This window comes from Meriones unguiculatus, chromosome 6 (assembly GCF_030254825.1).
Source record: "Meriones unguiculatus strain TT.TT164.6M chromosome 6, Bangor_MerUng_6.1, whole genome shotgun sequence".
Lineage (NCBI taxonomy): Eukaryota > Metazoa > Chordata > Mammalia > Rodentia > Muridae > Meriones > Meriones unguiculatus.
The window spans coordinates 37,676,059-37,791,775 of record NC_083354.1 but is presented as its reverse complement, the minus strand read 5'-3'; the positions used below and the strand labels follow the sequence as shown (position 1 = coordinate 37,791,775).

Sequence of the window (115,717 nt, the reverse complement as noted above, 5' to 3'; positions counted from 1 at the left end):
CAGGAATTACAGACAGTTGTGAGCTGCCATGTGGGTGCTGGGAATTGAACCCAGGTCCTCTAGAAGAGCAGCTGAGCCATCTCTCCAGGCCCAAGGAAACAGCTTCTCGCAGTACTCCTGCCCAATGTCCACATTGTTTCTGCCCCCTCTTTCATGATCTTCCCTGATCCTGAGGAGCAGGGGTTGATATATGTCCCATTCAGGGTTGAACATGCAGCATTCACTTACTCCTGCACTTTGCTAAGGTGTAATCTTTAAGTCAGCCATTCCTCACTGCAGACGAGCTCCTGTGGCTGAGGTGGGAGCAGCACAGATCTACGGCTCTCCGTACTGAGATGGCAGTTGGACATGACTGTCCACCAGGACAGTAGACTCCCCGGCAGAGCAGAACCTCCAGAACTTTTGAGCAGCTTTACAGGAGCAGGCATGGATATCTTGTGTGGGGCCTCAGATCCAGTCAGAAGGTAGTTGGCTACTTCTTAGGAGTCATACCGCTGGGGCATATTTTCGGACATCTTGCCTGACATACTGTTTCAATCTTGGATGTTTGCTTTTGAAACCAGATCCTACTAAGTAGCCCAGACTGGCCTAGAATTTGGGATTGTCCTGCCTAAGCCTTCCAAATGCTGGGATTACAGACATGCACCATCCCCACTCCCACCCAAAATTAGTTGCCACATTTTAAAACTTTGCAACTGTGCTAGAGTAGCAAAAGGGGAAAAACAAGTGTGATGTTTTTGTTGAAGTTCAGTTTAGAAAACACATCCACATTTGACCTATTAGTCATTTCAGATGGACTTGTTGTCTTTTTTTGTTATGATTTAAGCTTAAAATATCCCCATAGGCTCATGATTTGACTATTTGCTCTCCCTGCTGGTGCTACTATAGAATCTTAGAAGGTGGTTCCAGGTTGGAGGTAGGTCGTTGGAGATGTACTTTTGAAGGGCTCATCTTGTCCCCCAGCTCCTCTTTCCTACCTCCTTGTCTACCATGAGTTGAGTCTTTTTAACTCTACTATACATTGCCTGCCACGGTATTCTGCTTCACCATGCATAGGCCCAGCAGCAATGAAGGGAAGGGACGAGTGACCATGTGCTAAAATAAATCCTCACTCAGTGCCAAAGAGATGGCTTGGCAGGTAAAAAGTATATGCTTCTGGCCTGGAGAGGTGGCTCAGTGGTTAAGAGCACTGGTTGCTCTTCCAGAGGTCCCGAGTTCAATTCCCAGTACCCACATGGTGGCTCACAACCATCTATAGTGAGATCTGATGCCCTCTCTGTCATGCAAGCACACATGCAAGTAGAGCACTCATGAATAAATTACATAAACTTTTTAAAAAGAGAAAAAGTAACTTAGATGCTTGCCTATTTGTGAAGCTGCATAACTGTTCTGTAAGCAACAACACTAGGTAATGGGAATTCTAGGAAAGGAAAAGTATATTATCTCATTAAAGGGATTATTCCCACTTTAAAAAAAAAAGTTTCCTCTAAGCCTAAAGACTAGAGTTTAATCCCTGAGGTCCTTTGTAGTGGAGGGAGAAAACAGACACCTAACAAGTCCTCTGATCTCAGCACATGCTCTGTTGTGTGAGTACATTTCTGCAGGATATGTAATTTTAAAAATTACTAGGAAGATAAATGGTTAGCCAGGTGGTGGTGATGCACGCCATTAATCCCAGCACTTGGGAGGCAGAGGCAAGCCAATCTCTTAGGAGTTTGATGCTAGCCTGGTCTACAGAGTGAATTCCAGGACAGTCAAGGCTACACAGAGAAACCCTCTCAAAAAAAACAAAAACAAGGGTGCTGGAGAGATGGCCCAGCAGTTACGAGCATTCATTGGCTGCTCTGTTCTGGTTCTGTTCCCAGCACCAATGGCAGCTTACAGCTGTTTGGTCTGTAACTCAATTCCAGTGGCTCCAACTCCCTCACACATATATGGATGCCAAACACCAGTGTCTCACTCTGTAACTCAGGTTGCTGTTCTAGAACTCACTATCTGGCCCAGACTAGCTTTAAACTCTCAGAGGTCCTTCTGCCTAATCTTTCAAAGCAGGCATGAGCCACCATGTATGGTTTTAATATCCCAAAGACTTTCCAGATATTTGAATAGAAAACCTCTATGATATAGCATTTTTTTTTTTTTCACAAAATCTTTAAATCTGGGCCATGTGTGGTGGCACACAGATGTAATCCTAGCATTTGGAAGCCTGAGGCAAGCAAATCTCTGAGTTTGAGGCTAGTCTGATCTGCATAGCAAGTCCCAGACTAGCCAGTAAGATCTTGGCTCAAGCGGCTGGAGAGATGGCTCAGTGGTTAAGAGCATTGTCTGCTCTTCCAAAGGACCGGGGTTCAATCCACAGCACCCATGTGGCAGCTCACAACTATCTGTAACTTCAGTTCCAAGGGTTTCAATACCCTCATACCAACCAATGCACATAAAATAATTATTTAAAAAAGATCTTGTCTCAAGCAAAACAAAAGTTTTAAGATCTGTTTAGTTTTACAGTGCTATTTGACACCTTATAATTTGATGTAACTGCTAAAAATTATAAATACACAAGTGAATAATAATTTGTTTCTAAGCTGGGTGGTGGTGGCACACACCTGGAATCTCAGCACTCTGGGAGGCAGAGGCAGGAGGATCTCTTGAATTCCAGGACAGCTTGGTCTACAGAGTGAGTTCCAGGACAACCAAGACTCAGCAAAACCCTGTCTGGAAACAAACAAACAAAAAATTGTTTCCAGGTGTGTGTGTGTGTGTGTGTGTGTGTGTGTGTGTGTATGTGTGTGTAGGGGGGTGGTTACTGTTTCTGGGTATAGGGGAAAAATGGAAAACATTTTGGGCTGGAGAAGTGGCTCGGTGGTTAAGAGCACTGGCTGCCCTCTCTTGATAGAGGTCTTGAGTTAATTTTCAGCAGCAATATGGTGGCTCACAGCATCTATAATGGGATCTGATGCCCTTTTCTGGCATGCAGGTGTACATGCGGATAGAGCACTCATATACTAAATAAATCTATTTTAAAAACAATGGGAAACATTTTATTTGCTATAAAAAAGAGATGTTGTGGCTGGATACGGTGCACCCCCACTCTGGGGACTTAGGCAGAGGTAGAGTGTTTAAGGCCAGTCTGGGCAGTTTCAATGAGATTCCTTAAAAGTAAACAGGCTGGGGTGCTTAGCTCAGTTGAGAACGTGTGGCGTACAGATTAAAAACTCAGTATTGGCCAGGTGTGGTGGCTCATGCCTCTAATCTCAGCACTCAGGGAGGCAGAGGCAGGCGGATCTCTGCGTTTGAGGCCAGCCTGGTCTACAAAGTCCATGGCAGCCAAAGTTACACAGAGAAGCCCTGTCTCGAAAAACAAAACAAAACAAAGAACTTCAATATTGAGTTGAGTTGGGAGACATTGATAAAATGTAGACCAGAAAGGATTTTGCAAATTTATCAATGTAGGGGCTTAACTTTTTATCGTAATTATTATTATGAGGGCAGGTATATGAGTGCCACAGCATGTGTAGAGGCCAGAGGACAACATTCAGGATTTGGTTCTCCAACTGCAAGGATCTGGGAACCAAACTCAGGTGTCAGGTTTGCCTGGCAAATGCCTTTATAGAGCCACCTCATTGGCCTTGGAATTCTGCTTTAAAACCCAGTCTGACTTTTGTTGAGACAAGGTTTCATGTAGCCTCTCCAACTTGCTGTGAGCAAAGAATGACCTTGAACTCCTCATGGTCCTGCCTCCCAAGTGCTAAGTTTACACACATGTGCCACCACACTCAGCTAATTTTGTTGTTTTTCAGCAGATTGTTGAAGTGTACAAATATAGAAGATATTTGTATATGTTACGTATAGCCAGCACCAAGATAGGAGAACATTCTCAGGACAGAAGCTTCTAATGCACCTCCAGGTGTCTGGAGAGCAATGGCTCAGCAGTTATGATTTCCTGCTGCTGAGTTTGGTTCCCAGCACCACATTGGGCAGCTCACAACAACCTCTTAATCCAGTTTGAGACCTGATGCCCTCTACTGGCCTTTGTGGTTACCTGCACACACATGGTTCACATGAACACTCATATGCAAAGTTTAAAATCTTAAAAAGACACAAGGGGCTGAAGAGATGGCTCAGTGGTTAAGGGCACCGACTGCTATTCCAGAGGACCAGGGTTTAATTGCTCATACCCACATGATAGTTCATTAACTGTCCGTAACTTCCAGATCTGACACCCTTACACAGTCATATGTGCAGCCAAAACATACATAAAATAAAAAATGAGTAATTTAAAAGAAACACAAGGAAGATAACAGAAACTAACAAACTCTAGCCACCATGGAAGAGGGCTGGGCAGGAATGCAGCAGGAGGCCTAGGCTGCGATTCACACTTTTCATTGTTGGTGCAGCTTCCTTTTTTGGGAGGGGAAGAGTGTGTGGGAGACAGTGTCTCTGTGTAAAGCAGGCTGTCCTCAAACTCACAGGGCTCTGCTTGTCTCTGCTTTCTGGGCACTATGACTAAAAAGTGGGTGCCATCACCTGCCTCTACCTCCAGAGTGCTGGGAGTATAGGTGTATACCCCATCTGGCCTGCCTTTTCCTTCGTCTGTGAACGTTTTGCGGTATGATGTGTGTGTATGTAAGTGTGTATGTCACTACAGCATTCATGTAGAGATCAGAATTTCGGTAACTTCAGCCTTTGGTCCTCACCTGCCACACTGTTTGGGATGCGTCATCTGGCCACTGCTTTAGCTGACCCATGAGATCTTGGCTTGTCTATCTCTACCTCCCATCTTTTGCATAGCTGTTGGTAGGGAATTCAGATACAGGCAGCCCTGCATCTTTCCACTTTTATGTGATCTGAACTCACCTGCTCAGGTCTATAGAGCAAGCATGTTCATTTGCTGAGCCATCTCCCTTGTTTTCACTTTTTAACCTTTATCAATGCTTGACATTTTCTTTTGTTTTGTTTTCAAGACAGGGTTTCTCTGTGTAGCCCTCAAACTCAGAGATCTGCCTGCCTCCTGAGTGCTGGGATTAAACTCGTACTCCCCTACTGCCCAGCTTTTTGTTTGTTTATTTTAATGTGTTTTTAGCATGTGTATCTGTGCACCACTTGTGTGCCTGGTGTCCTCACAGGCCAGAGGGGGACATTGCCCCTCCCCCGAACTGGAATTACAAATGGTTGTGAACCATCCTGTGGGTGCTGAGATCAGCACCTGGGAAGAAGAGCCAGTGCTGAACCATTACACCATCTCTCCGGCCCCTAAGAGTAGGGAAAGAAAGGGAAGAAAACAAACCACCACCCTAACAGATTTCTGGCTACCTGGGGTGGCACTTTGTTTGAGACTAGTCTTCCTGTTAATGGTTACAGAATAGTAGCCAAGCTCTTTCTAATCCAAGCTCTAGACTGAATCCCACCCTGTGGGTGCTGGCTTTTCAAACACTACTTTATTTGGGGCTTCCTTAGAGCTTATACCTCCTTTCCAACGCCTCAGCCCCAGGAAGGGGAAAAAGAAAGTTGTAAGGGAAAGGGGACGTCACCCTCTTTACTGCTTCCTGCTGGGTAGGGTCATAAGATTCTTTTGGGGGCAATACCAGTATCCATCATCAGGAAAGCCAGAAGTCCAGGTAACCAGCAAACTGCAAATGCAGCAAACAGCAAGCACAGCAAGCAGTCCTCTGCCTTCTCCAAGCCACTGTGTTTTGTTTTTTGTTTTTTGTTTTTTTTCTGTTTGGGCTATCATATTTATATCCCTCAAGTCCTCAGAATTCAACTCATTCCAGCTGGCCAACCACACGCTCCGCACGAGACAATTAACAGGTGTGGACAAACTAAAATCCCCCACTCGGGATTACAACAATGTGTTTACATATCATAAACCCAAACATCCATAACACCACGCTATCCCATCCCCAGGTAATGAAACGCTCCCACCTCTAAGTAATCAAATTGTTTTGCGTTAAAGCACTTACAGGAGGCAGCTGACCCCCAGCTCCTTTTCTTTCCCTAGTTGTGTGCTCAACTTCACTCTGCGTAGTGATGAGCACGCCAGCCTGCAGGCCTCCTTAGCAGCCCTTTGCTTTTTGTTTTCCTCTTCTGGTGGAAATGGACCATGCAGCTTGGGAACGTAGTTTGAGCCTTGCTAAATTCTGCTGCCTAGCTGGCTGGCTGGTCCATTTAGGTGGCAGCTTCCTCTTCCATTCTATGGAATAAACTTCAGACTCCTTCTTTGCCTTTCCCAACAGTGTTTCTTGTGTTCTTCTCCAACTCCTTTAAACATTCCTTCCTTCCTTTCTGTATTTGTTTGTTTATCTGCTGTTTGCCTGGATCCTCTTTGGCTTTTCTCCCACTCTGAAGTGTAAACCCCGGGTGCCTCCCCATGCTTTGGGTGTCATTCAACGCGAATACTGTGGTGCTCCGAGACACCGTTCCCCACCATCCACCTGCGAAGGCCCCTTTCATCTGCAGATGTGTGTCCTCCACTGCACCTTCAGTACAAGCACTCTACAAACCCATCAAGACTTTAAACTAACAAGCGTTTAAATGAATATCTATTTTATTAGTGTGTGTATGGGTGTGAGTGTGTACATGCCCCAACTGTGCATATGGAGGGCAACTTTCAAGAGTTAGTTCTCTCCTTCCACCATGGGTTCCAAAGATCTAACGCAGGTCCACTGGCCTGTGAGGCAAACACCTCACTGGCTGAGCCAGATTGCTGGTCTAAGTTATTATTATTAGAGGCAGAGTCTCATGTAGTAGATATTGGCAAACTCACTTGCTATGTAGCCAAAGGTAACCAGAAGGTCCTCCTGCCTCCACCTCCAAGGTGCTGGGATTGGAGGGATGTGCCATCGCACCAGGTTTTTTGCCTTGATGGAGCTCCAACCCACGGCTCTGCATGCATGCTAGGCAGGCACTTTGCCAACTGACCTACATCTCCAGCTTATCTTACTATTTTAGGCCAGCACCCAAAGCTTGCTTTTCATTGTGGCATTTCACACTTGCATCATTGTGCTCGGGCCTCATTCATGCCCCTCCCCTTCAGCTGGCTCCCACTCTTCTGCTCTCCTGTGCTCCTTCCATTTCCCTCAGCATCTCCCCCTCATGAACCCCTTTCTAGTTTCCTGGTCTAGAGATACACCTATGTAAATACGCAAATATACACACACACACATAAATTTAGGTTAAATTTGAAATTATGTCCTGGGACTGCAGAGATGGCTCATTGATTAGGTAAATTTGTTGCTCTTGCAGAGGACCCAGGTTTGATTCCAAACATGTACATGGCAATTTACAACCACCTCCTAACACTGGTTCTAGGGAATCTGATGTCCTCTTCTGACCTCTGTAGGCAGCAAGCATGCACATGGTAAACAGATACATATGTAGGCAAACAAAGTTAAAGTTCAATTTTATTTTAACTTTATTTTTTCCTTTGCATTTTTTCTCTCACACACACAGGAAGGGAGGGAGGGAGAGAATGAGGGAGAGAGAGAATATGTATGCATGTGCCAGGGGAGGCCAAAAAGGACATTGGATACCCTGGAACTGGAGTTACGGGCGGTTGTAAGCCACCCTGTGTGGGTGCTTGAAACCAAACTCAGGTTCTACAAGAGAGAAGAAATTGCTTTAACCACTGAGCCGTCTCTTCAGCCCCGTATATAGAATTTTAAATCTAGGATCTGCATATGAGACCATGTATATGGTCTTTGTCTTTTCATTTTACCTTATTTCCCTTAACAGTAGTACCTGGCTGCATTCATCTTTCCACAGATGACATGATTTCATTAAAAAGAAAAATAGGACTGTTGAGTAAAATTCCACCAGCCATATGTATACTGTGTTTTCTTTGCCCACACATCTGTTGGTGGATATCTAGGCTGGTTCTGGTTCTTGGCTATTGGGAACAGGAAGCTCTGTGGGCAAGAATCTCTACGTTTCGTTGATTTAGGCGCTTTGGGGTGTATAGCTAGGAATGGTGTCAGCGGGTGGGATGGGAGTTCTATTTGCAGCTTTTTGAGGAGCATCCACACTGATTTGCATAGTGGCTGCACAAAGTTTGCATTCCTGCCAGCAGACACTAGAGGTTTGTCTTTCCCTAGCCCTTCACAACATCTGCTTTCTTGATGATGCTCATTCTGACTGGGGTGTGATAGAATCTCAAAGCAGTCTTCAGCTGCACTTTCCAGATGTTGAACACGTTTTGAAGTACTCATTGGCCATTTGTCTTTCTTTTGGGAATTGTCTGTTCAGTTCAGTAAACTGCTCATTGATGGAATGATTTGTTTCATAAAAATTATGGACAGTTGCAAATGTGTTTAACACTTGTCAAATATACTATCTTTGTTTAGCCTCCCCTAAACATATTTGAGCAAAAATTTTAAGATAATAAACCCATTTTTTAAAATACTAAAGAGTTGACTATTACACATAGTTTATTAAAAAGTCCAAAGTATTATTTTTGCTGAATCTGTATGGAGTACTAATCAGTAAGTTAAAAAAAAAAAAAATCTACCTGGGTGGTGGTGGTGCACACTTTTGATCCCAACACTCAGGAGGCAGAGGCAGATGGATCTCTGAGTTTGAGGCCATCTGGTCTACAGAGTGAGTTCCAGAACAGCCAGGACTAACCAGAGAAACCTTGTCTCAAAAAGCTAAACCAAAAGAAACCAAAGCCAAAAAAATCTAAAATTGAATTATAGGTTGGCATGGTCAGTATCCTCATCTGTCATTTATTAATATTGTTTATTCTGATTAATTTGTCCTTGGGAATTTTCGTTAATCTGCTTACTGTCCTGCCAGAAAGGATTTCGTGTCTCTGGTTGGCACAAGGCAGTAAACTTAATAACCAGATCTAGTTTTCAGTTGTACTGTAAACATCCAGCATGTGAGAGCTGGGGAGACAGCTTCCCTGGAAAAGGCTTGCTAGCATTGATAACATGAGTTCGAGCCCTAGAACCCCTACTAAAAGCCAGGCATAGTGGTCTGTGCGTGTGACTCCGGCGCTGGCGAGGTGGGGTGCAGACCCCTGGGTCTAGCCTAGCCTATCGGATACGCTAAGTTCAGTGAGAGACCTTGCCGCAAAAACAAGGTGGATGGTGCCTGAGGGACATACCCAAGGCTGACTTCTGATCCACGCATACGAGCCTGCACCTTCATCCACAGGTGCATCCCCGCCAATAAAAACCCAACTATCTGAAAGGTGAAAGAGAATGGGAAGTGAGAAGAAAATCTCCATGGGAGGAGGTTGGGGGGTGTAGCTCAGCAGACGCATGTGAGTTTTAGCGCGCGGAAGCACCTGAGTTCAACACAAAACAGGCTGAGCCTGGAGGGACGCACGCCTGTGATCTCAGCACTTCGGAGACTGAGGCTGGAGGATTGTAACTAGTTCCAGGCTAGTGGGGGCTACGTACAGAGTTCTAGGCTTGTCTGGGCTTGTGAAACTTTGTTTAAAAAAAAAAAAAATTAGACTGAAGCGAAAGTAAAAGACACAAGTCAGGGTGGAGAGATGGATGACTCAGTAGGTAAAGGCGCCAGCCGCCAACCCTGAGAATGAACTCAAACCTCAGACTAACATAAAGAAATAGTTTTCTAACCTCTCACGGCGCTCATAGGTAGATAATAGATAGACAGATAAACATGCAGATAGATAGAGGATGGATAGATAGGTTAAAAAATAAAATGTAATTTAAAAAAAAACACAAAAACCCAAGCCCAAACTGAAGTTCGCAGAAAGCATGGAACTCCTTGGCTCTTGCAGTTAACAGCTGGACTGGCAGAAGGGGCGTGGAGAGCAGGGGGCGAGGCTAGGCAAAGGGGCGTGGCGACGAGGGGGCGCGGCAAGGGGGCGTGGCGAACCAGGGGACTTTCTGTGGGCCGGGGCGCGCCGGGCGAGGGGGTGTGGCGAGGGGGCGTGAGGAGGGCGGAGTTGACCGGAAGCGGGGGCGGAGTTCCAGGAAGTGACGCCCCCTACTGCGCGACGGAGCCTTTCGCTGGACTGGCAACGTTTTGCGGGCGATGGAGAACAGAGCGGTGTACAGTCCCACCACCGAGGCGGCCCCGGGCGCCGGCAGGGGAGCGCGCAGCGGCCTGGCCGCCTACTTCTTCCTGGGAAGGCTTCCGCTGCATCGGCGCATCCTCAAGGGCTCGCAGCTGGTGAGGCCAACGGCAGCGGAGGACGAGCGGGCGCCGGGGCTAGGGCAGGGACCGGGGTCTGGACCGGGACCGGGATCTGTAGGCTAGGGTGGATGACTCGAGGCTGCTGCTCGGCCTCCTCGTTCGGGAAGCAGCCGCTTCCACACCCCAGTTCCTTCCTTCCCCAAGAGGGAAGGGGGCGTTGCTATCTGCCTCCCTAGACCTCCTTTCCCTCTCTCAGCTAACACTCTTTCGTTATCACTCGGAGTGCTTGCGTTTTAGACAACGAAGTGCTTTCTGTTTATCTTTCCTGGCTTTTGCAGTTTTCCGGGTGCCAGCTCACTGGGGCAGTTTAACTTGTTGGACGCTTTCTGTGTGTGTGTTTAGCTTCCACAGTGAGTTTGAGGCAGAGAGTCGGAAGGGCATCTTCCTGTTTGGTGGTGCGTGAGGGAGAGAGAACTAGATCTCTTTATTTTTGGCGGTTAAGTATCATAAAGCTTAGGCGTGAAAATAGAGACATTTTTGATATTGAACTTGCGATCTGACTGATGCTCGTGTTGTTTTTCAGGGCCCCGACTCAGCGACCAATGGGCATTACTTGTTTGAAGAAGGCAATTTCAGGAAAACCAAATTGGTTGGATTGTTTGGTTTAGCTTGTATGGGGCTTTTTGGTTTGTTTTGTGAACCATTTATGCCAAAAACAGCCCACTGGTTTCCTTGGGAAGATTTAAAATTCTTTAAACTCTGATAACCAGAACTGACATTCTTGGAACTCAGTTGACCTAGTTTCCCGGAGTAGGAAAACAGCAGTTAGAAAACTGGAGCTGGTCTTAGTTGCCAGAGTGATGGAAGCTGGGGCCGAGGAGGAAGTCATTCCGAGACAACCCTGAGGACCCGGTCTTGTGTGTCCCTCCTAGAATGTCTGCAGTGGGCACCTTTAGGTTCTTAGGCACTGGTTCCCTCCTGTCATTGCTCCTTGGCAGAACCAGTTCCCTTTACCCCACTCTCCCTCCACCTCCCCTTCTTTTACTTCTCCTCCCTCTCCCCTACGCTCTTTCTCTTCTCCCTCTCTCCCTTCCTTCTCTCTCCCTTTTTCCACTCCATCTCTTTCTTCACAGGGGCTCAGTCTCATGTAGTATAGATTAGCTTCAAACTCTGATATGTTATAGAGAGTGTGACCTTGAACTTCTGGTCCTCCTGCCCTCCACTCCTCAGTGCTGGGACTACAGGTGTGCTCCACCGTATGGGTTTATGTGATGCTGGGAATTGAACCGAGGGCCTTGTGCATGCTAGGCAAGTGCTCCACCAGCTGAGCTGTATGAAGCTCCAGACTGGCTTTCTTTTGCTCTTTCTCTACTTAGTCCTCACATATGTTCTAGAGACCAGCTGTACTTCTCTGCAGGAAAACACATTTCTTTCTTTCTTTTTTTAATAATTTATTTTTATTTTATGTACATTGGTGTTTTGACTGCATGTATGTCTATGTGAGAGTGTCAGATCCCCTGTTTCAGGGGTTACAGACAGTTGTGAGCTGCCATGTGGGTGCTGGGGATTGAACCAGGGTCCTCGGGAAGAACAGCCAGTGCTCTTAACCTCTAAGCCATCTCTCCAGCCTGTAAAACATGTTTCTAATGGACCTTTTTGAACAGAGGGAAATGACTATATAATCGAAGCATTTTTGCTGTTCCACAGAAGTCATCTCTACTGGCTGCTGCATGGAGATACAGGAAAAAAAAATATCTTATTTTCAGGTGCTTTTATTTTTCTTTCTAATAAGAAATACTAAAGCCAGAAAAAAAAAAAAACTTGTCATTTTGGGGGCTTGGAGAAGTGGCTCAATGGTTAAGAGCACTGGCTGCTCTTCCAGAGGACCCAGGTTTAGTTCCCAGCACCCACAGGGCAGCTCACACCTGTCTGCAACTCCAGTTCCAGGGGATCTAACACCCTCGTACAGACATAAAGGTGAAACACTTAACACATTAAATAAATAAGTAAATCTTTAAAAAAAGAAAAACCTAAATAAAAATGTAAAAAATTGCCATTATAACAGCAGGCCTTAGCTCCGTATCCTCAGAATAGAGCACAGCCACAGTTTTTGCTTGCTCTTTGCAGTTGGACCACAGAGATCAGTTTGCCTTGAGGAGGTTGTTAGCTGTTCTGTGTATTTGCCATCATTCCTAATGAGAAATGGGAATAGAACAAAACACCCTGTTGCCATGAAATTCATTTGTTATGGGGAACTTGTATTCTTACAGGCATGCTTTATTTAACATGGAATTTTTTTCTCTTTCTTTTCCTTATTTATTTATTTATTTATTTAATGCTGTTGTTGCTTGTATTTTTTGTTTTTTTGAGACAGGGTTTCTCTGTATAGCCCTGACTGTCCTGGAACTCACTCTGTAGACCAGGCTTGCCTTGAACTCAGAGTTCCCTCTGCCTGCCTCTTCCTTCTGAGTGCTGAGATTAAAGTCGTAGACTGCCACCACTTGGCCCACTTGGCCCACTTTTTTATTTTTATGGTTGACTTTTTATTCCTGCCTTTTCTATTTTAATACTGTCTTACCTATTGAGAATAAAAATATACTACAAGGTTACTCAAAAGTCTCAAGAAAGTTATAGATGAGGTCTATAAAATATCCATCCCGGCTGAGGGCTGTAGGCTTTCTTTGCCTTCTACTCTGCCATTCTTAGTGTCATTAGATGATTTAAAGTCTAATAGAATTGCAGAGCTCTGATAAGAAAACGAGGGTGTGGAGACACCATAATCAGAAGAGGAAGAACTGTGTGTTAACAAGGAGCCTTCAAACCCCTGAGGAATATATTCAAATTATTTGTATGTGATTTGTTATTTTGGGTACATAAAACTTAACAGATTTTCAGAGATTCCAAAGAGAAAAGCCTGTTTTGAAACAGGGGACCTGGGGGATTCTTACGTCAGAGCTGTGGGAGGTGGGGCAGGATCACCTCTATGCTCTTTCTGCCCTTAGATCTCCCAGCTGCTTGGGACTTGCCCTTAACAAGCTAAATACCAAGGGCACACGGGAGATTATGATAAAAGTGCAAAGCTTGGTTAGCTCTTGGAATTAGGCGGTTGTTTGTCACTGACATCTACCCTGCATTTTGTTAAAGGCTTGTCCAAAATTTAAGCACCCATCTCACTGTCTCATACATAAATGAGTGGTTGAAAGACTGTTGAAGGACCTACTTGAATCTTAAATTCTATGTAACTAGACTTTGGGTTTATTTTGTTTGTAGATTTGCCCGATGTTTCTGTTTAATTTGTTATTTCCCTAAATGCTTGATGATGGAATTTGTTCCAGTTTTAATGTTTAAGTGAGCACATGAACCAGTTTATGATTTACATTTTAACTTAAAATGTATCGTGTGTGTTCGCATGATATGTGTGGATGGGTGTGCATGCCATTGCATATGTGTGGAGGTCAGAGGACAGCTTTGTGGAGTTAGTTCTTTCTCTCCTTCCACCTTTTTGAGGGTTTAGGATTGAACTCAGGTCATCAGGTTTGCAGAGCAAATGCTTTTACTCTGAGCCATCTTGTTGACCCCACAATCTGAATGGTTTTAAAAATGGATTCATATGATCTCTTTATGGATTGCATGTGTGTTTGAAAAACACTCACTCTTGGCTAGCATAATACTATGAAACTGAACTGCTATCCAAAGTGAATTCATATTTAAAAGAATTACATTTATTTAATTTTATGTGTATTGCCGTTTTTCCTTCATGTTTATCTGTGCACCATGGGCATGCCTGAAGTCAAAAGAGGGTAACTGATCCTCTGGAACTAGAGTTACATGTGAGCTGCCATGAACTCTCTGGGTTTGTGTGTGTGCCCATGTGCGCTGTGTGTGTAGGCTGGAAATCAGAGTTGTATGTCTCCTCAAGGAGATAGTCTCTTCTTAAACTTGAAGTTGCTGATTTGGCTGTTCTGCCTGGCTTGTCTCCACCTCCCACTGCTGGGCATCAGGTAGATGCTGCTATATCCTTCTTTTCATTTTTTTGGTGGCGAAGACTCATGTTGCCCTGGCGGGCCTTGAATTCCCCCTTATAACTGGGGGAGAGCTTAGAGTCTGCCTGTCTCCTGGGTGCTGGGATTGCAGTTGTTCGCATTCAGCTTCCAGCTTTTTTTTTTTTTTTTTAATGTGGTCTCTAGGGAATCAGACTCAGGTCTTTGTAATTGTACAGCCTTTATGTTTTTTCTTGTTTTGAGACAGGGTCTCGTGTAGCAGATTGACCTTAATTCAGACAGTAGCTGAAGGTGTCCCTGAACTCCACATCCTTCTTCTTCCTCTTACCTCCCAAGCACTGGCATTGTAGGGTGTGCACCATGCCTAGTTTCTGTTTTGTTTCAGAGAGGATCTCCCAGTGTAACCCAGGCTAGACTGAGGCTAGACTGAGGCTTGCTGGGTAGTCCAGGCTGCATTCACTCACCGCAGTCCTCTCCTATTGGCCTTCTGAGTGCTGAGATCATAGGCAGGTCCAGTTACATGCTCTTAAAACCTTTTTTTTTTTTTTTTTTAGGTCTGTTTTGTGTGCATTTCTGTGTCTGTGTGTTTTTTGTGGGGCTGTGTGCATATGAGTGCAGGTACCTGCAGAGGCCAGAGTTGTCAGGTGGTTGTTGGCCATCCTACATAGGTGCTGGGAAATGTACTCAGGTGGTCTGCAAGAGCAGTTCGTGGTCTTAACCACTGAGCCATCTTTCCGGCTTCTTAAACCTGTTTTTAATGGCATGCTGTTGTCTAACTACATGCAGCTTTGTAGAGGATGATGTCTTCTAACTAATGCCAGAACGTTCTGAAGACGATTAAAGGACAGCCTGTTACACCGTATCGGACTAGGTCAGGTTCATCTTTAAACTCGGATGGGAAACTGTTTTCCGCACGCCCCCACTCCACGTGCAATCATGTCCAGGGAGACACATTTGGGAAACGGGCTGCATGGGTACTTAGCTTAGTGCTCTCTGAACTATGATGTGTGCATGCTGTTAAGAATGGCTGTGTTTACCAAGAAAGCAGTGAGCGGCTTCTTATCTCTCTCTTTTTTTTTTTTTGCGTTTTGGGGACTCGTGCTTCTGTCCTTGATCACAGCTTTCACTGTGTGAAATGCTGGTGACCACCATTTCTTGAAAATTTTCCTTCTCTTATTGAGCACATTTTTTTTCCTTTTTTGATATAGAAAGTATCTGTTTACTGAAACAACTAAAATATGATTAAAATAAAACACCCCCATGAGACTCACTCTTAGGTGTCACTGTTAGACAAACTGTTTGGAATATTTTTACTTGCTTTAAAAATTTTCAGTTTTGCACGCCTGTAATCTCAGCACTCTGGGAGGCAAAGGCAGGTGGATTGCTGTGAGTTGGAGGCCAGCCTGGTCTACAAAGCGAGTACATGACAGCCAAGGCTACACAGAGAAATCCTGTCTTGAAAAAAAAAAAAAAAGGCTCATACAGATGCCCACTGTGGGTGCGCTTGGCCCTGGAGATGGAGTGGTGCTGAGGGTGGTTCTATGAGTTGCTGAGGGAGGAGACAGTGTCACGTTGGCAGTAGTGTGTAGTGCTAAGTTCTTGCCCTTTAAAACCTAGGGGTCAGGATTAGGAAGTGTTGAGCGTAAATACTGAACCCCTTCATGCTTCTAGGATGGCCAGGTAGAACCTGCCGCCAGTCGGAATGGCTGCTGTTAGTACACGGAGCGGGGCAGCTGGTGGCCTCTGCTGCCGCGTCTGTGCTGTAGGCAAGGTGTCTCGGTCTTGCAGCCCTCACGGAGAACAAGTCCTCAAAGTTTTCTCACAGTCACTCTAGCCAAGAATTACCTTGAACTCTTGACCCCCTGCCTCTGTTTATCCGGTGCTGGAGCTGCGGGAGTGCCCACCACACCCGGCTTCAGTTGAGTTTTATATGCATAGGTGTGCTTCTGTTTTATGTGTGTGAGGTTTTTTGTCTGCATGTATGTTTGTACTATGTGCATGCTTGATACCCAGGATAGCCAAAAGAGGGCAGTGGACCCCTGGAGCTGGAATGATAGACAGTGTGAATCTCTGCATAGGTTCTGGGAATTGAACAGGTGTTGTCTGGAAGAGCAGCCTGTCCCATCTCAGCAGCCCCACTGTAGTGTGGTTACCAGATACCTCCTAGGCTCTCACACTTGGATGAGCTTTAACATATGCAAATAGTGCCAGGAGAGCCTTAGACACTTAGGGTTCACTAGACTCTCTTCCTGGAAATTCGCACTATAGGCACCAGCTCAGGTTGAGGAAGCAATTCTGGTGATCTGTCTCAGTGTATCACCCTATGCCCTGTGATGTTTTGTGGGGAATGCTTCCAGGGAAGTTGTTCAGGATGTGGGGGTCTACTCTATGTCTGGTTAACCTTGCAGGAAATCAGAGCAAGGAGGTCTATTTTTGTTCTGGTATGCAATCTGTTTAGTTGTGAGGCAGGGAAGTTCCTTAGAACAGAGGTTCTCATCCTGTGGGTTGGATCCCCTTAGAGGGGGTTAGATGACCCTTTCACAGGAGTTGCCTAAGGCCATCAGAAAACACAGATATTTACACTATGTTTCATAACAGTAGCAAAGTTACAGTTATGAAGTAGCAATGAAGTTAATTCTATGGTTGGGGTCCCCACAACATGAAGAACTTTATTAAAGGGTCACAGCATTAGGAAGGTGGAGAACCGCTGCATTAGAGGATTAGATGCCACTTTGCACTTGACCATTATTTTCCTTTTTCTGATTACTTTTTATTTATATTATTGTTGTTTTGGTTTTTCAAGGGTTTCTCTGTGTAGTACTGGCTGTGTACTTGCTGTGTAGACTCAGAGCTCCACCTTCCTCCGACTCCCTAGTGCTGGGATCCAAGGTGTTGCCACTGCCACCTTGCTGCTGCATCCTCCTCCTCCTCCTCCTCCTCATCATCATCATCATGTGGCGTTTTGGAGTTTTTTTGAGACCCAGCTGTACTGGAACTCATTATGTTGATCAGGCTGGCCTGGAACTCACAGAAATCCCCCTGCCTCTGTCTTCCAAGTACTGGGATTATAGACGTGAGCCACCATGCCTAGCTCTTGCTTGCCTCTTGACCCAGGGTTAACTTTATTAAATCCTGTGTATAGAAAGCTCTTAGATTACAGGTGTGTGGCAGGCCTGGTTGAAGCCATAATCACCTGTTTACAATAAACGAAGTTCTTGGATTAAAGGTGTGAGATAGGGCTCAACCACACAAAACAAGAAACAAGGCTTTACAGTTCATAATTTTGGGGTTCACAATGGGACAAAATATCCTGCAACAGTAACCTTTTAAGGCTGAATTAATTAACTTGCTAGTGTTAGTTATTGAACTCAGCGCCTCACACATGCTCAGCAGTGCACTCTGCCAGCCCGGCTGTAGCCTCAGCTGCCGGAGACTGGCTTTTTCTTCCTTTGTACAGTTACCTGGAGATGGATCTAGGCTGGGCATTGCTTTGGCTGTTGAAGGACATCTGCATGGTTTCTGGCCGTAATGAATAAGTCATCATAAAAAGTACCTGTGAGTGCTTAGCCTTTGAAGAAGCTGCTTCCTAGTGCTGCTCTGTTGACACTTGGGTGTCTGTTGTTGTTTTTTATTGTTTGTTTGCTTTTTGAGACAATGTTTCTCTGTGTGTAGTCCTGGCTGTTCTGGAACTCTTTGTAGACCAGGCTAGCCTCAAACCCAGAGATCCACCTGCCTCTGCCTCCCAAGTGCTAGGATTAAAGGCATGGGTCACTACGGCCGCTCTGTTGACATTTGTGATGAAAGCGTGGTTGTAGTGCAGTTCTTAATTTTCATTTTTCTCTTCTTCTCCAAGCTATTCTGTTTCTTGTTGCTTTTGGGTTTTTTTTTTTTTTTTTTTTTTTTTTTTTTTTTTTTTTTTTTTTGCAGGGCTGGGAATTGAATCAAAGGCCCCCCGAATGTCAGACATGTACTCTACCACTGAGCTACACTCCTAGCTCCTAGGTATCTGTTTTTGGAGACAAGGTCTTACACTGTAGCCCAGGCTGGCCTGGAACTCCAGTGGATCCTGCTGCCTCAGCTTCCCAAGTGCTGGATTTATAGGTGTGCACCAGCACTCTAGCCTGCTTTGCTGATTTCTTTTGTAGCAGTCGTATGCCACTCTGTCTGGCTTTCTCTCCTGCCTCACTGGGGTGAGGTGGAATCCCCTTTGGCCTTTGACTTTGGGTCTTCAGTCCTTTTGATGATCTGGGCACTCAGAAGGAGATTCCCATGTTTTACAAAACCCACTCTCATGAACAGTCTTCTTCCACCTTCAAAGAGTTAAACCCCTGAGCACCAACCGCTCCTGATACAGAGCTGCTCCCTGCCTGTCTTCAGCCCCCTCCCCCAAGCAGATGGTTTCTACAAGATGGCAAAATGTGCATACTGCTCTAAGCTCGAACCTTCCTGTGACCTCCTCCACTACACCCTGACTGGTGGGTCAGACTTGACCCTGCTTTTCTTGTCTTCTACCTTGTCATCCCCCTTCCCTCCCCCGTCCCTTTCCCTTTCCGCCCAGTCCCCTCCCCCTGCTCCCACTCCCTCCCACTCCGTCTCTTCTCCTCAAGTACAGACTTGTCTAGCTTCTCTACCAGACTGGAGTTTGCTTGCCAGTGCCACTTTCTTCTAGCAGTCTAACTCAGGAGGCCCAGTGTTCTTGACCTCTGAGTAGCGGGAGCACCCTTTCCCACCTTCTCCCAACAGGCGCACCGGCACTCCTCTCAAGCCCCTGGCTGCTGTTCTCACTGCTCTTGTTGGCATCTCCTTTTGGCAAACTCTTCTCGTCTGCCATGTAGGACAGTTGCCTCTCAGGGTGTTCTTGACCCTTTCCTTGGCTGCCTCCCTGTCTCTGGGTGCAGTGACACTTTCCCTGACCTCTAGACTAGTCAGTCTCCTATTTGCCTCCAGCTGTACCTCTGCCTGACTCTCACTGACTTTCATTACAGCACTGAGGAAAGTGGCTGTGCACGGCGGTACTCGGCTTTCTCTCCTTCTGGAGGTCCTTCCTGTGGGCTGTTACAATACTCTCCTTTCCAAGTCTCAGTGGTTGACACACGGTAGTTAACTGGGTGTATCCTTTCAAGGCAAGCAGACGGCAAGTTCTATTTATCAAGTTTGTTTGCTAATCTTGTTTGCCCCAGTCTGTATTTTACATACACTTGAGTAAACAGATAGTGGGTTTAATTTTTTTTTAGAAGGGGGGAATCTCACAGTGTTGGCAAGGCTGGCCTTGAGCCTTTGAGCCTTCTAAGTGTCTAGGTCTACAGGCACAGCCTACATGCAGGTTTTGAATGTTGTGTATTATCTTGACTCACCGCAGTCAAATGGTTTCCTTCCGTAGCTGCTGTCCCTGCTGGCCTTCATCTGTGAGGAGGTTGTGACCGAGTGCGGGCTGTGCGGAGGCCTGTACTTCTTTGAGTTCGTGAGCTGTAGCGCCTTTCTCCTGAGCCTGCTGCTGCTGATCGTGTACTGCACACCAGTGCATGACAGGGTGGATTCTAGCAAAGTCAAGTCCTCGGTGAGTGGGGAGCACCTGGCCCCTGTGTCGGGAGCACCTGTCCTGATTGTGAGAACAGTCAAGTCACTTAATTCATGTTAGACATTTTCTTGTTTTTTTTAAAGACAGGGTCTCACTAGTCCAAATTGGCCTTGAAGTTGTGATCTTCCTGCTTCAGCTTCCTGAGTGCTGGCATTAAAGGATTGGCCACCTCACTTTACCTAAACATTTTTTTTAGAAGTTTGGTTTTGTCACTTTTTATTTCGTAGGTTTTAGAATGTCACTCACTGGCTCTACAGTTAGGAATTGAGTGCTTGCTCCCTGCCAGACACTGCACAGATGGGGTGGTAACCCGACCATGGGGTTTTTAACAAAGCCACACATTCTATCTGTATTTTGCTTTTATTTTACTTTTTTTCTTTTCATTACTCAAGACAGAATTTCTCTGTGTAGTCCTGGCTGTCCTGGAACTCAGTTTGTAAACCAGAGTGGCCTCAAACTCACAGAGATCCACCTGCCTCTTGCACCCCCCAGCCCAAGTGCTGGGATTAAAAGCATGCACCACCACTGCCCAGCACTTTCCTGCTTCCCTTTAATTATATAAAAAAATAAAAGTTGTCTTCAGGTGGGTAAAGAATGTATTTGTTGGTTCACTATTAAGTGTTTCCCAGGCTGGGAGAGATGGCTCAGCAGATAAAGCCCTTACATCACAGATGTAAGGACAGGAACTTGGGTCCCCAGCATCCACACATGGCCACTCACCCGTTATCCCAGTGCTCTGGTGACAGAGACTAGACCAGCCAAGTCAGTGAACTCTGTATTCCCATAAGAGAAGCTGCTGGTATTAGCTGGAGAATGTCTGGAAAGATGCTGTCATTTGCCTCTGCCTCCACGTGCACACACATGTAAACGTACAAACAGATATATACACATGTAAGCGAGCAGGCAAAACCCACACAAAGCTGACTGGGGTATAGTTCATCTGGTAGAATACTCACTTGTTTGCACTGAAGCCCTGAGCTTTATGAATTGGTGTGGTGGTATTTGCCTGTAATCCCAGCAGTCAGGTCCTGAAGAGAACTTACTCCCAAAGTTGTCCCCCAGCCTCCACACACATGCAGTGGCACCTGCATGCCCTGATGCTAACAATAAGAACTGAACAAGATGTTACAGAATTAGGAAGTTGTATAGCTAGGATTTGAACTGAGGTAGTCTGACTTTAGATGCTATGTTTATTGAACGGTGAATCTTGCTTTAAAAAGTTTTATTTTGTGTGTGTGTTTGTGTGTATATGTGCATACACTGCACGCACACCTGGTGAGCGTAGAGGCCAGAGGGGAGGGTTGAATCCCCTGGAAATGGGGTTACAGATGGTTGTGAGCCACAGTGTGGGTGCCAGGAGTTGAACCAGGGTACTCTGGAAGGCCAGCAAATTCTCCGAACTGTAAAGGAATCTCTCCAGCCCCAGCAGTGCGTTTTTTTATCTCAAGATGTTGGTCCTAGAAAGGTGGTAATCTCAGTACTTGGAAGGTGGAAGCAGGAGGATCAGAACTTCATGGCCACTCTAGGTTACATGAGAACTTGTGAGAAATAAATATAAAACCACCAAACAAGCACTCTGGGAATCAGAGGCAAACGGAGCTCTGTGAGTTCAAGGCCAGCCTGGTCTATAAAGCGACTCTAGGACAGCCAAAGCGAACACAGAAAAACCTTTCTGCCTCGAAAAAAAAACAGAAAAACCTTTCTGCCTCGAAAAAAAACAAAACCACACCAAACAAAAGTTTAGTTTGCCTAGCATTCATAAAGCTATAGGTTTACTCCCCAAGTAAGACCAAAAACAAAGACAAAAAACAAAAGGAAACAAACACAAAAACCCAAAACTTATTCAAAAACAAAAAATGGTCTGGATATTGTGGCACATGCCTATAATCCTGGCACTCAGGAAGCAGAGGCAGGTGGTTGGATCTTTGTGAGTTCAAGGCCAGACTGTTCCATATGTTGTATTCTAGACCAGCCAAGACTACATGGTGAGAACCTGTCTCAAAAAGAAAAATTTTGGGGGGCTGGAGAAATGGCTCAGAGGTTAAGAGCACTGTCTGCTCTTCCAGAGGTCCTGAGTTCAATTCCCAGCAACCACATGGTGTCCCACAACCACCTATAATTAGATCTGGTGCCCTCTTCTGGCGTGCAGGTCGACAGACATAACATTGCTCACACAATAAATAAATAAATCTTTAAAAAAAAAAAAAAGAAAAGAAAAATTTTGTAATATACTATTACATGCAGCCTAAAGTAGATAGTGTTTGAATAAAGGCTTATTGGAAAGGTAGCAGGCTAGCATAATTAAGTTTGGTTTGCAGTAAGAATGTAAGTTCATTCAGGGCTTTTGAAATTAAAAATGGGGGCTGGAGAGATGGCTCAGCGGTTAAGAGCACTTACTGCTCTTCCAGAGGTCCTGGGTTCTAGTCTCAGCACCCACATGGCAGTTTACAACTGTATAAACTCCAGGATCCAACACCTTCACACAGAATACAAGCAGGCAAAACATCAATGCACATACAATGAAAATAAAAAATTATTTTTAAAAAAGAAATAAAAAATGTTAAACTTTGTCTGCACTCTAACCAACTGTGTTCTGTTTTCTCTGTGTTTAGGATTTCTACATCACCCTGGGAACAGGGTGTGTCTTTCTGTTGGCATCTATCATTTTTGTTTCCACCCATTCCGGGACCTCAGCTGAAATTGCTGCGATTGTAAGTCTTTTGCATTTTGGGCCTTATTTTTGTTTCCTTAGAAATAGAGAATTTAGAAAGTTCTTGATAAATTATATATGAGTAATAATTACTTATTTGCTTATATTTATGTGTATGTAATAATAGGTGATAATTATTACATATTTGTTTATATCCATGATGTGTATGTTTGTGTGGGGTGGGCACCTGTGTGCCATGGTCTGTGTGGAAGTAGGAAGTGATCTTTAGTGCTGCCTCTGCCTTTCTACCTTATTTGAGGTGGTCTTGTCAGTGCTGTGTGGCTGGGCCAGGCAGCCCACCGGCGCCCAGCCCTCTTTTTGAGGTAGCCCTGGCTGGCCTGGCACTCAGTGCTAGCATAGAGTCATCTGACCTGGCCCCACCAGCTTCTTGGAATCTCCTCCTCCTACTTCCCATTTCCTGTAGGTGTTCTGGGACTGCAGATGCTTGTGACGCTGTGTCTGACTTTTGGTTCCGGGATGTAGACGCAGCTCTTCAGGCTTGTGTACCAAACTTTTACCCACTTTTACCCACAAACTTCTCCCCAGCTCAAGAATAGTTTTTCTCCTACTTCTTAATTTAAAAGTAGACCTAAAAGTAAAAGATGGGAGTCTTAAGACCCTAGGAACTTGTCTGGACTGTGTGTGTGTGTGTGTGTGTGTGTGTGTATGTATGTATTTGTATGTATGTATGTATGTATGCCATAACATGCTTGTGGTCAAAAGATGACTTCTGGGAGTGGCTCACACTTAGGTCATCAGGCCTAGAGCAGCAAGTACTTTACCCATCAAGCCATCTTGCTGGCTCCCATAGATATATAAATAAAATCTTATTTTTTTTTAAATTTATTTATTTTAGAAAAGAAAGAATTGAGAGAGTTGCAGATGGTGCTGGTTTGTAAGGGGTAGACAGATGCAGTCAGGCTGCAGCAGATGGAGTTTGAGGCCAGCTACCTAGGAAGTCAGCACCCCACTCTGCCACACACAGACACACACAGACACACACAGACACACACACACACACACACACACACACACACACACACACACGGCGAGTGAGAGAGGTACATACACACACCCAGAACATAGAGTCGTGGAGGAGGCAGCTGTTGTTGCTACAGACTTGGTGCTGTTTTCTTCCTGCTTTGGCCCACACTTCCTCAAGGGTTTCGCTAGTGAGGAAGCTAAATTTGAAGCATGGTCTTTTGTCTCTTGACAGAATTCTCAGAATGTTTGGTCTTCAGTTAGAATAATACAATGAGGAAGTAATTTAAGGAAGAGGAAACAGGTAGTGGCGTCATATCCCCGTGTCATTATAGTGTGACTGGAATATGTATTTTAGGTAATTTAACCTAGTAATGTTTTAAAAAATGGAGTTTTGTTTTGATATAAATAACTTCATCTATCTTTCCTAACCTGAGTTGCTACAAATCACATTTCCCTTATCACATCAGTGCGTCAGTGAAACCATTGCTAATAGTCATAGATTTAATACCATTTTGTGGAATTTAATTTTTTATCTACTGAGCTGGATCTCGTTGACGTTGACTGACACCCCACACAGGGTCCTGCGTACATGTTAGGTGTAGACAGAGGCCGAGACATTGCGGATAGTAATGCTGGTGTCCACTATAGGGACTTGGAGACTTAATTTTTAATCCCCCGAAGAGACAGGGAGCAGGGGATGCTTTCCTTTTACAAGTTTCAGGATGGGGTGCTCTAAGGAAATATATGGCTCTGAAGGAGGAATGTGGAACTTGTGGAAAACTAGATAACAAGTAAGACCATACCTCAAGGCCAGTGTGGCAGGACTGCAGGGTGGTGCCAGGCTACCTGTCTCCTAAAGCAGCAGGTCCTAGATCTGACCTTTCCAGCCTTCCTGAGTCTGTATTACAAAAAACGTTAATACAGCATTCCAGGATGTGAGTTTGGGGTGGGGCGGTGCATGGGATTGAGATGACCTGGGTTCTGTCTTGCTGCTATTATGGATAGTAACTGGGGTTGACTTTGTGAGAGAACAGGAAGGGTTGATGTGTCTATGCATAATAGGATGAAGACAGGGGACCTTCCTGTCTTCTGAGACAGATTTCTCCCCTTGAGGCAGCCATAGAAAGAGACTGGTTGGGGCTGGAGAGCTGGCCCAGAGGTTAAGAGCACTGGCTGCTTTTCCAGAGGTTCTGAGTTCAATTCCCAGCAACCATATGGTGGCTCACAACCATCTACACTAGGATCTGTTGCTGTCTTCTGGCCTGCAGACTCTACATATAAAGCACTCATATACATAAAATAAATACATCTTGAAGAAGAAGAAGAAGGAAGAAGAAGCAGCAGCAGCCGCTGCCACCAGGTGCTGTGGCTTAATCTCACTCTGGGAGGTAGGCGCAGGAGGATCTCTGTGAGTTCTTGGCCAGCCTGGTCTGCAAAGCCAGTCCAGGACAGCCAAGGCTACACTCAGAAACCCTGTCTCTGAGAGAGAGACAGGGACTGAGACAGACAGACAGACAGACACACACACACACACACACACACAGAGAGAGAGAGAGAGAGAGAGAGAGAGCGAGAGCGAGAGAGCAAGCAGTGTGTGGCTTTGGGTATCCCTGACAGTATGATGGCCAGCTAGCCCCTACGGCAGGAAACAAGAGGTAGGTATTCAGCCTGGCAGGTAGGGGAGACTTGGTAGAGGACTGTCTTACTTCAGCCAGTGAAATGTTGAGAGTAAAGCTTGCACAGTGAGGGCTCCAGATGTCCTGCCGTGGTGCTCCCTTGAAAGGCTTGCTGGTAAAGCAGAGAGGAACGTGAGTCTCCACAGAAGTATTGTGGTGGATGGACCTGACAGTGGGGACACGAGTTTACAAAATTAGGACATTTGGATGTATGTATCCTATAAGTCTGGGACCTTCAGTGAGAATAACAGTGTTTGGGAACCAGGGCTCAACATGGGGCAGGAATGAGAGAAGCACCTCTTTCTTATTTTGTTTTGTTTTGTTTTTTTAGAGAAAGGGTTCCTCTGTGTAGCCTTGGTTGTCCTTGACTCTCTTTGTAGACTAGGCTGGCCTCGAACTCACAGAGATCCACCTGCTCTGCCTCCCTGAGTGCTGGGACGACAGGTGTGTGCTATCGTGCCTGGTGCGAAGCACCTTTTTAATGGAGACTGCACAGGCATGAAGCAGAAGGAGTAAATGGAGATGGTGGGCATTGTCTGTGAGAGGAGACCAAGGTTAGAGGAGAGATAAAGAGGAGCAGTTTCATCTAGTAAAGTTCATTAAGTTCCTGTAATTGGCAGTCAGCTGTGATGTCAAGGATATCATTATGGTCAGTGTGGCCAGTTACCAGAACTCAGATGAGTTCTTTCCTGTGCTTCCCACGAAGTAGGGTGGGGCGGGGCCCTTGAGAAAGTGGTTGCTTTCCTTCCTTCCTTCCTTCCTTCATTCCTTCCTTCCTTCCTTCCTTCCTTCCTTCCTTCCTTCCTTCCTTCCTTCCTTCCCTCCCTCCCTCCCTCCCTTCTTTCTTCTTACTCCCCAAGACAGGGTTTCTCTGTGTAGCTCCCTCCCTCCCTTCTTTCTTCTTACTCCCCAAGACAGGGTTTCTCTGTGTAGCTTCGGCTGTCCTAGACTCACTCTGTAGACCATTGGCCCAGCTCTCACAGAGCTCCGCCTGCCCCTGAGCGCTGGGATTACAGGCGTGTGCCACCAACACCCAGCCTGCGTCAGCTCCTTGCTGTGTGTTGCAGAGAGCGTCTACCCATTCAGAAGGGATCAGGTTTGGTCTTTTAGTAGATGCCATATGGGTACCCCTCCGGTCTGGGCCAGAGGCTTGTTCTCTTGGAGCCCCTGCACCCTTCTTTCCTGTATCCTGAAGCATCAGAGACAACTTGACTAGGCATGCGCTGTGGACCCTGTTTCCCCACGTGACTTCTGAGAGCTGGAGGGAGGTGCCCACATTGCCTTGCAGGACTCCACTCGTGTCAGAGTCCCACCGTGCTCTCTTTCCACAGTATTCATGACTCTTGCAACAGGTCCATCTCAGGGTCCCCTTGGACCCTAATATCTGAGACCTTTCCTGTGGGTGAGCCCCTCTTGGCAGCTTTTCTTTGTCTTCAGGAGAGGATTAAAAAACAGAGCAACTAGGAAGGACGCAGGTGTGCGGCTTCACGTTCCGCCTTCATGGCAGCCTTGCGATTTCCTAGGCTAATGGAAATTTCCAGGGTCTCTTTAGTGTCCCTCGCTGCTTGAGGTGGAGGCAGCCTGCGACCCTGGGCTCAGGGTCTTTCGAGTGGTGCTGACTCTTCGTGGTTAGACACCTCTCTCCTGCCATGTAGATGTGTGTTTGCAGTCAGCTGGTGTCATGCGCTGGTCTCGGCAGGGAAGCAGGTGTGGGAGAGCTGGTTTGATGGAGACAGGTTCTCTAACAACCACAGTAGGGACCAGTCTTCAGTTCCCAACCGGAAGTCAGTTGGGAATGTCATAAGTTTCCAGAGGAGGTGAGATATGACTGTCCTCCAGGGAATGCGTGGCATGGAGGTGGCGCCAGGGACTTCTCTGGTAGCTGTGGAGGTGGAGGAGCAGGAAGGTGGATGGCAGCTCTCCTGGGCTGCCATCTCCTAGAGCATCGTGAGGAGCACATGCTTATCATGAGGTGGCACCAGGTCCTAGCACCACACAGCCAAAGAACTGGCATTCGTAGTCTGTGGAATGTGGGGTAGGAGCTGTTATTCTGGACATTTTTCTTTTGTCACTTCTTTTCCTCTTTGGATGACTTTTGAATTCTGTTAGAGAGTAGTGAGTGTGGCTCGGCAGTTTGGGTGCTGGCTGCTCTTCCCCAGGGCCAGAGCTTGCTTCCCAGAACCTATACCAGGTGGCTCTAGCCTACCTCCACGGGATCCTGTCCTCTCTTTAGGCCTCCAAAGATACATACATGTGGCAGTCACTCCCGCAGACAAACACACACATGTACATAAAAATTAAGCAAATATTTTTTATATAAATTTAAAACAATTTTAAATTTATTTAAATTTATTTTTTATTTTATGTACATTGGTGTTCTGCCTGCTTGTATGTGTGCCTAAGGGTGTTAGATCCCCTGGACTGGAGTTATAGACAGTTGTGAGCTGCCATGTGGATGCTGGGAACTGAACCCAGATCCTTTGGAAGAGCAGCCAGTGTTCTTAACCGCTGAGCCATCTCTCTATCCTCAGCAAATTTTTTCTCTTAAAAACTAGTTGTAAGGTGGAACTGACAAGCCGTCTCTCCTGGATGTGAATGCGCGGGCTGAGTAGGACACTTGCTTTTAACTCATGCTTCCTCACTAACCCCCTTTCTTCCTCAGGTGTTTGGCTTTGTAGCAAGCTTCATGTTCCTGCTTGACTTCTGTGCCATGCTGTGGGAGAAGCGGCAGGAGAGCCAGGTGAGAAAGCCCGAGAGCACCACCAGGGCCGAAGCCCTCACGGAACCACTGAATGCGTGAAGACTCGGAGGTCTGCGGCCGCGCAGAGAGGCTCCCTCCGCGTGAGCTGTGTCGCCTGTGTGGCATTGGGAGAGAAGGGAAGGGGCAGGAGGGCGGCTTCTCAGTGCTGGGCTGGGGCAGCCCCACCAGTTAGCTCAGAGGGTTTCTAATAACTGTTGGAACCTGCCTCAAATGGAGGAGGTTTCGTTGTTTGTTTTGTTGTTTTGTTTTGTTTAGACATGAGGGCTGTCATCTCTTGGAATTGCTTGTCTGTCACGGTGCCACAGGACACCCGCCCTAGTCTTAGCTTCCAGACCGAGCCTTTTCCTTTCTGTGTTTCATTTCAGAATCATTTGCTTTGCTATTTGTTTTTGAAGATTTCATTGTTGTTGGAGACTTAATTTGTACTTCAGATGCTGTTGTTGGAGCTTTAACTTGTACTTCAGATGCTGTTGTTGGAGATCTAACTTGTACCTAAGATGCGGCCGTGGCTTCTTTCCTTCATGTCTGATCCCTGTCGTTACTGTACCTCACAGCCTTCCACTCCCGTGCTAACCTTTTAAGGCAGTTATTCTTAGTTCTTTTTGAGCCGGCATGGCCTAACAGAAAGTGTGCTGTTTTATAAGTATAAAAGCAACAATAGCAGCAGCCTTGGGGTGTTTTTACGTTGCACCTCAGTTGCTGAGATTGAGTTGAAAAGAAAGAGAAGTTTGTTATGGATCACAGAAAAGTGAAGAAACAGACTACATCTGAAGACCAAAGATAGAATAGACCTTTTTGTCCTGTGCAGTGGACGTAATCACACAGATAGGCCTTGACCACTTAGTAGAGATGTGAAGGGTTTGTGCTGTGTTCACAAGCGTAATCACCGTTAACGATGTCAGACTAGTGCAGACTAGTGAGCTGGAAGCTGCGGTTCTCCCTCCTGGCAGAAAATGGTCACTGCTTCTCAAGAGCATACAGCTCTGCAGGCTCGCCTCAGCCCTCGGCTGGGATTGCCCGCCCACCTGAGATGCCTCCTTCCTGACTTTCTCTAGTCACCATCTGTGCCTGTCACCGTCTGTGAGGTGAGCCTGGGCTCCGGCCCCTCCCCTTCTCTCTCACTGTTAGCCAGGCTATCCAGAGTCTTGTGCCCTTCTCACCACCACAAGTCTGAGGTGGGAGTGTCAGGTTCTTGTTCCCACAGGCCTCTGCTTGGGTTTCTTTCCAGGGGAGGTGTTGTGAGGAAGCAAGCGCTAGAACCCTGCTAGTGAATACTGTGAGTGGTGTAAGGAGGCCGCGAACTGTTCCCGAGACTCTGGAAGCATTGCTTGTTGCTGGAAGGCTTAGAGGCAGGGGACACCTTTCTGACCAAAGGGGACCGTTCCTTCCTTCTTCTTAGAACCCGAGCATGTCCAGGCCTTCTGTGCCCTGGTGGAGGTTTCCCAGGCCAGGCTTTCTCTCTGAAGTGCTGTGATCATGTTTCCAGGGGTTCACTTTACAGTCCCCCTTCTTTTCAGTTCCTTGTCTGCCGTTGTGTCTGGTAGATGGTTTCGGTTACATGAGAGAGGCTGTTGCTCTTTCTCGGAAGCAGACGAATCTGGGCGCCTAGCCTCTGCTCTGTTATTGGCTCACTGCCTGATCTGCTGGTGTCAGGGCTTACATGCTAATGCTGTCGCCACACCTGCTCGGGAGATCGTGAAACCAATCATGGATGTGCCTGACTGGGCTTGCCATCTAAGAGAAGGGATAGTAGGCTCTTGGAAAGTTGCCAGTGTATGGCCGACAATTTTAGAATTTCATTATCAAGCTGTGCTGTAGTCACTGTAAATAACATCTAGACCCATTGAGAATTAGCAGCAAATCAGGGCTACTGTAGTGTTACCAACTGTTAGTCAGCACCTGTCACTGTAACAAAAATACCTGAGACAATCAACTTAAAAGGAGGAAGAGTTGGGGCTGGAGAGATGGCTCAAAGGTTAAGATGCTTCCTTCTCCAGCACCAGCAAGGGATGGCTCACAACTACTTGAAACTCTAATGCCAGGGGATCTAGCGTCTCTGGTCTCTGGCACCCAAACACACATGGCGTACATTCACACAAACACATATAAATTAAAGTAAATCTTAGAAGTTAAAAAAAAAAAAGTTCATCGTGGCTTGCAGTGTTGGAGGCTTCAGCCCATGGTCGGACCTGTTGTCTTAGACAGCAGCTCTTCACTCTGGGGAGTTTGTGGTAGAGCAGGAAGCGAGGAAAGAGAGGCCGTGACTTGTCCCTTGAAGGGCATGCCCCCCTGACCTAACCCTCACACTAGGCACCACTCTAAAGGTTTCTGCCCTCTCAGTCTTGCCGTCCTGGAGAAGAAGCCTGTAAAGCACAGACCTGTGGGACTCAGCTCAGCGGTGGCGCCTCTGCCGCTGTTTGGCTTGTTCAGACTCGCAGACCCCCTGGCCCGGCTCCAAACGTGGTGTAGTGACTCTGCACTGAGTGGGTTTGCTCTGTTCTGCAGCTGCCGCTCTGCCTCGGCTGCTTCCTTCTCTCCTTTTAGGAAGATCATTTGGACACTTGTGTCTGCTGCTCTCAGAACTTTCTCTTTGGGGGACCTGGTGCTGGCTTTTGCATCCTGTGGAGGGGAACGGGGTTAGACTGTGGCACCAAAAGAGCTGGGACCAGAGGCGGGCAGCGGAGGAAAGACGGTGTCTTTATTAGAAGCTGTAGCAGATTTGATTTGCTGTATTTTATACAAATTGTTTAGACCAGTTTTTAAGACTCAGAAGGGAAATATACTTACAGCACAAGACTTTTATAATTACTGTACTTAAATTATGCTTTATGTGGAGACCGGGAAATGTATTTTTACATCACTTATATCCAATCACTTTTGTATTTGTTGATTTAAAGCCTGTGGGTCTTTTTTTATTATTATTACTCTTAATACCAGCTTTTATAATCTTTTAAAATAAATCCTCTTAATTCGAGTGTTTATGCCTTCAGGGTTGTCCATTACGTAGACTTGTTTGCATAAGCCCCTCATTTGAGCGGCTAGCTGTTCCCGGTGGGTATGCGTGGCCCTGCACATGGGCTGTCCTTGGGAGAGTGGGTACATATTTGTCAGCTGTGGCAGCACAGGAGCCTCAAACACCAGCACTTAGAGAGGCAAAGAGGCAGAGAGGCCACTGGTTTGAAGCCAACTTGGTCTACATAGGCCAGCTGTGGTGGAGGCAGATCTCCACAAGTTCAAGGCCAACCTGGGCTACATAGTGAGTTCTAGGCCTGCCAAATAAACAAATGAAAACAAAAATATTTTTAGGAAATCACATGGTATGAGTTGTAAAAGAATACACTGAATGGCTTTACATCTCTCCCCCTCTTTTCCTTTTCTCTTCCTTTCCCCTTTCCTTTTTCTTCTTGCTCTTCTGTTTTTGTTTTATTTATTTATTTATTTTTTTGAGACAGGCTCTCATGTAGCCTAGGCTGGCTTCAGACTTACTATGTAGATGAGGGTGCTCTTGAACTCCTGATCCTTCCTCTTCCATTCCCAAAATCTGCCGATCACAGACGTGCGTCACCACCACCTAAATAATTAGAAAGAATCAAGTTTGGATTCACAGTCTAGCTGTGGCTCCCATAGCCTTGACGGATGGAGACATTTGTTTAGGACAGCTGGAGGGCTAGAAGTGTGAAGCAAAGCCAGAACCATCTGTGGGATTTGTAGGATTCCTGCCTCCAGGCCCTCCAGAATAATAGGATCTTTATAGTCCTCAGGAATTCACTGGAATTTGTACATTCTTCAGGGTTTTTGTTTGTTTTATGTTGATAAAGGACATTGTATCAATATGCAGACAGCTCTGAAGAGCAGAAACCTAAGGCAGTGTCCTCAACAGGAGGAAAGCTTATTTCAGGGGAGGTCTGGGAAGGACACCAGGCTGGGTGGCCAGTGTGTGTAATCTGCGCACCTGTGAGGCCGAGGCAGGGGGTCGCTTGGCCTGGAGTTGGAGACCAGCCTGGGAAATTCAGCGGCTTGCTGATGTCATCGAAACCTAGCTTGTGTCTAAAGTTCTCTGCCCGTCCATTTCCTGGTGAGTTTTGTTCTCAGAGTTGAGACTTCGTGTGGTAAATATACCTCAATACCATCTCTTCACAAGACTGTCCAGAGCCGAGAAGGGGTTGCTGTTCTCTGGTATCTCTAGCTGTGCCTTTCAAATGAGCCCAAAGTGGGTTTGACTCATTTCACAGACGAACTCAAGGTTATATTGAGTGTGATGAATGAGCTGTGACTGCATTAAAGCACAGACACCATACACAGACACAAACATACACAGACACAGTACACACAGATACACACATGCAGACACACAGATACAATATACACAGAAACACACAGACACAATACACAGACACATCCACACACAGTGTGAGGTGTGAAAATACCTGGATTTAAAGCTGTCCTCTTCCAGTACCTACCACAGTTGGTCCTGCAGAGGACCAAGCAGAGGAAAGGGATTGTCATGTTAGAGTCAGGAGAAACAAAATCGGGGATGCACTGACGAAAAACCAAACCCCCAAGCAGGGCCCTGGTGGTGCACACCCTCAATCCCAGCGCTTGGGAGGCAGAGGCAGACAGATCTCTGTGAGTTCAAAGCCAGCCTGGTCTACACAGTAAGTTCCAGCTCAGTCAGGGCTACACAGAGAAACCCTGTGTCAAACCCCAGCCCTCCCCCCAAATAAGAACCCCAACCCCGCAGTATAGAAAGCACTTGTTATGGTCTGGGAGATGGGCCAGTTAAGTGCCTGGGAGGTTTGACCCAGAACCTGCACAGCCGGGCGTGGCAGCACGGGGATAGCAAGGGGAGGCAGACGGAGGTGGCTGCCTGTGGTTCTCTGATCAGCCAGTGGAGCCTGCTCGGTGAGACCTTGTTGAAAGAAAAGGTGGCTGGCTCCCACGGAACACTGGTTCCTTCTGGTCTACTCCTGTGCTCACACACGTGTACTGCATGCTCATGGACATGTATGAGCGCATGTTTGTAGTCCTGGCTGCCCTGAGATGTCCATTATTTTTAGATTAAATTATAATTCTACAAGTAATATGTGTCCTACAAAGCTGTTTTTAATAAAGGCAGCTCTAAGAGGCAGTAAGTGTTGTCACTGACATTTACGTTCATATAAGTGCATGTTACAGTGGCAGCTAGGGGTCACATTTTCGGGATTCGGGGTTCTTTTCCATCATGTGAGAGATCAGAATCCAATTCAGGCATTCTGGGTTGGCAGCAAATGCCTTTTCTTCCTGAATGGATTCACCAGCCCTTTAAAAACTTTTGTGTGTATGTGTGGTCCTCAGCATTTCTGTATTTGACTGTTGTTTTGTTGTTGTTGTTGTTTTTTGTTATATTTCCTTTCCCTTCCTTCCTTCCTTTTTCTTGTTTTGAGGCCTGTGAGACACACAATAGTCTCTCCTACCCCAGGTTGGAGTGAGCTCACTACGCAGGAGGGTGACCTTGAGTTCCTGACCCTCCTGCTTCTGCTTTCCATGTGCCACCACCCACGCAGTGGCCTGCAACTCTGTCACCCCAGTCCAGGGGATTTGACACCCTAATCTGACCTCTACAGGTACTGTGCATGCATGCGTGCACACGTGCATACAAGCAAAATGCTTACATACAGAATAGAAATAATAACTCTTCTAAAAACAAACACATAGGAGACGGAGCCTGGCGTGGAAGTGTTTACTTAAATCCCAGAATTTGAGAGGCTGACACAGGAGGACCATTAACGTTCCAGGACAGCCTGGGGTACAGGCCGAGACCCTATCTTTTTTGAGTCAAAAATTTCCCTCTGTCCTCTTTCTGCCCTGGCTGTCCCAGAACTCACTATGTAGACCAGACTGGCCTTGAACTCAAAAGCTCCCACTGCCTCTGCCTCCCTGAGTGCTGGGATTAAAGGCGTGTGCAACTATCCCATACTGAGACCCTATCTTTAATAATAATAATAATAATAATAGTAGTATTAATAGGGATTTGGGAGAGGAGGTGTGGTTTGAGGCTAGTAGAATGAAAAAGGGGAGTTGTATCGTGACAGGCAGATGAAGTCACCAAGGGTTCCACAGAGGTATCCTCCCCGACATATGAGCTCACATCACTCATGCACTTTGGGAGTGAGATACAGCCACCGTGGAGCTAGCCTTAGAAAAGCAACTGTGTGCTGACTGTGCCAGAAGTGATGGGGGGAAGGGAAAGAGGGGAAAGCATGGATGTTGTCAGCTCAGCTACACCTGGAATCAAGCAAAACCCAAGTATCTGGGTAAGCCTGTGTCCCCTGTAAGACGCTCTAATAAATCCTTCGTGCTGCTGTGCGTGCGTTCGTGCGTGCGTGCGTGCGTGTGTGTGTGTGTGTGTGTGTGTGTGTGTGTGTGTGTCTGTGTGTTATCGCTCTATTCCTCTGGAGAACCCTAATACAAAGTAGTAATAATGAAGTGTAGTCTGTTTTCTTGATTCTACATTATTTTAAAAAATATCTAATCTGAAGGAAGGAAGGGGTGGGACAGAGAGCAGAAGAGGCCAGGCCTGGCTCAGTGGTTAGCATGTATCCAAGTTGAGGGCTGTGACTAATCCATGCGCCCACATAAGAACATGCCTTGAAGCCGGGCGTGGTGCCGCATGCCTTTAATCGCAGCAGAGCCAGGTGGATCTCAGAGTTCGAGGCCAGCCTGGGCTACAGAGAAACCTTATTTCAGAAAAAAAAAAAAAAAACAAAAACGAAACAAAACAAAAGCCCTCCTCCCGTCCCCTCCCCCCACCAAAAAAGGGCCGGGACGGCAGTGCGTCCCGCTGGCCGCCAGGGGGCGCGCTGCACGAGTGGAAGGAAGGCCTTTGCCTCCACCTGCAGGCGGAGTTTCGTTTCTGCAACCGGGTCTCCCGGGAGGCCTCCGCCCTGTGCAGCTGCGCGAGGAAACAGCTGGCAGCCCTGGGGGCCTAGGCCTGACTTTCTCGCTTTACCCGGCAACTGCTAGGGCTCGCGCGGGGTCCCTCGCTGGTGGGCCAGCAGGCTGCATCTGCTCCCAAACGGGGTTTGTTTGGCCACAGCTTCATTTCTAGGTTTCTTTGGCAGCGTTTCCAGAACGGGATATGCTTCGCTAGAAAGCCCAGATTCCCGATTTTCTGGGTCACTGGGGCAGCTGGCAGCAGCGAGCAGCTGGCAGGTGGCAGCCCTGGGCCAGCTGCCACCTCCGGAAGCGAAGCGCCCAGCAGGCGGGTCTGCAGTGGCTTGGAGAAGCCTGAGTAATGGCGACAGCGCTCCTCCTCTGGTTCCTTTTCTATGCAACAGTATGTGGAGAGTGTTTTTAATTTGTGCAGCTTTTCTAGATACATAAGTAACAGTAAAATCGTAGGATTGTCCCGGCTTCTCGGGAGGCAGCGTGTATTTTCTGGTGGTCTTCCTGAGAAAAGGCCTCTTGGAACTGGCCGCCTTGCCATCCGCCTGGTGCTCAGTGTAAGTCTAGCAGCTCTTATCCTGTTGGCTTACAAACTTAAAATAAGTTAAATTATTATTATTACTGTTTATATTATTTATTATTATTTGGTTTTCAAGACAGGGTTTCTCTGTATAATAGCCCTGGCTGTCCTGGAACTTGCTCTTTTGGGATTGTGGTGTCGAAGGCCTTTAATTCCAGCACTTGGAAGGCAGAAGCTGGTGGATCTCCTGTGAGTTCAAGGCCAGCCTAGTCTATAGAGCTAGTTCCAGGACAGCCAAGGCTACACAGAAAACCCAAAACCAACCAACCAGAACAAGAACATCAACACCCAAAAAACCCACTACCACCGAAAGATGCCTTAATAATATCTTACCTCATTAAATATTAATATTAATAATTTATTGTTTTGTTTTTTTCGAGACAGGGTTTCTCTGTGTAGTTTTGGCTGTCCTGGACTCGCTTGTAGACCAGGGTGGCCTTGAGCTCACAGAGATCCGCCTGCCTCTGCCTCCCTGAGTGCTGGGGTTACAGGTGTGCACCACAGTGCGTGGCTGGTTATTATTTTTAAAAGACAAGGTCTCACTATGTAGCCCATGCTAGCCCCAAACTTAGCATCTTCCTGCCTCAGCCTCCAGAAGGAAGGAATTACAGCCTGGCTGCCTTTGTTTTTGTTTTTGATAAGGGCTCTTCTGTCCCCACATGCCATTGGTTGAATTCCTCATCCTCCTGCCTCCACTTCTACCTTGCTAGGATTATAGACAAGCACCACCACATCCAGTTCGTCCTGTTTGTTGCACGCTGAGTGAGCACTCCTCCAACTGAGCACACTAAACTTATTATTTTTTTTTTTTAAATAGCAAAAAGAAAAAAAATCCTCTTTTCAAGCCAATTCATTCATGAAAATCTATTCTACAGAACAGGAACGGGATCACTGTGGCTCACACTGTAACACCAGCATCTGGCACAGGAAGGCAGGAAGATCAGGAGTTCCAGGGCATCGTCGGCACGTACAGAGTTCAAGGCCAGCCTGGGCTGTAAAGACCCCATCTCTTAATACAAAAAGATAAAGAAAAAGGAAAGAGAGAAACAATGTAGGCTCTTCCTGAGAGACTGCCTTGTGTCCTGCAGGGAGGTGGCTGCAAGAGGCCAGCATCCCTCACAACCCATCCAGGGTGGGATACCCACGGAGAGGTCTGCACCATTCATGTTAGCTGCCGGTGGCTGGCCCGTGGGAACTGTGAGGTGATTGATACCACACTGGTCTCCTGTTAAGATTTCTCTTTGTTTTACGCGTGAGTGCTTGCCTGCATGCATGCTTGCCCCTTTCATGCAGTGTCTGAGGAGGCCAGAGGAGGGCATGGGAGTCCCCTGAAGAAACTGGAGTTACGGTTGGTTGTGAGCTGCCACGTGTGTGCTGGATAGAGCCCAGTCTTTGCAGGGGCAGAGAATGCTCTTAACTACTGAGCAGTCTCTCCAGCTGGCAACACAGACTCACATGTGCACTGCCTGGCTGCAGCCTCTCACACAGACTCACACATGGGCACTGCCTGGCTGCAGCCTCTAACACAGACTCACACATGGGCACTGCCTGGCTGCAGCCCTGGTAACACAGACTCACACATGCCCTGCCTGGCTGCAGCCCTGCGCTTCCTCCTGGAGTTTCAGGACGTGAGTCAGCCACCAAGCGAGGGAAGCAGTGGTGTCGAGCAGGGCCTAGAGACCCTGAATGGGGGAGTTTATCTGCCAGCAGACTCCCCTGGCACGAGCAGACTCGGTCTCAGTTTCCCACCTTTGGTCAGCTGCTCATGAAGGATGCTGGACCCCACTGTCCTGTCTGGGCTCAGGAGACAGCCAAACTTGGGGTCAAGCACCAGCCCTGGTGTCGATCTCCTGTACTTCCAGCTTCCTTCTTGGCCTTGCGGGCCATACCGGTCTGTCCAGAGTTGGCGGCTTCCCCAAAGGGCCTCAAGGACAACCAGCTTCCAGAACCTCTTTGAGTAGCACACAGCTCCTAGTTGTAGCAGAGGCTTGCCATCGGCAGGCTCTCCTTGCCTTGTTTCCCCCTCCGGAGCCCAGGCAGGCCCAGGAACTGTGCTGACTACAGTTGGGTAGTGGCAGCCAGCCGTGGAGCTCAGTTGGTGGGGTGGTTGCCTGGTGTGCATGGAGCCTTGGGTTCTATCCCAGCACCTCGTAAAATTGGGTCTCTTTAGCAGGGTGTACATAAAGAGCAGGGGGATTTGAACATGCAACAGACTCAAGGCATTTCACCCAATGAGAAAGCCTGCTGCAACTGGCGGACGTTTTATTAAAAACCACGCACACCCCCCATACCCACACCCACACCCAGTGACAAAGGCAGAGATGGGGGCAGGAGAAACAGGATGGCCACGTAGTGTTTCCGCTGGTTCCTCACCTAGAGCAGACTCTTCAAGACCAGATTGACAGGCCAGGTGGTTAGGGTCTGCTGTTTCTGGGGTGCTCTAGGTGGCCTCGGTCCTGAAGGGTGTGAAGAAAGGCATGTCTATGCGGCAGATCCTGAAGAAAGGCACATCTATGCGGCAGATGCAGAGCTCTCTGCTGTGCTCCATGCAGTCCTCGGTACCGGGTGGTGCTAAGGCCCCAGAATGGAGGAGTGTTCTCTGTCGCAGACTATGGGAGGCTGTAGCTGTTTGATGCCCCGGAGTCCAGCGTCCTGGCCAAGCCAGCGAAGGCACAGGGCTTGTCACCTGAGCAGTCCATAGCCAAGCCTGGGGTCCTCCTGGGATGACCATACATCCTGCAGGTCCTTTGGGGTGGAACAGGGGCTATGGCCAGCCTCGTCAGGCAGATGCATCTGAAAAGAGTAATGGCAAGTTAGGTCACTTTGTCAGGAACAAAACTCACCCAGGAGCCCTGGGCTTCTGCTCCACAATTCTGAGCTCCAGATAGTGTGTGTACATTCGTGTGTGTGTGTGTGTGTGTGTGTGTGTGTGTGTGTGTGTGGTACTTGCACACAGGAGGAAGAAAAGATCAGAAGCCAAGTGTTCTCCCCCTTATTTCTTGAGACATCGTGGCTCAGTGAACCTAGGCTCACCCGTTAGGCTGGGGTGTCTGGCCATCAAGCTCCAGGGATCTGCCTGGCCCCACCTGCATGGCAGGCATTTTACTAGCAGAACCCCAGCCCTCTAAATATGTTTTTTAAAAAAGAAAAAAGGAAGCCGGGTGCGGTTGTGTACACCTGTAATCCCAGCACTCTGGGAGGCAGAGGCAGAGGCAGGCGGATCTCTGTGAATTCGAGGCCAGCCTGGTCTACAAAGTGAGTCCAGGACAACCAAGTCTACACAGAGAAACCTTGTCTTGAAAAACAGACAAATAATAACTAAATAAATAAATAAAATAGAAGAGGGGAGAGATGACTTATTGGTTAAGAGCACTTGCCGCTCTTCTTGAGGACCGGAGCTACGGTCCCAGCACCTGCACCAGGTGGCTTACAACTGTGCGAAGGCTCTAATTCCAGGTCATCAGACACTGTTTTCTGTCCCCTGAGGGTACCTACATTCACACACACAGAATGTGAATTAAAAATCACATAAAATTAAAATCTTTAAAAAGGGGGGGGAGGGAGGAAGTTCTGGCTTGAAGAAAAGAGTGAATTAATCAAACCAGTCACGTGGGTGTGGGCTTTCTGAAATCTACGGATGTTTTTGTGGTTTGAGACAGGATTGTAAAGTGTAGTCTCATGGCCTTGAACTCAGGGTCTTCCTGTTTCAGCTTCCCGCTATCAGGATCACAGGCATGCGCCCCCAGCCCCTCACTTTTGCAATCAGTTTCTAAAACACAGTATGCTTTGCCTGGTGGTGCACACTTAGAAACCTAGCACTTGAGAAACTGAGGTAAGAGGTCTGCCAAGAGTTCAAAGCCAGCCTAGGCTACACAGGTAGACACTGGCTAATCCCCACCCCTGCCCCAAAGAACTTAGGGATAAAAACCGTTAAGGATGTGGATCAGGGAGGTGGGGGAGGATTAGGAGTTCAAGGCCACGTCTGGTCATGCATCCCAGGATGTATCGCCTGGCATGTAGAGGTGCATAGGAGGGCAGGGTCCTTAGTCGCCCTTCCTTCTGTGCCCCACCCTCCTGCTCCACTCTGGCCTCTGGCACCAAGACGTTTCCAGCTGCTGAGCCAAGGACAAGCCTTCCACTCATGTGCCCTTAGCCCTGGTGACCGAGGCTTACCTGAGGCCTGGGTTATGCAGGTGATCTTGTAGGACAGCCACAGGCTTGCCAGGCAGAGGAAGCTGGCCAGGAACCCGAAGACCTGCAGTGGGAGAGGAAAGGAGTCTCGTAGCCATGGCGCCATCTCTCTGATTCTCTTCTCTGTTCTAGGAAGGAAGCTGGGAGCCATGTGACCTAGCTGCCCAGTCCCTAGTTACAGAGGGGAGTTTCAGAGAGATCCAGTCTCAGGGCTCTTCCCTGGTCAGGCCTGGAGGCCAGGGCTCTGGGTCTCCAACCTTGTCCTTGAGGTAACTACCGGACCTTGATGATCCAGGACCAATACAAATGTGAAAGGTGAGCTGGGTACAGTGACACACGCCTTCAATCCCAGCGCTCAGAGACAGAGGCAGGCGGATCTCTATAAGTTCCAGGCCAGCTTGTCTACAACGCTAGTTCCAGGACAGTCAAGGCTACACAGTGAAACCCTGTCACACACACACACAAAAGGCCCCCTCTCCCCCAAAAGAAGGGTGGCACAGTAAATTGTAATTGGATTTAAAAGTTGGACCATCCCAGCAGACTGATTATGGCTGGCACTGGTGTGGAATAGCCAAGAGCTGAGGCCTCAGAGTTCAGCTTAATACCTGCATGTATTAAAATAATAACAGAGTAAAAATAAGTTGGGGCCATGCTCCTACCCTTCCCAGGGTCCATTTAGTGCTGGGCTTGACGAGGGTGGACCTTGACCTAACAGGCTTCTCAAAGCTGGGTGAAGGCGAGTGACCACACCGCTGGTTGTTTTGGGACCTGTAAGGCTGGTGGCCTCCTTGTGACACACTCTGGTGGCCACTGAAGAACAACTACACACCTGTCAGGTTTCTCAGCCTTCAGGCTGGCTCCTTGAACCCACAAGTCCCCAAGGTGAGCATGGCGGCCGACCCCACCCTTCCAGTTTCATAGCTAAACCAGAGAGGAGCGGGAAGCTCACTCCTTCGCTTGAGACCCCGGAGCGCGCCAGGACCATGTACGGGTCTGACCCTGGGCAGTGGGCTTCAGGACCGAGGCGCTGCTAGACTGTGGCTCGGGCGTCCTCAGATCCACACAGAGGCCTCAACTCACCACGCTAGCACTAGTGCTGCAGCTGGCATTGGATAGGCGTGGTCCAGGAGCAGCCAGGCTAAGGTAGAGCTCTGGTTAGCTCTGGTGTTATTTTCAGGCCAGCTACCAGCTTAGGTATGTGGCTGTCCCAGAAGCCCATACCCCCAGAGCCTTTTCCTTGGCTCTCTCTGTACAGATTGTCTGAGCCACATAACTAGCCGATTAGAGCCAGGCCTCGCCTCCCATTGTCTGTTCTGCACAATTAGCACAAAACTTCTCTGCCAGTCCCCAACTGTCTGCACTGCATAATTGAACAGTTTATTATTGTATCCCTATAGAATGCTAGTCTGGGCCACAGTGCCTTGTTTGTTTGCTAATTGTCACATGGGTCATGCCCTCATCACCTAAGCTAGAGGGCTACTTCCTCGTGAACAGGGACCTCATTTCGTTTCACTTCTCTGGCTTCCCTGTAGTATGATAAATGTTAGCTCCTGAGGCTCAGGGATCCTGGGGCTGAGAGCTTATGTGTGACCTGATTATAAAACCCAGTGGGAATCCCTTTCATGTGTATCCTGAAACACATTTTGTGTGTGTGTGTGTGTGTGTGTGTGTGTGTGTGTGTGTGTGTCCCTGGACTCTTCTCCCAGCATGCACTATTATTAGGTAGGTGCCAACCTGCAGGTGGCAGCCACCTGTCTCCTCAGAGGTCACACAGAGGAGCATGGTGGGCACTGTGGAAGGCGCGTGGGCAGCACTGTTCACGGGCTTGGCCACCCCTCTGCAGTGGTGCGTGGTCCCCACCGTGTGGTCCTTCAGAGCAGAGAGCCCGTCTGAGGGAAACTCCAGGGGCAAAACCAAAGACAGGCTACGGTCTGGGGAGTCCTGCTGATATTTGTAAGTGGAGCTCACTCAGGCCTTGACACCCGTCTTAAAAGTCTCAGCTCAGTAGGTAGAGCATGTTCCCAGCATGCACCGAGCCCTGGGCTCCATCCCAGTACCACATAAGCCAGATGTGGTGTCACACACCTGAGATGCTGGTCAGCAGAATCAAGTTGAAGATCATCCTGGGCTACTTCCTGAGTTGGGGGCCAGCCTGGGCCACAAGAGACCAGGCCTCAAAACAAACAGAAAAAAACCCTTCTTCCCCTGTAGCAAACCTGTACAGGCCTAAATACCACTCAGATATAAAGTCAGCAAAATCCTAAATCAGAACACAAGAATGCACACACCTTTTAAAAGCATGTGGCCTGGATACCGAGTGCCGTATTTCTGCATCCGCTAGCTAGCTGTGCACAGTATCGGATGAATCATTCACCGCTCAAAGGGATAAGGACACCCCTTCTGGGTCTGAACACTGTTGAGTTTGGCATGGGGGGAGCACACCCTTTAAGTTCAGCGCTGGGGGGCAGAGGCTGGAGGGTCAGAAGTTCGAGGCTGCCCTCAGCTGAGATACATGTAGTTCTGTCTCTCTTTTTTAAGGTATCTGGTAGGGTGATGCATTCCTGTAACCCCAGTACTCAGGAGGACACAGAAGCAAGGCCTCTGTAAGTCTAAGGCCAACCTGGGCTAGTAGTGCATTCTGGGCTACCCAATGAGACCCGAAAGAAAAGAAGAGAGACAAAGGACTCACAGCAGACATCACTAGTTGATCATAGAACCTTTCCTTCTAGAAGCAAACAAGACCCCCAAATACTCCTCTGCAGTGAGATGGCAGGGCGGGCATGGGGACCGGAACCCCTTCATCCCCTGCTTTAAGCAGTGGCTATAAGGGAAAAAGGTCCAGATACTGCAGCTGTTTAAGTTGTCAGCAGCCCTTAAGTCCACCTTCCCGGACCCTCTGACACCAGCCCAAGTGTCAGGCTCTTTGGAGACAGTAGCTGGCTAGACTGAGGTAAATATAGGTTCTAAAAAGAAAGGCTCCCAAATCAACCCCTTCCCTGACCCCTGCCTGGAAGACAGGAGTACCTACATTCTGAATGGGTTGCTAAAACGTCTTACCGCTCCAGATACCAGGCCGCTTATGTTGTAACTCTTGGAGGCCGCCACGATGGAGGCGATGAGAAGGAGCAGAGTACCGATTAAATAGTGGAGGAATTCCTGGAAGCCAAGGCGAGAAAAGAAAAGGTGTGAATGAGGAGCTCACTGTAGGGAGGGAAAGGAAGCTGGGCCAGGAAGAGGTTCCCTGGAGAGAAAGGAGGCACAGAGGGTGAGGGTGAGCGGAGCTTTCACTAAGAACTGCCTGGTTCCTGAGGTCAATTTGTAGACCTTTTCCTCTGGTCCTAGGTTTATTTCAGTATACAAAAATAAAAACAAAAAAACAGAGCATACAACATCATCAACCACAAAATACCTCAAAAAGCTAAAAGCAAAAACTACCAAGGTCTAACACTTTAAAAAATAAAATAAAAGCAGTGAGCAGATTAGATTTTCAATCTGAAGGAGGATATCTATAAAAATTTATACCCAGCCTCATATTCAAAATGGAAGTTGCAATTCTTGCCTTCAGCCATTACAGAAAAGGGCATGACACCCGCTCTTGCATTTCTAGTCCACATGTAACTGCTCTGTTTGGCTAACTCGTCACAATAAGGCAAGGCAATCAGATGAAAGGCATCCAGACCAGCCAGGGAGAGATGAACCAGCTGATATTTGTGGGTGATGTGGTTTGGCACATAGTGGGTCCTAAGGAATCCACTAGATCTCTGTTAGAATAGATGGAGAGCATTTATGCTCAGGTAGAAGTTAGAAATCAAAGTACAAAGTTAGGTGTGTTTGCCAGGTGTGGGAGCACACACATTTACCCCCAGCACTGTGAGTTGGAGGCCATCCTGGTCTGCACAGGCCACATGGTCAGCCTCTGCCCGTGCATTCTAGCCAGCAGGTGTCACCATTCAGCTTTCCACAGGGCGCACTCACCTTCCTTCAAGGCTTGTCCTCCTAGGCGCCACACACAGCAGATAAATGCTGAAAGGATCACCCCTCCCCCCACCTTTTAACCCCGGGTGTGGGCTCGAGAAACCCCCAGGAGGTAGGCAGAGATGTCTGCCAAGCACTGGAAAGTCAGGGTGAAACAGCAGCCATGGCTCTGGACGTGGACCAGGCAGACGAGTCACCGTGGGGCCTGGCCCCTCCTTACCGACAGTGGCCAGCTGATGCAGGTGAGCACGCGGTAGACTCGGAAGAGGTGGGCCAGGTAAAAAGTGAGGATCATTATCAGGTCGCAGATGGTGACGACTTGAAAGAACTTGTAGGCGCCATAGTCGGTCCAGTAGGTGCTTTGCACACAGATTAAGGCAATCAGCAGGGTGACCTGGGGCACACATGGAGAAGTTGGCACACTTCGGCCCGAGTTGGGCACCCAAGAAGAGGGGCACAAACCGGAAGCCAGCTGAGCTGTTGCTCTGTCAAGCCTGTCAATACACTGCTACAGTCCAGGCTGTTCCCACGCAAATGGCTGGGAGGGTTTGCCGGAATCTAACACAGGCTCTGCGTGCGGGGGAGGGGGGAGACAGGGCGTGTGTTAGCAGAAAGTAAGAGCTGTTTCGGACAGTGAGCCATTATTGATTGGGGTGTGGCGGACATGATCCAAGCACTGAAGAACTCTGCCAGGTGGATAGAAGTCATCCTTTGTTTCATATAGGGAAACCGAGGCACACAGAATCACTAATTAGACCAACTAGTCTATCTTGTAGGCTAGACTACAGTGTCTGTGCCTGAGTGTGTGTTTGCACGCGCGTGCATGTGTGCGTTTACACTTATGTATGGAACCTGGGACTCTTGCATGCTAGGTAAATAATCTACAAATTGAGCTACTTTCCCAGCTGTGCCCACGCTACCATCCTGCTGGATATAGGACAAGAGGCTCTGGGATTGTGAGCACTACCCACTGAAGGCTGCCCGGAGCCAGAGACTCACAGCAGCTCAGGCTCATGACTTGCCGGGCTGGTCCTTGAGAGCCCTGTCCAGCCAGCAGCAGGTCTCGACTGATCGTCATTAAGGTTTATAACTAGCTGGGCACAGTGGCGCATGCCTGTGGTCTCGGCACTCAGGGAGGCAGAGGCAGGCGGATCTCTGTGAGTTCTTGGCCAGCCTGGTCTACAAAGAGAGTCCAGGACAGCCAAGGCTACATAGAGAAACCCTGTCTCAAGAAAAAAAAATTATTTGCTACGCAGCAGAGCTAACTGATAATCTGTTTTCAGAACTGCCTTGGCTTCAAGGTCAGTCTACCCTTGCTTTTAGGATGGGAACAAGAACACACTGACTTGATAATTACTCACTGAGCACCAGTGATATCCCCAGCTGCACTCTTTGTCATTTGGGACATAAGTTTACTCTGAAGTTAAGCATGGTGGTCTGTGCCCTTAATCTCATCATGGGCAGAGGCAGAAGCATTGCTTCAAGTTCAAGGCCAGTCAGTGCTACAGAGTGAGCCCAAACTAAGACCAAACTAACCAACCAACCAACCCACCAAAAAACCAGTGCAGTGGCTGGGGTGTAGTTTGGTTGGCACTTTCTCACAGAGCCCTAGGTTCAATGCTCAGCACCTCATAGACCAGGCACGGTGGTACAAGCCGAGTCCAGCACTGGGAAGGTGGAGGAGGGAGGTCAAGGTCAGCTCCTGCTGCGCAGTGAGCCAGGGAGCAGCCTGGGACCCCCACCTCAAAAACAGACAACCAGCTGGCGACATGGACCTGGCGTGCGAGCCTGATGACCCGAGTAACGAATGCACAGCAAGAACTGGCTGCGAGTGCTTGTCTTCTGACCTCCAGGATGTGAGCTGTGGGGCACACACCATACACACACACCACGCTCCCGTGTATACATGATAATGATAAATAAAGTTTAAAACGAGCAGGAACCAAAAAAGGCCACGCTGTGGGGCACACACCATACACACACACCACGCTCCCGTGTATACATGATAATGATAAATAAAGTTTAAAACGAGCAGGAACCAAAAAAGGCCACGCTGGCTTCTACTCTGCTGGGGAGATTTCTCAGGAAGCTTGACAAAGAACACATGGTGGGATGGCTGGTGCCTGGTACTTTGGCCACTATCTTGGACAAATAAATCCTCAGAGAGACTGTGAGGCTAGTCAGTGCCTGTAAGAGGCCTGGCATCCAGCCTGCGGCAAGTGCCAGAAGTGTGTGCCCTCTGAATCCCACAATGAGGCTGTGGGATGCCCCGATTAAAAACTGAAGTGGCCCCGAGCCAAGCGTGCACTAGCCCGAGGAGGGGAAATTAGTCTGGGATGAAAAATGACCAAGCGAGGACACTAGCAGCACGACGGGACTGCGGCCTGGGTCACAGCCGGAAAGCCACTGTTGTTCTGCATGTGAGATCCCTGGCGTGAGGACCACAGGGGACCAGGGGAGGGGGTCTGAGGCTGCCTGAAGACTGGAAGAACAAGTGAAGCTGAAGGGAAGGGCTGGCAAGATGTTTTAGAGGCTCAAAGCTCTCATTGCCAAGCTTGAGGACCCGAATTTGACTGCCAAGTAGTGGAATGAGAGAATCATTCCTGTAACAGCCGGGGAAGAGTGTGTGTGTGGGTACACGTGTGGGGAGGGTAGCTAGGGCCCCATCAAGACCTTCATGGCTGCATGGTGATGCAGGAAGCCCCGTGGATACACAAACAAAAGGTTCTATGCCAATGGCCACAACAGCAACCCCCCACCCCTGCTTCTAAGATAACTCAGATTCCTCAGAACAGTTTCAAATTGAGTCCAGATCCTCCCACAAGCCAAGCACGAATGAAATCAACTCTAGCCACCTCCCCCCACCTCGGTCGCAGCTTCCTCTGCCGGCCTGCTAGGGAGCAGGAAGCCTGAAAGGACCCTCACAGGAGGACAAGGTGCGCCTGGAGTCTGAGCACTGGTCATCTGCGCCCAGGCACAGTGGAAGGAGGCCCTCCCTGGCCCTTGTGTGTGCGTGTAGTGTCTGAGTTCTCACTGGTGGGTTCTGTGGAAACAAAGGCCTCCCTTCAATGAGGGCCCCACCCCCTTAGCTCCACTCAATAAAAATAACCCGGCAAGGCTGACCCTGGCTAGCCCCACTTGCTCCCTTCACTGGCCAGCAGGGTCACTCTGAGGCTATCAGAGCCTCAGCGGAAAAAAGACAAAGAAGGCTTTTCAGTCTCCACAGGTGGCCCTGGCCCTGGCCTGGAAGTCCTGGGGGGAAGTGGGGAGACCATAGAGCCTGACTATAGGTCGATCCCCAACAGTGCTGGACCTTACTCACCTAGAACTGCACAGCTCAGGTGAGCCTTACACAAGGCAGCAGCCCTCGGGGTGACAGCTGAGGAAGGTCCTCGTGACTGAGGAGCAAAGGTTTCCTTTACCCCCCCCCCGCCCCATTTCACAACTGGGTTGCAGAATGTTAACTTCCCCTAATACGTGGCAGAATTGAGAAAGAGGTTAAGAAATTAAAAAAGTTAAAAAAAAAAAAAGTCAATCACAGAACAGGAAAAGGAAATGGATTCTGAGCCCAGCGTGGTCCGTTTGCGTGCAGACATCTCAGAAGGAGCGGCCGGAAGTCAGCAGAGGTTCTGTCCCACGGTGCCATGTCCGCACATCAGCCGGACCAGCAACACTTTAGAAATGGGGACACGGCATCTCTGGAATGCACAGCTGGGCTGGGAGTTGCAAATGACTTGAACCTACACAGCCGAGAAACAGGCATGAGGGGCCATACACTCCGGTCAACGATGCAGAAGACACAGGTGGTAAAATGTCAGTATCCGTTCATGATGAGAAGCAAGGCAAAGCAAACCCAAACAAAACCCTCGGGAAGTTAGGATCTAAGCTACCAACTTAATCTGGTCAGTACAACCCACAGCTAACGGTGCGGCTGGTGGTGAGAAGCTGTAGGCTTTCCCCTCAGGGCAGGGGACGATGTCAAGGTGACAAGGAAAAGATGTCCTTTCCCAAGCTCATAACCAGCTGTCTGAAGCTGTCGTGAGAGAAGAAACAGGAACGAGGCACGACGCTTGAAAAAGAAAGAGCCCAGCTTTATTATAAGCAACGTGCTCGTGTCTAAGAAAATCCGACGGAACCTCAAAAGAAGGTTCTGGAATGAGTATGTGAGTTCAGCGACGGTGCAGGTTGAACAGTTTAACTTGCAAGAGCATCCGTATTTCCTAAATGTCAGCAACAAGCAAGGACCACTTCCAGCAGCAGCAGCAGTGTGGGAGGTATCGACTGAAAACAGCTTTGTTGATAAGTGAGTTCACGCCAGATCTGATAAACCAGTTCAACAGAACCTGGGTCAGGACCCAGCATGCTGGCTTTTCCCTTTTCTTTTTTCTTTTTTGAGGGAGGGTGTGGAGGGTGGGAGAGTAGATACTGAAATTCTAAAATTCATACGGGAAGGTAAGGTAGGGGTTTGCCGATGAGCACTACCCAGGGTGAGGGCTTACTGTAAAGGAAACAGTCACCGAGGGCGTGGAGTGGGCTGAAGCAGACTCTTTTGCACAGTGGTGACACCGAAGGGAAGGGACCTCCCCGGAACACAGTCGACTGATGGTTTGTTTGATAGAAGCATAAAGTGAGGGACTGGGGAGGTGCCTCAGTCAGGGTAATGCTTGCCACGCAACCCCAGGACAGACCTGAGCTCCGTCCCCAGATTCCACGCAGAGCAGCGCACACCTCGGATCCCAGTGTGGAGAGCCAGGGCTAGCTAGCCAGCACGATTAGTGAGATCCAGGCACACTGAGAACCCTGCCCCCGAAAACAAAACGTGGGCTGCCTGTGCCAGTCACAGACCTTTAACCCCAGCACTTGGGAGGCAGAGGCAGGCGGAGCTCTGTAAGTTCGAGGCCAGCCTGGCTACACGGAGAGCTCAGGCCATCCAAGGCTACACGGAGAAACCCTGTCTCAAAATAACCAGGTGGAGAGAGACGGAAGACATTAATATTGACCTCTCCTGTAAGAAATGCTGCAACAAAAGGAAGTCTAATGAGAAAAAAGACTGGGCAGAGAATACGGGTCAGTTGGCAAAGCCCTGAGCCCACTTGGGTCTCCAGTGCCCATTCACCAAGTGAGACGGTTTTCATCCGTAATTCAAGCAGCTTCTGCACTGAAGGAGGAGAGACTTGACCACAGAATGAGACCAAGCGTGATCACGTGGTCCTGGGGCCCCAGACCAGAAGGATGTTAGTGGGCTGAGGTGAAGCCCGAAAAGATTTGTAGTCACATCATCGGTGTCTTCAGCTACCTGTCAGTGACAGGTACAGAAAAGCTTAGATCCAGCCCTCGTGGTACAAACAATGAAGGTGAAGTCAGTTTGTAGAAGGAAGCAGCCACGTTTGAAAGTGATGTCTAATGGAGTGGCAGAAAAAAGTGACAAATCAAAGAAAGATTTGGCAGAACAGGATACACCCAACCCCTCCTAAGAGAGAGAGGAAAGGGAAGCTCCTTAAGGGGCAATGAGGCAGAGAGGAAGCAGTTTTACTGGGACAGTACTAGACAGGTTGCATAGAGAGAACTCAGGTGAAGACTGAATGAGCCAGAGAATGAGAAGGAGCCAGGAGATCAGAGCAGATTGCAGGAGTTAGTTTGAGGCCAAGCAGAGTAATTCAGAGGCCGAGAGAGAAGCCAGATAGAATCAGTCAGCTAAGAGAAGATTTTGAGCCAGAACAGCTGAGTTGCACCAGTGAGCCCAAAGCTCAGTAAGAACAAGAAAGGGTGAGCTTATTAAACAGTAAGTCTCTGAGGCTGAAAACATTCTAGGCCTTGGTTAGACTGTACGGAGGCTAGAAGCTTCCAGGACTAGGCCTAGATTAGCAGAAGGCGGCGGTAAGCTTCCCAGACAACAGCTGAACCAGGCAAATAAAATTTCCTTTTATGAGAGAAACTCAATTGTGCAGTTCTCTGGTGTGAACTTTGAATGTGCCCACCACACTGTGAAAACTGGACACCCCTGCCAGAGCCTCCATGGGATGGGACAGCTCCAGTGGGTTCAGCAGGGAACCCACAACTCCCAGCTCAGATTTCCTCCTGCTCAAATGCCCAGCTTCCCTCTACCCACCGGGGGCATCCCTCCCTGGCAGCTAGGGATGCTGCTAGGAACTCATTCCTCACCCCTCTGTCCGTTCTGTTCTGGGTTCCCTTTAGCAGCTGTCGGCTTCAGAGCTCTTGCGGCCTCACTGGCTTCTCTCTCTGCACTGCAGCCAATGAGGACTGAACTCCCCACACCCCCTCCGGGCCCCCAAGGACCAGCTCTGAAGCAGGCCTCCCTCTCCACGGTTCCCTGTGAAGCTGGCTGAGGCTGGGCCCAGGAAACTTCCCCTTGCCTAACTCCATCCACCTAAGTCTCTTCCCTACAGCTGCCCAAGCTCTCCCAGCTGGCTCTGTTTGCAGATCCACTGGCTGCAACTCTCCCCGTTTTCCTAGTTCCAGCTAACTCCAAGGCAGGAGCTGTGCTATAGCAGTGGTACTGACCCCCGGGGGACACTGAGACCCCTTCCCTAATGGTGGGTACAGAGACTACAGCGTGAAGTCAGAGAACTCAGGCTCGAACAGGTCAGGCTTCTAAGAACAAACATATGGTACAAAACTGCTGCTGTTAGGAGTGTCCGTCAGTATTCTTTCATCCCTTCCCTTCCTCCCTCCCCCAGCTCACGGTAAAAGAAATTACAAGATCTCACTCAGGAGCCCAGGTCAGCCCCAGACATGGTAATCCTCCTGCCTCAGCCACCCAAGTGCTGGTATTATACACCCAGCTGCTCCCATATTCTTGAATATGAAAAACTGTCTCTACCACGGCAGCCACTAAGTCCTCAGCGATAACACGAGGTGGCAGGGAATCCGGGTCACTGACGGAGACTGCTCACGCTGATCACAGCAAGTCCCTTCCTGGAATACACTGAAGCTCTTCAAAAGGACGCCGCTTTCTTTCTTTTCAGGTTTGTGTTACATAGCCTGGGCTGCACTCAAACTCAAACTTCCTGCCTCAGCCCGAGTTCTGGAACACTGCAATCACGAATGCTTGCTACCACACCTGACAGGACTTTAGTTCCTTCAGACTAGCTTTGGGAAGGGATCATGGACAAGAGGCTGACAGTGGGGCTATGGAACAAGTTCTACAAGACAAATGGTCTGTAAAATAGGAACGCTTACTAACACCCTAATGGTATGAACTCTTAAAAAAAAATTAGGCAGTGGTGGCACATGCCTTTAATCCCAGCACTCCTGGAACAGCGTTCGAGGCCAGTCTGGTCCACAGAACGAATCCCAGGACAGCCAGGGCTATACACAGAGACCCTCTCTCAAACAAAACAAAACAAAACAAACAAAAAATATTCTTAAACCCAGTGTGGTGGTGCACGCCTGTAATCCCAGCACTCAGGCAGAGGCAGGCAGATCTCTGTGAGTTTGAGGCCAGCCTGGTCTACACTGTGAGTTCCAGGATAGCCAAGGCTACACAGAGAAACCCTGTCTTGAAAAACCAAAACAACAACAAAACACACACATATGTGTATGGGTGTGTCTGTGTATGTGTGTGTGTGTGTATGTGTGTGCTGGGATTCAAACTTGGGTCCTCTGCAATCAGCGGTACATGTTCTTAACTGCTGAATCATCTCTCCAGCTGGACAAAATGTTCTTACGTTACAAGCTTCCACATAGGAAGCCAGGCATGGTGGCGCACGCCTTTGACCCCAGCACTCAGGAGGCAGAAGCAGGTGGATCTCCGTGAGTTCGAGGCCAGTCTGGAACATAATGATTTCCAGGATAGCCAGGGGCTATAAAAAACAAAACAAAACAAAAAATAAAACAACAAGAACAACAACAACAAAACCTTTCTCAAACAAAACAAAACAAAAGTCCTCACCAGCTCGGCACACGGCTGTTAGCAGACTACTTGCCTAGCATGCAGGAGGCCCTGGCTTTGACTCCCAGCTCCACCTACAAAGCGCGTCTCTGGGGGAGGTGGGCTGCTCCCCCGCACCCACAACCCCAGTACTTGTGAGGCAAAGAGAACCTCGCCCTGCAGGAAGATGCGGGATCCCTTTTAAAGGCTTCGTAGCGCATGTGTTAGGCCCTCCGGCGGGATCAGACAGCAGCAGCCCCGTCTGTGCTCGGCAGCCCTTCACCTCTGTGATGGGCTCATGGGAATGGTGCTCCCTTATTGTTGCCATCAGTCAGTGCCAGGAATCCCACCCTCACCCAGGATGTGTCTCCCTGGGGTCCCCCAAGGGTGTGTCTGTCATGCTGGGCAGGTCTGGGGGAGCCTGCTCACTGTTTTCAGAGCTGCAGGCATGGCAAGAAAAAGGGCCTTGGTTGGCCCTGGCTACTGACGTAAAGTGCAGGGGTCAAATCCAACATACATACATATAATATAACACGGGGAAGTCATAATTATCTCAATGCTTGTGTTTATCCGAATGAAAGGGAAAGAGAAAACCACCCAGCCAGGGGGAGAGAGATAGCTTAGTGGTTAAGATCACTCACTGCTCTTCCAGGGGGCTTGGGATTGGATCCCAGCGTCCACATGGCAGCTCACAGCGTGCAGCTCTGGTTCCGGGGGATCTTAGGCCCCAAAGTGCACACAAACTCACGCAGCTGCACACACACACCCCTCAATAAAAACAATAAACCTAAACAGACTCACACATCCAGTGGGTAAAGCGCCTACCATCCATGCGAGCAGGAGCCACGGCGCCCATATGCTTGTGTGGAGGTGGAGGCAGGAAGGTCAGAAGTTCAAGCTTATATTTAGGCATAGAGCAGGACTGAGGCTGGGATATCTGAAACCATGTCTCAAAAAAAATCTTGGGTTCTAGACTCTGTCCCCGTATCCAAGTGTCACTAGTCACTGCCTTCAGGCCTTAGACAGATATAACATAGCTCCTCAGGGTATGAGACGGTGAGAATTTGGCAAGGAAACAGGAGAAAGCACCAAACTCACTAGCTCTTACCTGCTGGAAACTTATTATCTAGTTAACTACCACTTTCCTGTGGTAAAGGGGAGAGGAGCGCCTTTTTCTTTCTTCTTTATAAGCAAGATGGAGAGATGCTCTCAGGGAGGTGGGAATGAGGGCCTGCTGCTGCAGGTTCTCATTCTCCCCCGCTTTCCATCCTCCCTAGAGCATCCCCTTCCGGGGAAAGGGCTTCTCCCAGCCTCCCAGCTGTCCTTCCCAAGCTTCCCCGCAGCTCCTCAGTTGTCTGTCCTGACCACAGACAGGCGGGCTGCCCCAGGATGGGGGCCTCAGCCTTGCTAATTGCCAGCGTGAGGCCGGGAATCTGACGTCTGTTGGAGGCTGGGCCTCTGAAGCTGTGCACGCCCCACAGGGACTGGAGTGAGTAGGAATGTCCTTTCTGTGACTTCTTGAAGTGCTTAAGGCCCCAGCTGGTCCAGGCTCTGGAGCGTCCAGAGGCCTTCACTGGCCTGTGAGAAGTGCAGGGAGTGTAGCCAGCCAGCGAGGATCCAGTCTGCTGACAAGGGAAGCAGCAGCTGGCAGCTGGCAGGGAGGAAACAGATGTGCTGCCATTGGGCCATGCAGGAAACCAGGGCTGGGCAGGGAGAGAGAAGCCTTCTCTAACAACCAGAATTTGAAGAACTACACCGTTCCCCAAGGGGAACACTCCAGCATAGCCAGGAGGGCCCTGGGGGACCTCTGAGGCCCACTGGACAATTAAAACAAACAAACAAACAAACAAACAGAGAGAGTGTTCACACACTAGGGGACCAATCAAGGGCACTCTAGGGGAACCTGCACCCTTTCCCCTCTGTGGCTCTGCAGCCTGGTGTACCTTCCTGATGGTTTCTGGGCAGTGTTACCTCACGTCTGGCCAGTGGTTCCCAGCCAAGCAGCAGCTCGCTTTGTGTGTGTGTGTGTGTATGGGGGGCAGGAATTCTTGGCTATGCCTACAAAATCTTTTGGATCTGCAGCTCGTGGACATAAAAGCTCCTACTTGTAGGGCTCTGCCTTCTAGAACTGTCTGCAGTCACTGTCGACATTAATTAAATACAGGAACATTTCACATCATGACTGGCCAGCCTGTCCTTGTTCCTTTTCCAAAATGCCAGGCACCAAATCCACTATTAAAACTATGATTGCTATTCCACTTGGCACCTTGAAATGTGTGGACAATAAAAGGGTAGCCGTTAGTCTGTAGACACTGAAAGTCTAAAAATTGGGTCTGGGAGATTGGCAAAGGCAGCCAGGGATAGAGGTGCGAGCTGTGCAAGCCTGAAGACCCAACTTCAGTCTCTAGAACCTACAGGAAAGGCCAGAAGTGCAGGTTTGATGTGTGCACATGCACACGAGTTCATGTGGGTGCACACACAAAATAATAGAACTAAAACATTTAAAAAGTCTAGAAAAGTCTGGGCGTGGCAGTGTTTCCGCCTTTAATCCCAGCACGCAGTAGGCAGGGGCAGGCCGATCTCTGGGAGTTGGAGGCCAGTCTAGGGAATGTTCAGTGCTTACAGAGGGCACACAGCTGGTTGTTTCTCTGTCTGCAGAAGGCAGACGGCATCTGTCCTGAGGAACTATCGGCACGTCTGTCTGCCAGCACGATTTCCCTGCAAGGATGGGCTCTGTGACCCGGTGTTTACACCAACAGGCCTGAAGCACAGGAGCTTGACAGTGAGGCCAGGGGGGAGGGGCTGTGCCGTGAACCACAGTGCCTCTCCCTGCCTGGCTGCAAACCACACCAGGAAAAAACAAACAAACAAACAAACAACTCGCAGCTGGGCCCGCTGGGGTGGAGGCAAGAGGATCACCCTCAGCTAGGCAGTGAGTTTGAGGCCGGTCTGGGCACAGATCGTAAAGTACTTGCAACACAGTCCATCATGGACTTGATTCAGCCCCCAAGCACACTTATGTTCAAAGTCAGATGCGGTGACAAAGACTTGCAATCCCAGCACTGGGGAGGTGGAGCAGCCAGCCCAGTCAGCTCGGCTGGTTGTCAAGCAACAGGTCCCACCCAGTGTGGGGCCCTGGCTCAGGTGTGGCGGTGGGAGGAGAGGTTGGACAGCTCCTGTCCATGAAATGTCCTGTCCAGAAATGACTCTGGCCTCCACATGTAGGTGTTCAAGCACACACACACACACACACACACACACACACACACACACGCACAGAAATCACCCACAAAGATTTAAAAGCCAAACATCAGGTAAACAGTGCGTTCTATTCAACAAACTAAAAGCCAGCATCTCACAGCACATGTACACTGCCATTCTAATTTTGTCTCAAGACACCAAAATTACATGTACCCTCCACAAAATCCTGAGGAGCTTTGCTTATTGCTTAATTGGAGGAGCGCAAACAGGAGAGTACATTTTCTTCTCCTTGTGCTTTGAAAGGCACGTACAATAAACAAATCACTTTTATTAGGAAGAAGAAAGCCCAAAGTTTGTTTTATTACTAACTTAAAGCGAGACCTATTTATTTCTCCTTCATGTGATGAGCATTTCTCCCGAGTGTATGTCTGTGTACCACATGAGTGGCTGGTGACACAGAAGAGAGTGTCAGATCCCCTGGAACTGGAGTTACAGACAGTTGTGAGCTGCCATCACAGCTGTGGGTGCTGGGAATCGAACCCAGGCCATCAGGAAGGGCAGCCAGTGCTCTTAATCCCCAAGCCATCTCTCCTGCCTTATTACGAATTTTTAACATTTGTTTTAGCCTTCAGCAGAAAGCAGCTTCCTGTTCTCGGGTCAGAATTATGTTGGGAGGGGGCAGGATCTTAGCACCCGGTTTCTTTGCTGCCTTTTAGCCTCTGTATTTCTGGAGGTAGAAAATGAGGTCTCGGTACACTTTCAACTATTGTAACAAAAGACTTGAGGGATGCTAACTTTATTTATTTTTTTGGCTCTTTTTGAGACAGGCCACTACGTAGCCTTGGCCTGGAGGTTGCTATGTAGACCAGGCTGGCCTTGAACTCTCAGAGAGCCACACACTGGGAGTTCACACTGTGGTTCAAGGAGTGTGACACCATACTCCCTGCTTTTAGGCAGGGTCTATTGCAGCCTCGGCTGGTCTTGGCCTCTGTAGCCATGAATGATCTTGACCTCTGATTCTCCTGCCTCCGCCTCCCGAAGAGCTGGGATTACAGGTTTGCTCACCACTTCTACTTCACAGGATTCCGCAAAGCTGTCCTCTATACCCATTTGTTCCCCTCTTGCTCTGACACCGGGGACACCCGATGCTGCCAGAAGATGGACCCTCAGCCTCCCCTCGGTGAGGCGGGCAGGCTGTGCATGTCCCAAACTACAGCCCTGCTTCCCATATCTGGAGGCTGCCCAAATTGCTCTTTGCACCCCGCCCCCTCCCCCCAGCTAATTTTCTAAATTGTTTTTTAAATGGTTAGCTGGGCCTTAATTCCCATCTCAAGTGTGAAAACCACGGCTTTTAGTTTACTCTCAACGGTTGTCTAACCATCAACCACAACTTGTAACGGTTCTGCCTGCCACCCCCAACCCTCGCAACCATCAACCATCACTTCCAACTTCCTTCCTCCGCTGGCCAGGCCCAGTCGGAAGCAGCCACTCGTTTTCGTCGGTGCGTATAAATTTGCCTATTTTCGGCATTTCGGCTGACCAGAATCATTGCCTGTGGTCTTTTGGTGAGTGGCTTTCCCCTCCTACTTAGCTCAGTGTTTCCAAACCTCAGGTACAATTGCCTATCTCACTATCCTTCCCCCCCCTTTTTTTTCTGTATCATACTTCCTCAAATGTAGTACTTTTTGTTTCTGTTGCTAACTCATTCACCATTTGGTGGGGTGTCTGGGTTGTTTCTAGTTGAATAATGAAAATGAAGACATACGATCGCACATTTTCACTTGTCCTGGGCCAGCAGGAGTGGTGGGCACACGGCACCTAGCTTACGAGCCTCTGTGCGTGTGTATGCGTGTGTCACTCCAACTCAGCTCTTCGTGCTTGTGTGGCCCACTGCTGAGCTACTGCAGACCGTCCCTGTGGTGGCTGTACCATTTTACACCTCCATCGGCAGTGTCCCGTGGCCCCACCCTCTTTATGCCTTCCGTACCCCACTCATTGTCATCCGTCTTTCTTATCATCGACTTCAAGTGTGTGGCATTGTCTCACCTCGGTTTGGATTTCACTGGGTTGTTAGCGAGTTCAGACACTGCCAGAGTTGTGTGTTCTGCAGATGCCAGGCATACCTGTGCACACCAGACTTCGGCTACCGCCACAGGCTGTGTGGCTTTAGGTGCTCATAGCACCTTTCTGGCAGTTTCCTCACTACTCAAAGACATGACTCACTCCATTCCTTAAAAGCATTTAGTGAGCGGCACAGTCATGGCGAATAGCATGCAGTTCCCTGGGCATTATTGAGAGCAATACATGGCTTGGAAAAAGAAAAGAAAACGAGCCAGGAGTGGTAGGTAGCACAGTCCTCGGGAGGCAGAGTAGGCAGATCTCTGAGTTCAAGGCCAGCCTGGTCTATAGAGGAGTTTCAGTCCAGCCAGGGCTACACAGAAAAATCCTGTCTTCTCAAAAACCCAAACCAAACAAACAAAAAGTCAATAACAGTGGTCACGTCACTCGCCTACTGGGAAGAGGAAAGAGAGCACACGGCTGCCAAGAAGCACGCCTGGATAAAAGGCACACCAAGCTCCAGGCCTCATCTCAGACTGGCTTTCTTCTTGACCTCTGGCCTCTGCATTCTCTAGAAGTGGGAAGCCCATAGGAGCTCAAGGCAAGTTCCCCTAAATACTCTTCTCTCTCTTTCTCTCCCTCTTTCTCTCTCTTTCCTAACAGGTCCCATGTAGCCCAGGTTGGCCTGGAACTCACTAAGTAGCTGAGAATGACCTTGAACCCCTGATTTTCTTGCCTCTACCACCAGAGTTCTGAGTGCTCAGGTTAAAGGCATGAAGCACCCTACCCAGCTTTACAGGGCGCTGGGAATGGAACACGGGGGGTTCAAGCATTCGAATCACAGACTCTACCAACTGAGCTACACAGCACACTGTATGCCTCTGCAGTTTTTAGTTTTTAAGTTAAGCATGTATATCTATCTCCGTGTGGGTGGGTGCCCGTAAGTGCAGGTGCCTGAGGGGGCCAAAGGCAGCAGAACTCCCTAGAGTTAGAGTTATAGAGAGCCCCTGAAATGAGTGCTGGGAATTGACCTGGAGACTTCTGGAATAGCAGTACAAGTTCTTAACCGCTGAGCCATCTCTCCAACCCCAACCTTTCTGATTCTTAAGGTAACGTGTTGAAAACCCCCTTGTTCAGAACACTCTAAAAACACTTTACTCAAAGCTTAGAACCAGAAGTCTGTGTGCCACTGAGCCATGGGCAGATTGAGACAGTAGCCCCAAAGGGTGCTCACAGAGCACCTGCTTCTGCTCGCCCCTGACTGATAAGCACAGGATCCTAGCAGTGAAGCTCCCAGGCAGAGGAGCAGAGCAGAGGCCAGAGCCAGACAGGCCCGGCAGGCAGCCTCCGTCCCAGGGTTTGGTCAGCTAGCTGCAGGCAAGGCAGGAGACTCGGGGCCTGCGGTTTAAGATTCAGAGGAGAGGCAGCGGGCAGACCACGTCACAAATCTTTGCTCTCCGGTTTTGGACAGGCCCTGTCACTGTGAAAACCTGGCACAATACTCCTGTTCCTCAAACTCACAGACCAGCCTTAATGCTTCTCCGTTATTTTCGTGCACCCGCACCACAGGCCAGCAAGGACATTTTTCACGCTTCCCTTGTGGATCAAGATAGAGGCTTCTGATCCCAGCCTCCGTCCAGGGACCCCATTTCCACCTGTGCCTGGAGCCTCTCTGACTCCAGCCATCTTTTAAAGATCAAAGAGGTGGCCTCTCAGTTTTATTCGGCTGATCAAAGCCTTTAGCCCACACCCCGAACTGCTCAAACCCAAGACTGCTTAGCACCAGGCCTTTTTAGTTCCTTATTAAAAATGCCTCTGTGTCCCAATTTTGGTCCATTTAGGCACCCTTCTCAAGAGAGGCGGGAACTTCTCCTTTCTCCCTTTTCAGCAGGGAATGCCAGCCACCTTTCTACACGATTGGCATCCAAAATAACGGTTATGGACGGCAGAAAGCTCTGGACCTCACCCAGCCCCCTGGAGGCTGCTCCAGCTTAGCTGGCAGGTCCCAGCTTCCGGGTCCGTGACCCTGCCCCCGGGTCCCTACGCCTCTGTCCCCACAGCTTTTTACAAAACTACCATTCCCCTCTCCACCCAAGATGGGTGGGGAGAGGGAGATCAAACTGCCCAGCCGAGTTTCAAAGCACACCACACAAACAAAAAAAAGGTATTGAAGACGTCTTCAAGGAAATTGAAAACAAAGCCGGGAGGGAGAAGAGAAAGGTGAGTGAAGAGAGAGCAGGAACAGGCCTGGCAACTTGTGGGCGACCCAGCAGCTTTTGTGCAGATTTGGTCATACGAGCAACCGCCCCTCACCCTGCCTGGCTCCAAGTGGCCGCCAGAAGCCCCCTAGCCACGGGCCTTCCCAGATAACCCGCTGCCTTCCGAGGAGCTTCCATAGCCTGGGGGAGCGCAGGGGACCCGGCGACGGTCTCAAAGGCGGCGCTTCTCCCTGCTCCCTGGCAGAGATCGAGAGCCAAGCCGAGCCCTCCGCTCTGTCTCTCGGGCGGGCGGGCGGCCGTGCGCGGCCTGGGGATGGCAGGGGACGGCGGGAGACCTCCTCTCCTCTGCCCGGGTGCGAGACCCGCAGCCTGGAGAGGAAGGAGGCCGAGGAGGAACTCGCACCCCAGGTTTCGGTGGGGAAGCGGGCCGGGCCCCGTGGGGCGGCGGCTGGAGGGGACCGGGGATCCCGCGGGCTGCTCCGGGAACTTCGTAGGGGACACACAGCGAAGGGGCACGGTACTCCCGGGGTCCCGGCCAGGTGCAGCCCCGTGTACCCGTCCCCCAGGCCACCCCGCTCTTCTTACCATCTGCGCCACTTTGAGCAGGGCGCCGTAGGTGCGCGGGTACACCGGGTCCAGAAGTCCCTCGGAGGGCTGGCCCGGCCCCGGCGCCCCGCCGCTGCTGCACGTGGTCCGGATGAGCCCCGATCCATGCGACATCGCGCGGCCCAGCCCGGCCGGCCGCCTCCGGGGCCGCTGGACCTCCGGCTAGTAAGGCTGGGACGGGACGGGGCGGGGCCTCGGGGGCGGGGCGCACGGGTCCCTCGTTCCAGCTCTGGCGGGACCCGGAGAGGACCTGCTAGCAGAAGCCCCGCCAACCCTGCCCGCCAGACGCGCGGAAGTTGGACTGGCGTGGGCAGGAAACCGGACGCCTGGGGCCCTGGCCTCTCCCAGGAGCGCGCCGCCCAGGTCACAGCTGGTGACGAGCCTCCAGGGATCTCTCTCTCTCTCTCTCTCTCTCTCTCTCTCTGTGTGTGTGTGTGTGTGTGTGTGTGTGTGTGTGTCGGGGCGGCTGCCGCTGGGTGCTGACACCAGCAGGGTGAAATGCTCGAGTGTCCCGTGCTGCGCTGTTCGTCTCTGAGTGTGCAAGTGCCTGTGTGTGTGTGCACAGGCGCACGCACCTGTGCCACTCTCGCCTACAGCAACAGAAACAGGCCCATCAAATCACGACCCTCCCTCCCCCATCCTCCCTCTATCTGACAGACAGACAAGACGACGGACAAGCTCTCACTGGGTACCACAGCTAGCCTCAAACCCGCAGGAATGCTGCTGCCTCCGCCCCGCCCAGGGCTGGAATGAAAAGGTGTGTACCTTACCCCACAGAGGCGCTCCTTTTAGACGACTGGAGGCCAAGTGAAGCTGCCAGGTGGAGCTAACCGGGACCCCAGCCTCAGCGCCGGGGCAGGTGGAGTGCACACGTGTCCCGCCGTACCTATGTCAGTGTCCTGCTCTGCCCCCTCTCCCTGCGGTGCAGGGAGGCTCATGGCCCTGGGTGTGTTAGTTTCTCCGGACCGAGAAAATGCCTGGCGAAAGCAGCCTAAGCAAGGAGGAGGTTATTTCGACTCAAGGAAGCGTTTTTGTTTTCTGCTCTGTTATTGGACTTGGGATGAATATATGTTTGGTCATGTCTCAGGGTTAGGGGTCATGCAACACAGGCTTAATCCTAATTCGTGTCCCCACCCCCACCCAGAGTTTCTCTGTGCCCGGTGGCTGTTGTAGAGCTTTCTGTAGACCAGGCTAGTCTTGAACTCAGAGATCTGCCTGCCTCTGCCTCCTGAGTGCTGGGACTAACGCTGTGTGCCACCAGCACCTGCCTTAAGACTGTTGTTGCTTTAATAGACTTTGAGTTTTAAACTTACTTATTGTACGTGTATGGGTGCTGCTCTGCCTACATCTATGTCTGTGCTCCGTGTGTATGACTGGTGCCTGAACAGGCCAGAAGAGGGCGCTGATTCCTTGGAACTGGAGTTACAGACACTTGGGAGCTGCCGTTTGGGCGATGTGAGTTAACTTGGTCCTCTGGAAGAACAGCCAGTGCTAGTGCTCTTAACCACTGAGCCATCTCTCCAGCCCAAGGAAAATCTTTTCTTTGGTGCTCAACAAGGTTAATAAATAAAGTTAACATTAAATTGCCAATAAAGTTAAACTAGCTGGAGGTCAGACTGTGTACCTTGCTGATACACTCAGCCGAAAGTTACCCCTATGGTTCTGGGAAACCCCCAATCCATCCTTCCCTCATACATCCCAAGTCCCTGTCTTTATACATATTCCATCTTAAAGCATCATACAATAACATCTCACCTGTCATCCCGGGTCACCCATGCCGGGGCAGGTGTCTGACCTGGTCCTTCACAGCTTCCTGCTTACAGGTCACTTCCTGTTTGTTTTTGCATAATTGCTTTTGAGACAGAGTCTCACTAAGTAACTGTGGCTGCCCTGGAACTCTCTAGGGAGACCAGGACCTCACAAGAGTTCCAGGCGTGTCTTCCTCCTGAGTGCTGGGATTAAAGGTGTGTGACGTCTGTGTGTTGTTTGTTTTCAAGTTATCAGAGCCATAACCTTGCAGGCAAGCTTCTTTTCTACTCTGAATTTCTAGTCTGGGCAGGAGAGGGTGGGTGGACAACTACGCAGAGTTTGGATGGGGGAAGCTAGATCAGCAAGCCTCGGCAGTCCTCTGGTGCTTTCTTTTCATTTGTCGCCGACCCAAGCTGGCTCCAGGCACCTTTGAAAATCTGCTTTTTCCTTTTTTTCAAGACAGGGTTTCCTCTGTGTAGTCCTCGGTGTCCCGGACTCACTTTGTTGCTAGTTAGGTGATATGTTTCCTTGATGCCTTTGCACTCCTTTTAATTAAAAAAAAAAAAAAAATTGTGTGTGTGTATTATTCCTTTACATTATACAGTGCTCTGTCTGCATGTACACCTGCTCACCAGCAGAGGGCACCAGATCTCATTGTAGATGGTTGTGAGCCACCATGAGGTTGCTGGGAATTGAATGCAAGACCTTTGGGAGAACAGCCTTCTGAGCCATTTCTCCAGCCCTAGATTTTATTTCTAACAGAGCTCATCAAGCAGGCTCTACTGGCCAGCAAGTCTCAGGGGTTTTCCTTGCAGGCATGGCTGCCTCGGCCAGCTTTCTGTGTGGGTGCAAGGGTGCCAGCCCGGGTCCTCTTGGCTGTGCAGCAAGCACGTTTACCCACTGAACATTTCCAGGGCTTGGGATCACCACTTCCTGAGTGTATACTCACCTGTTTACACCCTAGCATTGCATGTCCATGTTTATTTCTTTGAAAATCTATCTTTTCCATTACATTTCAATAAAGCCCATTTTTCCTGCAAAACGCCGTCTTTTCAATTAAAACACTAATTGTCTTCGGGACAGAGACACAGACTTTGAATTGGATTTTCACCTGGGTGTATTTTCAGTCTTCATACAGAGATACATTTTGCATTAAAATCTCTTCTGCGTTAATACCCTGAAGGGATCTTTCTTTTCTGGTGAAGAGAGAAATTTAAAAATCTGAAAATAAATTATTGAACATTCCATCTCTCAATTTTCTTTCAGTTTTCAAATACTAGCCAAATATTTATCATTAGGGGGATGGATTAGAAATAGCAATGGCAAAAGATGAAATGCCTCAGGCATTTTATTGATTTGCCCGGAGCAGGTAAACACATTAAATTAAAATCCCACCCAGTTCTGCCCCAGAGGCCAGGAAAGTTTGAGGAAGGCTAAGATGTTGTGCACAAGTAATGGGAGAGACAATTTTTGGGTGAGCATACAAAGTAACAGGTTTCATCCTGTTACCTTAAAAATGTTTTTATTACTCTTTTCCCAGGGATTGAATCCAGGTCGTCAGGCTTGGTGGCAAGCATCTTGCCAGCCCTACCATGGAGTTTTCACAAAGAAGTGTCATATTTTCTTTTATTTTTTTCAAACAGGTCTCCCTGTGTGGCCTGGGCTGGCTTGGCAGTCGCTATGTAGACCAACATGGATTCAGGCTCGCCTGTTTCTCCTAGGTCCTGGCGGAAGTCCGCAGCGCTGTGCTCAGTTGTTGCAAAACAACAACAACAACAACACAAAACAAAACAACAACAAAAAAAATCAAATAAAATCTAGTTAAAAAACAAAACGAAACAAAAACAACCCCCACCCCCAAGTGTAACTGTCACTTTTAAAAGAATAAGAGCTGATTTTACTTCATGAAAGGAACCCTGAGACCAAGTTCTCAGCACAAAGGAGATTTATTTGTTGCATGGGGAAAAAGGGCAGGGAATAAGGGACAACGGGAGACAGAGGACTAGGGAGAAGGCTTTTTGTCTGGGATGTGGAAAAATGACTGGAGAGGAGACAGAAGTGGCCTGTAGGAAAGTGGCAGTTTATAATGGAACAAGGGGAAACCCCGTGTTAGGATGATTAATTTTAACTGGGCATGTTAATTAGGTGAGCTAAAGGGGGCTTTTGATTGCTTGACTTGAATACTTTGAGAGCTGGACCTTGGTGGTCAGCCTCAGGAGGAGGAAGTGATCAAATAAGGAAGCACACCTTGGTGGCTAGCTTTAGGAATGTAATCTAATGGTTTTTTTTTTTTTTTTTTTTTTTAGCAAGACAGAGGGAATGGGGGAGAAGGGCCAGGCTTGCAGCCATCTTTGCCAGCCTCAGGCTCTCTAGAATGATTTCATTCTGGAGCCAAATTTGAGTGACCATGGCCCTGGAACACAGTTCAGGTTAACCCAGATTCCATCTTCCCTTGTGGAAGCAGCTCTACAGTTTTACAGAACAAAGAGGGTCATAAATCAAGGCAAGTTTAAAATACATTAGAGGCTACATCAGAGAGGCAGGATGGGAGAGCTTCTCTACAGCCTCGGGTGCCGGCTGAGGACATTCTTAGCTTTGGGGGTGTGGAAGCCTGTGATCTGCTAAGTTAATAAATTCCAAAGGTTTTCGTCTGTCAGTCACAGATTTCAAGTTGCTAACCAGATACAGAGGTGAGCAAAGAACTGCCATGGGGTGGGGGCTAGCCTGTGGTAAGGTAATTGTCTGAGGACCTCCAACATTCCAACCTCCCCACCGCAGCTCTGATGCATCAGTCCTTGTAGATACAAGCACCTCTCCTGGAATTCTTGTTGACACCAGCCGCCTGGAACCATCTTGTCATCTAAAAGTGCAAACTGGGAGATGATTCACCGGAAAGGTCTGGGTTTTTTTGTTTGTTTGTTTGTTTGTTTGTTTTGTTTTTTTAAGAAAGTTTTCTTTTGGTTGAGATGTTTATTAGTCAGGTGTGGTGGCCTGTGCCTGTAGTCCCAGCACTCAGGGAGGCAGAGGCAGGTGGAACTCTGTGAGTTCGAGGCCAGTCTACAGAGTGATTTCCAGATCAGTCAAGGTTACATAGAGAAACCCTATCTCAAAAAAACAAAAACAAAAAAAGTTTATTGTTTTGCTGGGTTGTCAGGGGAGCTGTGGGCCTGCCTCTGAGAAGCCACAGATAGAGGCAGAAGGTAAGAAGCTATTGACGGTGGTCTTTGGGATTTCCAGCAAGGACGACGGAAGGTCGTGCTCACCCCAGAGGGGTCCCCTGAACTTGTGGTCATGTCTCCCTTGTGTTTAAAAGGGCTTCCCTCAGAAGGTTCCAGAAACACCTCTTTACGCGACTGTTTCTTTGCCCTTTTATGGAGCCTTGACTGCAGTATGAAGTTCTTAACAAAATCCGTGGGCACGTGGAAGCTGTCCTTGCTTTGTGAGTGAGAGAGGACAGAGAAAGAACTTGCAAGACTATTTTAATGAACTTATTTTGGTTTTGATGACCTGGGGATTAAATACAGTATGACTACCCAAACTTCCTTTTTTTGTTGTTGTTGTTTTGAGACAGGGTCTTGCTTTGTATCCCTGACTGACCAGTAACTCTTTTTTTTTTTTTTTTTTTGGGGGGGGGGACTGAATAAATAAACTCTTTCTTTCTATGTATGTATGTATGTATGTATGTGAGATCGACCAGTTTTCTTTTTTTTTTTAAGATTTGTTTGTTTGTTTGTTTATTAATTGTTCTGCCTGCATGTGTGCCTGCAGGTCAGAAGAGGGCGCCAGATCTCATTATAGATGGTTGTAAGCCACCATGTGGTTGCTGGGAATTGAACTCAGGAACTTTGGTAGAACAGCCAATGCTCTTAACCTCTGAGCCATCTCTCCAGCCCCGACCAGGAACTCTTATTTAGATCAGGCTGGCCTTGAACTCAGAGAACCACCTGCTGAACCTCTGGAAGAACAGTCCACAGTGCCCTTAACTGCTGAGCCGTATCTCCAGGCCTTCCCCGCCCTCACGGCAACTCTTATAAAACATTTAACTGGGGCTGGCTTAGCTTTTCAGAGGGGCAGTCCGTTATCATCATGGCTTGATGAATGGTGGCACGCAGGCAGACATGACACTGGAAAAGGAGCTGGCAGAACCCGAGGCAGCAGGAAGAGAACCTTTGGGCCTGGCTTGGGCTTTTGGAACCTCAGTGACACACTTCTTCCAGCAAGGCCACACCCCTAATCCCTTCTAAGCAGGACTAAGCACTGGAGCATAGGAGCCTACAGGAGACATTCTTTTTTTTTTCTTTTCTGAGACTTGGCTTTGTTGTTGCCTAGCCGTCGTGGTGGTGAGGACAGAGTGTCAGTGGTGGATGCATTCTCCCTTTAGACCAGTGGCTCTCACCCTTCCTGGTGCTGCGACCCTTCAATGCAGTTCCTCATGCGATGACCCCCAACCATAAAATTATTTTTGTTGCTACTTCATAACCTTATTTTTGCTGTTGTTAAGAATCATAACGTAACGTAATATCTGTGTTCTCGGATGGTCTTAGGTGACCCCACGAAAAGGTCATTTGACCTTAAAAAGGGTCTTGACCCACAGGTTGAGGACTGATGCTCTGGTCCACGTGGGCCGTGAATGTATTCACCATTTAGACCAGCAGAGCAAGCAAAAATGATTGAATTCATTGCAAGGTGCTGAGCAGGCTGGGCAGCAACCTGAGAACTGCCTGCAGCTTTATTCGCTGTTTTTTCAGGCTGTCCCAGCGATGCCATGGAGATACAAGTAAACAGGACAAACCCAAACACACAGGTGAAAGAAACAGCACTGAACAGGGGCCACGGAAAGCCCCAGCGCCAGTCAGACATCTTGAAGGTCTGCTTGCCTCAGCCCTGAGCAGGATGCTGAGCCCACCAACGCTTCTGTGGTTTTTCTCGTTTCGAAAAGTCACCCCAAGACGCTTGCTGTACCAGCAGGAACTGTCCTGCCTGAAAATTCTTCCTCTGGTGGCGTCCACCTGGCTCATCTGACTTCTCCCACCATCTGACAGAGCTGCTAAAGAGGTTACCATGGAGTCACAGTAACGATTTGAGATGTGGAGACATTTTGGCACACACATCTCTGGGATCAGCAAGATGATGATGATGATGATGATGTGTGTGTGTGTGTGTGTGTGTGTGTGTGAGCGCACATGCACCACAGAGAACAACCATAGATATGGCTCCTCAGGTGCTGTCCACCTTCGTGAGAGACAGAGTCTCTCACTGGCTGGCCCGGAACTCACAAGTAGGCTGTGCTGGCTGATTAGAAGCTCACAGGGGTCCGCTTGTCTTTGCCTCGATAGTGCTAGGATTGTAACGCACCACCAAGGCTGGAGAGATGGATGGCTCAGCCGTCCAAGGCCCGGCTCACCACCAGACATAAAAGTGCACTAGCAGGCCTGACTTTTTTCAGGGTGTGTGGGGGGGGCAGGGTCAGCCTCCAGCTTCTCCCTCCCCAGGGCCGGGCTTGCAAGTGTGCGCCATTACTCCAGGGATGAACTTGGGACTTCTGAAGTACCTATGTCCGACGTTTTTGTTTTTGATGTGGTTCTGAGCAAAGCCAGGTCCTCTGCTTGTAAGGCAATGGAGCTATCTCCCCAGCCCTCAGCAACATGGTTTAAAGGCGCCTGTACCTATGGATTTTTTTCAATGGCAACACACTTAATTTAACGTGTTCTAGAATAAACTAGCCCGTCCCAGCAGCACTTCTTTGTAAGAGCTCTTTCCTGAGCCCAGGGCCATGCCTCGTTTGATTGACCTAGGGTATGGGCTAGCATGTGAGGTTCTAGCACTGTGGTTCCCAGACCTGAAGAGACAGATCTCTCCTGCCACCCTGCCCTGGTGACCAAACACAGTGTTTTCTGACAAATACAGCTGCCTGAGCAGCGCTGTGCACTAGGGCAGCTTCCGCAGAAGCCAGGTTGTGGGTGCGCCCCTTATTAGCCGTAGTCAGCGTTAGCCAGGGTATTGGACCATTTAGCCTGCTGTCGTCAGCATCAGCTTTGGAGAGATGTCGGCAGGTAAGAGCCGCTCGCTGCTCTTGCAGGTGACCCAATCTCATCCATAGCTGCCTAAACACCAGCTATAAAGATCTGATGTCCCCCTCAGACACACAGACACCAAGCACAACCAAGCACAAACATCTATCTTTGTGGAGGACAGTTAGCTTTAGGCCAGGAAGATGGATCCATGGGCAAAGAAAGGCTCCTGCTGCCATGATTGACATCCTGGGTTTTATCCCTGGGAACCGCAGGGTGGAAGGAGAGCACGCACTCCTGCGAGCTGCCCTCTGACCTCAGCATGTGACACACTAGTGTGCCCACACCCGTACACAAACACACACCTCCACATACTTAAAAAAAAATGTAATTTAAAAAGTTAGCTTTACAAACTCCACGGATCTTTAATGTTTAGTAATTTATTTATACATTGTGTAAGAAAATAAAACCTATGAGAAAGTCAGGGGACCTCAGAGTTCATTAGAAACCACAGCACTCCCCAATCCAGCTTAACTGTAACAAGCCACTAGGAGGTAATTTAACTAAGATATAAAAACATTAGTTAAATACAGTTCTGGGCAAATATACATTATAGCTACAACTGTTTTTACAGTGGGATCGTCCTGGTGTGGGTTCTTCTCCGCTACCGGAAGGTGAGGTCACTGTGTGGTCCTGGATCTCCAGGCTACGAAACTGAAGTACGTGTTTCCAGCATAGCAGATCGTCACCAGGAAGGCGAAGAACTGTGGGGGTGAAGCATGGGAGAGAGGGGCTCAACGCGGGCTAGCAAATGACTGTTTCCCCCACTGTCAAGCATTCAAACTGCCCTGACCATCCAGGCCTCCTTCTCTAAACCTTCTTTATTGCTTCAATAGCCTTTTCTTTCAAATTCACCACCACCATCATCACCATCATCACCATCATCATCATCATCATCACCATCATCACCACCATCATCATCATCATCGTGTATGTGAAGGCCAGAGAACAGCCTGTGGAATCAGTTCTTTCTTTTTGCCATACAGGTCCCTAGGACCAAACTCAGACTATGAGGCATGGTGGCACCTGTAGCTACCCACTGAGCCATCCTTCTCTCTGCTCTTCTTTTCTGGTGTGCTCTAGCTGTGCTGGTTGAGTTTCTGGGACAGGTCTGAGGACTCCTCAGGGGTTGGTCTGCTGCTTGCATTTTGATACTAATTACTGGCCCTCAAGATCTGGTTTCTGCCTAGATAAACCTATCCTTGTTGTGAAGCCTGCCTAAGACATTATACCTGATTGGTTGATTAAAGGCCTATATCGGGCAGGGCAGAGAGGCGCAGGAGAGAATCACATGAAAGAGATGGAGGGATGACGCCATGATGGGTTAGCATGGAGAAGGAACCACATGGGCTGGGAGGAAGGACTCCCAGGATGGCGTGGATGGAGAAGACACCAAGATGAAAAATATAAGCAAGTATCTTGGGATTATGAATGGCAGGCAGCCCAGATAGGAATGGTTAGGGCAGATGGCGTTGGATGGGGGTTGGGAGGCGGATGGTGAGGTTACTGAGACAGCGTAGGTGGAATATCTGCCCGGCCCAAGGTCAATAAGGCACTTATAAAACCTAACAGGCGTCTGTGTCTTCTTTGACTGTGAGAGCGGGTTAATAATACCACCGTAACAATTATCAGGCAAATAATGACATCACCTAGCCCAACATCATTTTCATTTACAGCATCAGGGAGTTCACCCAGGGGTGAGGCTGGAGCTGTGTGTGGAGGCCTAATCTAGTTCAGGTAACCTCAGACGGGGCTCAGCCTCCAGCGTGTGTGTGAATCTCAATTCAAACGTTTCTGTTTGAAGTTAGGAGGAAACACATGGACACTTAAGGGAAGATCAGTGGCAGGGAGGGAGGCCGTCACTGTTGCTAAGGATTCACCCTGCCCTACAAGGCTCCCACCTGCGGGCCGAGCCTTCAGCCATCACCCTCCTCTGCCGCCGGCCACTGGTCCTCATCCTCTGCAGGAAAACTCAGATCCTTTGTAGAAGGGCAGCTACTGCCATATTCTGGCTCATTCTTGCTGTGTTAACCCAAGCCCAGCCTGTAAGTTTTAATGCCTTGTTGGTCATCAACCAGTCAACTGTTCTACCGTCCCCGTTGCAAAGGCCTTTTTCCCCCCTGCAGATGACCCACCTGCCTCCTTGACCCCGAACAGGCCTTGGGAGGAAGTCTCAGGAGGACACGGGTGGTGTTTTGGGAGGACCCACTCACCGAGGAGGCTGCCCAGCTGTTGAAGTTGTGACTGTCCTTCTCTGGGGAGACAGAAGACGCATCCACTATGGCGGCTGAGAGGTACAGGGCGAAGGCACTGCCATTAAAGCACAGGCCCTGTGAAGAGGGTCAGCACGTTGAGAGAAGGGGGACCACAAAGGGCAGGAACTGTATGAGGGAGCCAAGCGGACAGCTAGGGAAGGCCAAGAGGACGCGGCTGCAAGAGGAGAGGGTGCCACTGCAGCTCCAGTCCAGAATAATGCCATCTACCTGGAAAGGGTCCCCTGACTGCACACTGGCCTTTTAACCCTTGCTGTTCCTCTGCTGGCTCTTGGTCCCCAGCTCCTGTGAACCACAGCATGGTGATCCTGGCAGAGGAAGGCGGGCCTCGGGCTATGCAGCATCTCCTACTTCACCCCAGCCCCAGCCGTGGTCCTCTGGCCCATGTCCTCTGACAGGGCCATGTTCTCCTGGTCTCCCGGTTCCAGGGGAGGCACATTTAGGTAAAGCTACTTCTTAATTGTATGTGTATGTGTGTATGTATGTATGTGTGTGTGTGTTTTGGGGACAGGCATAGGCCATAGCATAGGCTGGCCTTGAACTTCTGATCCTCCTACTTTTATTTCCTCAGTGCTGTGCCGCAGGCATGCACCACCACCAGCTTCACAGCTACTTCTTAAAATGGGAGAAGGAGGAAGAGAGAGAGAGAGAGAGAGAGAGAGAGAGAGAGAGAGAGAGAGCAGATAACATCAGGGCCCTTTGGGGGCTGTTGTCACCTTGGCTTCCGCTGTTTTTCTTTGCTCTTTAACAATGGGGATTTGAAAAGTCAGGCGGGTAATAGATTTTCAGTTACTCTTTCAAAACTCTAGGACACCACACTCTAAACATGAAGAGGGAGTAGGTAGGGGAGAGCCAACAGCCACTGAGGAAGCCAGAGACACAGGAGTGAATTCAGGAGAAGAGAGGACACAATCTTTTCTTCCTCAGGAAGGAAAAGGCACACAACTCTTCCAGACACAGATGCTGGCATTCTGAGGGGAGCCGCAACCCCTGTTCCCATCTCAGCCTCCTGTGCACACTGGCCCTTTAAGACTATAGATTCCTCAGGGTTAGGAATCCTGTCCTGGCTGCCTGACAGTAACCTGCTATGAGATAATCCAAGCAGAATCCAATTTGAACAGAACAATGTTAAGTAGAAAGACTGAGTCCCCACTAGGCTGTGGCTCAGTTGGTGGAATGCTTGCCTAGCATTTGTGAAGCCGTGGCTCCCATCCCTAGCCCTGGGTAACCTCGGTTTCATGGTGCATGCATGTAATCCCAGCACTCTGGAGGTGAGGTGAGGAAGATGAGAGGTTCAAGGTCATTCTCAGCCACTTACAGACCAGCCTGGGCTTTGAGGCCCTGTCTCAAGCAAACAAACAAACAAAGCATAAACAACAACAATACAAAGAAACCAGCTCCCCAGATGGCTCCAGAGTTTAAAGCAAAAGAACGAAGGCTACAGAAGTGAAGGGAAAGGAACATCCTGCTGCCCTGCTATTGTGAATGGCTGGCACCTAGGTGCAGGTCGGACTTGCTAGGCCCTCCAGCTCCTGTTGGCTCTCAAACATCCGTGCTGTGGATGCGAGCTTCAGAGAACACAGAACCCTAACAAAGGTAGCCAGCTGCTCTGTGGAGGGAAGAGGAAGGAGGGAGGCCACAGATCCCTCCTGAAATTCCATCCTGCTTCGCGGTGAAAGCACTGTGTATTCTCTGGGATAAAGGCGCAGGCAGATAAAAGCCTGGCTGGCCTGCGCTCTTTGTTTAACCTCCAGCCTGTGTGACTGGGGCCCTCAGTGTGGGACGTTTGACCCGCTGAGGATGTCTGTCTCTCCACAGGAGGCAGAAAGTCCACTCGGTGTCCTATGGCAGGTTGCTACGGGCCTGTACCAGATACCAATTTCAGAGGAGAGTTTGTGAGGAGTGACTGAGCCATGAAGTCTGAACCACCTTCCCACACTGGGGAGAACTTAAGCCCCAACGGGCAGGTCACAAACTGAGGAAGTGACCCACTCTCTACCAGGCGGACTGTTTCAGAAGTCCCGTGTCAGGGGCTGGAGCAATAGGAATGGTTAAGGCGGATGGCATTGGATGGGGGCTGGGAGATGGATAGGGAGGTTATTGAGATAGCATGGGCAGAAATACCTGCCCAGCCTAAGGTAAATAAGGCAATTAGAACATACAACAGGCATCTGTGTCTTATTAATTGTGATCGAGGGGTTGAATAATACCGCTGTGATAAATGCTTTTTAGCCCTATACTGTTTTATTGCCAACAACACCGATTTATATGTGCTGAGCACAAACCCAGGCCTTCGTGCGGGACAGCAAGCAGTCTACCAAGTGATGCGGCCACTTCCAATTCCCTGTCAAGACCGCCTGCTCTCCAAAGCGCTCTGGTGCCTGAAGACTGTGCGATCACCTGTCCTGTATATGGCATGCTGCCTGGAGCCGGGACAAAACTTTAAACTCCTCAGCTCCTCTTGCTTCCAAACGGGAAGACGCTCATTTAATTTCATTCATGTTTCTGTGGTGCCAGGGTTTAGATGCGTGACCTCAATCATGCCAGGCCGGTGCGCTCCTATTCTGTGTGTGTACATGTGCGTGCGTGTGTGCTTCTTGGCTGCTGGGCACACAAACCAATACTTCTAGCACTGTTGTGGACATAAACATGGTTTGGCTTTGGTCCCAGGTGTGCGGTGTGGGACTGGTTCAGATGGTCCACAGCAGCAGACTATTTGCCTCGTGCGGGCTCTGAGAGGAGCTCTTTGCCAGCTGCAGAGAGTTCAAATCTGAGGACTCCAGAGAGAGAGCAAACGCCAGAGCCCAGAGAGTAGAAGAAGGGAAAGAACAAGGCTGCTCCTGCTTCCCCCTTGCTGCTCCTGGTTGCTGTTGTGAGACAAGAAGTCGGAGATCTGAAACGAGGACTGGACTGGCTCCACGGAACCCGACGACCCTAACCAGCAGGAAGCAGGTAAGAGAACTGTGCCCCTCTCCCACTAACCCCTTTTCTTTCCTACCTGGTGTTAGGGTGTTGGAAGGGATTGGGGTGGAGTAGGGAGAAAAAAACGTAAATAAAAGAGGTTTTAAAAAAGCTAACACCAACACAACATTCCAGTTCTACCCCAGAACCTCTGCTGTGCTCCCTTCTCATTGGTCATGAGCACTAAACTGTGATGGACTGAGTTTGAAGGATTGTCAGTCAGGAGACCCTGGGGTTCTACCCCGGATCCCCTGCCGTGCTCCCTTCTCATTGGTCATGAGCACTAAACTGTGATGGACAGAGTTTGAAGGACTGTCAGTCAGGAGACACTGGGGTTGTGGCAGAACCCAGTTCTCCCCTGAGCTTGTCCGAGAACTGGTTCGTTTTTAGGCTGTGCACTGTTCCACTGCGACTGGCTTCACCCTCAGGCCATCGGGTAAGGAGAAATCGCATGCAGCTTCTGGCTGCTCCAGCAGTGGCCGCCCTGTGAGCAGGGGTGACCCCAGTCCACAAGAAGACACTCGCTTTCCCACCCCGTAGCCCTGGGCAGGTGCAGCCCCTGAGGCATCCTTACCACCGTGGTCCAGGGCACCTGGGGAATCCTGGTGTAGGTCATGGTGATGTAGACAATGAGGAAGAAGACGGTGAGGACCCAGTAGAAGACAGCCACAAACATGACCCATCCAAAAGCAGGGACTCGGAAATACTCTGTGCCAGCGATGAGCGTCCACACCAGCAGCCCCAGGACCTGTGAAATAGCAGAGGCGGTGCAGAGAGAGGTGGGAAATAAAGGAAGAGAGTGGAATGCAGAGAAAAGTCATTAGTCAAAATGCCCAGCGCGACTTGTCCATGTCAAATACACGCCCACACACATGAACACATACCCACAAATGCACACAGCTATGTAAACGAATCCCCCAAGCATACGTAATTAAAAACAAATCTTTCCCTCATGCTACAGAATAGCTCAGATATTCTACTATAGCAACAAGAAGTAACAAACACAATCCTGAGGCCGTGTCCCAGGAGGTAGCCTCCGAAGTCCACGAGGCTTTGCTGTCGCCCTGTGCCACCCAGGCTGGCCTCCCCTTTCTGTGCGCCTCACAAAGCAGTTTGACCTACTGGCCTCTCACGTCACAGCCCGGTTCACTTCAGACAGAGACAAATTAGAAAAGAAAACGGGGATGGCAGCTAGCCCCTATCTGCTGTGATGCCTTAAGCAGCCAATTTGGAGAGCACACTTTTTGTCACTCAGTGCATTCTGGGAAAGTCTGCAACGAAGTTGCCAAGTTCCAGAGGTCAGTCAGAGCCAACCGGGTTAGCAATGCCCTCCCTGAGTGCCTACTCTCAACCGTGCATGGGGCTGGGCACGTAGGCCACAGATGTGAGAGGCTCACAGTGTCACTGAACCTGAGGAATTTACTATGCTGTGTGTTAGACATACTATTCAGGTCTGTTTCAACACAGCAGGCCAACAATGGCTGTGACCACATGCAGCCCTGTATCAATTTATGATGATGATTGTGTGTGTGTGTGTGTGAGAGAGAGAGAGAGAGAGAGAGAGAGAGAGTGTGTGAGTGAAGGCCTGAGGCCAGTCCTAGGTGGTGTTCCTCAGGAGTCATCCACCTATTTTTTGAGACAGGGCCTCTCACTGGGACCTGGGATTTGTCACTTCTCCCAGGCTCTCTGACCTTCTGGCTCTGCCTCCCCACGCTGCGATTATAAGCATGCACCACTAGGTCAAACTCTTCATGTGGATGCTGGGAGTTGAACTCGGGACCTCATGCTTGCTGGACAAGTATGTTACCATCAAGCCATGACTACAGCGCACGTGACCCCACTTATGCAACTGACGAACCCAGCCGTGCTCTTTCCCTGGCCTGTGATCTCACACTTAAAAGAAGGAGGCCGTGGCCTCCCATGCACACACACACACACACAGACAACCAAGCACAATTTTGTTTCTTTCTGGCATTCTTTTCGAATAAATCAGGTTATTGATACTTAACGCTGGAGACAGTAAGAGAGAAGTGCATTTCCTTCTTGGAAGCACACTGACTCTAACCTGCTGCCTTCCCACATCTGCTCAGTTCTTTCCTCCAGAGCCAGCGGCTCACTCTTCCAGCCCTCTGTTAGCTCTTGCCTCATGGGTCTGTTCAGCAACACGGCGACCATCTCCATTTGTCCACTAGGGGGCATCTACACACTGCTGATGGACGACCAGGCCAGCCCAGAGCTGGCTGTCCGCCTGGCTGTTTCTTTGAGGAAGGAGCATGAATGACTGGACTCGCATGACAGTAAGAACGGTTCGTCCCAGACAATCTTACGTCCCACGGGAGGTAAGGATGCAAAGGCGGGGAAGCTGGTTTAGTCCCCATGTCCCTGGCCTCTGTGTGATGCTTGCAGAAACTTCACTGAGTTGTGCTTGGTGAGCTACAGTGGAGCCTTGTGACACACCCGCCGGAGAGTGCACCCAGGGGTCTTAGGCCTTGTGTATCTCTAACAGGACGCACGGCCTCTGCGTCCATGTGTCATCTTGGAAATGAGGGGAGATGGGGGGATGGGACTTGGGGGGCTGGCCCCAGGTGGAGTGTCCGGATTTCCTGATGAGGGAGGACTTCAAACGACCGTGTCTGTCCCCCTCACGCACTCCAGCCCTCCCTCAGTGCCACTGTGGAGTCCTTCCCGTGATCCCCACTAGAACGAAGCTCTCAGCCAAGGTGGTGCTAAGAACTTGAAACTTAGTTATTCTGACGTTTTCTGAGCAACCAAAGCCCCACACGGAAGCTGTCACAACGGACCCCATTATTCCCAGCAGGCAGTGCAATGGGAATCTGCATACGGGGTGGGTGTTAAAATATGTCTAAAGTAGGCAGCAGCATTCGGCATCATCTGTGACCTGTTGCCAGACACAGCTGCCTTAGAATCATCCGGAGGTCCTGTAAGTAACGCAGGCAGACTCATTGGCTCCCTAAACAGGATTTGCGTGTGCTGAGCTCTGATTGGTAGTATGACGCCGCAGAAAACCATGTTGCCAGCGTGCCAAGCTCCAGGCGACTCTGCAGAGACTCCTGGTCTCCAGCAAACATGAGCAAGTGCTGTGCACAATCTGTGTGTTGGCAGTAGGGGCTCTCAGGGTCCTCGGGCCTGTAATTGGCACCACAGCGCTCAAGAGAATGAAGGGCTGCAGCAGAAGCTGGCACACTCTTTTTGGTCGTGGCTGCACAGGGAATGTCTTTGGCTTTGAGTCCCATACAGTATCTGTCCCAGCGACTCATTTTGCTTTAGCCAAGCAGTGTGTGGACCGAGCTGGAGGAGGAGGAGGAGAGGGAGGAGAGGGAGGAGGGGCCAGGTTTCCCCGGGAACTTTATTTACAAACAAGGGCCGGCTGGAATTGGCTGGCAGGCTGCAATTAGCCAAGCTCTCCAGTGTGTGGTCCCAGACAGGGAGGGCCAGCGCCAGCTAAGAACACAGGCCTGCAGGCTACATCCAGACCTGCCCCTCAGCTGGGAAGAGGGCTAAGAACACAGGCCTGCAGGCTACATCCAGACCTGCCCCTCAGCTGGGAAGAGGCCGGGCAAGGGGGGCACAGTCCCCATCCTCAGGCAGCTCCAGGGACCAGTCCTGCATTCCCTTCCTCTCTTCCTTCCCTTTCCCCTTCCTCCTTCCCTTTTTTTTTTTTTTCTTTTCTCTTTTCCCATTGACTGTTCCAAGCACCAAGGGCTTAAGGGTGATCTTGGACGCTGTCTTCATCAGGGTTTTTATAGATACAATGAAACCCCAGACAGAAAGCAAGCTGGAGAGGAAAGGACATACACTTCCACTTTAATCCAGCGGAAGGAAGGATGTCAGGAAAGGAACTCACAGGAACCTGGAGGTAGGAGCTGACGAAAAGGCCAGAGAAGGATGCTTCTTACTGGCTTGCTCAGCCTGCTATCCTATAGAACCCACCAGCCCAGGAATGGAACCACCCACAATGGGCTGGGCCCTCCCCCATTCATCACTATGAAAATGCCTACAGCTTGCCCTCGGGCCTTACGGAGGCATTTTCTCATGCTGACATAAACACGACAGGAATGGTACAGCTCCAAGCTCCCAGACCTCCCAAAGAACCCGCATCGTCACATCAGCCCTGTGAATCAGTGACAAATGCCCAGGCCACATCCAGTGACCAAGGGCAGGGCATCGAGAAAGAGAGCCTTGTGGCGACTACCCTGTCCTCGAGGGAGGGTCTGGATTTCCTGATACTCCAAGGCTGTCTGACTTTGGTAAAGTGTTTTGGTGTTAGCCTGCCTCTCGGCTCTAGGTGATTCAGCATCTTTCCCTCATCTTCCCGACGAGGGAAAAGGAAGTGAGGTACTGGCTCACGAAAGAACATGGAGAGGGCCGAGGACTTAGCTCAGCTGATGGAGCGCAGCTCTGGCCAATGAGTGGAGCCCTAGGTTTGACTCCCTCACACCACACAAGACAAATGTTATAGACACATTATAATTCTATTATATAGAATTATAGACACATTCTAGTACACAGGAGGTGGAAGCAGGAGGATAGGGAGCTTGAGCTGAAAGATGGCTTAGTGGTTAAGAGCATGTATTGCTTTTGTAGAGGACCTGGGGTTCAATTCCCAGCGCCACACTGAGTGGCTCACAATATCCTGTAGCTCCAGGAGGATTGGATACCTCTGGCCTCCAAAGGCATCTGTACACTCTCTCTCTCTCTCTCTCTCTCTCTCTCTCTCTATATATATATATATATATATATATCCACACACGTAGACACACCTACACATAATATACCTACACACATAGACACACATGTACTCATATACATATATCCACATACATACATACATACATATATAACTTTGAGAAAAAGACCTAAGTAAAATAATGCAAAGCAGCATCTCTACTGTGTGGAGAGACACCAGCTCCCACAGCTGTGCTGGTCCCTTGTTCCATCAGCCCCTGCAGGAGGTGTTTCTTTCTCACTGGTGTGGGTTCTTTGAGAGCAGGACGGGCGTTCTTTCTCTGCAGTCTTTCCTGCTCTGGAGGAGCTTAGCTGGGGAAGCCAGGGGAGGGCTGTGCCCAGAGTGCCAGGCCATCAATGGTCTCCAGAGCCACCCAGAGCCACAGAGAAAAACTTTTCCCCCTCCCTAAAAGCTGTTATCAAAGTGCTCCTAATTAAAACTCACTTGCAAGAGCGTAGGGAAGAGAGAGATTCACAAGAGAACACCCAGAGCCCGCCAGGGTGTTTAATCACTTTCTCATCCTGTCTCCGCTGGAGCACTAGCATCCTTCCCTCGATTTCCCCTGCACTCAGCACATCTGTGAAACGCTGCGTCCAGTCATTCTTCTAGCTGCCATGAGAGGGTCAGGAAGGTTAGCGGACGCCCAGGCAACCGTGGCCCTGCACCAGGCCAAGGCACACACGGAAGACAATACAGTCTCCTTGACAGTGTGCCTCGTCGCCGGGGAGATGAGGCAAACAGAAGGCTAATGCAGCCGTGCAGCCTGCAAGCGGGTGGGGCAGCTCCGTGCAGGGGTCCAGGGGCTGCTCACTGGGCAGGCGGAGAGGGGGCTAGAGGGTTGGTTTTTTTTTTTAGAAATGTATCCCGGCTGCAGCATGCAGCCCGGCAGGCCAGGTACAATGGCGCACACCCTCACATCTCAGCTCCTGGGAGACAGTGGCAGGCACGACTCTGAGTTTAGGGCCAGCCTGGTCTACACAATGAATTCCAGGCCAGCCACGGCTACACAGTCAGACCTTGCCTCAAAAACAACCAACCAAAATGCCAACTAGCCAAAACAAACCAAACAAATTTTTAAAAAATCCCCATAACAAAAAAAAAAAAAAAAAACCTCCAAAAAAAAAAAAAAGTAATCATACAACAAAACATGAAAACCTAGTCCTTGGCAGTGTCTGGGTGAGGAGGGGCATTCACTCATGGAATCAAGCGGAAGTCGTCACTGGAAGAATGGGTTTCAGATGACATGGTCTCAGCCAGGGGACGGCCCTGCCAGCCTGGCTTCCACACCATTCCTGGCTGCGCCGGCCTGCGCTCCTGGGAGATGGTGCCAAGCCAGTCATTCTGAGCTGGCCGTGGCACAGTCTCGTCAGGCAGCCCCTGCTGGTTCTCTGGAAGTGAGAGGGTCCACATTGTCTGCTTGGTGGCTGTATGGCTTGCTCTCTGTCAACTTGACACAAGCTGGAGCCATCTCGGGAGGGAACCTCAGCCGAGAAACTGCATACAACGAGGATGCGAGGATGCGGTTAAGCCTATCCCCCCATTGAGGCCATTTTCTCAATTAGTAACTGCTGTGAAGGTAGCCAGCTGGATGGTGGGGCTGGCGGTCCTGGGTTCTATCAGAAAGCAGGCGGAGCAAGCCAATAAGCAGCACCCCTCCCTGGCCTCTGCATCAGCTCCTGCCTCCAGGTTCCTGCCCTGGCTTCCTCCAGTGGACTGTGGTTCGGGAAACGTAAACCAAACAAACCCCCCGCTCCCCGGGCTGCCTTTGGTCATGGTGCTTCATCACAGGAGCCTCAAATGGGTCAACCTGGCATTTCAGCCAGCCACTGCCTCCTCGGGACTCCCTCAGCTGAAGGGAAGGAATACCTCCGGATGGCAGTGTGCTAGAACATGGAAGTGTATCAGCTTGACTCAGATTCCGTGGTGAGCTGGGGAACTTCTCAGTTAAGTACTAATGAGGAGAAATGATTAAGTACCTCAAGTGAAAATCAAATCCATATAGTGACTCCCTATCTCGAGAAAAAAAGAAAAAAGAAAAGAAAGAAAAAAGTCAAATCCAGAAATACTATAGGAGAGAAGATAGTTCATAGGGATATAAAAAACAAATTTCAAAAAAAAATTTTTTTTAGCACAGGCAGCCTCTGGCTTCCTTCTCAGACCTGTCGTGAGACAGTGAGTTCCCTAGGAGGTCTCTGATATTTTAGATGAAAAGCTCTGCAAGCCCAGGAGTGCAGAAACGGCCTTGTTAATTTAGATACCCACTGTGACATTTGCCTTCCATTAGTATTTTTAAATGGTTGCCCCCCCCCCATTCTAGAAACAGGTGAGGTGGCCTTTGTCTGAAGAACAGAGGATGGTGGGGGGTTTCAAAAGCGGCCAATAGCAATGCATCCATCCGGTATTCAGAACTTTTTCTTTCTTTCCCGCAGCTCTGGAATCCCCAAGGGACTCTTCAGGTCTGTTTCACCATTTAAACAGACCTGTGATGACCCATGGGGGTGGTCACAGATGGGAGTCCCCATGACAGATGGGAGAAGACCCTGCTTCCAAATGAGCTAGATAGCAGACTGTTCAGAAAGCGGGGAGGCTGCACAACCCCCGACGTGGCACTTTCGAGCACAGATTATTCTGAGCTTAAGGAGTACTCTCATAGAGAAGCAGAGGCAAGAAAGCCCCCCACCCCCGACACGGCCTCCTCTTCCTGAAAACAGGGTGGAGAAGCTCTTTTTGGGAGATTCCTGCCCTGAGTCAAAAGAACAGTGGCATTTTCATGGCTGGAGGAGGAAAATCTGAGTCCACACAAGTGAAGCCCATTAAAATATTTCTTTCCTTAGTTTCCCTCAGTATTTCCATCCTTAAAAAAAGTATTTATTTTATGTATATGAGTGCATTTTAAGTTTGTCTATGACTATATGTACACCTGCACACCAGAAGAGGGCACCAGACCCCAGTGTGGATGGTTGTGAGCCACCACGAGCTTGCTGGGAATTGAACTCAGGACCTCCGGAAGAGCAGCCAGCGCTCTTAACCACTGCCATCTCTCCAGCCCTTTCCATCCTTTCTTAACTTTTGAAAAACCTTTGCTTATTTATTTGAGTGCATGTGTGTGTGTCTGTGTGTGCATGCACATGTCTGTGAAGATCAGAGGACAAATTATGGGAGTCAGTCCTCTCCTTTCTACCACGTGGGAACGGGACCTGGGGTCTCAGGGTGGAAGGAGGAATCCGACCCCTGTTGCGTTGTCTTCTGACACCCACACGCGTGCCCCACACACATACATGCACACACAAACAACAAATAAATGAATAAATAACCGAAGTCAGTACATTCCTTCCTGCCTCAGACAGGACTCACAGCAAACCGGACAGACAGCGGCAGGGACCCTTCCCCGCCACGGAGGCTTAACATTACTTTAGCTCACGTGGAAAGCTGTGGGTGTGCTGTTTGAGCAAAATTCTTCAGGGCAGGCAGCAGGCCAGGTTTCCCTTCATGTCAAATGCGGTCTGGGGTGATGTGATGGGGACCCCCATCCAGGGAAGGAACATTGCTTCTTAGCCAGAACATACCTCTGGGCTCCACTCCTTCCCACACTCAAGGCATGTACATACGCACGCACGCACGCACGCACGCACGCACGCACACATACGCATACATGCACTCTCTCTGCTGGCTGTGTGTTCTTGCCTCTCTTCCCACACAGTTTTCTCTATTCAGCACAAGCTGGCGGCTGGCATGTGATCCTGGCCCAGGTCCTGAGGTTGTTTGAACAGTACCTCTTGTTTCCCTGGGAACCGTGCTGGTCCAGCTGTTTCAGCAGCGTGCAATAACCCCGACTTGGGTGTTATTTTGGACCCCGTTTGTTGAGTCAATAACAGGAGCTGTCATTAGCCATGACTGTGAAGAGAGGAGCAACCACCCACTCGGGAAAACTCCAGGAAAGGAAAGCCCTTGGCCCTGGACCAAGAAGTACACAAAGGCTTTACCCTACAGGTCAAGGGTGGGGTGAGGCGGACATTATCTGCCACAGAACAGCTGTCATCCACCCCAAGTGAGAAACCGGAAGCAGACCACAGGCTCAGGGACAGTCCCTGCAGTCCACAGGAGGCCTGGAGAGCCCACAGATAAAAGTGCATGACAATGAAGCCCTGTGACTGCACCCAAGGCGTCACCTGTAAATCAAATCCTACCAGAAAGCTCTCTTGGGGCCAGAGAGATGGTTCCGCTGTCAGGAGTGCTTGCTGCTCTTACAGAGGGCTGAGGCCCGATTCCCAGCACCTCCAAGGCAGCTAACAGCCATCCGTGCGTGATTTGATCTAAGGGCTCTGATGCTCTCCTGGCTTCTGGGACATAGCACACATATGGTGCACAGACATGCATGCAGTCAAAACACTCACACTGGTTAAATTTTAAAGGCTTTTCCCCCCTGCTGGGTGTGGAGGTACACCACTTTAATCCCAATACTCAGGAGGCAGAAGCAGGTGGATCTCTGAGTTCTGGGACAAATCAGAGCTCTGTTTATATATATATTAAAAAGTTTTTCTTCCTCCCGCCCTTTCTTCCCTTTTCTTCCTCTCCCCCCCCCCCCCCCCCGTTTCTTTTGGAATGGGATGTTGTTTTGCCTAGGCTGGCCTTGAACTCTGAGGCTGACGCAGAAAGGTGACATCATCAAATCAGGGGCTTACAAATATTCATCAGAAACGGGCTGACGAAACACCTTCAGCCAGCCGGGGTCTGGAGGGACGGCTCAGCACTAGCTGCTTGCGCACAACCATCCATAAGTCTCGTTCCACGGGACCTGACACCTTTTCCCACCTCCAAGGACCCATGTGCATGCGAGGTGCGCACACATGCTCGGAGAAAATTAGTTTTGTATGTTTTTTTTTTTTTTTAAAGCCAACTGGGGCACCTGGCAGAAGTCTGGGCAGAGCAGAGTGTCCCTTTGGACATTTCAAGTAATAGAACAAGCAGCAGCGGAGAGCGGTGGAGAATGATGACGTCATTGAATTGAGGCTCAGGACATCCAGCATAAACCGGCTGGGGGAGTTGTAGCATCAGCGCCTTCCCGGCTGAGCTTTCTCGTGGCCGAGCTTGCCACGGCTGCGTGTTCCAGCTTCTATTTTATATCATAGAATCGGGAACTTTTCTATCATGGGCTAAACATAGCAACTCCTGTTGGGAATGGCTTCCTTCCCAACCTGATCTCCAGGACATGATGTCTTTGCTCTCCGGCTGCTCTGCTGTTCTTCTCTCCCCGTTACAGAGCTGGGGGAGGGGATCCTCCACACCTTGCTGGACACTTTCAGACAAACATGGTTCAGTCTGAAACGGGGCTGGGGCAACCCCACTCCCCCGGGGCCAGCTTCTCAGTGATCTCAAACGACACAGGCCAACCAGCCAGTAGAGTGTAATCACAGCATTTCGCATGACCAGAACCGCGCAGTGTGTGGCCTTTGGAGCTTTGTCACCAAGGCCTGGCCGTGTTGTGGCATGCACACCTACCTATGCACCTGTGTGCCCACCAGAGGCCAGCTGGGTGCCCTCGTCCACTACTCTCTAACTTACTTTGACACAGGGCTGAATCTGGCCACTTAGCCTGGTCGCTGGCCAGCAAGCTTCCAGGACCCACCCCCACCGCGGCTTTCCAGGCTCCCAGGGCAGAGGCGCTTCTGGTGCTCGGACCTATAAGCCCCAGGAGGACTCGAGGTTTCAAGGCTTTCAAGGTTAATTTTTACCAGCCATGACCCTCCCGAGCCTTTTATGCTAAGTATCCTGGCGTCTGCTGACAACCAACCCAGGGCTGTTTTGACAGCTCCACAGGCCCCCTTCACAGCAGCACTGGTTGGCAAAACAATCTATTCCCTTGCTTTTTTTAAAAAATCTCATTAGCTTTTTAAATGTAACACGGAACTGGGAAGACAGAGATAAAATCGTTAGCTACAAATTCAGAGGACGGAGCCACTTGACTTTCACACTCTGGCCCTAGGAAGAGCAAGACGAAGTGATGGAGGAAGTGGAGACGCTTCAAAGTTCAAGTGGGAAAGAAAGCACAGTGACTTGCTCTGGGAGGTGGGAGGGGAGAGGCAAGGGGAGCAGGCCTTGAGGCCAGGCTTGGCGGCGGGCGCTGTTCCCGAGGAGCCAGCTCCCCAGCTGGTGCAGAGACCCTTTCTAAGAACACTGAAAGCACCCTTCCTGCCTTGGCATGGCTTTGACAAGCCAGCGCCTCTCTCCTGGTTTCCTGTTGGTGATCAGGTGCCCGTCTCCAGCACAGCAAACAGCATGACCACGCGTGACTAAGCTCTCGTTTCTGTATCCAGGTTCCCTTGGGGTCAGTTTACACAGAAGTGAGAAGCATTTTAAGTATTTCAAGTATCGTAACAGCATTTTAAGTTCCTGGCAACTAATTACCTGGCAAGAACAAGTCCGAGGGGAGAGTTCCTTTGGTAAAGGGCTCGTCATGGAGGCCTGGGGAACTCAGTTCAGAACCCCCCATGCCCGTGTAAAAGGAGGAAGATGGGGGCAAAGACAAGAGCGTCGTCTGAGGTTCGCAGGCCACATGATGAAGTGGCAGGCAAGGTCTGAGACTTGAGGTTGTCCCTGACAAGTCATGGAGTACACACACCCGAGTGGCCTGTGGGCTAGTCCTGACTCAGTCTGGTCTCGGGTCTGGCTCTTCTGATCCATCAGAGCGTCTGACACCTCCTGGCGGTGTGGTTTAAGGCTCTGCACCTGTGCATTAAGTGATTGAGGCGCCACTGTTTACTCAACTTGTTCATAGATAAGCCCCACTGTTTACATTTCTTTCTCATAATCTTGATTGTTAAAAGAGTAAACGAGGTCTAGCTGGGTCTGGGAGTGTCGGCCTGGCCTGCGATCCCAGCTGCTCAGCAGGTCCAAACAGGAGAATCACAAGTTTGGGGCCTAGCTGGGCTACAAAGTAAGTTCAAGGCCAGCTTGAGTGAGCCAGCGAGACTGTCTCAAATTAAAAAAAAGTAGAAGGGTCTGGAGAAATGGCTCAGGCGTTAGGAGCACTGGTTGCTCTTCCAGAGGACCTGGTTCCATTCCTAGCACCCATACTGAGGCTCACGGCCATCTGTAACTCCATTCCAGGAGCTCTGACGCCCTCCTCTGACCTCTGAGGGCATCAGGCATGCATGTGGTACACAAATGGCCATATACACAAGCCAAAATTTATACACATGAAGCAAACGGTAAACAGGAGGCCAGGAGGTACTTCCACAATGATGGGCTGGAACCTGAAGCCCAAAAGACCCTTCCTTCCCGACGGATTCGCTTTTGTCAGGATATCTTATTGCAGCTGGGTTTTTCATGCGGCAAAACCACGGGGTGGGGGTGAGGGGCCAGCTGATCACTGTGCTTCTCTCCTGCATGTCTGACTTCCTTTGGGAGTGGGGGTGGTGCACCAACACTTCCTGAGTCATATGTCTCAGGCTGGTCTGAACCTCCAGGCAGCCAACGATGGCCTTGAACTATAGACCCTCCTGACTCACTCCCAGAGTGCTGGGATTGAATTATAGGACCACACCTGCCCGTGCCTGTCTAGTGCTGGGTCGGGCTCTAACCCAGGGCGCACTAACCCAAGCAGGCAAGCAACCCGCCAAATGAGCAGGAAGAATGGCTCAATGGGTCAGACTGTGTGTTTCTCTCGTAGAGGACCAGAGTTTGGTTCCCAGCACCCACTCTGAGCTGTTCACAGCCGTCGCTAACTTCAGTTCCAGGAGATCCAAAGTCCTCTTTGTTCAGATGCACACAAATAGGCACTCACGCGTGCACATAAAACAAAAACGAGAAAATCTGTAAAAAAAACATGGAGGTGCACGCCTTGAGCGGTTGGATCTGTGCGGGTTCCAGGCCGCCAGAGGCACATAGTGAGGCCCTGTCCAGACAGACAGATAGACAGACAGACAGAGGCTATACAAAGCTATCCTTCAAAGACAGCTTTGTGGAGATGTAATACATTTGAAACAAATAACATCTGAGATATGAAGCCCCATCGTTGCCTACCTGTATCAGTCAGGGAGGATTTAGACGGTCAACATTTATCCTCTCTGGAATGGCAGGTTTTAATTCACTAGCTCAACACCAGTGTGTTGATTCTTTGCTTTGTGGAGACAGATTAAACGTGATTCACTTCATTTTTCATGTGCAAGCAGAACGCTTTTTTTTTCTCGTAAGCTTTCTTGAATCCCGTTATTTACCAAATTTCAATCTGTCTCCTCGAGTCAACGTCTGAGTTGCTGACTTTGCTCTGCTCTGCAGAGACCTTATCTAGCGAGTTGCTGAAGCTGATTCTCCTGTTCTGTGCTGTCACTACAGCCTGGAAGCCAACATGTAACCAGGCCAAAGGAATCCTTCCTCTCTAGCCCATGTGTGCCACCAGGGCAAACACCAGGCACCATAATAACCCCACGCAGACCTTCAGCAATTGTTTCTGGCTGCTGACGGCAGACAAATATTTGCCTTGGAGAGACAGAAGCAGACCGGGCCCCTTTGTTCATCTAGAGAGAGCAAAGCAATCTAGAAAGCGCAGACTCCCATCATTCATGTCTTGCAAATGTGTGGAGAAGCAGCAGTGAGGGTCCTACGAAGATCTGACCCCACACATTTCCTTTACGCTTCCTCTCTCCCCGGCCCTCCCCCACGAGAGAGAACAGAAAGCCTGGGGGGCCATCAGGGCTGCGGGGTCAGCGGGGGAAGTGCTGTAAAGAAAAGTCCTTCGTGAGAGCACAAGGACAGCTGCGCAGGCAGAGTGCTTGCCTGGCAGGAGACCCGAGCTTGATCCCTAGCACCCACATAAGAATCCGGGTGGTGGGGTTCACCCTTAATCTCAGCCCTCGGGCTCCCTGGCCACCCAGCCTGGTCTACTTGGCAAGTTTAAGCCAAAAGGAGACCCTGTTTGGAAAAAGTGGAGTGAGTGGCTGCAGGGGAGCAACGTTCGTGTGTGTTCTCTGGCTCCACATGTACTCATACATACATGCATCTGAACACACACACATGCACGCACACAAGTCATTTGTATGCTCTCATAGAACCCCACAGACTTTAACAAGTCCTTGGCACAAGACCTGGCAGATACTCTAAGTGACCAAGCCTGCAATCCTAGTTTGGGACAATCTATTATCATGTGCCTCGTAATATGACCCCAGCAAGCACATAGTGCAGGGCACGCTCTATTATCCCATGCCATGTAATCAGGCCCCACCAGACACATAGTATAGGGTATGCTCAATGTGACCGCAGTGCGTGCGCACGCACACACACACACACACACACACTGCAGGGCATGCTATGTTTTGCTCAGAAGCATCATCACAGACAAACCAAGTCATGGACGATTCTAGAAGACAAGTAACGTGCCCTCTCTGAAAATGCCTCGAATCATCTCTATCTGGAAAAGTCCTTTGCCTGAGGTGCTCAAGATGACTCAAGACACAAGCCACTGGAGGTGATTCAACAGTCCTTGCCGGGATCCTCAAAGGCTGAAGAGTGAAGGTGTGAAGGGCAGTCTGAGCTGCCCCGTGGGCTCCCCCACCCCCAGGCGATGCTAATTCCTCCAGAGTGCTGAAGCACTGGGACTGCTCGAGAGCATCCTTGTTCTCGGGAGACACATACAGAACTACTTAGGGAAGAAGTGTTCGGGATCTGCAGCTCTTGGGGACTGAACAGAAAACGAAACACGGACCAGTGAGGTGGCTCAGTGGGCAGAGCTGCTTGTTGCCAAGCCTGACAGCCTGAGTTTGACCCCTGAGATTTACAAGGTAGGAGAGAATTGACTTGACTTCCTCATATTGTCCACTAAATTCCAGTCATGTGTAGGCCCCCCCCCACGAACACACACACAAATATGCATAATAAAAATCTGTAAAATTGGGCTGGAGAGAACAGCTAAATACAGATTTGCTGCCACAGATAGCTAATCAAACCAGGAGGTTTCAGAAACGTATCACCTAGGGGAATGCAGAGTAAGACCCATTTACCATATTCTATCTCAAATCTGAAACCGCGTCCTTAGCTCTGTTGTGTTTGCAAGCCCGAGACAGGAGCACAGCTAAAAGATGCGAGTCTAACCTGACATGTGTTGATTGTTATCACGCTGATATCAGAAGTTTGGCTGCGTTGGGCATCTCAAAATTTCTGGAAAGTTCTCACTGATCTCATGTGCTTGAAGACTCATGCACACATCTAAGTGAGCTCTAATTTTAAAGTAAAATTTCAACTTGTCGGCATTAGTGCTCTCAAGAGAATACTGAAAGGTCTTGCTGGGAGAGGTCTCCACTCCCCAGGAAGCCATGACTACCAGCCATGTAGAACGAGAGGGCAGGAGGGTCCGTGAGTTCGAGGCCAGCCTGGGCTACATAGTGCTGGGATTAAAGGCGTGAAGCACGATGCTGATATGAGGCCCAGGCTGACCTCAATTCTTGCTTCTCCTGCCTAGGTTTCCCAGGTGCCCGCACTTGGCTAGGATGTCTTGAATTTAATTAACAGAAGTTGAACAGAAGGGGATGCTTGGGTAAGAGCTCCCTACAAAGAGACCCAGAGGCTCATTCCAATAAATAAGTAAATAAAAGTAGCCCTGGCTATCCTGTAGACCAGCGTAGTCTTGGATTTAGAGATCCGCCTGCCTCTGCCTCACAAGTGCTGGGATTAAAGGAATATGCACTTATGCCTGGCACTTTTAAAGATTTTATTTTATACATATGGATGTCTTAACTGCATGTGTCTGTGCTCCTCATCCATCTGGTGCTCCCGGAGGCCAGAAGAGGGCACCAGATCCCCTGGAACTGGTGTAACAGGTGGCTGTGAAGTGCCAAGGGGGGCGTGGGAAGTGAACTAGGCTCCTCTGGAAGGGCGGCCAGCGCTCTCAACTGCTGAGCACTGCCCCAACACTCTACTTTAGATTCTCATATACTAATAAACTATTTCAGTTAGATTCCAGAGCCTGGACTAGAATGTTGTGAGCTGTTAATGACCGTGCAACCTGCTGGAAAAGACAAACCTCTTACACCACCTCAGCCTTTGAGTTTCTCATCAGGACATTCGCTTGTTTTTTTCTTTTAAATAGAGTCTCACTCTGTAGCTCAGCCTGACCTCAAACTCTATGTGGTTGAGGTTGGCCTTGAACTCTAGATCCTCTGGCCTCTGCCTTCCAAGTGCTGGGGTTACAGGTATGTGTACTATCACACCAGTTTCTCTTATCATCATCTTGGATCGTTGAAATGGCTTTTGTACCCTGGGCTCTCTTGTGAAAACTTTAAGTCCCTATATTAATTCCCCAAAGCATTTTTCCAAACCGTTTCCCCTCGGCAGACCTATGCCTCATACACGCTTTTATTTTAAACTGCCGAGTGCCCCTGAGGTGTGAGGCCTCTCCATCCCCCTACCCCCCATCTCCCACAAGCTGGTAATTAAGTCCTCCAGGAGGGCGAGGAAACAATAGAAGAAAGCGATATATATATATATTTTTTTTTCTCTTTAAAGTTTGTGCTATGAGGTCACTGCTGTCACTCCAACAGGCAGGGCAGCCAGAATGCCCACACCAGGGGTGAAAGGGACTGGTACCCACTGCACATTCCCAGTGGGCGGCTCCCCCTGTGCCTACAAGGTCACAAAAGCTGACTCAGCCATGAGGGCAGCCTTGTCAAAAGGGCAAGGACCGGGAGATGGCGCAGTGGAAGAGCAGACCTGGGTTCAAATCCAGAGCACCCACATGAAAAGCCAGGCTGGGGGCTGGAGACAGAAACAGTACACTTGTCACATGAACTGGCTACCAGCTAGCTTCAGGATCAGCGAGAGACCCTCCCTGGCCCAAAGGCATAAAGGGGACAGAGGTATAGGACACTTGTCACTCTCTCTGGCCTCCATGGCCATTGGCAAATGCGTGTGCACACACACAAGCAAAGTGAGGAAATTGCATGCTTTTCCTGTAAGTGGGCTGGGGGTGGGAGGGCAGTTTTCCTAAGATCAGCTAGCTTAGGATGATTTGTCTTCTTTGTTCAATATTTTGATCAGAAATCATTTACACATACCACACAAGGCAGGAGCTGTGAAGGAAAGGTGTGTTCAGAACCACTTACTAAAATAATTACAGCGTGGACATTGGGGCGATGGCTCTGGTGCCCTCTATTGGCCAGGCGAAGCACTGTTATCCTAGGACACACCTTGCTCTTCCTCTGTGGTTGTATTAGGTCACTGTCCTCCTTCCTAACAAACCTAGGTAACCAGGGCAGAAGGCCCCACCCGTGACCTCTCGGCTCTGGAAAGACTGTCTCCATTGATACAGGCGCATCACACAACCCTAAGGGCCGCCATTTCCACAGGCACCAGGAGAGTCCCTGAGGTCAGCAATCACACAGCTCTTGAGGGCTGGCAAGCTAGTCTTGGCCAGAAGCAGAGCCTGTCTTGGGGACTGGGAAAGCCAAACAGGAAAACGGGTCCCAGCGAACATAGCCAGACCACATTCGTTCGTTAGCCAGCTTTCTGCACTGTGACAGCTCTCTGAGCTTACGGGGCAGTGGCGAGGCGGGACATCAGGACAGTTGAATACGAGGGAAGAAAACCGTTTGCCTCATAGTTGGGAGTCAAAACAGAGAGGAAGGAGCAGGCTTCTGCAAGCCACTCCCAGGACAGACCACCAATGACTTAATGACTTCCTGCCAGGCCCCACCTCCTAAAGGCTCGCCCATCCCCCTCAGCCAACTGAGGACTGTATCTTCCATCACATGGACCTATGGGGACACGTAAGATCTAAATTATAGGGGCTGGACAGTTGACTCAGCAGTTAAGAATACTCATTGCTCTTTCAGAGGACCTAGGTTCAATTCCCAGCACCCACATGGCAGCTCACAACTATTTGTATCTCCAGTCCCAAGAGATCCAATGCTCTCTTCTACCTCTGCGGTCACCAGACATACCTACAGGCAAACAGCCGTACACGGAAAATAAGATAAACACCTACCACCACCCCACCAAACCCAAGATCTGAATCACCACGTTAGGTATGCCTGGCTTGTTCTATGCATCCATCACACATCTGCAGTCACTGTCAGTGCTCACTGCAGATTCTCCTCGGGGTCAGAGACGCACCTCACTCAGGAAAGTAAAGCTGGCCATTACGACAGACTGCTGGGGAAGTCAGACAGGGAGGACATCCTGCCTGTTATTTGGAACACAGAGGAAAGGACACCTACATAAAAACAAAATAGAAATCTTGACATAGTATTTACATGTATTAACAGTTTGTGAACAATATACATGACCTGTGTGTATTATACAGATGAAAAGGAGGCGTGTACAGGCTGAAAATGAGAACAGAAGGCCACATCTGTGTCGATTTGTATAAAGGATTTCGCAACAGGAGGTGACTTTGCCCCCCAGTGGGACCTTTGGTGATGCCTGGACATACTTCTTGTCAAGACTCAAGTTGTGGGTCTGCTACTACTGCCCTCTGGTAGGAAGAGTACAGGAATACTGTTAGGTCCCCCTACGAAGTACAAGAAGGCCCCCTCTGGAGCTTGTGCAGTCCAGCAATGTAAAGAATCAATAGGCAGTCCCAAATCAAGTGTGTGGTGCAGGGTTAATGGAAGGGGGACGGCGGCCATCATGCTTTGGTCATCTGAATCCTGTGACTCATTACCTCGCCAATGCCTGTTTGAAATGTGAGTTTGAAAAAGATGAACACAGTGGTGACATGGGAAGCAGGAGAGGGGGCCTCAGCTAGACTTCAGGAGCCTGGGTTTGTATCCACCCATGTCAGAAACTCATCGCTTCGTCTGTCTGTCTGTCTGTCTGTCTCTCTCTCTCTCGGCTCCTTTTTCTGATCTCGACACATCTAGCCAGGAAGAGCTAGAGACAAGGACAAACCTTGGCAGTCTGTTTCAGTGCTCCATCACCGTTACTTCAGGGGCCTAGTAAAAGTCAAAACTATTTTTATTTTTCAAGGCAGCATCTCTCTGTGTAGCTCTGGCTGGCCTGGTATATGTCGACCAGGTATCCTCCTGCCTCTGTCTCTGTAGTACTGGGATTAAGGACATGTGACACCACACTTGGCTCATGTCTGTTCTTGAAGCAATGACTGAGCTTTGGAACGTCAGGAGGAAAGAGTCTGAAAGTAGGGGGCCAGGGAGATAATTGAGTAAGGTGCTTATACCCACAGGGACACGAGTTGGACTCCTAGAAAAAATGTGGGTGCACCATCAGGGTGCAGAGATAGGCGGACCACAGGGGCGGAGCTCCCTGAGCAGCCAGCTGACACAAAATGGCAAGCTCTGGGTTCAGTGAAGAGACGCTGTCTCAAAAACCAAGGTGGGTCAGCTGACCACACACAAAAGGAAGACATATTAAAGAAAAAAAAAAAAAAAACAAAAGTAGGAGGAGGGGCAGGAGAGATGGTTCAGAGGGTAAGAGCACTGGCTGCCCTTCCAGAGGTCCTGAGTTCAATTCCCAGCACCCACATGGTGGCTCACGACCATCTATGAGATATGGTACCCTCTTCTGGTGTGCAGGTGTACGTGCAGGCAGAACACTATTTTTATACATAATAAATCTTTAAAAAAAAGTAGGAGAGCTTGTTGAGAAGGGGATGACAGCAGGAGGGAGTGAGGGGATGAAAATGACTAAAGTCTACTATCTAAATGTATGAAACTGTCAGATACTTAAAAATAGAAAAAAATACGAGGCACAAAAACAGTGGATAAAGATCCCCCAGTGTCTACCTCTGACCCCCACAAATGTGCACACACACGCGCGCGTGCGCTAAAACTATATTGCTTATGACAGGGAAAAAAACTGTCACTAAAATTTCAAGTTAGACATAAAACCATAAGCCAATGAGATTCAAATCAACAACTCTACTTACTTTTAGGAAGCTAAACCGTTATTTACAACTCGTATACCGACAACAGCCAGGCAGGTTCCTTTAGGTTTATCCAAACAACGTCATCTAACCTATCCTCTGGATCAATGGCACGACTCCTGTCATCCTCCAGCAGCTGCAGCAGCCAGCGCCAGCCCTTTCTGGTCTGTGGCATTACTGACCTGCCCGTGGCCAGGCCAGGAGCTTACATAATCAGTCTTTGTTCCGATGTCACGAGCCCATGGCAAAGCACCACACAAAGGTGACGGTAAACACAAACACAGGTGTCTGCTCTGAAAGAATGGTAGGCTGTGGCAAATTCAGGATTCCAGAACGTCCTCACAGCGTTAATACAAAAGCTTTGTTGCTAATCAGCCCCTGCAATGTGATCATGGACCACAGAGGGGGAAACTCCATCCAGCTCTGTTGGCCCTGAGCGATACCTCCCCGCACCAAAGTCATCTGCATCCGCCTTAAGGTACTCAAACTCGGCCGGTCACCCCACCCCACCCCCGACACACACCACACATTCCCGTAAGAACCGTCAGGACTAGCACTGTAATTATTTTGAACGTGTTTATTTGACAGGGAATAAACAGCTGCTCTTACATTGTTTGGTTAGCTAGCAGGGTGGGTTTTGTGTGTGTGTGTGTGTGTGTGTGTGTGTGTGCATGCGCGAGCGCTCTCGAGTGCGTGCTCACGTGTGCATGTGCCATTGCTCCTATGGAGGTCCTGAGGGAAACTTGCTAAGATTCTGTCCTCTCCTTCCACCTCGAGGGTTTGGGGATGGAACTCAGATCATCAGAATTGGCAGCAAGGGCCCTGATGTCCTGAGCCATCCCCCATTTAGGTTGTTGTAGTTCAGTGAAGTTTCATCTTGTCTCATAAATGTCACAGATATTGTAGGTTTCTGAACTTATATTCTGAAATTGGTTATTACTTGTGTACAGATATGGAATTGGCTTATGATTTATTTTTCTAAGTTGTGTGTGTATTTGTATTTGTGCAGGTGCCCGTGTGTGGTGACTTGAATAAGAATGGCCCCCATACTGGGCATGATGGCACTGGCCTGTAATCCCAGCACTCAGGGAGGCAGAGGCAGCTGGATCTCTGTGAGTTCAAGGCCAGCCTAGTGCACAAAGTGAGTCCAGGACAGTCAAGGCTACACAGAGAAACCCTGTGTGGAAAAACCAAAAAACAACAACAAACCCACAAGTAAAACACAACGAATGACCTCCATAGTCTCATATATTTGAATGCTCGGTCTGCGGTTGGTGGAACTGCTTGGGAAGGATTGGGAGGCGTGGCCTTATTGAAGGAGGTGTGTCACTGGGGGTGGGCTTTGGGGTTTCAGGAGCCAAAGCCATTCCCAGGGTCTCCTCTTTGCCTGCCAACGTGGTCAGATGACGCTCTCAGCTACTGCTCCAGCGCCATGACTGTGTGCCAGCTGCCATGCTCCCACCACAGTGGCCATAGAAGAGGGCAGTCGGGTCGGGCTGGAGGTACAGGTGGCTAGGAATGGCTGGACGCATCCTGACGTGATGCTGAGAGCTGTCTGGTCCCTCACGGTCTATCTTAACCTTCTTCTCAGGGGGGTGTTTTCAGTCCTGTGGCTCTCTGAACACCCCACCCCACGTGCTGCCCATCTGGGGGAAACGCCATCAGTTTTTTTCCCCCTGTGGCTCCTGAGTACAAGATTAAGCTCAGTCCAAGGGCCGGTTTTGTTTAGCACACATAGTGTTGAGCACACACAGTCTTTCAAGAAAAAAAAAATAGGTTTTTGAGACGGGGTTTCTCTATGTAACGCTGGCTGTCCTGGACTCACTTTCTAGACCAGGCTGACCTCGAACTCACAGAGATCCGCCTGCCTCTGCCTCACTGATTGCTGGGATTAAAAGCGTGTGCAGCCGCACCCAGCTTGAGAAATTTTTAAAAGAAGTTTAAGGCATTTTATCACATTTGTGAGTTCAATTTTTTACTGTTTTTGAAATAAAACTTTAGAGTTAGTGTTTCTCTGAAAAAAAAAAAAAATACCAGAACTACCACCGCCCGTGGGCCATCCTTGCTGTCACCTTCGGGTCGCGTAGCAGCACCCGCTTAGAGCACGGAAGCTGCAGCCTCTGGTTCACTGAAGACTCACCATTCCTGGCCACCTCAGTCATTCACACTACCTGGGTGATCTCATATCGGCTGATATAAAAGACACTTTAAGGGGCGCAGCTCGGGACTTCGGCCGCCTTGTTCCTGGCTCTACCGAGAGAGTTTTGCCTCCTTGCCCATGAAAAGGAAGGCATGGCATGCAGCTGGGCCAATCCATAGTGTCTCGGATTCAAGTTCCATAACCCACTGGTACCTAGAGTGTCTGAAGAAATGCTAGCTGTGTTTGCATTTGGTTCCACTCATGGATGAATGTCAGTTTCTCCACCATATTGTACGCTCAGGGGCAAGGACTTGTCATGTGCCTGCAGAGTCCTGAACACAGAGACACATATTGTAATGACCGTGGAATGCACAGTCACGTGACCTGGGGTTAGACTCCACTGCAGCAATATACCATCTGTCAAGTGAGTCAATCCTCTGGAACCCTAGTTTTATGGTCCACAATAAACTACGCCAAGAAGATGGTATATAGCACATGAATTGAGATTTTATGATTCCTTTTAAAGCCACACATGAAGCATTCATTCCGAGTCAAACGTTAAACAGTCTGCCTGGGGGTCAGCTGGCAAATGCATGTTTCTCGGGTTCTTGGAGGGCTCCTCTCCAATCTTATTAATGGTCTCAGGACAACTTGTGTGTGCACGCGCATGCGGAGGTCAGGAGTCAACGTCAGGTGTCATCCTCAGTCGCTTTCCTTTTTTTTTTTTTGAGACAAAGTCTCTCACTGAATATGAAGCATCATCGATGCGGCCAGACTGTGGCTAGGGAGCCCCATGCACCTTCCTTCCTCCTCCTCCTCACTGGTGGGACCACTGACATGGGATGATGCTGTGCTAGGTTTGTTGAGGTGAATTCTGGGGGATTGAACTTGGGTCTCCATGCTTTCACAGAAAGCACTTTCCCAACCATAACCTCTTCCCCAGCATCCCAAACAATTTCCATATTCCCTTCACAAACCACCAGAGCCAGAACCAACAGAAAAATGGCTTTCCTGCCATTTTTTAAAAAAAGGTTATATTTTTAAACTGTGTGTGTGTGTGTTCATGCAGATGCCTGTGAGACCAGTGGCCCTCCCTGGCTGTCCCCACGCACATGCTGGCTGGACACACCTTTATATCCGGTTTCATCTTGGTCCTAATGACTTAGAAAGAGAATGTAGCGTCTACCTGCTACCCCACAACAAAGCAGCGGGCATCCTGACATGATGCGTAACTCTCCACTTCTAGTTGGAAGTAACCTGCTGCGTAACTCTCCACTTCTAGTTGGAAGACAGGTGTTGCCGGCTCACAGCTTTCCAGCCTGGATCTAGGCGCTCTCGGCCTCAGACAGGTGCACCTGGCAAGAGTCGGAGGCTGAGAATGTTTTGTTACATCTCATGTAAGTCAAGCACTGGTGCTGGGAAAAATTGAAACGATGTAAAGGAGGAAGGTTTGCAGGGCTCAGCCTTCAAAGGTCCCCATCCACCACCGTGGGGAGGATGTGAGCAGCAGGGTTTGTATCAGCATGGCCTGGAAGCTGAGGGAGAGCACACACGCCTGCCAGCTTCCTCCTTCCCTTTGTTCCAGCTGGCCCTGAGCCTCTGGGTGTTGCTGTGTACATCAAGGGAGGCCCTCCCTGCTGGCTAATCCTCTCTGGAAACACCCGCCACAAGCCTGTCTCTCCTAGGAGCTGCACAGTCCAGTCAAGTTGACAGAGAAGATCAGTAGTGACAATGCCCACCAGGAATAGTGCCTAGACCACAAGACTTTATACAGTTAACCCAGGCATGGGAGCCAGTGGGATGGCTCAGCAGGTAAAGGCACCCGAGTTTGACCTTGAGATCCACATGGTGGAGAGAATTCACTCCCCCAAGTTGTCCTCTGACCTCCACACGCTTCTAGACACACACACACACACACACACACACACACACTGATGATGATGATGATGATGATGATGATGATATAAATTGGCCTTAAAAGAAAAACCCAGGCAGAATTCCCTAGCCCTCAGGGGTGGAGTCTGCCCAGCCCAGTGAGAAAGTCAATGCCCACATCCTTGTGCGGTCCTCTTTATTTATGATCTCCTTGGAGCTTCAGTGATCTAGTGGAACCATGGACCAGCGAGCAACATAATTTACAGACTAGGTTGGGTAGAGATTAACAGTAACTATGCTAGTTACTTGTTTCATCTCTAGGACCAAACGTCTGACAAGACCATGCCATGGGGAGAAGGTGTAGCTCAGTGTCATGACGGAGTGAGGCCTGATACTTTAGATTCAAACCAGAAAATTGATAGGGAGCAACATCTTTAAATCATCGACAGGGCTTAAGTAGATCTCACCATTCTTGCATGTACTTACTATTATTAATTTGTTGGTGTTTGAAACAGCTGAGGCTGGCCTTAATCTCTCAACACCCCCACCTCAGTTTACCAAATGCTGAGATTACAGCCTGAGTGAGCACACTCATTTGTATATTTACTATTTCTGTGTGTGCCAGGTCTTCATGTATAATAATGCAAGGTCCTTGCATTTTCCCTTTGACATATGACCTCAAACCAGGCCCCTCCAATAAAATCACTGCTTCACTGGGGCAAGATTCAAGAACTGCTCTTTCTCCTCCCCACGGGATCTGTGTTTGTTTTTCCACTGGGTCAGAGGGAAAAGAGCCAGACTACATTTGCTGGGGCCTCTGAGGGCATCAAAATGTCCTCCTCGGTCAGCTTCAACTGTTCCATCACGAGAGAAAGCCACATTAAGTCTGCATCTGGTCCTTTGAGGCCAGCACTTGGGAGACAGAGGCAGGCAGATCTCTGTGTGTCTGAGTATACCTGTTCCATATAGTCAATTTTAGGACAGCCAGGGCTACATAGTGAGACCCTGTCTCAACAAAGAAAAAGAGACTGAGAAAAGAGAATAAGCCTGTATGCACCCCTAGCTTTCTTGAGAACAGGGCACAAGACGCCATCGAATCTTCCTGCACTAACTGCCCAGACACCAGAGAGCTCCCAAAATAGGGACAGGAAAAAACAAAACTTTCCCTCAAACAATTGACAGGCCTTTTCCTTTCTGGCATAGAGAATTCATTCAGCCAAATATTTTTACTTCCAGGTCCTGTCGAATGAAGACAGATAAACACGAATAGTTATGCCCCTGGGGTCGTGCTTTACAAACAAAGTTTCACACACAAGAACTGGAAGCCACCTCAAGCTAGCTGCTTCTGGCCGTGAAGGAATGAGAGAGTCACGTGTGGTGTGCAAGCTGTGGTCCCAGCTTGGTGTTGAGGCAGGATGGAGGACAGCCTGGGTGACACAGGGACGCGGGGAGCCCCTTCTCACACAAACCAACAAACAGTGATAGCCAAGGGAAACAGTCTAAAATCCAGGGGGTGCATGAAGCTACTGCAGCGAAGTCTCCCTGATACCTGATTCTCAAACTGTGTGTGTGAGAGAGAGAGAGAGAGAGGGAAGGGAGAGAGGGGCAATAAGGGACAGAGGCAGACAGAGAAACACTTTCATCTTTTGATTTCATTTAACCATCCTAGGTTTCTATGCCAGCCTGTCTCTTCCCCCCTCCCTTGTATTCTGACAGCTCTATTCAATGGCCCCTTCTTACACTCTCTTTTTAACAAAAAAAAAAAACAAAAAAACGAAAACAAACAAAAAACAACAAAGAAAACCAAACCAAACCAACCAGGGTCTCATGTAGCCCTGGCTGGCCTCTCTGTACCCAAGGATGATGTCAAAGTTTTGACCCTCCTACCTCTACTATGTGTTTTTATTACAGACTCCAGTATCACACCCACGAAGTTTAAACACGTGCACGCGCGCGCACGCACACACACACACACACACAAGCACGGACAGAGTTAATGTGTATGGGGGATTTGCCAGCACATGTATTTGTGCCCCACTTGTGTGCCCAGTGCCCTTAAAGGCCAGAAGAGGGCATTAGATGCTCTGGAACTGGAGTCACAGATGACTGTGAGCCACTCTGTGGGTTCTAGGATATAACCTGTGTCCTCTGCAACACGTGGTCTTAACGGTCGAACCGTCTCTCCAGTCCCTAAGGGAACTAGTTTCAAGAGTAGCACTAGAAGAATCCTAGGGAAAACAGAGCTTAGAGTCAAACTTGAACTCAGCATCCTGTCACAAGAAAGCTACAGGAAATCCCTATAGTCTGACTGCCAAATTTGGGAGCACGGGGTTTCCCCTTGCAGAGGTGGGGGTGACAGGAAGCTGGACACCACCCCCCAGGCAGCTGCGGGCAGTGAATCAAGAATTAAGATTCCACCTGGGGCCTGGCACGGTGGCGCACGCCTGTAATCCCAGCACTCAGGGAGGCAGAGGCAAGTGGATCTTTGTGAGTTCGAGGCCAGCCTGGTCTACAGAGCAAGTCCAGGACAGCCAAGGCTACACAGAGAAACCCTGTCTCAACCAAACAAACAAACAGACAGACAGACAAACAAAAAACGCCATCTGGGATCATTAAGGGCTGGTTTGGACCATCCTGTTTCTTCCAGGTTGTCACCATGCTTACCACAAGCTCTTCCCTTTAAGCCTCACAGCAGTCTCTGTGAGGTGGGACAAGGGTGTCTCCAAAAGGAGCTGCCACAGGCCTTTGCCTGTTTCATACTTGCTTCCAGTGAATGCAGGGAGAGTTTACCCCACATCCACACCTGATAACTGGTGACGTAGGTGCACAGGTCATCCAGGAGCGGAAGCAGCCACGTGACCCAACCAGGCCAGCCAGGGACCTCCTCTGGTTAGGCACGGTGGCGCACCTTTGATCCCAGCGCTCAGGAAGCAGAGGCAAGTGGCTCTCAGAGAGGTCCAGGCCAGCCAGGAATAGACAATGAGATTCTGTCTCCAATAAACCCCACCCCACCCCCAAAGCCCTCCAAAACCAAAACCCTCAAGTTCTAACTGTACGGATAGGCGGTGTGTAGCATCTGTACTGCAGAGAGGACTTCCTGGGAGAGCCACAGGGGAGCAGCACCGCCGTGCAAACACCTCCAACACACACCGCCTTCACGACGCAGGCAGTCCCAGGAAGCTTGTGCGATTTGCTGGCCTCCTCTTTGATCTCACTTAAGCCAGTTTGGTCAGATCTCCTTCGCTTCCTCCCTCCCTGCTGGCAGCAGTTTCAGGAAATACTCGAAAATGGTACTGGTCACTAGCGCACTAAGTACCAAGCACCGTGCCGGACATGGTACCCACGGTGGGAAGAAAGCAAAAGCCTAACAGACGGTGGCTGGGGCTCGTACAAAGCCCTGGGTTTGAGCCCCCCGCACCGCTGACACAGTAGTCATCCACCTGCCCCAGGCAACGATCGATTTGACTGTCGGAAGAGAAAAACAGGTTTCAGCCTGGTGTAGGCCTCTTACCCGGCCTCTGTTTCGACACTCGGACATGACGCTTGCCCAACTCTCTGTTAAAAGTGCAGAGGGCAGGTCCTTCCTGGATCCAAAATAATTACTACAGGCTTAGCATCACACATCTGTTCAGTCTCCCAGGGGAAAGCTAAGTCTTCTGATTATTATTTATTATTTATTATTGTCCTTATGTGGCAAAGGATGACCTTGGACTTTGAGTCTCTCTGCCTCCGCCTCCAAGACACCGGGGATCCGAGTGTGCACCCCTCTGCTAGGTTTACGCCAGCCTGAGGAATCCAGTGCTCTGTGCCTTGCCAACTGAGCTTCAGCTCACCCCCGCCTTCTTTTCAAGATTAAACAATTCTCTCTAACCACAGGACTGGAACACAGCACCATGGAAACACTAGCTGCTTATTCGGTGAGTAAATAAATAAATAATGCCAGCAGGGGGTGAAAAGGGCACCCTTGGTTTCTCAAGGAACTTCTTGTGGGAGCTGCACTAAATGACCAGCGGCTCCTCCGAATGGAGGAGGAATGGGAGGGAGGAAGAGAAGACACAGGACGACTCAACCTCCAGCGCTCGCTGCGTGGGAATGAGTGAGATGAGCTACCAGAAACCAACCGGGGAGGGGTAGAGAGATGGCTCAGCAGTGGAGAGCAGTTCCGGGCACCCCATCAGACAGCCCGTAATTGCCTGTAGCTGACTTTAGTGCCGAAGAACCGACACCATCTTCTGGCCTCCGTGGGCACCGGGACACAGGTGGCACACATACATAAATAATAAATAGAAATCCTGAAATGTGTTGGCTTCTTGTAGACATTAGGACTGGGCAATAGCCATGAGAGGGCTGGAGAAGGCATGGCTCATTCAGACTAACAGAGGTGTGCTTTTGGGACGCTGAGATTTGGAGGCAGCAAGGTCCGTACCCCTTTGGGTAATATCACCTGTCTCCCATAAAGGGCTCTGAAACATTTTTAAAAAGGAAAGAGGAAGGAGAAAAAAAGGGGGTGGGGGTGGGGAGGCCAGGTGATGACATGGAAGACACAGTTTGAGGCCTGCCGAGCAGCTGGCTTCAGGAGGAGTTGAAGCAAACAGGAAAGACGGCATGCCCAACATGCCAAGAGAACCTGGCTGGAACTGCCCGCTGCCCACACCTGCCATCCCACACCTGCCATCCCACACGTGGAGGCTGAGGCAGGAAAGCCAGGAGTCATCTGTGGCTACACACCTAGCTGAGGGTCAGCTTGGGCTTCGCAAGACCACTCTTGGAACAAACAAAAGCTCAAGACCAAAATTAAGCACTCAATGGAGACACTGGCGTGAGTCTTTTCAATAGAAGGATCAATAATCCAAATCAAATCTAAGGCTAAATAAATCATTCCCCTGCTTGACAGATTGTAGCGAGGCTGCTGTTTACAAAGACAAAGAGAAAAGAAGAGCGAAGGCGTTAAACCAGAAAGAAATGCTGGTTTACAAACCAACTGCCAACCTGAATATCGGCCACAAAACCAGTAAGACAGAAGAAAGATGCCTTTGCAGCGCTGACGGGAAACACAGTAACTGTCAATTTAGGATTGTGTCACCTGAGTAATTATCTCCCAAGAATGAGGAAGAAAAAGATTTTCTAAAACTGAAACAGTTGAGAGATCTGAGGTGGTAAAAAGCACAAAGTAAGTGAAAAGTAGCCTGTGGGCTGTGAGTTCATCTAAATGATAATGCTCCCCCAACTCCAGGTGGGAAAGGGAACAAACAGAAAAGTGTGAGGTAATAAAGGTTCTTTCCAGGTTCAACAGAGATAAGATCTCAGGGAAAATATTCGTTAGGGGCCACTTGTGTTGGGGGTGGGAGGGGGAGTGACGGGTGGAGGTGGAGTGGGATGAAAGGGGGTGTAGAGGGGAGGTGGGGGCTCTGATAACCAACGAACAGAGAATGATTTACATTTGCAAAGTTTAAAGGGAAGAAGCTCTGGTCTTAGAAAGATGGGGTCCCTGAGCCCCCCTTGGCAGATCAGTGAAGGTGTCTTCCATAAACCCATAATTAGCTGACCATGATGGTACCGCTGGGTGGTAGAGGCAGGAGAAGGTCTGTGAGTTCAAAGCCAACTTGGTCTACATTTAGGTTCTAGGTCAGCCAGGGCACACAGTGAGATCCTTGGGGTTTTGTTTGTTGGAGAAATCCCACTGTCCCCCCCCCCAACCTTGAGGTGTTACATTCTAGAAGTCAAGCACCTTAGGGAAGAATTTTTTTTTTTTCAAGACAGTTTTTCTGTGTAGCCGGGGCTGTCCTAGACTCACTTTGTAGACCAGGCTGGCCGAGAGCTGCCTGCCTCTGCCTTCCCAGTGCTGGGATCAAGGCGTGCGCCACCTCACCCAGCTTGGGAAGGTCTTGATAGGCTAGGATCTGAGGTGTGGCTGGCTCCCTTACAGGGGCAGCCCCCTGCAGGTTAAAGGGCTGCTAGGACTGGTGAAGGTGTTGCCTTAGGAGCTTAGGTGAAACTGCGGATTAACCTGGAAGCTCAGATAGCTAGGGAAGCCACTGGAATGAACAAGAGTGACCAACGGATAAAGAGAAAAAAAGATCAAGAAACACGACAGGAAAAGCAGCCGTCTGAAGGGTGACCACCCTAAGAGAGGCAGCAAGTACCTTTCCCTAATGAGCCATCCCAGAGGCACAGGCACACACACACACACACACACACACACACGTTTCAATGCTTTGCATCATTACAGTTGTTAAAAGGAGGAGGCATCGAGACAGAGGTTGTATAAACCCAGAACTTGGGAGGTGAAGGAGAGAAGGTCAGGTGTTCAAGGTCAGTCTATGCTACCTGAGATCTGTCTCACACAGTAGAAAGGTGAGAGGGTTGGAGGCAAGGAGGAACCTGGGAAGTCACCACCCCACTTCTCATTTGCACAAGCAGCCAATCCCGGGGCTTTTGGAAATGGGAAACAGAGAACACAAGCAGCAACTCCCACCTAAGCTGTTTCCCAGACTACCATGCAACCCAGCCTTGCTCTCCGCCCACCTTTTGTTAGTTCAACGAAATCACATAATAGAGCGTTAAGGAACAGAAACCCGGCATTAGCTTTGCAGGCAGTGTGAACCTTAGCTCATGATGTGAAATATGAAAGAAAGGGAGGGAGGGAGAGAGGGAGAGAGAAAAGGAGGGAGAGAGAGAAAGAAAGCCAACCATCCACTGGAAAGTCCTATCAGGCTTAAAGGCCCTTAGATAGAAGTTCCAGGGATGGGGCACAAGCGTGTTTTATGAGTGTGCCCACATCCAGGGAGGGGCGCTGAGGCCAGAGGAGTACAGGCTGTCCTGCTCCACCACATTCTGCTTTCTTCCCCTGAGACAGCGTCTCTGGCTGAACCTGGAGCTAACTGGTGGCCAGCAAGCCCCAGTGATCCTCCTTGTCTCTGCCCCACCCCCTTCTATAACCCCACAGACTGGGGTTACAGGAGCCGGCTCTTATGTAGGCAGTGGGGATTTGAACTCTGATCTTCATGCTTGCACAGCAAGCTCTCTGAGCCACTGAGCCATCGCCGCACACCCCGGTGGACTATTCAGCATGGCCACCGCACACATCCGCAGACATCTCCGACTCCAGGGCCGCTTTGCTTCGTGAGCCAGGAGGCACAGCACACCCTGTTTCCCTCTGAGGTAAACCTGGAGCTGAGGGCTGATAAGATCAGCATCTCCCTTCTTGGCTTGCAGTTTCAGTGATGGCCACCCAGGAGCTGCCTCTCAAGCGTCTGGCTCTAGGAGCCCCTTGAAGACTGCACAAAGCTAGTACTTCCAAGAAAGACTTCTTCTCTACAGCGATCTCAGACGCTGATAGTGACTTTGTGTTGCAGCCTTTAAAGCGTCAATGTTAAGAATTCTGCGCTGCCTCTAGCTGTTTCTGGAAACAAGGCAGACTTTAAATAAACACAGCAATCTTTCTCCTCTGAATTATTTTCCCCCCAGAAGGCAGAACCTCTTATAATTAGATTTGGGATATGGGAAGGAAGGGGCAGGTGAGATTAAGAAACAAGGCTGGAGGTGGGCCTGTCTCTCGGCACAGGTCAGTAAGTTCAGGCCTCTGGAAAATCAACCACCCCTTGGCTTTTCAGGCTTTTCTTTGACTCAAGCCTTACAGTAATGGAAGCTGATGTAATCTCTCCACTGTGGCTGCAAAGCCACACCATTCACAACTGTAGCTAAGTCATTCTATTAATCTTTTACAAAGTCTAAATAAATGGAGCATAAAATACACAGCACCGATTGCGAGAGAGAGGCCTCTTGTCTCTCTCCTTCTCCCCTTCCCCTCCACCCCCCATCAGCGTGTAGCCCTGGCTGGGCTGGGAACTCACTCGGTAGACCAGATTGGCCTGGCACTCAGAGATCTGACTGCCTCTGTCTCCCGATTAAAGGCGTGTACCACCGCCACCACCAACGCCTCCACCGCCGGACTCTTGCTGTAGTTTTTAACCTTTAATATTCTTTCATGCAATGACCTGCTAGGTGAGGTAGTATTGAATCCCAGTGTTTGGGAGGTTGAGGCAGGAAGATGGAGAGCGGAAGCTTGGGGCTACAGGGAGAAACTTCATCTCAGAAACAAAGAAAGGCTGGGCTGGAGCTCAGTCTGTAGGCTGCTTGCCTAGTGTGCTGGGGTTCAAGCCACAGCACCACGTGACCCAGGTTGTGGCGTACACCCCAGTAATGCCAGCCCTCAAGACCTGGATCGTTCTTGGCCAACCTGGGATACAAAAGGCACCATCTCCAATAAATAAACAAACACACACATATATGTCACGTCCGCTAAGCTCATTAGATAGATGCTCAGTCTGGGCCCAGGCAGGCGATGTGTCCGCAAGTGACACTGGGGCAAGTGGACGGCTGCATAAGAAAAAACAAAAAAACTGAGGTGAAATCTTTACTTCATACTATATTAAAAAAATCAAAATTAACCACAGACATAAATGTAAGACCTAGAATCATAAAATTGATAGAGGGAATAAACACTGGAATGCCTATGATTTAATTAGGCTTTCCTAGAAACGACAAAATACACACACAACAAAAGTAAAAACCGGTATCTGGAGAGATGGCCCAGTGGTTAACAGCGTTGGCCGCTCTTGCAGAAGACCCAGATTCAGTTCCCAGCACCCACTTGGCTTGATGGCTCAAACCACCTCTAACTCCAGTTCCAAGGAATCTGATACCTCTTCTAACCTGTGCAGGCACTATGCATACACGTGGAACACACACATACAAGCAGGCAAAACACTCATACATACAAGATAAAAAGTCAATAAATCTGTAACAATTAAAAAAAAAAGGAAAAAACTGGACTTCATCAAACAAGCTGTGCATGTTAACACTATGATGGAAAGTGAAAAAAAAATCAGCTGAGCACAGGAGAAAAGTTTTCAAGGCGTAGATCTGTTGAGGAATTTACAGCAGGAATCAGAGAGAGTCGGGGATGATAAAAAAGCAAACCAGGCCTGGGGAAATAGCTCAGTCAGGCTTTGCAAGCACGAGGGCTTATCTTTAGGAGGAAAATAAAACAAGGACCGTGGCAATGCTTGCTTGTAATCTCAGAGCTGGGGAGGGGCAGAGCAGGAGGACCCCTGCCATCAGTGGCCAGCCAGGCTCACCTGTTATGCAAGCTTCAGAGCAAAGAAAGACCCTATCTCAAGCTATGCTGGACATTAAAAGTTGTCCTCTTGAGAAAGTATCTTTTATTCTCCTGAGGTAACTGTCGTTTCTGAGGCCTACTGCCTCTGTCTGCTAGCCTAGGCCATTGTCCTGGAAGCCTCCAGTCTCCATACTATCTTATTTAGGCCTAGAATGTTTTCAGCCTCTGAAACTTACTGCTGAATAAGCTCACCCTTTCTTGTTCTTTCTGAATTCTGGCTGGCTGGTTCAACTCAGCTGTTCTGGCTCAAACTCCTCTCTAAATTGACTGATTCAATCTGGCTTCTCTTTCACTCTCTGAATGAATTGCTCTGCTTGGCCTCAAACTAACTCTAGCAACTTGTCCTAATCGTCTGGCTTCGTCTCATCCTCTGGCTTATTCTGTCTTCACCCGTGTCTAGCTTGTTTTCTCTTCAACCTGTCTCTGTAAAACTCTCCCAGTAAAGCTGCCTCCTCCCTCTCTCCCTCTAGGCTGCTCATCTTTGAGTGGCCCCTCTTTCCCCTGCTATTCTCATGAGAGTTGGGCATGTCCTATTCTGTCAAATCTTTTTCTGATTCACTTTGTCTGCCTCCCAATTAGACATCACTTTCAAACATGGCTGCTTCCTTCTACCAACTAACTTTACCTTCATTGTCTGGGATTAAAGGTGTGTAGGAAGGGTTTGTCTGTATTCCAGCTAGAGTAGCCAGGTTGCTGGATTAAATCCCCCCACACCCTCTAGCCTCCATACACACTCCCCACACCAACAGGCACACCCACACATTCACGCTCAAACACACACACAAGCAAATTACTTTTTAAATTAGCAAAGGATTTAAATAGACATTTCTCAAAAAATATATACAAATGACAAAAAGACAGAGGAAATTTGCTTAGGGTTTTTGGTCATCATGGAAAAGCAAACCAAAACCCACTCTGGTAAATCTGCTCATACCCAACAGGAAGGAAAGAACCGAAGTACATACATCCTGGTGAGAAATGAAACCCTCATATCCTTCGTGGGATACCAAACTATCCAGCTGCTTTGAGAACAGTCTACTGAAGCCTCAAGACATTAGCCTGAGTCACCTTATGTGATTCCATTTTCTTAGCTAAATGCCCAAAAGAATAAAAAAAAGAATGTGTCTTTTGCAGAAGTTTTTCCACTAAGGTTCACAATAGTATTATTCATAATAATCAAAACAAGGAAGCAACCCAAATGTCTGCCAACCGAATGGATAAACAAAATCATGTATACATCAATGAGATGGAATAGCACTGGGCTACAAAAATAATCAAATAGTCACATACTCTACAGCGCGAAGGTGTCTTTTGACCTCAGTTGGTGTATGTGTTTGTGTGTGTGGTATGCATATATGTGTCAGGTACACATAGGTGCACCATGTGGAGAAGCCAGAGGCTGACTTCAGATGTCCTCTTCTATTGCTCCACACCCTTTGTTTTTTGAGACGGGGTCTCTCATTAGACCCGGAGCTCATGAATGGGCCGGTGAGCTTAGTGACCTGCTTGTCTCCGCCCACGCCCACCAGCGCTGGGTTTACGATGCATACCACCTCACTCGGCTTTTCATGTGGTGCTGGGGATTGAACTCAGACCCTCACGTTCCTGCAACAAGCATTTCGTGGACTACGTGGGTGACTCTTGGAAGCGTGAAGCTAAGTGACTGCCACCGAAGAGTGAGGGCCATGTGACACAGGATTCCATTTATGTGTGATGTGCAGAGCAGGCAAATCCACAAAGACAAAGTAGGTTGGCTATTTTCCCATAGGCAGGCGACTGGGAAGAATGGGGAGCGACTGCCAGCAGGTCCAGTGCTCTTTAACAAGGTGAGGTCCTAATTAGCTAATGGGGACACTTTGTCCAAACCCATAATCATCTAAGATCCCCTGCAGTGCACACCTTATAAAAGGTCAACTTTACAAATGAGTCATATCTCAATAAAACCAGGAATTCGTGCCTGGTACTATAAACCAGGTCACAAAATCATGGCTAGGGTGGACAGAGTGTCTGGGGGAGGAGAGAGCTTTCTATCATTACTTTGCTAAATGGGCATGGTATCATACTTTCTAAATATTTATATTTATATCCACAGATTAGCAATGCTCTCAGCCTGGGTCGGGGAACCTCCCGTTTGCAGTGAGTGGTGGGTAATGCAGAGACTCACACCTGCTCAGAGCTCGTGAGTAAGTGACTAGCTGGGTGCTCAGCCCTAAGTGGCTCATCCTTCCCAAGGCTCAGGGAACAGCAGAAGGGGGGACAGAAAGAGGTAAGAGCTGGAGAATAGGGAAGAGAGCTGTGAAATGTCTCCTGGATGTGACATGGCTACTGTAGTCACCCACAGCTGTGACTATTTGCTTAACACATGGCCAAGACTAGTCCCATCATCATTCCTTCACGAGTCCAGTCGTCGGAGGGGCTCAAAGGCCCCACCCCTCCCTAAGGAGCTGTAGGTAGTTACAGCTGCTGAAGAGTGGAGTCCTGTTTGATAGTGGTGTCGCCCCTGGTTTAAGCTGCCCTTGATCAGGTAAATAACCCCTTCCCCTGCTCACACAGGCACCTCTTACGAAGGGCACACTGGACTGATACAGAGAAGAGTCGCATAGCCCCTAAGCAAGAATGACATGGAAATCTGTGAAGGGTTCCATATAGAAGGAAGGAAGAAAGGAAGGAGAGAACCTGTTCAGATTGGGTAATCTGAACAGAGCTGGATACTGGTGTTGCTAGGAAAGCTGGTGGGAGAAAACAGAGATCGGTGCTGGCTGGCAGCAGGAAGCAGGCCAAGTGAACAGGGACTGATGCCAGGGAAGACAGCAGATGGAGAGGGTGCCCAGACCCTCTCACTCCGTCTCTTCCTGGTGGGCTCAGTGGACAAAACAGCAGTGCATGAGGGGCAGCCCTGGTCAGCCTCTTGGGTGACAGCAGGAGAGGGTGAATGTGGGAATCAACAGTATGGAGTTTGGATGGCCACTACGGTCACCACATTAGCTGCTTTCTTCATTGCCACTAAAGGAATTAAGCAACAAAGGAAGAGTTTCATTCAGCTCACAGCTCTAGGGTACAGGGCACCCTGGGAGAGAAGCATGAGGCTGCTGGTGACACTGCACCCATCGTGCAGGATGCACAGCAGAAGCAGGGAGCTGCAGGAGCAGAAGCTGCAGGAGCAGAGCACAAATGCGGGTGTGCAGGCCGCTTTCTCCTTCTCCTCAGCTGAGGATCCCAGCCCATGAAATGGGGGCTTAGGGTGAGCTGTCCCATTTGGGAGCCCCACCCCCCACGACACACACGCCCAAAGGCTTGTTTCCCAGGTGCTTAGATCTTGTCAAGTGGACAATCCATTAACCGCCACAGACCCGGCAAGGAACAAGCAGAGCTACGTTTTTTAAAAATTATGGACAAGTGGCACAGATCTCGAGAAATTCCAGAACAAGGTACCCCAAAAGTGGTCCGCCGAGATTTCTGAGCCAGTGATGAGGAGGCCGGCCCATGGCAGCTCTTTGTGCTGGAATTGTCCCTCGCGTTTCAAGACGCTTAGCATCCCTAGCCTGCGTGGGGCACGAGCCAAGCAGCAGCACCCCTGCCTCACCCCAATCACAGCTTCTAGACGCTCCCCTCTTCTAGATGCGGAAGGACACTTTGCCTGTGGGGAAGCGCTGGGTGGGGCAACAGTTCATGCTTTTAAAGTCTCTTTTTTTTCTCACTGCCCCCCCCACTTCCAAAGACTTCTGGGAAATGGAAACTACGCTCTCACTCTGAAAAGGAGCTGACAAGATGGTGATTTAGATCCCAGCCCTCAGTCCACCAGATCTGTATGGCCTCAGCTAAGTTTGCTTGTGACAGTTAAGTAAATAAGAGGAGACTTCACATTATTACCCGGATGCCATAGTTCATCTGAAAGTCACCAATAACAGGAAGGGTTCAATTAACTGGGATTGTTGCAATCACTTTGATTCTGTTTCAAGCGCTTGTAATCGTTACAAGATTGTAACATCCTACAATTCACAGGTCAAGTACTGGGCTGTTACCAGCTGGTAATAAAACTGTAAAAGAAAAGAAACCCCCGTAATTTGGTTTCAACATAGAGTTACCATGGCACAGCCTTGAGTGTTACAGCCACACCCCCTGCATCCAGAAGGCCAGGCACGCAATTTGAATGACAGATGCAGAGAAATGGGATTTGCTCTCTATTATTTCATTTTTAACGGTTCAAATGGAAGTCATTTCTTGCAATGAAAGTAGCAAGGGGAGGCAGGTATGTCTTAAGAAATGGGACGGCAGAAGTCAGAAACACTCCCCCCCATTCCTCCACCTGCTGATAATCACCATATTTCATGATGTTCATACAACAGCCCCAGGTACCCTTATCTTGACCCAGATGCTAACTCATGAACAAATAAGGACTTTAGAATAAAACAGAGGGGACTGGAGCGATGGCTCAGAGGTTAGAGCACTCACTGTTCTTCCAGAGGTACCAAGTTCGGTCCCCCGTACCAGGTGGTTCACAGATCTGTGTAACTCCGGGCCCAGAGCACCCAATGCCCTCTTCCGGCCTCCGCAGAGACACAGACTTAGACACAGACAGACAAACACACACAATCAAAACTATGCACGGCACAGAGAGGGGTGAGGGAGCATGTTGTGGTGTGTGAATGCTTGCCTGTGTGTTCCTGAGCATGGGTCCAGGAACACCGCTTTGCCTGCCAATCTGTTTGAGGCGGGTGTCTTTGTTATTGGAAGCTGCATGTACACAGGCTAGCTGGCCTGAGAAGGCCTGGGGAGTGTCCTCCTCCTGGCTCATGCAGGAGAGCCGTGATTACAGATACACTCTACCATGTCTGGCTTTTCAGTGGGTCTGGGAACCTGAACTCAGATCCTCACATGGTGTCTCACTTAAGGTGATGCTCAGCATCTCGAATGCGCAGTCAGTCTCTCTAGGCTGCACAGGCTAGCCTGGAGCTTGTTATGTAACCAGCGATGACCTTGAACTCCTGATCCTCCAGCCTCTATTTCCATTTAAGTTACTGTGCAGCTCGGTTGTGAGGTGTTCACCAGATCTGAGGTCAACTGGCTACTGGTCTAACCCAGGCCATCTGATGGCTACCGTGGAAGACAGGCGGGGCTGAGCTTCAGATGGTCCGTTTTTCTATTGCTGTGCTAATTCACCATGGTCAAGGCAACTGATAGAGGAGTTTATTTAGGCTTATGGTTCCAGAAGGTTAGAGTCCACATGGCAGACCAAAGGCTTCAGAAGCAGGAAGCTGAGGGCTCCCATCTTAAGCCATAAACAGACACGGAAAGAGTGCATTGGGAATGCGCTCACCTCCAGTGACACACTTCCTCCAACAAAGGCAAACCTAAGACTCCAACAGTGCCAGCAGCTGAGGATCAAGTTTTCAAATATCTGAGACTATATTATTCAAATTGTTATTTGAACATACTCAAACTACCACAGCCTGAGAAAGCCAAGGCTTCATCTTTTGGGGTGGAAAGGCAATGCACCGTGTCTAAAATGAGCAACAAACTTCAAGAGACAGTCCTATAAACATGTTGTTCAGAGACAGCAAGGCAGCGCGGTGGTAAAGTGCTCGCTGGCAAGGCCCTTCACTCCTGGACAGCAGCATAATGGAGAGAACCGACTCCCTCACGCTGTCCTCTGACCTCCACACTCATGCCTGCCAAATAAATAGAACAAAATAAAAATATAATGCAGAGCTCCAAGAGATCTGAATGTGGCTACCTCTAACCTGCTGAAAAACATAAAGACCTAGCAGGGAATGGTGGGGCAAGCCTTTAATCCCGGCACTCAGGGAGGCAGAGGCAGGTGGATCTCTGTGAGTTCTAGGTCAGCCTGATCTACAAAGAGAGTCCAGCACTTTGCTTCCTCAGGACACTCTGGCAGAAGGCAAAGACAACAGACAGTGGCCGCCCCCAGCAAAAACCCTGTCTCAAAAACAAACAAAGAAAAACCATAAAGACCTGTGTTTGGACCCCCAACACCCATGTAAAAATCTGGGTGTGGTGGTTCACACCTATAATGTTAGTGTTCAAGCCAGGTGGAGCCCAGAGGAGCCCAGGTTTAGCGAGATTGAGCCTCAGAAGATGAGAGGGAGGGCTGGTAAGACGGCTCAGCGAATAAAGGTGTTTGCCACCAAGCCCAACAACCTGCTCCAAACCCCGGGGACCCACACGGTGGAAGGAGAGACTGGCGGACTCCTGCCAATTGTCCTCTGACCTCCACATGCCACATGACTTCCCCATCCAGAGTAAAGAAGGAGGGAATACAGGAAAGTGTCTTCATGCCCCTCCCCAGCCTCCACCGTGCCTGGGTGAGCGTAGCCACACGTGTGCATGCGCACACATGTACCAAAAACAGCCGCACGGAGGATTCACCCACCAGGTTTCCCACCTTTCTCAGAAGGCTCACTGCAGCCTCTGGAGGCCCACGCCAACCCGTCGGCACTTGTGTCTAGTGACGGGACTACAGACGCTTTACGCTTCTTTTGCTCTTTTCGTTTTCTGGGAAGATATGTGACAGAGAGCATGTGGACCGCACACCACACACGTGGTGGTGGTGGTCCAAGCCACCGCGCCCAAGGCCCAGGGCAGTCACTTGAGCGTCTGTTTGCTGAGGCGGGAGAGCCTGAACTCCCTCACGCACACAGCAAATATTTGTGGAGCTCTTTAAGGCCAGGCCGGGCCTGCACTGTGACTCTAACACTTTCGGTAATTTGTGAGGGTTCCAGATACCCTCAGGGCTGGCTGGGCCAACCACTTGGGAGATGAGCTAAAGCAACACTTTCCCAACTTTTTATGGAAGCTGGGGTGGATCTGAGACCGTGGAGCAGCTCCCAGGATCCATACAGCGATTGCTTAATATCGCTACCCAAGAAGCCTCAGCCGCTCTAAACCACCATCACCCCCCGCCCTACTGTTTAGCTTTCATCTGGGCTGGATCATCAGTCTCCAAAGCTTCCGCAGGTCCGACCCTGTTAGACTGCATAGGTGCAATCTCCGTAGCAGGTAGGAGCAGAGAACAAGAAAAAGGAAGGCCTGGGGTTGAGTCTCCACTCCGCCACCGCGGCGGAGCTTTACCCCCTGCCCTCTCTGGGCCTCAGTTTCCTCCCGTGTAAAACGAGCTTCCTGGCAACCACCTTCACAGGGGGGCGTTTCGGGGCCCACCCGCCCAGGGCTTCCTCAGGACACCCAGGCAGAATGCGAAGACAATAGACAGTGGCCGCCGGCAGTGGTCAACAGAACTCCAGGCGGAAGGCCTGGCTTCCAAGGGCGAGCATGTGCGCGCCCTGCCCCCTCCCAGGCACGCGCCCAGCCCCCACCGGGACGCGCTCGGGCCCGAGCAGCAGCCCTCAGGTTCTCAAAGAGGCTGACACCCTCGGAGTTTATTCGGGGGAGCTTTCTTGATTCAACTCGACTACGGGAAGATAATCACGGAGACAGAAAGTTCTCTCTTTCATAACTGACAATAGGGGGAAATGTTAAAACCGAGATACGGATCGGTGGTAGAGCGTCCGCCTAGCACACGAAACTCTGGGGTCCAGCCCAGCACCGTGGAGGGGTCAGTTTGAGAAAAGCTTTGTTTTCGGGGACCGACGCACGTGGAGATCAGGTGAGGGAGGCCCTAGGTATTCCGCACCCCCAAGTATCTGGCCCTCGGGATAGGCCACCATCCCCGAAGGAACACTGCAGGCTGGGCAAACTGTGGGCGGGAAGACTGCCTCCCCCAGCACACATCCTGGGGGTCACGAGCGCCGGTCCCCACGAGAGCCCGAGGCGAAAGGACACGGCTGTGAGTTCTGCGCTTTACAAAGAAGTCGCGGCTGAGCTCAGGAGCGCTCCCGGAGCCCGCGGGGAGACCGTCGCCGGCTCGGTGGGCGGAGCCGGGGACGCGCGAGCCAGCCGGGTCCACCTGCCTCCCTCCGCCCGGCCCGGCCCGGCCCGGCACTCACGATCTCGGCCACGATCAGGAGCCCCGGCGCGGTGCGGAGGAACTCCCGGTCGTAGGCGAAGCTGCTGCTGGTGGTGGAGAAGTTCTCCGCGAACGAGCTGGCGGTGGTGGTGACCGTGTGCGAGCGCGCGCGCTGCTGCTCCTCCATCGTCGCTCCGGGAGCCGGCCCGGGGCCCCGGGGACCCTGCCCCCACCCCAGAGAGTCCCCGGGCTCAGGGTCGCGGGCCAGGACCAGGGAATCGCGGCTGTGGGAGGTGGGCGCAACGGGGTGGCCTCCGGGCTCAGGCCTGCGAGTGTCCCCCCACTCGTCGTCGCCGCGCGCGCTCCGGCCCTGAGCGGGGACCCCGGAGCGGGATCGCCGGCAACCGGTGGCCGCGGACAGCGGGGGAGGGGAGGGGAGGGAGGGGAGGAGCGTGGACGAGGCGGGTGGGGGGCGGGCACTCGGGGACCGCCCCTCGGGGGCGCCGCCGCGCGGTCACTGCACCTGTCTCGGGGCCACCGCGAGCTCTCGGGGGTGTAGGGGCGCGCACGGGATCGCCCCAGGAGGGCGGCACCTCCCCGTCGCACCCCTGGTGGCTCTGGCCGCGGTCAGGCTCCGCCCACCTCGGGCCACCAGACTGGGACCTGCTTCCTCCCACCTGGCCGGACTGGCAGCAGGGCCTCTTAAGGAAACCCAGGCCTCCAGGGACGTGGCGGCTCCGGGACTCAGACGGCCAGGCGGAGGGGGGAGGGAGGCTGGAACTGTGACCCAACCGGACCTTAGACCCGGGATCGCAGCGCGGCCGCTAGGCCAGCCCTCGCCCCCTCCGCCGCTAAAGCCGCTGCTTCCTGCCCCTCCTGTCGGGAACAATTTGAGGAACCAACTTAACCGCTGGGCTGTGAGAGCGAGACGCTTCCAGGACTAGCTGGAGCGTGGAGAGGAAGAAGGAAGGTGGGGAGATGTTCGCTGTGCCGGGTCAGGATGTGTCATTGTGACCGTCCTCATTAGCCTCGGAGGGGGGGGAAACCCACCGACTTGTTTCAAACAAACTGGACAAAGTGAAGTTTATGACGAGCTGGTTGTGCTTTCCTGGGGTCGGGGAGGAGGGGTGGACATCTCGTTGCCGGTCAAATGGGTGCTGCGCTGAACCCTGGGCGCCTGTGTAGGTGGCGTGAAGTCACTGCTTCTGCTTTGCTGGTCCTCAGTGGTGCGACTGGGTTTCAAGCCAGAAGAAGGTAAGAGCCTTGATGGACGGTGGACACGTGGCCAAAATTATCCGCTTCCCTGTGCCTGTCCCCCCTCCTGCGTTTTGAAGACTGACAATAAACATTTAGGCTGAACTCACCAACCGAGGAGGAAATACTCCTGTCAAAATGCAGCTCTGAATTCAGAGTGAAGGCAGAAGAGGTTTTGAAAGTGGTCAGGAGGTGTATCCCACTGCGGGGCAGGAAAGAACGCACAAATAGCAAACTAATAGAAGGAGTTAGTTCTTTTTTATTATTATTATTTTTGGTTTTCCTATGTAGTCCAGGCTAGCCTCAAACTCAGGCCCACCCACCTCTGCCTCCAAAGGGCTGCGGTTAAGGATGTGCACCACTGCACCTGTTTGTCGATGTTTCTTGTGCCTTGGTGTTTTGCCTGCGCGTATATCTGCATGAGGCTGTCACATCTCCTGGAACTGGGGTTATGGATCGTTGTGAGCTGTCGTGTGGTTGCTGGGAATGGAATCCAGGTCCTCTGACAGAGCAGCCAGTGCCCTTAACTGAGCCACTGAGCCGTTTCTCCAGCCTTAGAAATTCAAAAATTTAAGCTCCACTGTAGACCACTGAGGACAGAGTCAGGAAGCTGTTTAGAAATAAGCCCTGCAAAAAACACATACTCAGAGAAACGGTTAATGCTGCTGGGGAGGAGAGACTCCGACATCCGGGCAGTGTAAGGCACCACGCGGCACACACAGCCAACACCTAAGACAGGAGGGCTCGACAATTCTAGTCATGATACCAAGGACACTCCCTACCGCAAACCTTAGGGCCAGAAGCCTTTCAGAGTTCTGACTTTTCTTTGCATTAGGAAAGTACAACAAGTGGCTGGAGAGAAGGCCCAGCCACAGAGAGCAAGAAAAGTCAAAAAATAAATAAAATAAAAATAAAAGCAAAATAAATATATATGCCATTTTCTCTGTGTGTGTGCATGTATGTGGGGTGTGTAGATGTGTGTGTGCATGTATGTGGAGTGTGTAGATGTGTGTGTGTGCATGTATGAGGTGTGGGGGGAGTGTGTATTCATGTATGTGGGAGTGTGTGCATATATGTGGGATGTATGAATGTGTAGCATGTATGTGCATGTGTATGGGCCGTGCGAATGTGTGTAGAGTGTGTGTGCATGTGTGTGTGCATGTGTGTGGGCTGTGTGCATGTGTGTGTGCATGTGTGTGGGCTGTGTGAATGTG

General features: G+C 49.6%; 3 protein-coding genes, 2 long non-coding RNA genes and 1 pseudogene across 7 annotated transcripts; 4 read left to right on the top strand and 2 right to left on the bottom strand.

Annotated features, from left to right (window-relative positions):
- Positions 1 to 9,939: 9,939 nt before the first annotated feature.
- Positions 9,940 to 36,343, top strand: Cmtm6 (CKLF like MARVEL transmembrane domain containing 6). 2 transcript variants are annotated; one of them, XM_060385111.1, is made up of 4 exons: positions 9,940 to 10,143; positions 19,489 to 19,665; positions 22,299 to 22,397; positions 36,197 to 36,343. In XM_060385111.1, exons 1-4 carry the CDS (start codon positions 10,006 to 10,008, stop codon positions 36,317 to 36,319), a joined length of 537 nt encoding a protein of 178 aa, XP_060241094.1. In that variant the 5' UTR covers positions 9,940 to 10,005; the 3' UTR covers positions 36,320 to 36,343. The 2 variants fall into 2 exon arrangements, with proteins under 2 accessions (XP_060241094.1, XP_021491450.1); XM_021635775.2 differs by lacking the exon at positions 36,197 to 36,343 and adding an exon at positions 27,719 to 30,791 and having other exon boundaries at positions 9,944 to 10,143.
- Positions 36,344 to 37,566: 1,223 nt separating this feature from the next.
- On the bottom strand, positions 37,567 to 59,737 carry Cmtm7 (CKLF like MARVEL transmembrane domain containing 7). Of its 2 annotated transcripts, none has more exons than XM_021635776.2 (5): positions 59,442 to 59,734; positions 43,708 to 43,881; positions 42,570 to 42,668; positions 39,495 to 39,576; positions 37,567 to 38,114 (listed from the first exon to the last, which is right to left on the bottom strand). In XM_021635776.2, exons 1-5 carry the CDS (start codon positions 59,574 to 59,576, stop codon positions 38,101 to 38,103), a joined length of 504 nt encoding a protein of 167 aa, XP_021491451.1. In that variant the 5' UTR covers positions 59,577 to 59,734; the 3' UTR covers positions 37,567 to 38,100. The 2 variants fall into 2 exon arrangements, with proteins under 2 accessions (XP_021491451.1, XP_060241095.1); XM_060385112.1 differs by having other exon boundaries at positions 38,048 to 38,114; positions 42,541 to 42,668; positions 59,442 to 59,737.
- A 219-nt stretch (positions 59,738 to 59,956) lies between these two features.
- Positions 59,957 to 67,622, top strand: LOC132654641 (uncharacterized). The gene is made up of 3 exons (XR_009592299.1): positions 59,957 to 60,219; positions 62,855 to 64,107; positions 65,960 to 67,622. It is a non-coding gene; the product is annotated as an uncharacterized LOC132654641 (long non-coding RNA).
- Positions 67,623 to 113,687, bottom strand: Cmtm8 (CKLF like MARVEL transmembrane domain containing 8). Its single transcript, XM_021635745.2, has 4 exons — positions 113,290 to 113,687; positions 73,091 to 73,264; positions 69,496 to 69,612; positions 67,623 to 67,986 (listed from the first exon to the last, which is right to left on the bottom strand). Exons 1-4 carry the CDS (start codon positions 113,434 to 113,436, stop codon positions 67,903 to 67,905), a joined length of 522 nt encoding a protein of 173 aa, XP_021491420.1. The 5' UTR covers positions 113,437 to 113,687; the 3' UTR covers positions 67,623 to 67,902.
- On the top strand, positions 69,797 to 74,850 carry LOC132654642 (uncharacterized). The gene is made up of 3 exons (XR_009592300.1): positions 69,797 to 69,998; positions 72,226 to 72,507; positions 74,709 to 74,850. It is a non-coding gene; the product is annotated as an uncharacterized LOC132654642 (long non-coding RNA).
- LOC132654928 (U6 spliceosomal RNA) lies at positions 107,885 to 107,979 on the top strand (annotated as a pseudogene).
- Positions 113,688 to 115,717: the final 2,030 nt, after the last annotated feature.

Excerpts from the sequence above, each read along its gene's own strand:
- Cmtm7 (XM_060385112.1), bottom strand. The coding sequence starts at position 59,576 with ATGTCGCATGGATCGGGGCTCATCCGGACCACGTGCAGCAGCGGCGGG. Across the intron at positions 43,882-59,441 it reads TGCTCAAAGTGGCGCAGATG|GTCACCCTGCTGATTGCCTT; the intron begins GTAAGAAGAGCG and ends TGTGTGCCCCAG. Across the intron at positions 39,577-42,540 it reads TTTAGCAACCCATTCAGAAT|GTCTTCGGGTTCCTGGCCAG; the intron begins GTAGGTACTCCT and ends CTCCCACTGCAG.
- Cmtm8 (XM_021635745.2), bottom strand. The coding sequence starts at position 113,436 with ATGGAGGAGCAGCAGCGCGCGCGCTCGCACACGGTCACCACCACCGCC. Across the intron at positions 73,265-113,289 it reads TCCTGATCGTGGCCGAGATC|GTCCTGGGGCTGCTGGTGTG; the intron begins GTGAGTGCCGGG and ends GCTATTTCACAG. Across the intron at positions 67,987-69,495 it reads ACAGCTGGGCAGCCTCCTCG|TTCTTCGCCTTCCTGGTGAC; the intron begins GTGAGTGGGTCC and ends TCACCCCCACAG.
- Cmtm6 (XM_021635775.2), top strand. The coding sequence starts at position 10,006 with ATGGAGAACAGAGCGGTGTACAGTCCCACCACCGAGGCGGCCCCGGGC. Across the intron at positions 10,144-19,488 it reads TCCTCAAGGGCTCGCAGCTG|CTGCTGTCCCTGCTGGCCTT; the intron begins GTGAGGCCAACG and ends TTCCTTCCGTAG. Across the intron at positions 19,666-22,298 it reads CTAGCAAAGTCAAGTCCTCG|GATTTCTACATCACCCTGGG; the intron begins GTGAGTGGGGAG and ends CTCTGTGTTTAG.